This window comes from Oncorhynchus masou, chromosome 24, assembly GCF_036934945.1.
Source record: "Oncorhynchus masou masou isolate Uvic2021 chromosome 24, UVic_Omas_1.1, whole genome shotgun sequence".
Lineage (NCBI taxonomy): Eukaryota > Metazoa > Chordata > Actinopteri > Salmoniformes > Salmonidae > Oncorhynchus > Oncorhynchus masou.
The window spans coordinates 118,620,980-118,742,016 of record NC_088235.1 but is presented as its reverse complement, the minus strand read 5'-3'; the positions used below and the strand labels follow the sequence as shown (position 1 = coordinate 118,742,016).

Here is a 121,037-nt window from a genome sequence, read left to right as displayed (position 1 = left end):
ACACAACAATAACGAGGCTATATACAGGGAGTACCGGTACCGAGTCAATGTGCGGGGGTACATGTTAGTCGAGGTAATTTGTACATGTAGGTAGGGGTAAAGTGATATGGCGGGGTCAATGTAAATGGTCCGGGTGGCCATTTGATTAGTTGTTCAGCAGTCTTATGGCTTGGGGGTAGAAGCTGTTAAGGAGCCTTTTGGTCCTTTGCGCTCTGGCACCACTTGCCTTATGGTAGCAGAGAGAACAGTCTATGACTTGGGTGACTGGAGTCTGACAATTTTTTTGGCCTTCCTCTGACACCGCCTAGTATATAGGTCCTGGATGTCAGGAAGCTTGGCCTCTTCACAAATGTCTTTGTGTGTTCGGACCATGATAGTTTGTTGGTGATGTGGACACCAAGGAACTTGAACCTCTCAAACCGCTCCACGACAGCTCTGTCGATGTGAATGATGGTGTGTTCGGCTAGGCAAGGGAATAGGCAAGCACCCCTGAGAGGCCCCAGTGTTGAGGATCAGCGTAGCAGATGTGTTGTTGCCTACCCTTACCACCTGGGGGCAACCTGTCAGGAAGTCCAGGATCCAGTTGCAGAGGTAGGTGTTGTCCCAGGGTCCTTAGCTTAGTGATGAGCTTTGTGGGCACTATGGTGTTGAAAGCTGAGCTGTAGTCAATGAACAGCATTCTCACATAGGTGTTCCTTTTTTCCAGGTGGGAAAGGGCAGTGTGGTCTGCCTACGGCAGTCTCTCAAAAGCAAGGCTATGCTCACTGAGTCTGTACATATAGTAGTCAATGATTTCCTTCAATTTTTATTCTGACACTGTCTATTCTCTGTTTAGGGCCAAATAGCACTAGTTTGCTCATTTTTTTTGTGTAAATTCTTTCGAATGTGTTAAGTAATTATCTTTTTGTTTTCTCATGATTTGGTTGCATCTAATTGTGTGTCTATCCTGGGGCTCTGTGGGGTGATGGTGAACAGAGCCCAGGACCAGCTTGCTTAGGGGGCTCTTCTCCAGGTTAATTTCTCTGTAGGTTATGGTTTTGTTAAAGAAGGATTGGAAATCACTTCCTTTTAGGTGGTTGTAGAATTTAAAGTCTCTTTTCTGGATTTTGATAATTAGCAAGGATCAGCCAAATTCTGTTCTGCATGCATCATTTGGTGTTTTATGTTGTACACAGAGGATATTTTTGCAGAATTCTGATGCAGAGTCTCAATTTGGTGTTTGGCCCATTTTGTGAATTCCTGGATGGTGAGCGGACCCCAGACCTCACAACCGTAAATGGAAATGGGTTCTATAACTAATTCAAGTATTTTAGCCAGATGCTAATTGGTATGTCAAATTTTATGTTCCTTTTGATGGCATAGAAGGCCCTTCTTGCCTTGTCTCTCAGATTGTTTACAGCTGAGGCCGAGGTACAGTTGAAGTCGGCAGTTTACATACACTTAGGTTGGAGTCATTAAAACTCGTTTTTCAACCACTCCACAAATATCTTGTTAACAAAACTATAGTTTTGGCAAGTCGGTTAGGACATCTACTTTATGCATGACACAAGTCATTTATCCAACCATTTTTTAGAGACAGATTATTTCATTTATAATTCACTATTCCAGTGTGTCAGAAGTTTACATACACTAAGTTGACTGTGCCTTTAAACAGCTTTAAACAGAAAATTATGTCATGGCTTTAGAAGCTTCTGATAGGCTAATTGACATAATTTGAGTCAATTGGAGGTGTACTTGTGGATGTATTTCAAGGCCTACCTTCAAACTCAGTGCCTCTTTGCTTGACATGGGAAAATCAAAAGAAATCATCCAAGACCTCAGAAAAAAGATGTAGACCTCCACAAGTCTGGTTCATTCTTGGGAGCAATTTCCAAACGTCTGAAGGTACCACGTTCATCTGTACAAACAATAGTACGCAAGTATAAACACAATGGGCCCACGCAGCCGTCATACCTCTCAGGAAGGAGACGTGTTCTGTCACCTAGAGATGAACGTACTTTGGTGCGAAAAGTGCAAATCAATCCCAGAACAACAGCAAAGGACCTTGTGAAGATGCTGGAGGAAACAAGTACAAACGTATCTATATCCACAGTAAAACCAGTCCAATATCAACATAACCCGAAAGGCCGCTCAACAAGGAAGAAGCCACTGCTCCAAAACCGCCATAAAAAAGCCAGACTATGGTTTGCAACTGCACATGGGGACAAAGATCGTACTTTTTGGAGAAATGTCCTCTGGTCTGATGAAACAAAAATAGAACCGTTTGGCCATAATGACCATCATTATGTTTGGAGGAAAAAGGGCGAGGCTTGCAAGCCGAAGAACACCATCCCAACCGTGAAGCACGGGGGTGGCAGCATCATGTTGTGGGGGTGCTTTGCTGCAGGAGGGACTGGTGCACCTCACAAAATGGATAGCATCATGAGGCAGGAAAATTATGGGGATAAATTGAAGCAACATCTCAAGACATCAGTCAGGAATTTAAAGCTTGGTTCCAAATGGACAATGACCTCAAGCATACTTCCAAAGTTGTGTCAAAATTGCTTAAGGACAACAAAGTCAAGGTATTGGAGTGGCCATCACAAAGCCACGACCTCAATCCGATAGAAAATTTGTGGGCAAAACTGAACAAGTGTGCGAGCAGTGAGGCCTACAAACCTGACTCCGTTACACCAGCTCTGTCAGGAGGAATGGGCCAAAATTCACCCAACTTATTGTGGAAGGCTACCTGGAAGGTTTGACCAAAGTTAACAATTTAAAGGTAATGCTACCAAATACTAATTGAGTGTATGTAAACCTCTGACCCACTGGGAATGTGATTAAATAAATAAAAGCTGAAATAAATCACACTACTATTATTCTGACATTTCACATTCTTAAAATAAAGTGGTGATCCTAACTGACTTAAGACAGGGAAATTTTACTAGGATTAAATGTCAGGAATTGTGAAAAACTGAGTTTAAATGTATTTGGCTAAGATGTATGTAAACTTCCGACTTAAACTGTAAATATAAGCAGATAATTATTCAATCCACTAATACTTAACATGTGCCTTTACCATAAAAACATATCCTTGTTTGGTATTTTTATCGTCGACAAAGTTTATTTGAGCTATGGTCAGCGCCATTTTAAATTGCCATAGTAACGACTGGCGGTGTGGTATTAAGTTTTTACCCGGAGCGTCAATCGAAGAGAGTGAGGTTAGGTGCGGACAACGAAGATGGAAACAACAATAGTAATTCAAACATGAACTGTATAGTGCCGGGCTGCATGAATTGGCTCCAAAGAAATCCCTTGGTAAACGACCATAGGCTGCACTTTTGAAGAAGTTGCTCCATGTCCTGAAGAGGAAGGACATGCCAGCTCGAGCTAGCATGATCTACAGACAGCACTTCGCGGAGGCAGACTTCGCGATGAAGGGCACTCTCAATGCGGCAACCAGGAGTTTCTGAATGGAAAGGAGTCATAGGCCTATTTAATGCCCTCTGCTTGGGCCTCCATTTGACATTTAGAGGGTTATGGTGTAGGGGTTACCGACTGACCATCGCTGACTTCGGAGTCAAGCAAAAGTGACTGAACGGAGGAGGTGATGTGAGTCAATGCAATGGAGCCCGAGATAACGTTAACTTTATGAATGCTGTTGACGAGGCTAGCGTTAGACACTGGACAACTTTGTTGCAACTCTAGTTGAAGGTAACAAGCTAATTGCGTCTGAAGTATTTAGCAACTAACATTAGCAAGCAACTCAACTGCAACAAAAATTGCAACAGTTTCTGTGTTATTAGGTAGTAACTATAGCTAGCTTCCACCTCAGTCAAGTAATATTTTGTTAGCTCCACCTCATTTAGTTAGACTGAAGTTGACATAACTAATATTTGCTGAAAAATAAATGTCCCTGTATTTGCTGTGTATATGTGTGTGTGTGTGTGTGTGTGTTGACAAAGCAAGACAGGTCGCTTGCTAATGCCAACTGATATATTTGTCTTAACAAAATGTTTGTTTGCTTTCAGGATGACATCTTCATCCCTGAATGTTTTCATCCAGGAGGCAGAGGAGGTACAAGCAAATTCCATGTTATTCCTAAAGCTATTGTTTAGTTCAAGTATGTGCAGTGATTCTTGAATATAACTGTAGCCTAGTAGATGCCTTGGGCAGCCTTGTGGTTAGAGCATTTGACTAGTAACCGGAAGGTTGCAAGTTCAAACCCCCAAGCTGACAAGGTACAAATCTGTCATTCTGCCCCTGAACAGGCAGTGTTCCTAGGCCGTCATTGAAAATAAGAATTTGTTCTTAACTGACTTGCCTAGTTAAATAAAGGTAAAATTAAAAAAAATTCTACCAACAGGAAAGAACAGCATGCCAAACTTGGTGCCAGAGTGTTCATGTGCTGCGGTGGAGAAGAGGTCCACCACTAAAGAGCTCAGGGCCCGGCTAGACTGCGCTCACGACCATCAGTATACAATGGAGTCCTTCCCCTAATAGCAAAATTTCACCAATTATTTAACTGGCATATCGGCTGCTGACTGATTGAGTAACTTCTTCTGACAGGAAGTCCTTCATAAGGATTAGTGACACGTCCAATACATCACCATCCAGACAGACTGACAGGAACCTCTGACTGGATGTAATACGAGAACGAACTCTGATCTGGGGCAATGATCGGCTCAAACATGAATGGCTTCAGTAGGTTTATTGGCTCCCTAACTAACATTATTTCATTCTCTGTAATAAACTCATTCTCAGAGCTACTTGGTAAATTCAGCCATTTTTGGGAGTTTCAAAATGTTCTCTCCTGCCAGTGATGCAACAATGCCAATATGGGGATTTACAGTTAGCTGGAGTTCTAAATCATTGTTTCCATTCTCCTTTATGTTCTCACCTCAGTCCGTAGAGCAGCCACCCATCTGCACCTTCTGCCCTCCAGGTGTTGTTGTGCTGGTCTGTTTTGTGGGTTTGTTCTGTCTGGATTGTGTGGACTAGCTCTCTGAGCTTCACCATGTCTCTCTCCAGCTCTTTGAACATATCCCTCTCAGTGATGGAGGAGCAGTGCAGTTGTGGGACCAGGGTGTATTCAGTGCTGGAGGGGTGACTATCCTCATCTGCAGGACAGTTTGAAGAGGTGTGATCAGACAGGATGGGGGTGGGTCACAGAGAAAGCTTTTCCTGCTGTACGCACTCTTTGATCCCGTAAAAGTCCTGCTGGAACTGCTTGAGGATGCCCTGTAGCATCTCTCACCATTGAATACAAGCGGATGAAGTCAACAACCCTCATCGAATATTTAAAAAACAGATTACAATAATGAGACGTATCCACCAATCCATAGAAAGGATAGGTGGGAGCTAGGCAGACTGCTGTGCCGCTTTGTGGAGAACGACTCACATTGTTAGGGCGGCAAGACATGCATCTTGTTAATATATCCATAATCTTCGCCTGCGTACATCCTGAAGGGTTGCGTTGTCATCAGTATCTCTGCAGGAGTCAAAGGGTTGTCTCCATCGTTTCAGAGAAAACAGATGAAATAAATACGCATGATATCAATGAAGTTTGCAGTCCAAATTTATTGTAAAAAAAAAAAAAAAACGTTATTTCTATGTTATAGAATATATAGCTAGCTAGATAATATATAGTCCTACTCTCAGTTCATGCTAAGAAAACATTCTCTGCTGTAGGGATGCTGATAGCCTGTTGAGGGTCGAAGGGGAAGTTGGGTCTCAGTGTGTGTTCTGAGCCAGACTCATAAGAGGAGCAGGTTTTCAGTGTGTGTTCCATGCCTGAGTCGTAAAGGGAATTGGTTTTGACATGTGTGTGTGAGTGATGTTCTGAGAGATAGAGGGAGGTGGAATGCCGTGGGGTCTTGTTCCCGAGTTGGGACAGGAAGAAGCGGACTCCGTAAACTCTGATGTTCTCTACATCTATTTCCTCTGACAGCATCACCAAGTGCCTCTGGCCCAACCGCCAATCCTCCCTACTGGCCCGTTGATTGGCAACCAGCGGACTCATGCTCTCTTCATGATGATGCTTCAGCGGCTTGGAGATGAACAGGAAGTCCATCTGACCTGTGATTGGCTCCCTGAGAGAGCTTGTCTGAAGCCGCTTGCTGGTTCCAGAGGGGAGTGGTCTGAAGTAGTTTGGAGGGCCAATCAGAGGCTCTGACATTTTAGGGTTCATCCCATTGAGCACAGGACCCACAGCAGTGGAGCTGCCTCGCTTCTGCCTGGGGGGAGGAGAGGGGAGGAGATGGGCCCTGCTTGAGGGAGGGGGGGGCAGCTGGTTGCTATGCAGCGGGAGTTGTCCCAGTTCTGAGGCCTTACCAACCCTCCCATCAGCAGACAGAACCCAGAGGCTCACACTGTGGGGCCCTGCCACACCCTGTTTCTCCTCCCTTTCTCTCTCTTTTTCCCTCCCTCTCTCCTCCCTCTCCCCTTTCACCTCGCCCTTCTCCCATCTCACCCCTTCTTTCTCTCTCCTCTCCCTCACCATTATGTCTGCCTGCAGGGAGTCAGTGATGCGGACGATAGCAGAGTGGAGAGTGGTCCTGCTGAGGTTGGGACTATGGTTAAGGTTGGGATTAGGGTCTTCTAGGAAGTGGTGTCCAGAGGAGGTGAAGGGCTTGTGTTGGTACGGATCACTGTTGCACACCACAGGGTATGTCTCACTGACTATCTGTGAAAACAACAATACAAGTAGGAAATAAACACAGGCCTTACAGAGGCAAAGCCACAACAAGTTGAATACTGGCCCACCCAAATCAGGCTGTCTTAAAATATATGCAAATTAGTGGATTCGGCTATTTCAGCCACACCCATTGCTGACAGGTGAATAAAATTGAACACACAGCCATGCAATCTACATAGACTAATATCGGCAGTAGAATGGCCTTACTGAAGAGCTCAGTGACATAGTCATAGGATTCCAAAAAGTTAGTTCATCGCATTTCCTGCGAGAGCTGCCCCGGTCAACCGTAAGTGCTGTTATTGTTAAGTGAAAATGTCTAGGAGCAACAAGGGCTCAGCCACAAAGTTGTACGCCAAACAAACTCACAGAATGGGACCACAGAGTGCCGAAGCACGTAAAAATGGTCTGTCCTCAGTTGCAACACTCACTACCGAGTTCCAAACTTCCTCTGGAAGCAACGTCAGCACAAGAAGTGTTCATCGGGAGCTTCATGAAATGGGTTTCCATGGCCGAGCAGATGTATACAAGCCTAAGATAACCATGCGCAATGCCAAGCGTCGACTGGAGTGGTGTGAAGCTCGCAGCCAATGGACTCTGGACCATTGGAAACGCGTTCACTGGAGTCATCAATCAAGCTTCACCATCTGGCAGTCTGACAGACAAATCTGGGTTTGGCGGATGCCAGGAGAATGCTACCTGCCCGAATGCAGTGCCAACTGTAAAGTTTGCCCAAGACCACTAAGTTTAGTCAATAATGATCTGGGGCTGTTTTTCATGGTTCTATCCTTCAAAATTTGTGGCAACAGTTTGAGGAAGGCCCTTTCCCGTTTCAGCATGACAGTGCCCCCGTGCAAAAAAGCAAGGTCCATACAGAAATGGTTTGTCGAGATCAGTGTGGAAGAACTTGACCGGCCTGCACAGAGCCCTGACCTCAACCCCTGTCCACATACTTTGATCATCTAGTGAATATAAAAAATGTAATAAATGAATTTAATTTGTAGTTTGTATCGTCTCCTGACGAATCAGACATTTTGGGTAAATGCAGTAGGAGGTTACTGGCATCTTATTGGTTTTATCACAATCACATGGTACGGACAATTTGTCTGAAATACAGTTTATCAAGGGATGCTGTTTTCTGTAAAATGTGGAGACATTTCCCTCAGCTCTACTATGGAAAGCTCATTTGTTACAGACAGATTTAAGGATTGGAAGCACCTTTGTGAAGCATGAATCAAGAATCAGGCTAGTAAACCCCACTCTTAAGCACTGTATACATTTGAAGACTACAGTGCAAGCCGAAGCCATGGCAATCAAAGCCAGGGTAATGTTATAAATCAACTTAACTATGAGGCCATGGACTATTCATTTGTAGAGCATAATCGTGGTTGTGGACATTGTCCTGTTTAGCGTAAAACAAACACATAGACATGGGACATATTGTTTAAGCCATTTCACCCAGTGGGCGGTGCTATAGGTCACGGTGGGCGTAGATTTCAGCGCACAGTGTAGAGCATGAGCCGAGCACGAGCTCAAATTGTGGAATATATTCAACACATACATTATGGCTGACCCCATCTGGTTGATTGTTTGGTCGACCAAGATTTCTTTTAGTCGAGCAGTTGCAAATAGATGTTTTTTTTTAAATGGCAAACGAGACACCTGCCTGATTTGCACCCGTCTCAGTGAACTAATTAATTGACGCGGCTGTGGGGATGGTTGGGTACAAGAAGAAGGGAAGTGTGGGTAAGATGCAGAATGCATTCTTTCCCACCAGTTTATGTGCATTCATTGTTTCATAACTTCATTGTGTGAATTGTTTAACCTTTGATTGTTAGTGTCTATCAATACAGTATAGTTGATTTTATTACAAACACAAAGTGTGTCTTTTAATGGAAAAACACGTTTTAAAATTTAGAACAATCTGAAAGAAAAGACCACTCTTGGTCGACTAAGATTTTATTTTTTTGTCGGGGGCAGCCCTAACATACATATCATACTGACCTGAAGAATTGGTTACCATTTTTTTGTAGTTCACATCACAGTTACTGAAAAGGGAGGGGTGAAAGGCTCAGTTAATCTGATCTTGTTCGTCTAAACGCAAATAATTCAGCTCAGTGATTGACAGGATATGTTGACTAACCAATCGAAGTGAAATGAGTTTAAATCTAGTCATTATCAGTTTAATTTATTTCATTCAGGCAAGCTGTTGGGAATTTTATGAATAAATGACTAAACAATATCCCCATTTTAAATAGAACTGTAACTTAGTAAACTATACCCTGTTTTACAATATCTGATTAATAATGTTAGTTCATAAAGAAGGGATTATGTGGCATGAACAAGGAGTAATTAAACATAATGAACACCATTCCAACTAGTCTGGGGAGGAATGGGTTGTGGGTTAAGTAAGCAGATAGGGTCGTTAACCTATGGTTGAACCGACAAAACTTAGCTCTGGGGTGTTTTAGATAAGGCAGTGAGTTTATTCCTAGGTTTTCTGTTAACTAGAACTGTCAGCTAATTGGTGATCAATAATGGTGAGGGGTCAAGAGTTAATTCAGTTATGTTGTGTGTCCTGTGTGTGTGTGTTAGTGAGTTGGAATGAACTTCTGAACTTGCTTTATTCTCAGTCGGGAGGAGGAGATTCATTCTAGAAGCAATGAAATGACGTCATGTTTTGTATATAAACTGTTGTTTGTGGATCCTTGAGAGCGCGCCCCGAGAATAAATACTATTATCCATTTTTGATAAGACTGGTCTCCGTCTATTTTATGCAAATAAGAATCTTACAAATTCTCATAAAATAGACTAAATGAATTCAATTAATGAAAACATATTGGAAATAATGAAATTACAGTAACAATTGGTCCAACAAGCGGATTCCACAAACATGCCTCTGTCGTCCGAAGGTAGAGCCGAAAGCCATGCACGGACGGGTCTGGACTTGTTATTTAAAGACCTGCCGGTATTAGATCTAAGGGCGACAGAGAAGGTGACGGAATCGAACCGGCATTGCTTTTCTCAGTCTACAGGACGAAGGTAAATAGTCTTTATTCTCGAATTTGGGAGGAAATACACTAGGTTTCTACTTTGTGTTTTAACCAAAATCGATAGGAAGGAAGGAGGTCCGAAAAGACCTAAGGTAACGAATTCTACCACAAATAAATATAACGGAAGGAAGTGATATAGTAACTTTTGTTAGATAGGACGGTCGTTCTGTACAAATAGGATAGCCATTAATTCAAAAGACATACCTAAATAAAGTTTTAACCTAAGTAGTCTATCTGTTATGGAAAGTAGCGGATAGATATATTAAAACGGGTGAGGATAAATTAGGCTTGGTGAGAAGGCAGGGTAATCCTAGGCGAACGGAATAACTGAACCTATTCAATACTGAAAGAAAGTAATATCCAAGAAGGTGGAGAGGGAAACCTAGTCTAGAGAAGTGAGATATGAGATATTAACGTTGACAGTCCCAAGGAACAATAGTTTATAATGAGCTTATAATTGTATACGGGTGAAATTTAATGTCCGATCAAAAGTCAAATCTATAGACGAAGTTTCCAGAAAGGGGAAATACATAGAAACCCATACACATTGGTTGTCATTAAAGAGACACACACATAGTCAGTCAGGAAAGAGCAACTAAAGTAACTGGGTAACGGTAAACAGCACATACATAGATCGTAGTAATACACACACATAGAAGGTAAAAAATAGAAAGGCATTAGATAAGTGATTAAATACCATAGCTACTAGTAACGATAAAGATAAGAAACAAATATGGGTAGTAAATCCTCAAAGGAGGTCCCGGAACTAACGGGAGACGAGCGTTATATGGAACAGAGAGACAAAAGAAACATTGATTTCGGTTTAAAATGGAGAAAGAAATATGATTTTGATGGCCGTTTAAAAGAAGAAAAGCTGGAATCACTTATAAAACATATACATAAGGAATGTGGAAAAGAATAAACAGGGGTTACAGAATAAACAGGGGTTATACACAGCCGGAGTTTGGCTTTCAGAAGCAAAAAAGAGAGTTGAGGGTGAAAATAGGAGGAAACCCAAAAAGAGCCAAGATGCGCTGCCCTCCGCTCCCGCAGATGAAAAAGTTAGCCAATTGGGCGGGGGTGAGGGTAACAAACTATATCCTTCTCTAGTATACCAAACATACAGAGGTAATCATGTTGATGAAATAGTGGTTGTGAGAATACGGCTGCAGGAGCTACCCGCACAACCACCACCAGCATATGTGGAGCCTGCTGGAGCAACGGGAGCAGACAGAAAGGGAACGTCAGGCGAAGGGAGTAAGGGGGAGCTGAGATGTTTTAATTGTAATAAAACTGGACATTTCGCCCGGGAGTGTAACACTCCCTGCAAACATTGTGGCGGATTAGGATATAGTCACCGAGATTGTAATTTAACTGAGGGGAAGATCAGAGGTGACAATCGGGGAGGGGAGGGGGGGGGGGGGGTCAGATACAAAGAGAGCGAGATTAATGAGAATCCTCGCTGAGCAAAAGCTTGGGCTTTTAAAATTAGGGCTATTTTCTGTTGTCCCGATGCCGGAGTTACGAATGCAGACAATTGTAGGATGGGTTTATTTGCGGAGGATCTTAGTCATTTACATAGCGGTATAGTGGTGAGCATAGCTGCCTTCCAAGCTGGAGTCCCGGGTTCGGTTCCCAGCCAAGGCGTTAACCAAAATCTGAGTTTTTGATTGTAATTAAACTATTTTTATGTTTTGCCTGGAAAGTTATGGTCGCTTGTGTTTGTATAAGATATAAAAGTAACGTTTTAATAGATTGTTTAGGTTAAATTGATAGACTAATTCATTGAACTAAAAATAATAACGAAGCGAATTTTAAATTATCTTCTGGAATAATGTATTGAGAATTGAGTTGTATTTAAAATTGCTGTATCAATAGAGGAGACAGTTGCCTAAATAAAAAATAATCTAAATAATAGCGGAGAGATAATGGCGATAGAGAGGTGGCCACCGCAAAGTTTTTCATTCTTATAGATTGACTGACATGTTATAATTTTGGCGCTGTGTGTGTTATTTTTAAAGTCTTGGACATTTCATAAGTGTGAAGAGGAAAGAGAAGAGAAAGTTGTAAAGGTTGGTTTTAAAGCTTACGATAGAGGTAAGGAAAAACGTTGAAATGAGAGGGGTTATATATTTTTGCCCACTGGGAAAAAAGAAATAGGATATTAAAATGCTGAAAGTAATAAGAGTTAGTTGTTAGAGGCAGGTAGATTTGTTATGGAATAACGTAAAACTGCATCATTACGTTTGATAAACAATAACGTTACTCAAATTGGTTTGACCGATGTTAAGGTACACTCTTTCAGTACTTCTGGCAGGACAATTTTGGTTGATTGATGAAGTAAGTTCTATTCAAGATCCAACAGATGTGATAAATTAGGTTTGGATTTTCGAACCCTGCTGCAGACAGCCAACAATAATGTAATGACCTGACTAGATCATAAATGAACAATTGTCCAGACAGAGGCTTGAGTTAACGAATTGACGGTTTATTAAACCAACTTTACACAGGCTACTGTTTGGGCCGTAGCACACGCCAAAAAGATGACAGATAACCCACAAGCCAATCGTGACCTTCTCTTGGGAAGCCCAGACGTAAGAGAGAGAGAACAAAAAGCTGAACCTGTTCCAATGCTCCACCCCCCCTCCACGCCACTCCGCCAACCACCAGGATGCCCGGCATCAGAACATTCCAGGCATTCCCGTGATTGGCAGATAGCAGTTTGATTGACATGTCGGACCCCGCGAACACCGGGTACTGGTCAGTACAACACAACCACCTCCTAGCCTAACACACAACACACAGCTGTCTGTGCGGGTCGCTACACAGCCCCCCCACCACAAAGTCCCTCGTCCCCGAGGGAACAAACAAAGTCTCTGAAGCGACCCGGAGGTCTCCTTTGCCTGCGTGTCCGTGATGGTCGCAGAGTGCCCCTCTGGGAACCAGGGGATGAAGGCAGGGCTATGGGGGACAAGGAAGCGGGAACGGGTAATACAGTCCGTGGCTCTGGGGAACCACGCGGTGACACAGGGGGGGAGACAGGGGGAGTGGGCTGTCTGGAGCCTTGTCTGCGGCACCTGAGGGGTGGGTGCCTGGAGAATGTCATTGCCAGAGAGGGGAATTGTGGGGGTTCCTGGGGTTTGGGGAAAAGAGGCCCCTCTGTATGGGGCTAACCTGTCCCGGTGCAGTGCCACCTTTCTCCCCCTGGGAGGAAGCTGCACCCGTACACAACCTCCCTACCCTCTCCAGGACACTGCAGGGTCCCACCCAGTGACTGTCCAACTTGGGGCATCTGCCTTTTTTCCTTAAGGGGCTGTAGACCCAGACCAGCTCCCCAGCCACAAAGTGCCTTCCCCGGGTGTGCACGTCATAGTTCCTTTTCTGCCTCACACCTGCATTCACCAGCTGCTCCCTGGCGAAGGTGTGGGCTGTCTCCAGGCGGTCCTGGAGTCTCCGGGCATACTCCGGCCCCGGAGGAACATGAGGGCTATCCAGGGGCCGACCAAACGCCATCTCCGCAGGGGTGCGGATCTCTCTCCCCAGCATGAGGAGGGCAGGCGTGCAGGAGGTGGAGTCTTGGACAGCGGAGCGGCATGCCATGAGGACCATAGGCAGGTGCTTGTCCCAGTCCCGCTGGTGTTTGGAAGAGACGATGGCCAGCTGCTGTCCAAGCGTTTTGTTGAAGCGCTCCACAAGGCCATCACTTTGAGGATGGAGAGGAGTAGTGCGGGTCTTGTGCATACCCAGCCTCTCACACATGGTGGCGAACACACGGGACTCAAAGTTTCTGCCTTGGTCGCTGTGGATGGACTCTGCAGCTCCAAACCTGCTGAACATCCCCGCTGTCAGGGCGTCGACGATGGTCTCTGCCTCCTGGTCAGGCAGAGCATAGGCCTCGGGCCATTTTGTGAAATAGTCCATGGCCGTGAGCACCCAGCGGTTTCCACTGTCTGTGGTGGGGAACGGCCCAACTACATCCACTCCCACCCTCTCCATGGGAGCCCCCACTGGGAACTGTTGGAGCTGAGCATGAGAGCGGCCTGGGGGCCCTTTCTCGCTGTGCAGTTGTCACAGCGGCGACAAAAGTCCTCCACATCCCTCTTGTGCTGCCCCCAGTAGAAGCCCTGACGGAGACGGCGCAGTGTTTTTGTGACCCCAAAGTGTCCAGTCCCCACCCCCCCATGAGTACTCTGGAGCACAGCCTCCCGCAATGCTTTTGGGACCACCACCTGCCACCTCTCCTCTCCCGTAGCTGACTCCTTCCATGCCCGCTGTAGCACACCATCAGCCAGCCGCAGTCTCTCAAACTTCGACCACAACCCTTTGGTCGCGAGTGAGAGCGCTGTCACCTCTTCCCATGGTGGCCTCACCTGCGCCTCTTCCCACTGTAGCACTGGCTGTAGGTCTGTGTCCCGTCCCTGCTGCTGCCGCCATTCAGCCACGTCGACAGTCTGCAGCTCGCAGCAGACAGGCCCGCTCGCCCGACACACTGTGGCACAGACACCCTCCTCTGCCCGCAGCTCTCTCTCCCGTCCCTCTCTCCGTTCACAGTGGCGGCAGCCGTCTGCAGTACAGTGCCGACGGGACATGGCGTCGGCGTTGGAGTGGCGTGCCCCTGCCCTGTGCACCACCGTGAAGTCATACGGCTGAAGCTCCTCCAACCAGCGTGCCACCTGCCCCTCTGGCTCTCTGAAAGACATGAGCCACTGGAGAGCAGAGTGGTCAGTCCTTACAGTAAAGGGCAGACCACCCAGGTAGTACTTGAAGTGTTTGACGGAAGCCACAACAGCCAAGAGCTCCCGCCGGGTGACACAGTAGCGGCGCTCATGTTTGTCAAATGTTTTGCTGAAGTACGCCACCACTCTCTCCCCCTCTGGCCCCACCTGGGCCAGCACCCCACCCATGCCCACATTGCTCGCGTCTGTGTCAAGGATAAAGGGCAAGGTGAGGTCAGGGGGGGGCGAGCACGGGGGCCTCGATCAGTGCACGTTTGAGGGTGTTGAACGCCTCCTCACACTCCACTGTCCAAGTGAAAGCCTTGTCCTTCGGCAGCAGGCGGTTCAGTGGAGCAGCAACGCTTGAGAAGCCCCGTACAAACCTCCTGTAGTACGATGCCAGGCCCAGGAAGCTCTTCAGCTGACGCTGGTCGGTGGGGGTGGGCCAGTCTCTGACAGCCCCTACCTTGTCCTCCATGGTGCTGATCCCCTCCTTCCCCACTCGGTGGCCCAAGAAGGACACCTCTCTCCTCATGAAGTGGCACTTCTCGGGGTGGAGCTTCAGACCTGCGGCAGCCACCCTCTCCAGCACACGCCGTAGCGCCCGCAGGGCTGACTGGAAGGAGCTGCCATGGGCCAGGATGTCATCGAGGTATACCAGACACTGCTGTCGGGGGATGCCATCCAGCACCCTGTCCATCAAACGCTCAAAAGTAGCTGGAGCGTTGCACAGGCCAAAGCACAGGACCTTGAACTGCCAGTGTCCTCTGTTAGTGGAGAACGCAGTTTTGGCTCTGGCCTCTGGGGAGAGGGGCACCTGCCAGTAGCCACTGCGGAGGTCTAGTGAGGAGAACCAGGAGGACCCCTAACCAGGTCCAGCGACTCATCGATACGTGGTATGGGGTATGAGTCCTTCCTGATTACCTCATTCAGCCGCCTGTAGTCCGCACAGAACCTCAGCTTGCCCCCTTCTTCGGAACCATGACGACTGGCGCCGCCCAGGGGCTGTCTGAGGGCTCAATGAAGTCTGCCCGCTGCATCTCCAACACAGCCTTGTCTGCCGCCTCCTGGCGTGCCAGCGGGATACGGCGGGGACGCATCTTGATGGGTCGAGCATCACCTGTGTCGATCTCATGCTGCACCAGATGAGTCTGACCCACCTCTTCCTCACTCAACGCAAAGCTGTCTCTGAATTCAAACAGCAACTGCCACAACCGTTCCTGCTGCTCGGGTCGAGACCAACACAGTTCCTCCCCCATATCTCCCTCACTGCAGACAGTGTCCTCTCCTCTCCCATCTGGGGTAGCTGGGCTGGGGGTTGCGGCCCGGGCTCACAGAGGGCTGTGTCATGGAGGTAGCTGGGGGAATGTAACACACCGCCGTAGGTGACAGGGGGACTGGGGAAAAGTCACACACAGCTGTGGGGGAGGGGCGCAGCCATGAGTCTCTGCTGCTTTAACTGTTGGAGTAAAGGGTTTGTTGGGTTGAGTGAATGTGACATTAGGGGGGCCATGGTGACTTCCGTCCCTCCCTGGAAGCTCAGTGTGCCCCTATTTAGGTCTAACTGGCAGCCTGTGCTCCTAAGAAAGTCCAACCCCAGGATACAAGGGTCCTGCACAGCCGCCACCCACACAGGATGACGCACAGTCCTGCCCCCTACTGTCAGAGTCATTATTCCCTTCCCTTTCATGGGTGCCAGCTCACCTGTGACTGTGCGGAGCTGCACAGTTGTAGGCTCACACTGAGTCCAACCTGGCACAATATCTGGCCTCACCAGGGTTACTGTGGACCCAGTGTCCACCATGGCGGAGCAGGGCACCCCCTCCACAGTGACAGGGACATGACAAAAGTCCCCAACACAGGTCCGGCCCACCACAACAACAGGCTCCATCCGCTTGCCCTCGTCTGCTTCTGGGGGAAGTGGAGCCTTGCTTCCCCGTCTGTGCCGGTGGGCTCCTCCTGAAGATGATGGTGGTTGGGATAGAAAGCCAGGGGTCCGCACTACCCGGTCTATGCGGACCCCGAGCCGTTTCCCTGGGCTCTGGGGGACATGGGGCAATCTCGGCGCAGATGGCCTGGCTGGCCACAACCCCAGCAGACCCTGGGACCAGGGCTTGTGTTTCGTGCCGCCTGTAGCGACACAGCCCGAATGAGTTTTGTCATTTCGGCCACCCAAGCAGGCTTTTCCGGCTCCGGGCTGCTCTGCCCCCCAGCTCGCACAGAGGGTGTGTCTCCCTGCACCCCCACCAAAGCCCCAGCTGAAGCCCCAGCCCACACCAGCTCCCTCTCCAAAGCCATCTCCAAGGCTGTCTGCAATGATTCAGGATGAGCCAGCTGGGTCTGTATGCGCAGCTCCATAGGAGAGAGCGCCTGTATGAACCGGTCCCGTGCTAGCTCTCTCTGCACGGAGGGGGGCATGTGAGCATATGCCCGCCGAGAGAGGCTCTCAATGTCATTAGCTAGCACCCGTAGAGGCTCTCCAGGCTGTCTGCGTCTATTACTCAGTTCGGAGCGCAGTAGCCCGGGCTGTACACACTGTCCATAGCGCCTCCTCAGTGCTCCCACTAAAGCACCATAATCATGCCTGTCCTCGGGGCTAATCAATATCAAACAGGCCAGAGCTTCATCCGTGAGGCATAAAGCCAACTGCAGTGCCCTTTCTTCATCCGACCACCCCTAAAATGAGCTAACAGTTCAAACTGAGCATGAAAAGCTTCCCAATCCGCCTTACCGGAATACTTCGGGGTCTTAACAGATACGGACGCAGCCGGGAACTGGGCGCCGCCATGTTTGTTTACATCCTGAGCCCCAGATTCCTTGTCACGCCGCGTCGACGTCGCCACTTCGGTCCGCCCACCAGAATCCGCGCGAAATACAGACGACGAAGCACTCATGCCCGCTTCAGCCGCCATCGCTCTAACGTCCTCCCTCAAGCGGCCTCTGCGCTCTGACGCCCTGGCGATCTCCTCAGACAGAACCCCCGATGTCCATTCACACGCACCTCCTTGGCCATAATCGTCCCCTACCTCCACCTTCACTTTCGGATTCCCTCGACGCATTTTCAATCCCCGTTCTCACCTACGGTAGCTAGCCACATAAGTCAGCTAGCTAGCTGGCTAACTTGTATCAACGTTTTTACTTCTGACACCAATGTAATGACCTGACTAGATCATAAATGAACAATTGTCCAGACAGAGGCTTGAGTTAGCGAAATGACGGTTTATTAAACCAACTTTACACAGGCTACTGTTTGGGCCGTAGCACACGCCAAAAAGATGACAGATAACCCACAAGCCAATCGTGACCTTCTCTTGGGAAGCCCAGACGTAAGAGAGAGAGAACAAAAAGCTGAACCTGGTCTTAACTTCCAATGCTCCACCCCCCCTCCATGCCACTCCGCCAACCACCAGGATGCCCGGCATCAGAACATTCCAGGCATTCCCGTGATTGGCAGATAGCAGGTTGATTGACATGTCGGACCCCGCGAACACCGGGTACTGGTCAGTACAACACAACCACCTCCTAGCCTAACACATAACACACAGCTGTCTGTGCGTGTCGCTACAATAATTTGTCGCTGTGGAATGGGCATGAACTCATGCGCTTGTTGATGACATCACTCACAAGGCACTTTTATCGCTACGGCAATGATGTTGTGACTGGGGGTGACAGAGAAAATTGTTTGTGTCATTTAGAAGGAAAATGCATGCATTATTGTTTTGAGTCAATTTTCAGAAGTAGATAAAAATGTCCAAATACATTTTTAAAAGTAGCTGTAAGTCGTCAGGTTCGTCAGGAAAGATGCTAAAAACTAGCAACAGATTCGCTAGGTGGGCATCATTGATTTGTGGCATTTATTGGACTATATTTGGCTGTGAGAAAGGGAGATCTGAATCGTAAAACATTCTGATGGTTATTGATTCCTGGTTTGATTGTTTAAGTAACACCAGTTAATTTGAGCAGGAAAGTTCATGTAGTCTAACATTATAATCCGTTTCCATTATGCGGAACAATGTTAGGGTATTAATGTTGAAAAGCAACCTCCTATAGTAAAAAACAATTGCAAATGTTTTGGGAAATTAGCTGGGTTGAATTTGGTTGTTTGTGCTTTTTCCCTGATACATAGACATCTGTCTCAGGGGCATCAGTTGTATTTCTTTTTTTAAACATGCAGACTTTTATTTTATTGAGATGTAAACATGAGTCTGCGTAATTTTGTCATCTGACCCATTATAGTAGTGAGTTTTTGTATAGTTTGTTTTTTGCTGATTAAAGTGGTTTGTTTATTTGGTTACTGTTTATTGTTTATTTTAGGAGTTGATTTAACCTAATTAAACATTGTATTCTGGTGTGTTTAAGTAGGATTCCTTCTTCCAGTTATTTTTTTTTTTAAATAGCTAACAAGTAGGTATAGAAGTGAAAGATAGAACAAATGAGAAACTGTTTGTTAACCAAACCTGTATGTCCAAGATTCTAATAGTTTGCATTATTTCAGTTTGTGACAAAACAAGCAAGTATAATGTAGAGAATCACTGTACCATCTAAACCATTGTGAAATATATTTTTGGTTGTTTGTGCTTTTTCCCTGATACATAGACATCTGTCTCAGGGGCATCAGTTGTATTTCTTTTTTTAAACATGCAGACTTTTATTTTATTGAGATGTAAACATGAGTCTGCGTAATTTTGTCATCTGACCCATTATAGTAGTGAGTTTTTGTATAGTTTGTTTTTTGCTGATTAAAGTGGTTTGTTTATTTGGTTACTGTTTATTGTTTATTTTAGGAGTTGATTTAACCTAATTAAACATTGTATTCTGGTGTGTTTAAGTAGGATGTCCAAGATTCTAATAGTTTGCATTATTTCAGTTTGTGACAAAACAAGCAAGTATAATGTAGAGAATCACTGTACCATCTAAACCATTGTGAAATATATTTTCTTTCATCCAAAATATTGTATTTTCAGCTGTTCAAAGCTTGTGTACAAAACTGAAAGCATATGAAGCATAGAAATAGCACACACATAACAGATCTACCTCTTTTTAGACTTGCTTTCAATGAGAATGACAGATCTATAACACACATTTCTATGCGAATTTGGTTGGGTCACCCAAAGAACTATTGCAGCTTTAATAATTTTTTGAAATTAATATTGACGGTTTAAATCAACATTGTCAAGAGCAGCTGTCCAAAAACACAATACTGAAATAATCACTGCAGGCCCTATGTGATCACTATCATTTCTCTGTTTAGGATGAATCGCTGCAGGCCCTATGTGATCACTATATTATCTCTGTTGAGGATGAATCCCTGCAGGCCCTATGTGATCACTATATTATCTCTGTTGAGGATGAATCACTGCAGGCCCTATGTGATCACTATATTATCTCTGTTGAGGACGAATCACTGCAGGCCCTATGTGATCACTATATTATCTCTGTTGAGGACGAATCACTGCAGGCCCTATGTGATCACTATATCATCTCTGTTGAGGATGAATCCCTGCAGGCCCTATGTGATCACTATATTATCTCTGTTGAGGACGAATCACTGCAGGCCCTATGTGATCAATATATCATCTCTGTTGAGGATGAATCGCTGCAGGCCCTATGTGATCACTATCATATCTCTGTTGAGGATGAATTCCTGCAGGCCCTATGTGATCACTATATTATCTCTGTTGAGGATAAATCACTGCAGGCCCTATGTGACCACTATATCATCTCTGTTGAGGATGAATCACTGCAGGCCCTATGTGATCACTATATTATCTCTGTTGAGGATGATGAATTAACCGTGTTTATTCAGCAACTGTGTGGAGGGGTGATTCAGGAATGAATTCCATCATCAAAGTATTGGACAGCTACAGACGTGACATTTTCCCTAACATCCATAGCCGAGTAAGGGTAAAGGGGCAGGGTTCCTATGACTTCCTGCTGTACTGCTAAGAGGCTCTTCTCCACCACATGTACTGCTAAGAGGCTCTTCTCCACCACATGTACTGTTGAGAGGCTCCTCTCCACCACATGTACTGTTGAGAGGCTCTTCTCCACCACATGTTGTGTTTAGAGGCTAAATCTCAACAATCTAGTCCTGTTGTCCTTTGAAAGGGAAGTCAGTGACTCTTTGGACTATGATGAAATAATCGCCATCTGCAACATCAAGCCTAGTGCTGGAAAACGTCAAACACAATAAAAGGTAAGCCTGAAAACTGTTTTATGATTAAGCCAAATATTTTCATGCCTGCCATGGTTGGCCAGGCCTATGTGTTTGATTCAAAGTGAGCTGGGCTACTGTCTTCATACCCACCGTGATATTATGCATGATGTTTTCATGCCTGCCTATACAGTGGTGTTTGTTCATTCAAAGTGAGCTATTCACTTCAAAGTGGGTTCAATAAAACACATGCAGGGCTTTCTATTTCTATGCAATATACAGTCCGGAGCAGAACCTCGGAGCAGAACCTCGGAGCAGAACCTCGGAGCAGAACCTCGGAGCAGAACCTCGGAGCAGAACCGGTCGATGCCTGAACATGGCGCCCGAATTCACTATTTTGCCTGTAGACCTACTGTAGATCTTTGAGTGGTCGTTCTGATCTGATAATATGTTGATTATTTCATGATGTTTAATTACGGTCAGATGGACTGAACACTTCATTCTCCATATTTTGTGACATTATAATAACCCACTGCACTTCTCTGCTGTAGAATCTCTCTCTGAATATGTAGGTAATAGCCATGTTGTGTATTACATTATGCTTGCTGTAGGACTCGGGACAGTTGGCCTGTTTTGTCAGCTGTGCAGTTGTAAGCAGTTGTGTAGTTGCGCTGCATAATTAGCAATAATAACAGGCATGTTTGCAAAGGGAAATCTGTGTTGTTTCTTGGTCACATTTAACCAAATATGTCAGGGTACTTCTGCCAACGCCACTAAGGCCTTATATAATTGGCAACCATAAGGGCTTTTGAGGAACAGAATGTAAAATAGTAAAACAGAGTGAAAGATAGTTTCCTCTGAGGGTCAGAAGTTAGGGAACTTACCGGCAGAGGGAGGTAAACTGAAGGGGGTCGAGGGATCAGGACTCTCACATTCTTTCTCTTCAGCTCCTCTGATAGGCTGAGAGAAACACAGTCTGCTGTGACATCATCACTTACAGGAGACACTTCCTCTCTCTGGCTGTCAGTCACTGGAGTATGCCGCTGCCCGTCCCTCACACTCTTCCTTTTCAACCTTCCTCCACCTCTGCTTTCTCCTGGGCAGGAACACAGACACAGCACTATTTTGTATTTTATTTGATCTTTATTTAACTAAGGAAGTCATTTAGGAACAAATTATTATTTACAATGACCGCCTACCAAAAGGCCTCCTGCGAGAACAGGGGCTGGAATAAAAAATAAAAAATATAGGACAAAACACATAACACCACAACACTACATAGAGACCTAAGACAACAACATAGCAAGGCAGCAACACATGACAACACAGCATGGAAGCAACACAACATAACATGGTAGCAGCACAAAACATGGTACAAACATTATTGGGCACAGACAACAGCACAAGGGTAGAGACAACAATACATCACGCGAAGCAGCCACAACTGTGAGGAAGCGTGTCCATGATTGAGTCTTTGAACGAAGAGATTGAGATCCCTCTAACCCCAACCAAGGCTGACCTCTAACCTGCAACCTAAATGAAGTATATCAAATGTAGATGGTAGATGGATACTATAGATGTTGTTGGCCTTGGGGCAGTTACTGTAGTAGAGGGGAATATGGATACTATAGATGTTGTTGGCCTTGCGGCAGTTACTGTAGTAGAGGGGAATATGGATACTATAGATGTTGTTGGCCTTGGGGCAGTTACTGTAGTAGAGGGGTAGATGGATATTATAGATGTTGTTGGACTTGGGGCAGTTACTGTAGTAGAGGGGTAGATGGATACTATAGATGTTGTTGGCCTTGGGGCAGTTACTGTAGTAGAGGGGTAGATGGATACTATAGATGTTGTTGGCCTTGGGGCAGTTACTGTAGTAGAGGGGTAGATGGATACTATAGATGTTGTTGGCCTTGGGGCAGTTACTGTAGTAGAGGGGTAGATGGATACTATAGATGTTGTTGGCCTTGGGGCAGTTACTGAAGTAGAGGGGTAGATGGATACTATAGATGTTGTTGGCCTTGGGGCAGTTACTGTAGTAGAGGGGTAGATGGATACTATAGATGTTGTTGGCCTTGGGGCAGTTACTGTAGTAGAGGGGTAGATGGATACTATAGATGTTGTTGGCCTTGGGGCAGTTACTGTAGTAGAGGGATAGATGGATACTATAGATGTTGTTGGCCTTGGGGCAGTTACTGTAGTAGAGGGGTAGATGGATACTATAGATGTTGTTGGCCTTGGGGCAGTTACTGTAGTAGAGGGGTAGATGGATACTATAGATGTTGTTGGCCTTGGGGCAGTTACTGTAGTAGAGGGGTAGATGGATACTATAGATGTTGTTGGCCTTGGGGCAGTTACTGTAGTAGAGGGGTAGATGGAAACTATAGATGTTGTTGGCCTTGGGGCAGTTACTGTAGTAGAGGGGTAGATGGATACTATAGATGTTGTTGGCCTTGGGGCAGTTACTGTAGTAGAGGGGTAGATGGATACTATAGATGTTGGCCTTGGGGCAGTTACTGTAGTAGAGGGGTAGATGGATACTATAGATGTTGTTGGCCTTGGGGCAGTTACTGTATTAGAGGGGTAGATGGATACTATAGATGTTGTTGGCCTTGGGGCAGTTACTGTAGTAGAGGGGTAGATGGATACTATAGATGTTGTTGGCCTTGGGGCAGTTACTGTAGTAGAGGGGTAGATGGATACTATCGATGTTGTTGGCCTTGGGGCAGTTACTGTAGTAGAGGGGAATATGGACACTATAGATGTTGTTGGCCTTGGGGCAGTTACTGTAGTAGAGGGGAATATGGATACTATAGATGTTGGCCTTGGGGCAGTTACTGTAGTAGAGGGGTAGATGGATACTATAGATGTTGTTGGCCTTGGGGCAGTTACTGTAGTAGAGGGGTAGATGGATACTATAGATGTTGTTGGCCTTGGGGCAGTTACTGTAGTAGAGGGGTAGATGGATACTATAGATGTTGTTGGCCTTGGGGCAGTTACTGTAGTAGAGGGGTAGATGGATACTATAGATGTTGTTGGCCTTGGGGCAGTTACTGTAGTAGAGGGGAATATGGATACTATAGATGTTGTTGGCCTTGGGGCAGTTACTGTAGTAGAGGGGTAGATGGACACTATAGATGTTGTTGGCCTTGGGGCAGTTACTGTAGTAGAGGGGTAGATGGATACTATAGATGTTGTTGGCCTTGGGGCAGTTACTGTAGTAGAGGGGAATATGGATACTATAGATGTTGTTGGCCTTGGGGCAGTTACTGTAGTAGAGGGGTAGATGGATACTATAGATGTTGTTGGCCTTGGGGCAGTTACTGTAGTAGAGGGGTAGATGGATACTATAGATGTTGTTGGCCTTGGGGCAGTTACTGTAGTAGAGGGGTAGATGGATACTATAGATGTTGTTGGCCTTGGGGCAGTTACTGTAGTAGAGGGGTAGATGGATACTATCGATGTTGTTGGCCTTGGGGCAGTTACTGTAGTAGAGGGGAATATGGACACTATAGATGTTGTTGGCCTTGGGGCAGTTACTGTAGTAGAGGGGAATATGGATACTATAGATGTTGTTGGCCTTGGGGCAGTTACTGTAGTAGAGGGGTAGATGTTAGCCTTGGGGCAGTTACTGTAGTAGAGGGGTAGATGGATACTATAGATGTTGTTGGCCTTGGGGCAGTTACTGTAGTAGAGGGGTAGATGGATATTATAGATGTTGTTGGCCTTGGGGCAGTTACTGTAGTAGAGGGGTAGATGGATACTACAGATGTTGTTGGCCTTGGGGGAGTTACTGTAGTAGAGGGGTAGATGGATACTATAGATGTTGTTGGCCTTGGGGCAGTTACTGTAGTAGAGGGGAATATGGATACTATAGATGTTGTTGGCCTTGGGGCAGTTACTGTAGTAGAGGGGTAGATGGATACTATAGATGTTGTTGGCCTTGGGGCAGTTACTGTAGTAGAGGGGTAGATGGATACTATAGATGTTGTTGGCCTTGGGGCAGTTACTGTAGTAGAGGGGTAGATGGATACTATAGATGTTGTTGGCCTTGGGGCAGTTACTGTAGTAGAGGGGTAGATGGATACTATCGATGTTGTTGGCCTTGGGGCAGTTACTGTAGTAGAGGGGAATATGGACACTATAGATGTTGTTGGCCTTGGGGCAGTTACTGTAGTAGAGGGGTAGATGTTAGCCTTGGGGCAGTTACTGTAGTAGAGGGGTAGATGGATACTATAGATGTTGTTGGCCTTGGGGCAGTTACTGTAGTAGAGGGGTAGATGTATACTATCGATGTTGTTGGCCTTGGGGCAGTTACTGTAGTAGAGGGGAATATGGATACTATAGATTTTGTTGGCCTTGGGGCAGTTACTGTAGTAGAGGGGTAGATGTATACTATCGATGTTGTTGGCCTTGGGGCAGTTACTGTAGTAGAGGGGAATATGGATACTATCGATGTTGTTGGCCTTGGGGCAGTTACTGTAGTAGAGGGGAATATGGATACTATAGATGTTGTTGGCCTTGGGGCAGTTACTGTAGTAGAGGGGTAGATGGATACTATAGATGTTGTTGGCCTTGGGGCAGTTACTGTAGTAGAGGGGTAGATGGATACTATAGATGTTGTTGGCCTTGGGGAAGTTACTGTAGTAGAGGGGTAGATGGATACTATAGATGTTGTTGGCCTTGGGGCAGTTACTGTAGTAGAGGGGTAGATGGATACTATAGATGTTGTACCCTTGGGGCAGTTACTGTAGTAGAGGGGTAGATGGATACTATCGATATTGGCCTTGGGGCAGTTACTGTACCAAAGGGGTAGATGGATACTATCGATGTTGTTGGCCTTGGGTCAGTTACTGTAGTAGAGGGGTAGATGGATAATATAGATGTTGGCTATGGGGCAGTTCCTGTAGTAGAGGGGTAGTTGGATATTATAGATGTTGTTGGCCATGGGGCAGATACAGTAGCAGATGGGTAGATGTTAGCCTTGGGGCAGTTTCTGAAGTAGAGGGGTAGATGGATATTATAGATGTTGGCCTTGGGGCAGTGAGGATGAGTAGGGTTAGAGGTAAAGGACAGTATTACATGGTGAGGATGAGGAGGGTTAGAGGTAGAGGACAGTATTACATGGTGAGGATGAGGAGGGTTAGAGGTAAAGGACAGTATTACATGGTGAGGATGAGGAGGGTTAGAGGTAGAGGACAGTATTACATGGTGAGGATGAGGAGGGTTAGAGGAGGACAGTATTACATGGTGAGGATGAGAAGGGTTAGAGGAGGACAGTATTACATGGTGAGGATGAGGAGGGTTAGAGGTAAAGGACAGTATTACATGGTGAGGATGAGGAGGGTTTAGAGGTAGAGGACAGTATTACATGGTGAGGATGAGAAGGGTTAGAGGAGGACAGTATTACATGGTGAGGATGAGGAGGGTTAGAGGTAGAGGACAGTATTACATGGTGAGGATGAGGAGGGTTAGAGGAGGACAGTATTACATGGTGAGGATGAGAAGGGTTAGAGGACAGTATTACATGGTGAATATGAGGAGGGTTAGAGGAGGACAGTATTACATGGTGAGGATGAGGAGGGTTAGAGGTAGAGGACAGTATTACATGGTGAGGATGAGGAGGGTTAGAGGTAGAGGACAGTATTACATGGTGAATATGAGTAGGGTTAGAGGTAGAGGACACTATTACATGGTGAGGATGAGAAGGGTTAGAGGACAGTATTACATGGTGAGGATGAGGAGGGTTAGAGGAGGACAGTATTACATGGTGAATATGAGTAGGGTTAGAGGTAGAGGACAGTATTACATGGTGAGGATGAGGAGGGTTAGAGGAGGACAGTATTACATGGTGAGGATGAGGAGGGTTAGAGGACAGTATTACATGGTGAGGATGAGGAGGGTTAGAGGAGGCCAGTATTACATGGTGAGGATAAGGAGGGTTAGAGGTAGAGGACAGTATTACATGGTGAGGATGAGGAGGGTTAGAGGTAGAGGACAGTATTACATGGTGAGGATGAGAAGGGTTAGAGGAGGACAGTATTACATGGTGACGATGAGGAGGGTTAGAGGACAGTATTACATGGTGAGGATGAGAAGGGTTAGAGGAGGACAGTATTACTTGGTGAATATGAGTAGGGTTAGAGGTAGAGGACAGTATTACATGGTGAGGATGAGAAGGGTTAGAGGTAGAGGACATTATTACATGGTGAGGATGAGAAGGGTTAGAGGTAGAGGACAGTATTACATGGTGAGGATGAGTATGGTTAGAGGTAGAGGACAGTATTACATGGTGAGGATGAGAAGGGTTAGAGGTAGAGGACAGTATTACATGGTGAGGATGAGAAGGGTTAGAGGAGGACAGTATTACATGGTGAGGATGAGTATGGTTAGAGGTAGAGGACAGTATTACATGGTGAGGATGAGTATGGTTAGAGGTAGAGGACAGTATTACATGGTGAGGATGAGAAGGGTTAGAGGACAGTATTACATGGTGAGGATGAGGAGGGTTAGAGGAGGACAGTATTACATGGTGAATATGAGTAGGGTTAGAGGAGGACAGTATTACATGGTGAGGATGAGGAGGGTTAGAGGTAAAGGACAGTATTACATGGTGAGGATGAGGAGGGTTAGAGGTAGAGGACAGTATTACATGGTGAGGATGAGAAGGGTTAGAGGAGGACAGTATTACATGGTGAGGATGAGGAGGGTTAGAGGTAGAGGACAGTATTACATGGTGAGGATGAGGAGGGTTAGAGGTAAAGGACAGTATTACATGGTGAGGATGAGGAGGGTTAGAGGTAGAGGACAGTATTACATGGTGAGGATGAGAAGGGTTAGAGGAGGACAGTATTACATGGTGAGGATGAGGAGGGTTAGAGGTAGAGGACAGTATTACATGGTGAGGATGAGGAGGGTTAGAGGAGGACAGTATTACATGGTGAGGATGAGAAGGGTTAGAGGACAGTATTACATGGTGAATATGAGGAGGGTTAGAGGAGGACAGTATTACATGGTGAGGATGAGGAGGGTTAGAGGTAGAGGACAGTATTACATGGTGAGGATGAGGAGGGTTAGAGGTAGAGGACAGTATTACATGGTGAATATGAGTAGGGTTAGAGGTAGAGGACACTATTACATGGTGAGGATGAGAAGGGTTAGAGGACAGTATTACATGGTGAGGATGAGGAGGGTTAGAGGAGGACAGTATTACATGGTGAATATGAGTAGGGTTAGAGGTAGAGGACAGTATTACATGGTGAGGATGAGGAGGGTTAGAGGAGGACAGTATTACATGGTGAGGATGAGGAGGGTTAGAGGACAGTATTACATGGTGAGGATGAGGAGGGTTAGAGGAGGCCAGTATTACATGGTGAGGATAAGGAGGGTTAGAGGTAGAGGACAGTATTACATGGTGAGGATGAGGAGGGTTAGAGGTAGAGGACAGTATTACATGGTGAGGATGAGAAGGGTTAGAGGAGGACAGTATTACTTGGTGAATATGAGTAGGGTTAGAGGTAGAGGACAGTATTACATGGTGAGGATGAGAAGGGTTAGAGGTAGAGGACATTATTACATGGTGAGTATGAGAAGGGATAGAGGACAGTATTACATGGTGAGGATGAGAAGGGTTATTAGAGGTAGAGGACAGTATTACATGGTGAGGATGAGAAGGGTTAGAGGACAGTATTACATGGTGAATATGAGTAGGGTTAGAGGTAGAGGACAGTATTACATGGTGAGGATGAGAAGGGTTAGAGGTAGAGGACATTATTACATGGTGAGGATGAGAAGGGTTAGAGGTAGAGGACAGTATTACATGGTGAGGATGAGTATGGTTAGAGGTAGAGGACAGTATTACATGGTGAGGATGAGAAGGGTTAGAGGTAGAGGACAGTATTACATGGTGAGGATGAGTATGGTTAGAGGTAGAGGACAGTATTACATGGTGAGGATGAGAAGGGTTAGAGGACAGTATTACATGGTGAGGATGAGGAGGGTTAGAGGAGGACAGTATTACATGGTGAGGATGAGAAGGGTTAGAGGTAGAGGACATTATTACATGGTGAGGATGAGAAGGGTTAGAGGTAGAGGACAGTATTACATGGTGAGGATGAGAATGGTTAGAGGTAGAGGACAGTATTACATGGTGAGGATGAGAAGGGTTAGAGGAGGACAGTATTACATGGTGAGGATGAGGAGGGTTAGAGGTAGAGGACAGTATTACATGGTGAGGATGAGGAGGGTTAGAGGTAGAGGACAGTATTACATGGTGAATATGAGTAGGGTTAGAGGTAGAGGACACTATTACATGGTGAGGATGAGAAGGGTTAGAGGACAGTATTACATGGTGAGGATGAGGAGGGTTAGAGGAGGACAGTATTACATGGTGAATATGAGTAGGGTTAGAGGTAGAGGACAGTATTACATGGTGAGGATGAGGAGGGTTAGAGGAGGACAGTATTACATGGTGAGGATGAGGAGGGTTAGAGGACAGTATTACATGGTGAGGATGAGGAGGGTTAGAGGAGGCCAGTATTACATGGTGAGGATAAGGAGGGTTAGAGGTAGAGGACAGTATTACATGGTGAGGATGAGGAGGGTTAGAGGTAGAGGACAGTATTACATGGTGAGGATGAGAAGGGTTAGAGGAGGACAGTATTACATGGTGACGATGGGGAGGGTTAGAGGACAGTATTACATGGTGAGGATGAGAAGGGTTAGAGGAGGACAGTATTACTTGGTGAATATGAGTAGGGTTAGAGGTAGAGGACAGTATTACATGGTGAGGATGAGAAGGGTTAGAGGTAGAGGACATTATTACATGGTGAGGATGAGAAGGGTTAGAGGTAGAGGACAGTATTACATGGTGAGGATGAGTATGGTTAGAGGTAGAGGACAGTATTACATGGTGAGGATGAGAAGGGTTAGAGGTAGAGGACAGTATTACATGGTGAGGATGAGGAGGGTTAGAGGAGGACAGTATTACATGGTGAGGATGAGAAGGGTTAGAGGACAGTATTACATGGTGAATATGAGGAGGGTTAGAGGAGGACAGTATTACATGGTGAGGATGAGGAGGGTTAGAGGTAGAGGACAGTATTACATGGTGAGGATGAGGAGGGTTAGAGGTAGAGGACAGTATTACATGGTGAATATGAGTAGGGTTAGAGGTAGAGGACACTATTACATGGTGAGGATGAGAAGGGTTAGAGGACAGTATTACATGGTGAGGATGAGGAGGGTTAGAGGAGGACAGTATTACATGGTGAATATGAGTAGGGTTAGAGGTAGAGGACAGTATTACATGGTGAGGATGAGGAGGGTTAGAGGAGGACAGTATTACATGGTGAGGATGAGGAGGGTTAGAGGACAGTATTACATGGTGAGGATGAGGAGGGTTAGAGGAGGCCAGTATTACATGGTGAGGATAAGGAGGGTTAGAGGTAGAGGACAGTATTACATGGTGAGGATGAGGAGGGTTAGAGGTAGAGGACAGTATTACATGGTGAGGATGAGAAGGGTTAGAGGAGGACAGTATTACATGGTGACGATGAGGAGGGTTAGAGGACAGTATTACATGGTGAGGATGAGAAGGGTTAGAGGAGGACAGTATTACTTGGTGAATATGAGTAGGGTTAGAGGTAGAGGACAGTATTACATGGTGAGGATGAGAAGGGTTAGAGGTAGAGGACATTATTACATGGTGAGGATGAGAAGGGTTAGAGGTAGAGGACAGTATTACATGGTGAGGATGAGTATGGTTAGAGGTAGAGGACAGTATTACATGGTGAGGATGAGAAGGGTTAGAGGTAGAGGACAGTATTACATGGTGAGGATGAGAAGGGTTAGAGGAGGACAGTATTACATGGTGAGGATGAGTATGGTTAGAGGTAGAGGACAGTATTACATGGTGAGGATGAGTATGGTTAGAGGTAGAGGACAGTATTACATGGTGAGGATGAGAAGGGTTAGAGGACAGTATTACATGGTGAGGATGAGGAGGGTTAGAGGTAGAGGACAGTATTACATGGTGAGGATGAGAAGGGTTAGAGGAGGACAGTATTACATGGTGACGATGAGGAGGGTTAGAGGACAGTATTACATGGTGAGGATGAGAAGGGTTAGAGGAGGACAGTATTACTTGGTGAATATGAGTAGGGTTAGAGGTAGAGGAGACAGTATTACATGGTGAGGATGAGAAGGGTTAGAGGTAGAGGACATTATTACATGGTGAGGATGAGAAGGGTTAGAGGTAGAGGACAGTATTACATGGTGAGGATGAGTATGGTTAGAGGTAGAGGACAGTATTACATGGTGAGGATGAGAAGGGTTAGAGGTAGAGGACAGTATTACATGGTGAGGATGAGAAGGGTTAGAGGAGGACAGTATTACATGGTGAGGATGAGTATGGTTAGAGGTAGAGGACAGTATTACATGGTGAGGATGAGTATGGTTAGAGGTAGAGGACAGTATTACATGGTGAGGATGAGAAGGGTTAGAGGACAGTATTACATGGTGAGGATGAGGAGGGTTAGAGGAGGACAGTATTACATGGTGAATATGAGTAGGGTTAGAGGAGGACAGTATTACATGGTGAGGATGAGGAGGGTTAGAGGTAAAGGACAGTATTACATGGTGAGGATGAGGAGGGTTAGAGGTAGAGGACAGTATTACATGGTGAGGATGAGAAGGGTTAGAGGAGGACAGTATTACATGGTGAGGATGAGGAGGGTTAGAGGTAGAGGACAGTATTACATGGTGAGGATGAGGAGGGTTAGAGGAGGACAGTATTACATGGTGAGGATGAGAAGGGTTAGAGGACAGTATTACATGGTGAATATGAGGAGGGTTAGAGGAGGACAGTATTACATGGTGAGGATGAGGAGGGTTAGAGGTAGAGGACAGTATTACATGGTGAGGATGAGGAGGGTTAGAGGACAGTATTACATGGTGAGGATGAGGAGGGTTAGAGGAGGACAGTATTACATGGTGAATATGAGTAGGGTTAGAGGTAGAGGACAGTATTACATGGTGAGGATGAGGAGGGTTAGAGGAGGACAGTATTACATGGTGAGGATGAGGAGGGTTAGAGGACAGTATTACATGGTGAGGATGAGGAGGGTTAGAGGAGGCCAGTATTACATGGTGAGGATAAGGAGGGTTAGAGGTAGAGGACAGTATTACATGGTGAGGATGAGGAGGGTTAGAGGTAGAGGACAGTATTACATGGTGAGGATGAGAAGGGTTAGAGGAGGACAGTATTACATGGTGACGATGAGGAGGGTTAGAGGACAGTATTACATGGTGAGGATGAGAAGGGTTAGAGGAGGACAGTATTACTTGGTGAATATGAGTAGGGTTAGAGGTAGAGGACAGTATTACATGGTGAGGATGAGAAGGGTTAGAGGTAGAGGACATTATTACATGGTGAGGATGAGAAGGGTTAGAGGTAGAGGACAGTATTACATGGTGAGGATGAGTATGGTTAGAGGTAGAGGACAGTATTACATGGTGAGGATGAGAAGGGTTAGAGGTAGAGGACAGTATTACATGGTGAGGATGAGAAGGGTTAGAGGAGGACAGTATTACATGGTGAGGATGAGTATGGTTAGAGGTAGAGGACAGTATTACATGGTGAGGATGAGTATGGTTAGAGGTAGAGGACAGTATTACATGGTGAGGATGAGAAGGGTTAGAGGACAGTATTACATGGTGAGGATGAGGAGGGTTAGAGGTAGAGGACAGTATTACATGGTGAGGATGAGAAGGGTTAGAGGAGGACAGTATTACATGGTGACGATGAGGAGGGTTAGAGGACAGTATTACATGGTGAGGATGAGAAGGGTTAGAGGAGGACAGTATTACTTGGTGAATATGAGTAGGGTTAGAGGTAGAGGACAGTATTACATGGTGAGGATGAGAAGGGTTAGAGGTAGAGGACATTATTACATGGTGAGGATGAGAAGGGTTAGAGGTAGAGGACAGTATTACATGGTGAGGATGAGTATGGTTAGAGGTAGAGGACAGTATTACATGGTGAGGATGAGAAGGGTTAGAGGTAGAGGACAGTATTACATGGTGAGGATGAGAAGGGTTAGAGGAGGACAGTATTACATGGTGAGGATGAGTATGGTTAGAGGTAGAGGACAGTATTACATGGTGAGGATGAGTATGGTTAGAGGTAGAGGACAGTATTACATGGTGAGGATGAGAAGGGTTAGAGGACAGTATTACATGGTGAGGATGAGGAGGGTTAGAGGAGGACAGTATTACATGGTGAATATGAGTAGGGTTAGAGGAGGACAGTATTACATGGTGAGGATGAGGAGGGTTAGAGGTAAAGGACAGTATTACATGGTGAGGATGAGGAGGGTTAGAGGTAGAGGACAGTATTACATGGTGAGGATGAGAAGGGTTAGAGGAGGACAGTATTACATGGTGAGGATGAGGAGGGTTAGAGGTAGAGGACAGTATTACATGGTGAGGATGAGGAGGGTTAGAGGAGGACAGTATTACATGGTGAGGATGAGAAGGGTTAGAGGACAGTATTACATGGTGAATATGAGGAGGGTTAGAGGAGGACAGTATTACATGGTGAGGATGAGGAGGGTTAGAGGTAGAGGACAGTATTACATGGTGAGGATGAGGAGGGTTAGAGGTAGAGGACAGTATTACATGGTGAATATGAGTAGGGTTAGAGGTAGAGGACACTATTACATGGTGAGGATGAGAAGGGTTAGAGGACAGTATTACATGGTGAGGATGAGGAGGGTTAGAGGAGGACAGTATTACATGGTGAATATGAGTAGGGTTAGAGGTAGAGGACAGTATTACATGGTGAGGATGAGGAGGGTTAGAGGAGGACAGTATTACATGGTGAGGATGAGGAGGGTTAGAGGACAGTATTACATGGTGAGGATGAGGAGGGTTAGAGGAGGCCAGTATTACATGGTGAGGATAAGGAGGGTTAGAGGTAGAGGACAGTATTACATGGTGAGGATGAGGAGGGTTAGAGGTAGAGGACAGTATTACATGGTGAGGATGAGAAGGGTTAGAGGAGGACAGTATTACTTGGTGAATATGAGTAGGGTTAGAGGTAGAGGACAGTATTACATGGTGAGGATGAGAAGGGTTAGAGGTAGAGGACATTATTACATGGTGAGTATGAGAAGGGATAGAGGACAGTATTACATGGTGAGGATGAGAAGGGTTAGAGGACAGTATTACATGGTGAATATGAGTAGGGTTAGAGGTAGAGGACAGTATTACATGGTGAGGATGAGAAGGGTTAGAGGTAGAGGACATTATTACATGGTGAGGATGAGAAGGGTTAGAGGTAGAGGACAGTATTACATGGTGAGGATGAGTATGGTTAGAGGTAGAGGACAGTATTACATGGTGAGGATGAGAAGGGTTAGAGGTAGAGGACAGTATTACATGGTGAGGATGAGTATGGTTAGAGGTAGAGGACAGTATTACATGGTGAGGATGAGAAGGGTTAGAGGACAGTATTACATGGTGAGGATGAGGAGGGTTAGAGGAGGACAGTATTACATGGTGAGGATGAGAAGGGTTAGAGGTAGAGGACATTATTACATGGTGAGGATGAGAAGGGTTAGAGGTAGAGGACAGTATTACATGGTGAGGATGAGAATGGTTAGAGGTAGAGGACAGTATTACATGGTGAGGATGAGAAGGGTTAGAGGAGGACAGTATTACATGGTGAGGATGAGGAGGGTTAGAGGTAGAGGACAGTATTACATGGTGAGGATGAGGAGGGTTAGAGGTAGAGGACAGTATTACATGGTGAATATGAGTAGGGTTAGAGGTAGAGGACACTATTACATGGTGAGGATGAGAAGGGTTAGAGGACAGTATTACATGGTGAGGATGAGGAGGGTTAGAGGAGGACAGTATTACATGGTGAATATGAGTAGGGTTAGAGGTAGAGGACAGTATTACATGGTGAGGATGAGGAGGGTTAGAGGAGGACAGTATTACATGGTGAGGATGAGGAGGGTTAGAGGACAGTATTACATGGTGAGGATGAGGAGGGTTAGAGGAGGCCAGTATTACATGGTGAGGATAAGGAGGGTTAGAGGTAGAGGACAGTATTACATGGTGAGGATGAGGAGGGTTAGAGGTAGAGGACAGTATTACATGGTGAGGATGAGAAGGGTTAGAGGAGGACAGTATTACATGGTGACGATGAGGAGGGTTAGAGGACAGTATTACATGGTGAGGATGAGAAGGGTTAGAGGAGGACAGTATTACTTGGTGAATATGAGTAGGGTTAGAGGTAGAGGACAGTATTACATGGTGAGGATGAGAAGGGTTAGAGGTAGAGGACATTATTACATGGTGAGGATGAGAAGGGTTAGAGGTAGAGGACAGTATTACATGGTGAGGATGAGTATGGTTAGAGGTAGAGGACAGTATTACATGGTGAGGATGAGAAGGGTTAGAGGTAGAGGACAGTATTACATGGTGAGGATGAGGAGGGTTAGAGGAGGACAGTATTACATGGTGAGGATGAGAAGGGTTAGAGGACAGTATTACATGGTGAATATGAGGAGGGTTAGAGGAGGACAGTATTACATGGTGAGGATGAGGAGGGTTAGAGGTAGAGGACAGTATTACATGGTGAGGATGAGGAGGGTTAGAGGTAGAGGACAGTATTACATGGTGAATATGAGTAGGGTTAGAGGTAGAGGACACTATTACATGGTGAGGATGAGAAGGGTTAGAGGACAGTATTACATGGTGAGGATGAGGAGGGTTAGAGGAGGACAGTATTACATGGTGAATATGAGTAGGGTTAGAGGTAGAGGACAGTATTACATGGTGAGGATGAGGAGGGTTAGAGGAGGACAGTATTACATGGTGAGGATGAGGAGGGTTAGAGGACAGTATTACATGGTGAGGATGAGGAGGGTTAGAGGAGGCCAGTATTACATGGTGAGGATAAGGAGGGTTAGAGGTAGAGGACAGTATTACATGGTGAGGATGAGGAGGGTTAGAGGTAGAGGACAGTATTACATGGTGAGGATGAGAAGGGTTAGAGGAGGACAGTATTACATGGTGACGATGAGGAGGGTTAGAGGACAGTATTACATGGTGAGGATGAGAAGGGTTAGAGGAGGACAGTATTACTTGGTGAATATGAGTAGGGTTAGAGGTAGAGGACAGTATTACATGGTGAGGATGAGAAGGGTTAGAGGTAGAGGACATTATTACATGGTGAGGATGAGAAGGGTTAGAGGTAGAGGACAGTATTACATGGTGAGGATGAGTATGGTTAGAGGTAGAGGACAGTATTACATGGTGAGGATGAGAAGGGTTAGAGGTAGAGGACAGTATTACATGGTGAGGATGAGAAGGGTTAGAGGAGGACAGTATTACATGGTGAGGATGAGTATGGTTAGAGGTAGAGGACAGTATTACATGGTGAGGATGAGTATGGTTAGAGGTAGAGGACAGTATTACATGGTGAGGATGAGAAGGGTTAGAGGACAGTATTACATGGTGAGGATGAGGAGGGTTAGAGGAGGACAGTATTACATGGTGAATATGAGTAGGGTTAGAGGAGGACAGTATTACATGGTGAGGATGAGGAGGGTTAGAGGTAAAGGACAGTATTACATGGTGAGGATGAGGAGGGTTAGAGGTAGAGGACAGTATTACATGGTGAGGATGAGAAGGGTTAGAGGAGGACAGTATTACATGGTGAGGATGAGGAGGGTTAGAGGTAGAGGACAGTATTACATGGTGAGGATGAGGAGGGTTAGAGGTAAAGGACAGTATTACATGGTGAGGATGAGGAGGGTTAGAGGTAGAGGACAGTATTACATGGTGAGGATGAGAAGGGTTAGAGGAGGACAGTATTACATGGTGAGGATGAGGAGGGTTAGAGGTAGAGGACAGTATTACATGGTGAGGATGAGGAGGGTTAGAGGAGGACAGTATTACATGGTGAGGATGAGAAGGGTTAGAGGACAGTATTACATGGTGAATATGAGGAGGGTTAGAGGAGGACAGTATTACATGGTGAGGATGAGGAGGGTTAGAGGTAGAGGACAGTATTACATGGTGAGGATGAGGAGGGTTAGAGGTAGAGGACAGTATTACATGGTGAATATGAGTAGGGTTAGAGGTAGAGGACACTATTACATGGTGAGGATGAGAAGGGTTAGAGGACAGTATTACATGGTGAGGATGAGGAGGGTTAGAGGAGGACAGTATTACATGGTGAATATGAGTAGGGTTAGAGGTAGAGGACAGTATTACATGGTGAGGATGAGGAGGGTTAGAGGAGGACAGTATTACATGGTGAGGATGAGGAGGGTTAGAGGACAGTATTACATGGTGAGGATGAGGAGGGTTAGAGGAGGCCAGTATTACATGGTGAGGATAAGGAGGGTTAGAGGTAGAGGACAGTATTACATGGTGAGGATGAGGAGGGTTAGAGGTAGAGGACAGTATTACATGGTGAGGATGAGAAGGGTTAGAGGAGGACAGTATTACATGGTGACGATGAGGAGGGTTAGAGGACAGTATTACATGGTGAGGATGAGAAGGGTTAGAGGAGGACAGTATTACTTGGTGAATATGAGTAGGGTTAGAGGTAGAGGACAGTATTACATGGTGAGGATGAGAAGGGTTAGAGGTAGAGGACATTATTACATGGTGAGGATGAGAAGGGTTAGAGGTAGAGGACAGTATTACATGGTGAGGATGAGTATGGTTAGAGGTAGAGGACAGTATTACATGGTGAGGATGAGAAGGGTTAGAGGAGGACAGTATTACATGGTGAGGATGAGTATGGTTAGAGGTAGAGGACAGTATTACATGGTGAGGATGAGTATGGTTAGAGGTAGAGGACAGTATTACATGGTGAGGATGAGAAGGGTTAGAGGACAGTATTACATGGTGAGGATGAGGAGGGTTAGAGGAGGACAGTATTACATGGTGAGGATGAGGAGGGTTAGAGGACAGTATTACATGGTGAGGATGAGAAGGGTTAGAGGACAGAATTACATGGTGAGGATGAGAAGGGTTAGAGGAGGACAGTATTACATGGTGAGGATGAGGAGGGTTAGAGGACAGTATTACATGGTGAGGATGAGAAGGGTTAGAGGACAGTATTACATGGTGAGGATGAGGAGGGTTAGTTAGGGAGGACAGTATTACATGGTGAGGATGAGGAGGGTTAGAGGAGGACAGTATTACATGGTGAGGATGAGAAGGGTTATAGGTAGAGGACAGTATTACATGGTGAGGATGAGAAGGGTTAGGGGACAGTATTACATGGTGAATATGAGTAGGGTTAGAGGTAGAGGACAGTATTACATGGTGAGGATGAGGAGGGTTAGAGGTAGTGGACAGTATTACATGGTGAGGATGAGTAGGGTTAGAGGAAGAGGACACTATTACATGGTGAGGATGAGGAGGGTTAGAGGTAGAGGACACTATTACATGGTGATGATAAGGAGGGTGGAGGTAGAGGACAGTATTACATGGTGAGGATGAGGAGGGTTAGAGGAGGACAGTATTACATGGTGAGGATGAGGAGGGTTAGAGGAGGACAGTATTACATGGTGAGGATGAGAAGGGTTAGAGGACAGTATTACATGGTGAGGATGAGTTGGGTTAGAGGTAAAGGACAGTATTACATGGTGAGGATGAGGAGGGTTAGAGGTAGAGGACAGTATTACATGGTGAATATGAGTAGGGTTAGAGGTAGAGGACAGTATTACATGGTGAGGATGAGGAGGGTTAGAGGTAGAGGACAGTATTACATGGTGAGGATGAGAAGGGTTAGAGGTAGAGGACAGTATTACATGGTGAGGATGAGGAGGGTTAGAGGAGGACAGTATTACATGGTGAGGATGAGAAGGGTTAGAGGAAAGTATTATGGTGAATATGAGTAGGGTTAGAGGTAGAGGACAGTATTACATGGTGAGGATGAGGAGGGTTAGAGGTAGAGGACAGTATTACATGGTGAGGATGAGTATGGTTAGAGGTAGAGGACAGTATTACATGGTGAGGATGAGGAGGGTTAGAAGTAGAGGACAGTATTACATGGTGAGGATGAGGAGGGTTAGAGGAGGACAGTATTACATGGTGAGGATGAGAAGGTTTAGAGGACAGTATTACATGGTGAGGATGAGAAGGGTTAGAGGACAGTATTACATGGTGAATATGAGTAGGGTTAGAGGTAGAGGACAGTATTACATGGTGAGGATGAGGAGGGTTAGAGGTAGAGGACAGTATTACATGGTGAGGATGAGTATTGCTAGAGGTAGAGGACAGTATTACATGGTGAGGATGAGAAGGGTTATTAGAGGTAGAGGACAGTATTACATGGTGAGGATGAGAAGGGTTAGAGGACAGTATTACATGGTGAATATGAGTAGGGTTAGAGGTAGAGGACAGTATTACATGGTGAGGATGAGGAGGGTTAGAGGTAGAGGACAGTATTACATGGTGAATATGAGTAGGGTTAGAGGAGGACAGTATTACATGGTGAGGATGAGGAGGGTTAGAGGACAGTATTACATGGTGAGGATGAGGAGGGTTAGAGGAGGACAGTATTACATGGTGAGGATGAGAAGGGTTAGAGGACAGTATTACATGGTGAGGATGAGAAGGGTTAGAGGACAGTATTACATGGTGAATATGAGGAGGGTTAGAGGACAGTATTACATGGTGAATATGAGGAGGGTTAGAGGTAGAGGACAGTATTACATGGTGAGTATGAGGAGGGTTAGAGGTAGAGGACAGTATTACATGGTGAGGATGAGGAGGGTTAGAGGAGGACAGTATTACATGGTGAGGATGAGGAGGGTTAGAGGACAGTATTACATGGTGAGGATGAGAAGGGTTAGAGGACAGTATTACATGGTGAGGATGAGAAGGGTTAGAGGAGGACAGTATTACATGGTGAGGATGAGGAGGGTTAGAGTACAGTATTACATGGTGAGGATGAGAAGGGTTAGAGGACAGTATTACATGGTGAGGATGAGAAGGGTTAGAGGAGGACAGTATTACATGGTGAGGATGAGGAGGGTTAGAGGACAGTATTACATGGTGAGGATGAGGAGGGTTAGAGGAGGACAGTATTACATGGTGAGGATGAGAAGGGTTAGAGGACAGTATTACATGGTGAATATGAGGAGGGTTAGAGGAGGACAGTATTACATGGTGAGGATGAGGAGGGTTAGAGGTAGAGGACAGTATTACATGGTGAGGATGAGGAGGGTTAGAGGTAGAGGACAGTATTACATGGTGAATATGAGTAGGGTTAGAGGTAGAGGACACTATTACATGGTGAGGATGAGAAGGGTTAGAGGACAGTATTACATGGTGAGGATGAGGAGGGTTAGAGGAGGACAGTATTACATGGTGAATATGAGTAGGGTTAGAGGTAGAGGACAGTATTACATGGTGAGGATGAGGAGGGTTAGAGGAGGACAGTATTACATGGTGAGGATGAGGAGGGTTAGAGGACAGTATTACATGGTGAGGATGAGGAGGGTTAGAGGAGGCCAGTATTACATGGTGAGGATAAGGAGGGTTAGAGGTAGAGGACAGTATTACATGGTGAGGATGAGGAGGGTTAGAGGTAGAGGACAGTATTACATGGTGAGGATGAGGAGGGTTAGAGGACAGTATTACATGGTGAGGATGAGGAGGGTTAGAGGAGGCCAGTATTACATGGTGAGGATAAGGAGGGTTAGAGGTAGAGGACAGTATTACATGGTGAGGATGAGAAGGGTTAGAGGACAGTATTACATGGTGAGGATGAGGAGGGTTAGAGGAGGACAGTATTACATGGTGAATATGAGTAGGGTTAGAGGAGGACAGTATTACATGGTGAGGATGAGGAGGGTTAGAGGTAAAGGACAGTATTACATGGTGAGGATGAGGAGGGTTAGAGGTAGAGGACAGTATTACATGGTGAGGATGAGAAGGGTTAGAGGAGGACAGTATTACATGGTGAGGATGAGGAGGGTTAGAGGTAGAGGACAGTATTACATGGTGAGGATGAGGAGGGTTAGAGGAGGACAGTATTACATGGTGAGGATGAGAAGGGTTAGAGGACAGTATTACATGGTGAATATGAGGAGGGTTAGAGGAGGACAGTATTACATGGTGAGGATGAGGAGGGTTAGAGGTAGAGGACAGTATTACATGGTGAGGATGAGGAGGGTTAGAGGACAGTATTACATGGTGAGGATGAGGAGGGTTAGAGGAGGACAGTATTACATGGTGAATATGAGTAGGGTTAGAGGTAGAGGACAGTATTACATGGTGAGGATGAGGAGGGTTAGAGGAGGACAGTATTACATGGTGAGGATGAGGAGGGTTAGAGGACAGTATTACATGGTGAGGATGAGGAGGGTTAGAGGAGGCCAGTATTACATGGTGAGGATAAGGAGGGTTAGAGGTAGAGGACAGTATTACATGGTGAGGATGAGGAGGGTTAGAGGTAGAGGACAGTATTACATGGTGAGGATGAGAAGGGTTAGAGGAGGACAGTATTACATGGTGACGATGAGGAGGGTTAGAGGACAGTATTACATGGTGAGGATGAGAAGGGTTAGAGGAGGACAGTATTACTTGGTGAATATGAGTAGGGTTAGAGGTAGAGGACAGTATTACATGGTGAGGATGAGAAGGGTTAGAGGTAGAGGACATTATTACATGGTGAGGATGAGAAGGGTTAGAGGTAGAGGACAGTATTACATGGTGAGGATGAGTATGGTTAGAGGTAGAGGACAGTATTACATGGTGAGGATGAGAAGGGTTAGAGGTAGAGGACAGTATTACATGGTGAGGATGAGAAGGGTTAGAGGAGGACAGTATTACATGGTGAGGATGAGTATGGTTAGAGGTAGAGGACAGTATTACATGGTGAGGATGAGTATGGTTAGAGGTAGAGGACAGTATTACATGGTGAGGATGAGAAGGGTTAGAGGACAGTATTACATGGTGAGGATGAGGAGGGTTAGAGGTAGAGGACAGTATTACATGGTGAGGATGAGAAGGGTTAGAGGAGGACAGTATTACATGGTGACGATGAGGAGGGTTAGAGGACAGTATTACATGGTGAGGATGAGAAGGGTTAGAGGAGGACAGTATTACTTGGTGAATATGAGTAGGGTTAGAGGTAGAGGACAGTATTACATGGTGAGGATGAGAAGGGTTAGAGGTAGAGGACATTATTACATGGTGAGGATGAGAAGGGTTAGAGGTAGAGGACAGTATTACATGGTGAGGATGAGTATGGTTAGAGGTAGAGGACAGTATTACATGGTGAGGATGAGAAGGGTTAGAGGTAGAGGACAGTATTACATGGTGAGGATGAGAAGGGTTAGAGGAGGACAGTATTACATGGTGAGGATGAGTATGGTTAGAGGTAGAGGACAGTATTACATGGTGAGGATGAGTATGGTTAGAGGTAGAGGACAGTATTACATGGTGAGGATGAGAAGGGTTAGAGGACAGTATTACATGGTGAGGATGAGGAGGGTTAGAGGAGGACAGTATTACATGGTGAATATGAGTAGGGTTAGAGGAGGACAGTATTACATGGTGAGGATGAGGAGGGTTAGAGGTAAAGGACAGTATTACATGGTGAGGATGAGGAGGGTTAGAGGTAGAGGACAGTATTACATGGTGAGGATGAGAAGGGTTAGAGGAGGACAGTATTACATGGTGAGGATGAGGAGGGTTAGAGGTAGAGGACAGTATTACATGGTGAGGATGAGGAGGGTTAGAGGAGGACAGTATTACATGGTGAGGATGAGAAGGGTTAGAGGACAGTATTACATGGTGAATATGAGGAGGGTTAGAGGAGGACAGTATTACATGGTGAGGATGAGGAGGGTTAGAGGTAGAGGACAGTATTACATGGTGAGGATGAGGAGGGTTAGAGGTAGAGGACAGTATTACATGGTGAATATGAGTAGGGTTAGAGGTAGAGGACACTATTACATGGTGAGGATGAGAAGGGTTAGAGGACAGTATTACATGGTGAGGATGAGGAGGGTTAGAGGAGGACAGTATTACATGGTGAATATGAGTAGGGTTAGAGGTAGAGGACAGTATTACATGGTGAGGATGAGGAGGGTTAGAGGAGGACAGTATTACATGGTGAGGATGAGGAGGGTTAGAGGACAGTATTACATGGTGAGGATGAGGAGGGTTAGAGGAGGCCAGTATTACATGGTGAGGATAAGGAGGGTTAGAGGTAGAGGACAGTATTACATGGTGAGGATGAGGAGGGTTAGAGGTAGAGGACAGTATTACATGGTGAGGATGAGAAGGGTTAGAGGAGGACAGTATTACTTGGTGAATATGAGTAGGGTTAGAGGTAGAGGACAGTATTACATGGTGAGGATGAGAAGGGTTAGAGGTAGAGGACATTATTACATGGTGAGTATGAGAAGGGATAGAGGACAGTATTACATGGTGAGGATGAGAAGGGTTAGAGGACAGTATTACATGGTGAATATGAGTAGGGTTAGAGGTAGAGGACAGTATTACATGGTGAGGATGAGAAGGGTTAGAGGTAGAGGACATTATTACATGGTGAGGATGAGAAGGGTTAGAGGTAGAGGACAGTATTACATGGTGAGGATGAGTATGGTTAGAGGTAGAGGACAGTATTACATGGTGAGGATGAGAAGGGTTAGAGGTAGAGGACAGTATTACATGGTGAGGATGAGTATGGTTAGAGGTAGAGGACAGTATTACATGGTGAGGATGAGAAGGGTTAGAGGACAGTATTACATGGTGAGGATGAGGAGGGTTAGAGGAGGACAGTATTACATGGTGAGGATGAGAAGGGTTAGAGGTAGAGGACATTATTACATGGTGAGGATGAGAAGGGTTAGAGGTAGAGGACAGTATTACATGGTGAGGATGAGAATGGTTAGAGGTAGAGGACAGTATTACATGGTGAGGATGAGAAGGGTTAGAGGAGGACAGTATTACATGGTGAGGATGAGGAGGGTTAGAGGTAGAGGACAGTATTACATGGTGAGGATGAGGAGGGTTAGAGGTAGAGGACAGTATTACATGGTGAATATGAGTAGGGTTAGAGGTAGAGGACACTATTACATGGTGAGGATGAGAAGGGTTAGAGGACAGTATTACATGGTGAGGATGAGGAGGGTTAGAGGAGGACAGTATTACATGGTGAATATGAGTAGGGTTAGAGGTAGAGGACAGTATTACATGGTGAGGATGAGGAGGGTTAGAGGAGGACAGTATTACATGGTGAGGATGAGGAGGGTTAGAGGACAGTATTACATGGTGAGGATGAGGAGGGTTAGAGGAGGCCAGTATTACATGGTGAGGATAAGGAGGGTTAGAGGTAGAGGACAGTATTACATGGTGAGGATGAGGAGGGTTAGAGGTAGAGGACAGTATTACATGGTGAGGATGAGAAGGGTTAGAGGAGGACAGTATTACATGGTGACGATGAGGAGGGTTAGAGGACAGTATTACATGGTGAGGATGAGAAGGGTTAGAGGAGGACAGTATTACTTGGTGAATATGAGTAGGGTTAGAGGTAGAGGACAGTATTACATGGTGAGGATGAGAAGGGTTAGAGGTAGAGGACATTATTACATGGTGAGGATGAGAAGGGTTAGAGGTAGAGGACAGTATTACATGGTGAGGATGAGTATGGTTAGAGGTAGAGGACAGTATTACATGGTGAGGATGAGAAGGGTTAGAGGTAGAGGACAGTATTACATGGTGAGGATGAGGAGGGTTAGAGGAGGACAGTATTACATGGTGAGGATGAGAAGGGTTAGAGGACAGTATTACATGGTGAATATGAGGAGGGTTAGAGGAGGACAGTATTACATGGTGAGGATGAGGAGGGTTAGAGGTAGAGGACAGTATTACATGGTGAGGATGAGGAGGGTTAGAGGTAGAGGACAGTATTACATGGTGAATATGAGTAGGGTTAGAGGTAGAGGACACTATTACATGGTGAGGATGAGAAGGGTTAGAGGACAGTATTACATGGTGAGGATGAGGAGGGTTAGAGGAGGACAGTATTACATGGTGAATATGAGTAGGGTTAGAGGTAGAGGACAGTATTACATGGTGAGGATGAGGAGGGTTAGAGGAGGACAGTATTACATGGTGAGGATGAGGAGGGTTAGAGGACAGTATTACATGGTGAGGATGAGGAGGGTTAGAGGAGGCCAGTATTACATGGTGAGGATAAGGAGGGTTAGAGGTAGAGGACAGTATTACATGGTGAGGATGAGGAGGGTTAGAGGTAGAGGACAGTATTACATGGTGAGGATGAGAAGGGTTAGAGGAGGACAGTATTACATGGTGACGATGAGGAGGGTTAGAGGACAGTATTACATGGTGAGGATGAGAAGGGTTAGAGGAGGACAGTATTACTTGGTGAATATGAGTAGGGTTAGAGGTAGAGGACAGTATTACATGGTGAGGATGAGAAGGGTTAGAGGTAGAGGACATTATTACATGGTGAGGATGAGAAGGGTTAGAGGTAGAGGACAGTATTACATGGTGAGGATGAGTATGGTTAGAGGTAGAGGACAGTATTACATGGTGAGGATGAGAAGGGTTAGAGGTAGAGGACAGTATTACATGGTGAGGATGAGAAGGGTTAGAGGAGGACAGTATTACATGGTGAGGATGAGTATGGTTAGAGGTAGAGGACAGTATTACATGGTGAGGATGAGTATGGTTAGAGGTAGAGGACAGTATTACATGGTGAGGATGAGAAGGGTTAGAGGACAGTATTACATGGTGAGGATGAGGAGGGTTAGAGGAGGACAGTATTACATGGTGAATATGAGTAGGGTTAGAGGAGGACAGTATTACATGGTGAGGATGAGGAGGGTTAGAGGTAAAGGACAGTATTACATGGTGAGGATGAGGAGGGTTAGAGGTAGAGGACAGTATTACATGGTGAGGATGAGAAGGGTTAGAGGAGGACAGTATTACATGGTGAGGATGAGGAGGGTTAGAGGTAGAGGACAGTATTACATGGTGAGGATGAGGAGGGTTAGAGGTAAAGGACAGTATTACATGGTGAGGATGAGGAGGGTTAGAGGTAGAGGACAGTATTACATGGTGAGGATGAGAAGGGTTAGAGGAGGACAGTATTACATGGTGAGGATGAGGAGGGTTAGAGGTAGAGGACAGTATTACATGGTGAGGATGAGGAGGGTTAGAGGAGGACAGTATTACATGGTGAGGATGAGAAGGGTTAGAGGACAGTATTACATGGTGAATATGAGGAGGGTTAGAGGAGGACAGTATTACATGGTGAGGATGAGGAGGGTTAGAGGTAGAGGACAGTATTACATGGTGAGGATGAGGAGGGTTAGAGGTAGAGGACAGTATTACATGGTGAATATGAGTAGGGTTAGAGGTAGAGGACACTATTACATGGTGAGGATGAGAAGGGTTAGAGGACAGTATTACATGGTGAGGATGAGGAGGGTTAGAGGAGGACAGTATTACATGGTGAATATGAGTAGGGTTAGAGGTAGAGGACAGTATTACATGGTGAGGATGAGGAGGGTTAGAGGAGGACAGTATTACATGGTGAGGATGAGGAGGGTTAGAGGACAGTATTACATGGTGAGGATGAGGAGGGTTAGAGGAGGCCAGTATTACATGGTGAGGATAAGGAGGGTTAGAGGTAGAGGACAGTATTACATGGTGAGGATGAGGAGGGTTAGAGGTAGAGGACAGTATTACATGGTGAGGATGAGAAGGGTTAGAGGAGGACAGTATTACATGGTGACGATGAGGAGGGTTAGAGGACAGTATTACATGGTGAGGATGAGAAGGGTTAGAGGAGGACAGTATTACTTGGTGAATATGAGTAGGGTTAGAGGTAGAGGACAGTATTACATGGTGAGGATGAGAAGGGTTAGAGGTAGAGGACATTATTACATGGTGAGGATGAGAAGGGTTAGAGGTAGAGGACAGTATTACATGGTGAGGATGAGTATGGTTAGAGGTAGAGGACAGTATTACATGGTGAGGATGAGAAGGGTTAGAGGAGGACAGTATTACATGGTGAGGATGAGTATGGTTAGAGGTAGAGGACAGTATTACATGGTGAGGATGAGTATGGTTAGAGGTAGAGGACAGTATTACATGGTGAGGATGAGAAGGGTTAGAGGACAGTATTACATGGTGAGGATGAGGAGGGTTAGAGGAGGACAGTATTACATGGTGAGGATGAGGAGGGTTAGAGGACAGTATTACATGGTGAGGATGAGAAGGGTTAGAGGACAGAATTACATGGTGAGGATGAGAAGGGTTAGAGGAGGACAGTATTACATGGTGAGGATGAGGAGGGTTAGAGGACAGTATTACATGGTGAGGATGAGAAGGGTTAGAGGACAGTATTACATGGTGAGGATGAGGAGGGTTAGAGGAGGACAGTATTACATGGTGAGGATGAGGAGGGTTAGAGGAGGACAGTATTACATGGTGAGGATGAGAAGGGTTATAGGTAGAGGACAGTATTACATGGTGAGGATGAGAAGGGTTAGGGGACAGTATTACATGGTGAATATGAGTAGGGTTAGAGGTAGAGGACAGTATTACATGGTGAGGATGAGGAGGGTTAGAGGTAGTGGACAGTATTACATGGTGAGGATGAGTAGGGTTAGAGGAAGAGGACACTATTACATGGTGAGGATGAGGAGGGTTAGAGGTAGAGGACACTATTACATGGTGATGATAAGGAGGGTGGAGGTAGAGGACAGTATTACATGGTGAGGATGAGGAGGGTTAGAGGAGGACAGTATTACATGGTGAGGATGAGGAGGGTTAGAGGAGGACAGTATTACATGGTGAGGATGAGAAGGGTTAGAGGACAGTATTACATGGTGAGGATGAGTTGGGTTAGAGGTAAAGGACAGTATTACATGGTGAGGATGAGGAGGGTTAGAGGTAGAGGACAGTATTACATGGTGAATATGAGTAGGGTTAGAGGTAGAGGACAGTATTACATGGTGAGGATGAGGAGGGTTAGAGGTAGAGGACAGTATTACATGGTGAGGATGAGAAGGGTTAGAGGTAGAGGACAGTATTACATGGTGAGGATGAGGAGGGTTAGAGGAGGACAGTATTACATGGTGAGGATGAGAAGGGTTAGGAAAAGTATTATGGTGAATATGAGTAGGGTTAGAGGTAGAGGACAGTATTACATGGTGAGGATGAGGAGGGTTAGAGGTAGAGGACAGTATTACATGGTGAGGATGAGTATGGTTAGAGGTAGAGGACAGTATTACATGGTGAGGATGAGGAGGGTTAGAAGTAGAGGACAGTATTACATGGTGAGGATGAGGAGGGTTAGAGGAGGACAGTATTACATGGTGAGGATGAGAAGGTTTAGAGGACAGTATTACATGGTGAGGATGAGAAGGGTTAGAGGACAGTATTACATGGTGAATATGAGTAGGGTTAGAGGTAGAGGACAGTATTACATGGTGAGGATGAGGAGGGTTAGAGGTAGAGGACAGTATTACATGGTGAGGATGAGTATTGCTAGAGGTAGAGGACAGTATTACATGGTGAGGATGAGAAGGGTTATTAGAGGTAGAGGACAGTATTACATGGTGAGGATGAGAAGGGTTAGAGGACAGTATTACATGGTGAATATGAGTAGGGTTAGAGGTAGAGGACAGTATTACATGGTGAGGATGAGGAGGGTTAGAGGTAGAGGACAGTATTACATGGTGAATATGAGTAGGGTTAGAGGAGGACAGTATTACATGGTGAGGATGAGGAGGGTTAGAGGACAGTATTACATGGTGAGGATGAGGAGGGTTAGAGGAGGACAGTATTACATGGTGAGGATGAGAAGGGTTAGAGGACAGTATTACATGGTGAGGATGAGAAGGGTTAGAGGACAGTATTACATGGTGAATATGAGGAGGGTTAGAGGACAGTATTACATGGTGAATATGAGGAGGGTTAGAGGTAGAGGACAGTATTACATGGTGAGTATGAGGAGGGTTAGAGGTAGAGGACAGTATTACATGGTGAGGATGAGGAGGGTTAGAGGAGGACAGTATTACATGGTGAGGATGAGGAGGGTTAGAGGACAGTATTACATGGTGAGGATGAGAAGGGTTAGAGGACAGTATTACATGGTGAGGATGAGAAGGGTTAGAGGAGGACAGTATTACATGGTGAGGATGAGGAGGGTTAGAGTACAGTATTACATGGTGAGGATGAGAAGGGTTAGAGGACAGTATTACATGGTGAGGATGAGAAGGGTTAGAGGAGGACAGTATTACATGGTGAGGATGAGGAGGGTTAGAGGACAGTATTACATGGTGAGGATGAGGAGGGTTAGAGGAGGACAGTATTACATGGTGAGGATGAGAAGGGTTAGAGGACAGTATTACATGGTGAATATGAGGAGGGTTAGAGGAGGACAGTATTACATGGTGAGGATGAGGAGGGTTAGAGGTAGAGGACAGTATTACATGGTGAGGATGAGGAGGGTTAGAGGTAGAGGACAGTATTACATGGTGAATATGAGTAGGGTTAGAGGTAGAGGACACTATTACATGGTGAGGATGAGAAGGGTTAGAGGACAGTATTACATGGTGAGGATGAGGAGGGTTAGAGGAGGACAGTATTACATGGTGAATATGAGTAGGGTTAGAGGTAGAGGACAGTATTACATGGTGAGGATGAGGAGGGTTAGAGGAGGACAGTATTACATGGTGAGGATGAGGAGGGTTAGAGGACAGTATTACATGGTGAGGATGAGGAGGGTTAGAGGAGGCCAGTATTACATGGTGAGGATAAGGAGGGTTAGAGGTAGAGGACAGTATTACATGGTGAGGATGAGGAGGGTTAGAGGTAGAGGACAGTATTACATGGTGAGGATGAGAAGGGTTAGAGGAGGACAGTATTACATGGTGACGATGAGGAGGGTTAGAGGACAGTATTACATGGTGAGGATGAGAAGGGTTAGAGGAGGACAGTATTACTTGGTGAATATGAGTAGGGTTAGAGGTAGAGGACAGTATTACATGGTGAGGATGAGAAGGGTTAGAGGTAGAGGACATTATTACATGGTGAGTATGAGAAGGGATAGAGGACAGTATTACATGGTGAGGATGAGAAGGGTTAGAGGACAGTATTACATGGTGAATATGAGTAGGGTTAGAGGTAGAGGACAGTATTACATGGTGAGGATGAGAAGGGTTAGAGGTAGAGGACATTATTACATGGTGAGGATGAGAAGGGTTAGAGGTAGAGGACAGTATTACATGGTGAGGATGAGTATGGTTAGAGGTAGAGGACAGTATTACATGGTGAGGATGAGAAGGGTTAGAGGAGGACAGTATTACATGGTGAGGATGAGTATGGTTAGAGGTAGAGGACAGTATTACATGGTGAGGATGAGTATGGTTAGAGGTAGAGGACAGTATTACATGGTGAGGATGAGAAGGGTTAGAGGACAGTATTACATGGTGAGGATGAGGAGGGTTAGAGGAGGACAGTATTACATGGTGAGGATGAGAAGGGTTAGAGGTAGAGGACATTATTACATGGTGAGGATGAGAAGGGTTAGAGGTAGAGGACAGTATTACATGGTGAGGATGAGAATGGTTAGAGGTAGAGGACAGTATTACATGGTGAGGATGAGAAGGGTTAGAGGAGGACAGTATTACATGGTGAGGATGAGGAGGGTTAGAGGTAGAGGACAGTATTACATGGTGAGGATGAGGAGGGTTAGAGGTAGAGGACAGTATTACATGGTGAATATGAGTAGGGTTAGAGGTAGAGGACACTATTACATGGTGAGGATGAGAAGGGTTAGAGGACAGTATTACATGGTGAGGATGAGGAGGGTTAGAGGAGGACAGTATTACATGGTGAATATGAGTAGGGTTAGAGGTAGAGGACAGTATTACATGGTGAGGATGAGGAGGGTTAGAGGAGGACAGTATTACATGGTGAGGATGAGGAGGGTTAGAGGACAGTATTACATGGTGAGGATGAGGAGGGTTAGAGGAGGCCAGTATTACATGGTGAGGATAAGGAGGGTTAGAGGTAGAGGACAGTATTACATGGTGAGGATGAGGAGGGTTAGAGGTAGAGGACAGTATTACATGGTGAGGATGAGAAGAGGTTAGAGGAGGACAGTATTACATGGTGACGATGAGGAGGGTTAGAGGACAGTATTACATGGTGAGGATGAGAAGGGTTAGAGGAGGACAGTATTACTTGGTGAATATGAGTAGGGTTAGAGGTAGAGGACAGTATTACATGGTGAGGATGAGAAGGGTTAGAGGTAGAGGACATTATTACATGGTGAGGATGAGAAGGGTTAGAGGTAGAGGACAGTATTACATGGTGAGGATGAGTATGGTTAGAGGTAGAGGACAGTATTACATGGTGAGGATGAGAAGGGTTAGAGGTAGAGGACAGTATTACATGGTGAGGATGAGAAGGGTTAGAGGAGGACAGTATTACATGGTGAGGATGAGTATGGTTAGAGGTAGAGGACAGTATTACATGGTGAGGATGAGTATGGTTAGAGGTAGAGGACAGTATTACATGGTGAGGATGAGAAGGGTTAGAGGACAGTATTACATGGTGAGGATGAGGAGGGTTAGAGGAGGACAGTATTACATGGTGAATATGAGTAGGGTTAGAGGAGGACAGTATTACATGGTGAGGATTAGAAGGGTTAGAGGAGGACAGTATTACATGGTGAGGATGAGGAGGGTTAGAGGTAAAGGACAGTATTACATGGTGAGGATGAGGAGGGTTAGAGGTAGAGGACAGTATTACATGGTGAGGATGAGAAGGGTTAGAGGAGGACAGTATTACATGGTGAGGATGAGGAGGGTTAGAGGTAGAGGACAGTATTACATGGTGAGGATGAGGAGGGTTAGAGGTAAAGGACAGTATTACATGGTGAGGATGAGGAGGGTTAGAGGTAGAGGACAGTATTACATGGTGAGGATGAGAAGGGTTAGAGGAGGACAGTATTACATGGTGAGGATGAGGAGGGTTAGAGGTAGAGGACAGTATTACATGGTGAGGATGAGGAGGGTTAGAGGAGGACAGTATTACATGGTGAGGATGAGAAGGGTTAGAGGACAGTATTACATGGTGAATATGAGGAGGGTTAGAGGAGGACAGTATTACATGGTGAGGATGAGGAGGGTTAGAGGTAGAGGACAGTATTACATGGTGAGGATGAGGAGGGTTAGAGGTAGAGGACAGTATTACATGGTGAATATGAGTAGGGTTAGAGGTAGAGGACACTATTACATGGTGAGGATGAGAAGGGTTAGAGGACAGTATTACATGGTGAGGATGAGGAGGGTTAGAGGAGGACAGTATTACATGGTGAATATGAGTAGGGTTAGAGGTAGAGGACAGTATTACATGGTGAGGATGAGGAGGGTTAGAGGAGGACAGTATTACATGGTGAGGATGAGGAGGGTTAGAGGACAGTATTACATGGTGAGGATGAGGAGGGTTAGAGGAGGCCAGTATTACATGGTGAGGATAAGGAGGGTTAGAGGTAGAGGACAGTATTACATGGTGAGGATGAGGAGGGTTAGAGGTAGAGGACAGTATTACATGGTGAGGATGAGAAGGGTTAGAGGAGGACAGTATTACATGGTGACGATGAGGAGGGTTAGAGGACAGTATTACATGGTGAGGATGAGAAGGGTTAGAGGAGGACAGTATTACTTGGTGAATATGAGTAGGGTTAGAGGTAGAGGACAGTATTACATGGTGAGGATGAGAAGGGTTAGAGGTAGAGGACATTATTACATGGTGAGGATGAGAAGGGTTAGAGGTAGAGGACAGTATTACATGGTGAGGATGAGTATGGTTAGAGGTAGAGGACAGTATTACATGGTGAGGATGAGAAGGGTTAGAGGAGGACAGTATTACATGGTGAGGATGAGTATGGTTAGAGGTAGAGGACAGTATTACATGGTGAGGATGAGTATGGTTAGAGGTAGAGGACAGTATTACATGGTGAGGATGAGAAGGGTTAGAGGACAGTATTACATGGTGAGGATGAGGAGGGTTAGAGGAGGACAGTATTACATGGTGAGGATGAGGAGGGTTAGAGGACAGTATTACATGGTGAGGATGAGAAGGGTTAGAGGACAGAATTACATGGTGAGGATGAGAAGGGTTAGAGGAGGACAGTATTACATGGTGAGGATGAGGAGGGTTAGAGGACAGTATTACATGGTGAGGATGAGAAGGGTTAGAGGACAGTATTACATGGTGAGGATGAGGAGGGTTAGAGGAGGACAGTATTACATGGTGAGGATGAGGAGGGTTAGAGGAGGACAGTATTACATGGTGAGGATGAGAAGGGTTATAGGTAGAGGACAGTATTACATGGTGAGGATGAGAAGGGTTAGAGGACAGTATTACATGGTGAATATGAGTAGGGTTAGAGGTAGAGGACAGTATTACATGGTGAGGATGAGGAGGGTTAGAGGTAGTGGACAGTATTACATGGTGAGGATGAGTAGGGTTAGAGGAAGAGGACACTATTACATGGTGAGGATGAGGAGGGTTAGAGGTAGAGGACACTATTACATGGTGATGATAAGGAGGGTGGAGGTAGAGGACAGTATTACATGGTGAGGATGAGGAGGGTTAGAGGAGGACAGTATTACATGGTGAGGATGAGAAGGGTTAGAGGTATAGGAGAGTATTTCATGGTGAGGATGAGAAGGGTTAGAGGACAGTATTACATGGTGAATATGAGTAGGGTTAGAGGTAGAGGACAGATTACATGGTGAGGATGAGGAGGGTTAGAGGAGGACAGTATTACATGGTGAGGATGAGGAGGGTTAGAGGAGGACAGTATTACATGGTGAGGATGAGAAGGGTTAGAGGACAGTATTACATGGTGAGGATGAGTTGGGTTAGAGGTAAAGGACAGTATTACATGGTGAGGATGAGGAGGGTTAGAGGTAGAGGACAGTATTACATGGTGAATATGAGTAGGGTTAGAGGTAGAGGACAGTATTACATGGTGAGGATGAGGAGGGTTAGAGGTAGAGGACAGTATTACATGGTGAGGATGAGAAGGGTTAGAGGTAGAGGACAGTATTACATGGTGAGGATGAGGAGGGTTAGAGGAGGACAGTATTACATGGTGAGGATGAGAAGGGTTAGAGGAAAGTATTATGGTGAATATGAGTAGGGTTAGAGGTAGAGGACAGTATTACATGGTGAGGATGAGGAGGGTTAGAGGTAGAGGACAGTATTACATGGTGAGGATGAGTATGGTTAGAGGTAGAGGACAGTATTACATGGTGAGGATGAGGAGGGTTAGAAGTAGAGGACAGTATTACATGGTGAGGATGAGGAGGGTTAGAGGAGGACAGTATTACATGGTGAGGATGAGAAGGTTTAGAGGACAGTATTACATGGTGAATATGAGTAGGGTTAGAGGTAGAGGACAGATTACATGGTGAGGATGAGGAGGGTTAGAGGAGGACAGTATTACATGGTGAGGATGAGGAGGGTTAGAGGAGGACAGTATTACATGGTGAGGATGAGAAGGGTTAGAGGACAGTATTACATGGTGAGGATGAGTTGGGTTAGAGGTAAAGGACAGTATTACATGGTGAGGATGAGGAGGGTTAGAGGTAGAGGACAGTATTACATGGTGAATATGAGTAGGGTTAGAGGTAGAGGACAGTATTACATGGTGAGGATGAGGAGGGTTAGAGGTAGAGGACAGTATTACATGGTGAGGATGAGAAGGGTTAGAGGTAGAGGACAGTATTACATGGTGAGGATGAGAAGGGTTAGAGGTAGAGGACAGTATTACATGGTGAGGATGAGGAGGGTTAGAGGAGGACAGTATTACATGGTGAGGATGAGAAGGGTTAGAGGAAAGTATTATGGTGAATATGAGTAGGGTTAGAGGTAGAGGACAGTATTACATGGTGAGGATGAGGAGGGTTAGAAGTAGAGGACAGTATTACATGGTGAGGATGAGGAGGGTTAGAGGAGGACAGTATTACATGGTGAGGATGAGAAGGTTTAGAGGACAGTATTACATGGTGAGGATGAGAAGGGTTAGAGGACAGTATTACATGGTGAATATGAGTAGGGTTAGAGGTAGAGGACAGTATTACATGGTGAGGATGAGGAGGGTTAGAGGTAGAGGACAGTATTACATGGTGAGGATGAGTATTGCTAGAGGTAGAGGACAGTATTACATGGTGAGGATGAGAAGGGTTATTAGAGGTAGAGGACAGTATTACATGGTGAGGATGAGAAGGGTTAGAGGACAGTATTACATGGTGAATATGAGTAGGGTTAGAGGTAGAGGACAGTATTACATGGTGAGGATGAGGAGGGTTGGAGGTAGAGGACAGTATTACATGGTGAATATGAGTAGGGTTAGAGGAGGACAGTATTACATGGTGAGGATGAGGAGGGTTAGAGGACAGTATTACATGGTGAGGATGAGGAGGGTTAGAGGAGGACAGTATTACATGGTGAGGATGAGAAGGGTTAGAGGACAGTATTACATGGTGAGGATGAGAAGGGTTAGAGGACAGTATTACATGGTGAATATGAGGAGGGTTAGAGGACAGTATTACATGGTGAATATGAGGAGAGGTTAGAGGTAGAGGACAGTATTACATGGTGAGTATGAGGAGGGTTAGAGGTAGAGGACAGTATTACATGGTGAGGATGAGGAGGGTTAGAGGAGGACAGTATTACATGGTGAGGATGAGGAGGGTTAGAGGACAGTATTACATGGTGAGGATGAGAAGGGTTAGAGGACAGTATTACATGGTGAGGATGAGAAGGGTTAGAGGAGGACAGTATTACATGGTGAGGATGAGGAGGGTTAGAGTACAGTATTACATGGTGAGGATGAGAAGGGTTAGAGGACAGTATTACATGGTGAGGATTAGAAGGGTTAGAGGAGGACAGTATTACATGGTGAGGATGAGGAGGGTTAGAGGACAGTATTACATGGTGAGGATGAGAAGGGTTAGAGGAAAGTATTACATGGTGAATATGAGTAGGGTTAGAGGTAGAGGACAGTATTACATGGTGAGGATGAGTATGGTTAGAGGTAGAGGACAGTATTACATGGTGAGGATGAGGAGGGTTAGAGGACAGTCTTACATGGTGAGGATGAGAAGGGATAGAGGACAGTATTATATGGTGAGGATGAGAAGGGATAGAGGACAGTATTATATGGTGAGGATGAGAAGGGTTAGAGGACAGTATTACATGGTGAATATGAGTAGGGTTAGAGGTAGAGGACAGTATTACATGGTGAGGATGAGTATGGTTAGAGGTAGAGGACAGTATTACATGGTGAGGATGAGGAGGGTTAGAAGTAGAGGACAGTATTACATGGTGAGGATGAGGAGGGTTAGAGGAGGACAGTATTACATGGTGAGGATGAGAAGGTTTAGAGGACAGTATTACATGGTGAATATGAGTAGGGTTAGAGGTAGAGGACAGATTACATGGTGAGGATGAGGAGGGTTAGAGGAGGACAGTATTACATGGTGAGGATGAGGAGGGTTAGAGGAGGACAGTATTACATGGTGAGGATGAGAAGGGTTAGAGGACAGTATTACATGGTGAGGATGAGTTGGGTTAGAGGTAAAGGACAGTATTACATGGTGAGGATGAGGAGGGTTAGAGGTAGAGGACAGTATTACATGGTGAATATGAGTAGGGTTAGAGGTAGAGGACAGTATTACATGGTGAGGATGAGGAGGGTTAGAGGTAGAGGACAGTATTACATGGTGAGGATGAGAAGGGTTAGAGGTAGAGGACAGTATTACATGGTGAGGATGAGGAGGGTTAGAGGAGGACAGTATTACATGGTGAGGATGAGAAGGGTTAGAGGAAAGTATTATGGTGAATATGAGTAGGGTTAGAGGTAGAGGACAGTATTACATGGTGAGGATGAGGAGGGTTAGAGGTAGAGGACAGTATTACATGGTGAGGATGAGTATGGTTAGAGGTAGAGGACAGTATTACATGGTGAGGATGAGGAGGGTTAGAAGTAGAGGACAGTATTACATGGTGAGGATGAGGAGGGTTAGAGGAGGACAGTATTACATGGTGAGGATGAGAAGGTTTAGAGGACAGTATTACATGGTGAGGATGAGAAGGGTTAGAGGACAGTATTACATGGTGAATATGAGTAGGGTTAGAGGTAGAGGACAGTATTACATGGTGAGGATGAGGAGGGTTAGAGGTAGAGGACAGTATTACATGGTGAGGATGAGTATTGCTAGAGGTAGAGGACAGTATTACATGGTGAGGATGAGAAGGGTTATTAGAGGTAGAGGACAGTATTACATGGTGAGGATGAGAAGGGTTAGAGGACAGTATTACATGGTGAATATGAGTAGGGTTAGAGGTAGAGGACAGTATTACATGGTGAGGATGAGGAGGGTTGGAGGTAGAGGACAGTATTACATGGTGAATATGAGTAGGGTTAGAGGAGGACAGTATTACATGGTGAGGATGAGGAGGGTTAGAGGACAGTATTACATGGTGAGGATGAGGAGGGTTAGAGGAGGACAGTATTACATGGTGAGGATGAGAAGGGTTAGAGGACAGTATTACATGGTGAGGATGAGAAGGGTTAGAGGACAGTATTACATGGTGAATATGAGGAGGGTTAGAGGACAGTATTACATGGTGAATATGAGGAGGGTTAGAGGTAGAGGACAGTATTACATGGTGAGTATGAGGAGGGTTAGAGGTAGAGGACAGTATTACATGGTGAGGATGAGGAGGGTTAGAGGAGGACAGTATTACATGGTGAGGATGAGGAGGGTTAGAGGACAGTATTACATGGTGAGGATGAGAAGGGTTAGAGGACAGTATTACATGGTGAGGATGAGAAGGGTTAGAGGAGGACAGTATTACATGGTGAGGATGAGGAGGGTTAGAGTACAGTATTACATGGTGAGGATGAGAAGGGTTAGAGGACAGTATTACATGGTGAGGATTAGAAGGGTTAGAGGAGGACAGTATTACATGGTGAGGATGAGGAGGGTTAGAGGACAGTATTACATGGTGAGGATGAGAAGGGTTAGAGGAAAGTATTACATGGTGAATATGAGTAGGGTTAGAGGTAGAGGACAGTATTACATGGTGAGGATGAGGAGGGTTAGAGGACAGTCTTACATGGTGAGGATGAGAAGGGATAGAGGACAGTATTATATGGTGAGGATGAGAAGGGTTAGAGGACAGTATTACATGGTGAATATGAGTAGGGTTAGAGGTAGAGGACAGTATTACATGGTGAGGATGAGGAGGGTTAGAGGTAGAGGACAGTATTACATGGTGAGGATGAGTATGGTTAGAGGTAGAGGACAGTATTACATGGTGAGGATGAGAAGGGTTAGAAGTAGAGGACAGTATTACATGGTGAGGATGAGGAGGGTTAGAGGAGGACAGTATTACATGGTGAGGATGAGAAGGTTTAGAGGACAGTATTACATGGTGAGGATGAGAAGGGTTAGAGGACAGTATTACATGGTGAATATGAGTAGGGTTAGAGGTAGAGGACAGTATTACATGGTGAGGATGAGGAGGGTTAGAGGTAGAGGACAGTATTACATGGTGAGGATGAGTATTGCTAGAGGTAGAGGACAGTATTACATGGTGAGGATGAGAAGGGTTATTAGAGGTAGAGGACAGTATTACATGGTGAGGATGAGAAGGGTTAGAGGACAGTATTACATGGTGAATATGAGTAGGGTTAGAGGTAGAGGACAGTATTACATGGTGAGGATGAGGAGGGTTAGAGGTAGAGGACAGTATTACATGGTGAATATGAGTAGGGTTAGAGGTAGAGGACAGTATTACATGGTGAATATGAGTAGGGTTAGAGGAGGACAGTATTACATGATGAGGATGAGGAGGGTTAGAGGAGGACAGTATTACATGGTGAGGATGAGAAGGGTTAGAGGACAGTATTACATGGTGAGGATGAGAAGGGTTAGAGGACAGTATTACATGGTGAATATGAGGAGGGTTAGAGGACAGTATTACATGGTGAATATGAGGAGGGTTAGAGGACAGTATTACATGGTGAATATGAGGAGGGTTAGAGGTAGAGGACAGTATTACATGGTGAGTATGAGGAGGGTTAGAGGTAGAGGACAGTATTACATGGTGAGGATGAGGAGGGTTAGAGGAGGACAGTATTACATGGTGAGGATGAGGAGGGTTAGAGGACAGTATTACATGGTGAGGATGAGAAGGGTTAGAGGACAGTATTACATGGTGAGGATGAGAAGGGTTAGAGGAGGACAGTATTACATGGTGAGGATGAGGAGGGTTAGAGTACAGTATTACATGGTGAGGATGAGAAGGGTTAGAGGACAGTATTACATGGTGAGGATTAGAAGGGTTAGAGGAGGACAGTATTACATGGTGAGGATGAGGAGGGTTAGAGGACAGTATTACATGGTGAGGATGAGAAGGGTTAGAGGTAGAGGACAGTATTACATGGTGAGGATGAGGAGGGTTAGAGGAGGACAGTATTACATGGTGAGGATGAGGAGGGTTAGAGGTAGAGGACAGTATTACATGGTGAGGATGAGAAGGGTTAGAGGAGGACAGTATTACATGGTGAGGATGAGGAGGGTTAGAGGTAGAGGACAGTATTACATGGTGAGGATGAGAAGGGTTAGAGGAGGACAGTATTACATGGTGAGGATGAGGAGGGTTAGAGGTAGAGGACAGTATTACATGGTGAGGATGAGGAGGGTTAGAGGAGGACAGTATTACATGGTGAGGATGAGGAGGGTTAGAGGAGGACAGTATTACATGGTGAGGATGAGAAGGGTTAGAGGTAGAGGACAGTATTACATGGTGAGGATGAGAAGGGTTAGAGGTAGAGGACAGTATTACACGGTGAGGATGAGAAGGGTTAGAGGACAGTATTACATGGTGAGGATTAGAAGGGTTAGAGGAGGACAGTATTACATGGTGAGGATGAGGAGGGTTAAAGGACAGTATTACATGGTGAGGATGAGAAGGGTTAGAGGTAGAGGACAGTATTACATGGTGAGGATGAGGAGGGTTAGAGGAGGACAGTATTACATGGTGAGGATGAGGAGGGTTAGAGGTAGAGGACAGTATTACATGGTGAGGATGAGAAGGGTTAGAGGAGGACAGTATTACATGGTGAGGATGAGGAGGGTTAGAGGTAGAGGACAGTATTACATGGTGAGGATGAGAAGGGTTAGAGGAGGACAGTATTACATGGTGAGGATGAGGAGGGTTAGAGGTAGAGGACAGTATTACATGGTGAGGATGAGGAGGGTTAGAGGAGGACAGTATTACATGGTGAGGATGAGGAGGGTTAGAGGAGGACAGTATTACATGGTGAGGATGAGGAGGGTTAGAGGACAGTATTACATGGTGAGGATGAGAAGGTTTAGAGGTAGAGGACAGTATTACATGGTGAGGATGAGAAGGGTTAGAGGTAGAGGACAGTATTACATGGTGAGGATGAGAAGGTTTAGAGGACAGTATTACATGGTGAGGATGAGGAGGGTTAGAGGAGGACAGTATTACATGGTGAGGATGAGGAGGGTTAGAGGAGGACAGTATTACATGGTGAGGATGAGAAGGGTTAGAGGACAGTATTACATGGTGAATATGAGTAGGGTTAGAGGTAGAGGACAGTATTACATGGTGAGGATGAGGAGGGTTAGAGGTAGTGGACAGTATTACATGGTGAGGATGAGTAGGGTTAGAGGTAGAGGACACTATTACATGGTGAGGATGAGGAGGGTTAGAGGTAGAGGACACTATTACATGGTGATGATAAGGAGGGTTGAGGTAGAGGACAGTATTACATGGTGAGGATGAGGAGGGTTAGAGGAGGACAGTATTACATGGTGAGGATGAGGAGGGTTAGAGGAGGACAGTATTACATGGTGAGGATGAGAAGGGTTAGAGGTATAGGACAGTATTACATGGTGAGGATGAGAAGGGTTAGAGGACAGTATTACATGGTGAATATGAGTAGGGTTAGAGGTAGTGGACAGTATTACATGGTGAGGATGAGTATTGCTAGAGGTAGAGGACAGTATTACATGGTGAGGATGAGGAGGGTTAGAGGTAGTGGACAGTATTACATGGTGAGGATGAGTATTGCTAGAGGTAGAGGACAGTATTACATGGTGAGGATGAGAAGGGTTATTAGAGGTAGAGGACAGTATTACATGGTGAGGATGAGAAGGGTTAGAGGACAGTATTACATGGTGAATATGAGTAGGGTTAGAGGTAGAGGACAGTATTACATGGTGAGGATGAGGAGGGTTAGAGGTAGAGGACAGTATTACATGGTGAATATGAGTAGGGTTAGAGGAGGACAGTATTACATGGTGAGGATGAGGAGGGTTAGAGGACAGCATTACATGGTGAGGATGAGGAGGGTTAGAGGAGGACAGTATTACATGGTGAGGATGAGAAGGGTTAGAGGACAGTATTACATGGTGAGGATGAGAAGGGTTAGAGGACAGTATTACATGGTGAATATGAGGAGGGTTAGAGGACAGTATTACATGGTGAATATGAGGAGGGTTAGAGGTAGAGGACAGTATTACATGGTGAGGATGAGGAGGGTTAGAGGAGGACAGTATTACATGGTGAGGATGAGGAGGGTTAGAGGACAGTATTACATGGTGAGGATGAGAAGGGTTAGAGGACAGTATTACATGGTGAGGATGAGAAGGGTTAGAGGAGGACAGTATTACATGGTGAGGATGAGGAGGGTTAGAGTACAGTATTACATGGTGAGGATGAGAAGGGTTAGAGGACAGTATTACATGGTGAGGATTAGAAGGGTTAGAGGAGGACAGTATTACATGGTGAGGATGAGGAGGGTTAGAGGACAGTATTACATGGTGAGGATGAGAAGGGTTAGAGGAAAGTATTACATGGTGAATATGAGTAGGGTTAGAGGTAGAGGACAGTATTACATGGTGAGGATGAGGAGGGTTAGAGGACAGTCTTACATGGTGAGGATGAGAAGGGATAGAGGACAGTATTACATGGTGAGGATGAGAAGGGTTAGAGGACAGTATTACATGGTGAATATGAGTAGGGTTAGAGGTAGAGGACAGTATTACATGGTGAGGATGAGGAGGGTTAGAGGTAGAGGACAGTATTACATGGTGAGGATGAGTATGGTTAGAGGTAGAGGACAGTATTACATGGTGAGGATGAGAAGGGTTAGAAGTAGAGGACAGTATTACATGGTGAGGATGAGGAGGGTTAGAGGAGGACAGTATTACATGGTGAGGATGAGAAGGTTTAGAGGACAGTATTACATGGTGAGGATGAGAAGGGTTAGAGGACAGTATTACATGGTGAATATGAGTAGGGTTAGAGGTAGAGGACAGTATTACATGGTGAGGATGAGGAGGGTTAGAGGTAGAGGACAGTATTACATGGTGAGGATGAGGAGGGTTAGAGGTAGTGGACAGTATTACATGGTGAGGATGAGTATTGCTAGAGGTAGAGGACAGTATTACATGGTGAGGATGAGAAGGGTTATTAGAGGTAGAGGACAGTATTACATGGTGAGGATGAGAAGGGTTAGAGGACAGTATTACATGGTGAATATGAGTAGGGTTAGAGGTAGAGGACAGTATTACATGGTGAGGATGAGGAGGGTTAGAGGTAGAGGACAGTATTACATGGTGAATATGAGTAGGGTTAGAGGAGGACAGTATTACATGGTGAGGATGAGGAGGGTTAGAGGACAGTATTACATGGTGAGGATGAGGAGGGTTAGAGGAGGACAGTATTACATGGTGAGGATGAGAAGGGTTAGAGGACAGTATTACATGGTGAGGATGAGAAGGGTTAGAGGACAGTATTACATGGTGAATATGAGGAGGGTTAGAGGTAGTGGACAGTATTACATGGTGAGGATGAGTATTGCTAGAGGTAGAGGACAGTATTACATGGTGAGGATGAGAACGGTTATTAGAGGTAGAGGACAGTATTACATGGTGAGGATGAGAAGGGTTAGAGGACAGTATTACATGGTGAATATGAGTAGGGTTAGAGGTAGAGGACAGTATTACATGGTGAGGATGAGGAGGGTTAGAGGTAGAGGACAGTATTACATGGTGAGGATGAGTATGGTTAGAGGTAGAGGACAGTATTACATGGTGAGGATGAGAAGGGTTAGAAGTAGAGGACAGTATTACATGGTGAGGATGAGGAGGGTTAGAGGAGGACAGTATTACATGGTGAGGATGAGAAGGTTTAGAGGACAGTATTACATGGTGAGGATGAGAAGGGTTAGAGGACAGTATTACATGGTGAATATGAGTAGGGTTAGAGGTAGAGGACAGTATTACATGGTGAGGATGAGGAGGGTTAGAGGTAGAGGACAGTATTACATGGTGAGGATGAGGAGGGTTAGAGGTAGTGGACAGTATTACATGGTGAGGATGAGTATTGCTAGAGGTAGAGGACAGTATTACATGGTGAGGATGAGAAGGGTTATTAGAGGTAGAGGACAGTATTACATGGTGAGGATGAGAAGGGTTAGAGGACAGTATTACATGGTGAATATGAGTAGGGTTAGAGGTAGAGGACAGTATTACATGGTGAGGATGAGGAGGGTTAGAGGTAGAGGACAGTATTACATGGTGAATATGAGTAGGGTTAGAGGAGGACAGTATTACATGGTGAGGATGAGGAGGGTTAGAGGACAGTATTACATGGTGAGGATGAGGAGGGTTAGAGGAGGACAGTATTACATGGTGAGGATGAGAAGGGTTAGAGGACAGTATTACATGGTGAGGATGAGAAGGGTTAGAGGACAGTATTACATGGTGAATATGAGGAGGGTTAGAGGTAGAGGACAGTATTACATGGTGAGTATGAGGAGGGTTAGAGGTAGAGGACAGTATTACATGGTGAGGATGAGGAGGGTTAGAGGAGGACAGTATTACATGGTGAGGATGAGGAGGGTTAGAGGACAGTATTACATGGTGAGGATGAGAAGGGTTAGAGGTAGAGGACAGTATTACATGGTGAGTATGAGGAGGGTTAGAGGTAGAGGACAGTATTACATGGTGAGGATGAGGAGGGTTAGAGGAGGACAGTATTACATGGTGAGGATGAGGAGGGTTAGAGGACAGTATTACATGGTGAGGATGAGAAGGGTTAGAGGACAGTATTACATGGTGAGGATGAGAAGGGTTAGAGGAGGACAGTATTACATGGTGAGGATGAGGAGGGTTAGAGTACAGTATTACATGGTGAGGATGAGAAGGGTTAGAGGACAGTATTACATGGTGAGGATTAGAAGGGTTAGAGGAGGACAGTATTACATGGTGAGGATGAGGAGGGTTAGAGGACAGTATTACATGGTGAGGATGAGAAGGGTTAGAGGAAAGTATTACATGGTGAATATAAGTAGGGTTAGAGGTAGAGGACAGTATTACATGGTGAGGATGAGGAGGGTTAGAGGACAGTCTTACATGGTGAGGATGAGAAGGGATAGAGGACAGTATTACATGGTGAGGATGAGAAGGGTTAGAGGACAGTATTACATGGTGAATATGAGTAGGGTTAGAGGTAGAGGACAGTATTACATGGTGAGGATGAGGAGGGTTAGAGGTAGAGGACAGTATTACATGGTGAGGATGAGTATGGTTAGAGGTAGAGGACAGTATTACATGGTGAGGATGAGAAGGGTTAGAAGTAGAGGACAGTATTACATGGTGAGGATGAGGAGGGTTAGAGGAGGACAGTATTACATGGTGAGGATGAGAAGGTTTAGAGGACAGTATTACATGGTGAGGATGAGAAGGGTTAGAGGACAGTATTACATGGTGAATATGAGTAGGGTTAGAGGTAGAGGACAGTATTACATGGTGAGGATGAGGAGGGTTAGAGGTAGAGGACAGTATTACATGGTGAGGATGAGTATTGCTAGAGGTAGAGGACAGTATTACATGGTGAGGATGAGAAGGGTTATTAGAGGTAGAGGACAGTATTACATGGTGAGGATGAGAAGGGTTAGAGGACAGTATTACATGGTGAATATGAGTAGGGTTAGAGGTAGAGGACAGTATTACATGGTGAGGATGAGGAGGGTTAGAGGTAGAGGACAGTATTACATGGTGAATATGAGTAGGGTTAGAGGTAGAGGACAGTATTACATGGTGAATATGAGTAGGGTTAGAGGAGGACAGTATTACATGGTGAGGATGAGGAGGGTTAGAGGAGGACAGTATTACATGGTGAGGATGAGAAGGGTTAGAGGACAGTATTACATGGTGAGGATGAGAAGGGTTAGAGGACAGTATTACATGGTGAATATGAGGAGGGTTAGAGGACAGTATTACATGGTGAATATGAGGAGGGTTAGAGGACAGTATTACATGGTGAATATGAGGAGGGTTAGAGGTAGAGGACAGTATTACATGGTGAGTATGAGGAGGGTTAGAGGTAGAGGACAGTATTACATGGTGAGGATGAGGAGGGTTAGAGGAGGACAGTATTACATGGTGAGGATGAGGAGGGTTAGAGGACAGTATTACATGGTGAGGATGAGAAGGGTTAGAGGACAGTATTACATGGTGAGGATGAGAAGGGTTAGAGGAGGACAGTATTACATGGTGAGGATGAGGAGGGTTAGAGTACAGTATTACATGGTGAGGATGAGAAGGGTTAGAGGACAGTATTACATGGTGAGGATTAGAAGGGTTAGAGGTAGAGGACAGTATTACATGGTGAGGATGAGAAGGGTTAGAGGTAGAGGACAGTATTACACGGTGAGGATGAGAAGGGTTAGAGGACAGTATTACATGGTGAGGATTAGAAGGGTTAGAGGAGGACAGTATTACATGGTGAGGATGAGGAGGGTTAAAGGACAGTATTACATGGTGAGGATGAGAAGGGTTAGAGGTAGAGGACAGTATTACATGGTGAGGATGAGGAGGGTTAGAGGAGGACAGTATTACATGGTGAGGATGAGGAGGGTTAGAGGTAGAGGACAGTATTACATGGTGAGGATGAGAAGGGTTAGAGGAGGACAGTATTACATGGTGAGGATGAGGAGGGTTAGAGGTAGAAGACAGTATTACATGGTGAGGATGAGAAGGGTTAGAGGAGGACAGTATTACATGGTGAGGATGAGGAGGGTTAGAGGTAGAGGACAGTATTACATGGTGAGGATGAGGAGGGTTAGAGGAGGACAGTATTACATGGTGAGGATGAGGAGGGTTAGAGGAGGACAGTATTACATGGTGAGGATGAGTATGGTTAGAGGTAGAGGACAGTATTACATGGTGAGGATGAGAAGGGTTAGAGGTAGAGGACAGTATTACATGGTGAGGATGAGAAGGTTTAGAGGACAGTATTACATGGTGAGGATGAGGAGGGTTAGAGGAGGACAGTATTACATGGTGAGGATGAGGAGGGTTAGAGGAGGACAGTATTACATGGTGAGGATGAGAAGGGTTAGAGGACAGTATTACATGGTGAATATGAGTAGGGTTAGAGGTAGAGGACAGTATTACATGGTGAGGATGAGGAGGGTTAGAGGTAGTGGACAGTATTACATGGTGAGGATGAGTAGGGTTAGAGGTAGAGGACACTATTACATGGTGAGGATGAGGAGGGTTAGAGGTAGAGGACACTATTACATGGTGATGATAAGGAGGGTTGAGGTAGAGGACAGTATTACATGGTGAGGATGAGGAGGGTTAGAGGAGGACAGTATTACATGGTGAGGATGAGGAGGGTTAGAGGAGGACAGTATTACATGGTGAGGATGAGAAGGGTTAGAGGTATAGGACAGTATTACATGGTGAGGATGAGAAGGGTTAGAGGACAGTATTACATGGTGAATATGAGTAGGGTTAGAGGTAGAGGACAGTATTACATGGTGAGGATGAGGAGGGTTAGAGGTAGTGGACAGTATTACATGGTGAGGATGAGTAGGGTTAGAGGTAGAGGACACTATTACATGGTGAGGATGAGGAGGGTTAGAGGTAGAGGACACTATTACATGGTGATGATAAGGAGCGTTGAGGTAGAGGACAGTATTACATGGTGAGGATGAGGAGGGTTAGAGGAGGACAGTATTACATGGTGAGGATGAGAAGGGTTAGAGGACAGAATTACATGGTGAACTGTTCTACCTTATTATTATTCGACCATGCTGGTCATTTATGAACATTTGAACATCTTGGCCATGTTCTGTTATAATCTCTACCCGGCACAGCCAGAAGAGGACTGGCCACCCCACATAGCCTGGTTCCTCTCTAGGTTTCTTCCTAGGTTTTGGCCTTTCTAGGGAGTTTTTCCTAACCACCGTGCTTCTACACCTGCATTGCTTGCTGTTTGGGGTTTTAGGCTGGGTTTCTGTACAGCACTTTGAGATATCAGCTGATGTACGAAGGGCTATACATTTAAATACATTTGATTTGATTTGATTTGAATATGAGGAGGGTTAGAGGTAGAGGACAGTATTACATGGTGAATATGAGTAGGGTTAGAGGTAGAGGACAGTATTACATGGTGAGGATGAGGAGGGTTAGAGGTTGAGGACAGTATTACATGGTGAGGTAGAGGACAGTATTACATGGTGAGTATGGTTAGAGGTAGAGGATAGTACCCCCTTTAGCCCACCTGTCCTGTGTCCAATCCTCCAGGGAAGGTATTCAGGGCTGGAGAAGGTGCAGACGCTCACTCTGCGGCCGACGGCCTCCTTCAGTTTGCAGCTAAAGTCTTCTGTGGTGGACGAGGCTGCTGTTGCTGGCTTTGATACCCTGGACGTAAAACATTTGTACAGGAACCGGGTTAGGTTCTACAAATTAAGCATCTGCCAAGGGTTAGGGCCCTAGACATGAGACACTATACTAGTACTAAGACACTTCCTACACTTCCTACACTTCCTATATACTCCAGAATGTTATGAAGAGTGATCAGATGAATTGCAATTAATTGCAAAGTCACCTCCTAGTTTATTATTTAGACAAAGACACCTCCTTACCCAATAATTTATTAGGACCAAGACAACTCCTAACCCAATAGTTTTAGGACCAAGACACCTCCTAACCTAATAGTTTATTAGGGCCAAGACACCTCCAAACCCAATAGTTTATTAGGACCAAGACACCTCCAAACCCAATAGTTTATTAGGACCAAGACACCTCCTAACCCAATAGTTTATTAGGACCAAGACACCTCCTAACCCAATAGTTTATTCGGACCAAGACACCTTCTAACCGAATAGTTTATTGGGACTAAGACACCTCCTAACCCAATAGTTTATTAGGACCAAGACACTTCCTAACCCAATAGTTTATTAGGACCAAGACACCTCCTAACCCAATAGTTTATTCGGACCAAGACACCTCCTAACCCATTAGTTTATTAGGACCAAGACACCTCCTAACCCAATAGTTTAGGACTAAGACACCACTAACCCAATAGTTTAGGACCAAGACACCTCCTAACCCAATAGTTTATTAGGACCAAGACACCTTCTAACCGAATAGTTTATTGGGACTAAGACACCTCCTAACCCAATAGTTTATTAGGACCAAGACACTTCCTAACCCAATAGTTTATTAGGACCAAGACACCTCCTAACCCAATAGTTTATTCGGACCAAGACACCTCCTAACCCATTAGTTTATTAGGACCAAGACACCTCCTAACCCAATAGTTTAGGACTAAGACACCACTAACCCAATAGTTTAGGACCAAGACACCTCCTAGTTTATCATTTAGACAAAACACCTCCTTACCCAATAATTTATTAGGACCAAGACACCTCCGTACCCAATAGTTTATTAGGACCAAGACACCTCCTAACCCAATAGTTTATTCGGACCAAGACATCTCCTAACCCAATAGTTTATTAGGACCAAGACACCTCCTAACCCAATAGTTTATTCGGACCAAGACACCTCCTAACCCATTAGTTTATTAGGACCAAGACACCTCCTAACCCAATAGTTTATTCGGACCAAGACATCTCCTAACCCATTAGATTATTAGGACCAAGACACCTTCTAACTGAATAGTTTATTGGGACTAAGACAACTCCTAACCCAATAGTTTATTAGGACAGAGACACCTTCTAACCCAATAGTTTATTAGGACCAAGACACTTCCTAACCCAATAGTTTATTAGGACTAAGACACCTCCTAACCCAATAGTTTATTAGGACCAAGACACCTCCTAACCCAATAGTTTAGGACTAAGACACCACTAACCCAATAGTTTAGGACCAAGACACCTCCTAGTTTATCATTTAGACAAAACACCTCCTTACCCAATAGTTTTTAGGACCAAGACACCTCCTAACCCAATAGTTTATTTGGACCAAGACACCTCATAACCCAATAGTTTATTAGGACAGAGACACCTTCTAACCCAATAGTTTATTAGGACCAAGACACTTCCTAACCCAATAGTTTATTAGGACTAAGACACCTCCTAACACAATAGTTTATTAGGACCAAGACACCTCCTAACCCAATAGTTTAGGACTAAGACACCCCTAACCAAATAGTTTATTAGGACCAAGACACCTCCTAACCCAATAGTTTAGGACTAAGACACCTCCTAACCCAATAGTTTAGGACTAAGACACCTCCTAGTTTATTATTTAGACAAAACACCTCCTAACCCAATAGTTTTAGGACCAAGACACCTCCTAACCCAATAGTTTATTAGGACCAAGACACCACCTAGTTTATCATAGACAAAACACCTCCTTACCCAATAATTTATTAGGACCAAGACACCACCTAGTTTATCATTTAGACAAAACACCTCCTTACCCAATAGTTTTAGGACTAAGACACCTCCTAACCCAATAGTTTATTAGGACCAAGACACCTCCTAGTTTATTATTTAGACAAAGACACCTCCTTACCCAATAATTTATTAGGACCAAGACAACTCCTAACCCATTAGTTTATTAGGACCAAGACACCTTCTAACCGAATAGTTTATTGGGACTAAGACACCTCCTAACCCAATAGTTTATTAGGACAGAGACACCTTCTAACCCAATAGTTTATTAGGACCAAGACACCTCCAAACCCAATAGTTTATTAGGACCAAGACACCTCCTAACCCAATAGTTTATTAGGTCCAAGACACCTCCTAACCCAATAGTTTATTCGGACCAAGACACCTTCTAACCCAATAGTTTATTAGGACTAAGACACCTCCTAACCCAATAGTTTATTAGGACCAAGACACCACCTAACTCAATAGTTTAGGACTAAGACACCCCTAACCCAATAGTTTAGGACCAAGACACCTCCTAGTTTATCATTTAGACAAAACACCTCCTTACCCAATAGTTTTTAGGACCAAGACACCTCCTAACCAAATAGTTTATTTGGACCAAGACACCTCCTTACCCAATAGTTTATTAGGACAGAGACACCTTCTAACCCAATAGTTTATTAGGACCAATACACTTCCTAACCCAATAGTTTTTAGGACCAAGACACCTCCTAACCAAATAGTTTATTTGGACCAAGACACCTCCTAACCCAATAGTTTAGGACTAAGACACCCCTAACCCAATAGTTTAGGACCAATACACCTCCTAGTTTATCATTTAGACAAAACACCTCCTTACCCAATAGTTTTAGGACCAAGACACCACCTAACCCAATAGTTTATTTGGACCAAGACACCTCCTTACCCAATAATTTATTGGGACTAAGACACCTCCTAACCCAATAGTTTATTAGGACAGAGACACCTCCTAACCTAATAGTTTATTAGGGCCAAGACACCTCCAAACCCAATAGTTTATTAGGACCAAGACACCTCCTAACCCAATAGTTTATTAGGACCAAGACACCTCCGTACCCAATAGTTTATTAGGACCAAGACACCTCCTAACCCAATAGTTTATTAGGACCAAGACACCTCCTAACCCAATAGTTTATTAGGACCAAGACACCTCCTAACCCAATAGTTTATTAGGACCAAGACACCTTCTAACCCAATAGTTTATTAGGACTAAGACACCTCCTAACCCAATAGTTTATTATGACGAAGACACCTCCTAACCCAATAGTTTAGGACTAAGACACCTCCTAGTTTATTATTTAGACAAAACACCTCCTTACCCAATAATTTATTAGGACCAAGACACCACCTAGTTTATCATTTAGACAAAACACCTCCTTACCCAATAGTTTTAGGACCAAGACACCACCTAACCCAATAGTTTATTTGGACCAAGACACCTCCTTACCCAATAATTTATTGGGACTAAGACACCTCCTAACCCAATAGTTTATTAGGACCAAGACACCTCCTAGTTTATTATTTAGACAAAGACACCCCCTTTCCCAATAATTTATTAGGACCAAGACAACTCCTAACCCAATAGTTTTAGGACCAAGACACCTCCTAACCTAATAGTTTATTAGGGCCAAGACACCTTCTAACCCAATAGTTTAGGACTAAGACACCTCCTAACCTAATAGTTTATTAGGACAGAGACACCTTCTAACCCAATAGTTTATTAGGACTAAGACACCTCCTTACCCAATAATTTATTAGGACCAAGACACCTCCTTACCCAATAATTTATTGGAACAAAGACCCCTCCTTACCCAATAGTTTATTAGGGCCAAGACACCTCCTAACCCAATAGTTTATTAGGACCAAGACACCTCCTAACCCAATAGTTTATTAGGACCAAGACACCTCCTAACCCAATAGTTTAGGACTAAGACACCTCCTAACCCAATAGTTTAGGACTAAGACACCTCCTAGTTTATTATTTAGACAAAACACCTCCTAACCCAATAGTTTTAGGACCAAGACACCTCCTTGCCCAATAATTTATTGGGACTAAGACACCTCCTTACCCAATAATTTATTGGAACAAAGACCCCTCCTTACCCAATAATTTATTAGGGCCAAGACACCTCCTAACCCAATAGTTTATTAGGACCAAGACACCTCCTAACCCAATAGTTTAGGACTAAGACACCTCCTAACCCAATAGTTTAGGACTAAGACACCTCCTAACCCAATAGTTTATTAGGACCAAGACACCACCTAACTCAATAGTTTAGGACTAAGACACCCCTAACCCAATAGTTTAGGACCAAGACACCTCCTAGTTTATCATTTAGACAAAACACCTCCTTACCCAATAGTTTTTAGGACCAAGACACCTCCTAACCAAATAGTTTATTTGGACCAAGACACCTCCTTACCCAATAGTTTATTAGGACAGAGACACCTTCTAACCCAATAGTTTATTAGGACCAATACACTTCCTAACCCAATAGTTTTTAGGACCAAGACACCTCCTAACCAAATAGTTTATTTGGACCAAGACACCTCCTAACCCAATAGTTTAGGACTAAGACACCCCTAACCCAATAGTTTAGGACCAATACACCTCCTAGTTTATCATTTAGACAAAACACCTCCTTACCCAATAGTTTTAGGACCAAGACACCACCTAACCCAATAGTTTATTTGGACCAAGACACCTCCTTACCCAATAATTTATTGGGACTAAGACACCTCCTAACCCAATAGTTTATTAGGACCAAGACACCTCCAAACCCAATAGTTTATTAGGACCAAGACACCTCCTAACCCAATAGTTTATTAGGACCAAGACACCTCCGTACCCAATAGTTTATTAGGACCAAGACACCTCCTAACCCAATAGTTTATTAGGACCAAGACACCTCCTAACCCAATAGTTTATTAGGACCAAGACACCTCCTAACCCAATAGTTTATTAGGACTAAGACACCTCCTAACCCAATAGTTTATTAGGACCAAGACACCTCCTAACCCAATAGTTTATTAGGACCAAGACACCTCCTAACCCAATAGTTTATTAGGACCAAGACACCTCCTAACCCAATAGTTTATTAGGACCAAGACACCTTCTAACCCAATAGTTTATTAGGACTAAGACACCTCCTAACCCAATAGTTTATTATGACGAAGACACCTCCTAACCCAATAGTTTAGGACTAAGACACCTCCTAGTTTATTATTTAGACAAAACACCTCCTTACCCAATAATTTATTAGGACCAAGACACCACCTAGTTTATCATTTAGACAAAACACCTCCTTACCCAATAATTTATTAGGACCAAGACACCACCTAGTTTATCATTTAGACAAAACACCTCCTTACCCAATAGTTTTAGGACCAAGACACCACCTAACCCAATAGTTTATTTGGACCAAGACACCTCCTTACCCAATAATTTATTGGGACTAAGACACCTCCTAACCCAATAGTTTATTAGGACCAAGACACCTCCTAGTTTATTATTTAGACAAAGACACCCCCTTTCCCAATAATTTATTAGGACCAAGACAACTCCTAACCCAATAGTTTTAGGACCAAGACACCTCCTAACCTAATAGTTTATTAGGGCCAAGACACCTTCTAACCCAATAGTTTAGGACTAAGACACCTCCTAACCTAATAGTTTATTAGGACAGAGACACCTCCTAACCCATTAGTTTATTAGGACTAAGACACCTCCTTACCCAATAATTTATTAGGACCAAGACACCTCCTTACCCAATAATTTATTGGGACTAAGACACCTTCTAACCCAATAGTTTATTAGGACTAAGACACCTCCTTACCCAATAATTTATTAGGACCAAGACACCTCCTTACCCAATAATTTATTGGAACAAAGACCCCTCCTTACCCAATAGTTTATTAGGGCCAAGACACCTCCTAACCCAATAGTTTATTAGGACCAAGACACCTCCTAACCCAATAGTTTATTAGGACCAAGACACCTCCTAACCCAATAGTTTAGGACTAAGACACCTCCTAACCCAATAGTTTAGGACTAAGACACCTCCTAGTTTATTATTTAGACAAAACACCTCCTAACCCAATAGTTTTAGGACCAAGACACCTCCTTGCCCAATAATTTATTGGGACTAAGACACCTCCTTACCCAATAATTTATTAGGACCAAGACACCTCCTTACCCAATAATTTATTGGAACAAAGACCCCTCCTTACCCAATAATTTATTAGGGCCAAGACACCTCCTAACCCAATAGTTTATTAGGACCAAGACACCTCCTAACCCAATAGTTTAGGACTAAGACACCTCCTAACCCAATAGTTTAGGACTAAGACACCTCCTAACCCAATAGTTTAGGACTAAGACACCTCCTAACCCAATAGTTTAGGACTAAGACACCTCCTAGTTTATTATTTAGACAAAACACCTCCTAACCCAATAGTTTTAGGACCAAGACACCTAGTTTATCATTTAGACAAAACACCTAACCCAATAGTTTTAGGACCAAGACACCACCTAACCCAATAGTTTATTTGGACCAAGACACCTCCTTACCCAATAGTTTATTGGGACTAAGACACCTCCTTACCCAATAATTTATTGGGACTAAGACACCTCCTAACCCAATAGTTTATTGGGACTAAGACACCTCCTACTACTCTAAACCTATAGACACCTCCTACTCTAACCCAATAATTTTGTTCTAATTATGCCGTAGTTTGTTCCTCTTACCCAAAGTCAATGGTTTACTCGGACTAATTCTACCGTAATTTGTTGTGCAGAAACTCTTGCTCCACGTTGATGTCAGTGGTGGTCTTGTGTTTGGAGATGGGGGTCCTGCGAGCGTTGGGGAACTCAAAGTCCCAGTCACAGTTGACAGTCAGAGGCAGGACCAGGTCTGGCTTCCTGCAGGAGGCACAGCAGCATCGGGGGGCATGGCTCAGCAGACGACTCTTCTGGAGAATTTAACAGGTTCACAACAAATTTACTTCCAGATGCATGAAGGGGGGAAATGTAAAGTTTAGCTATGTACTATTTGGGGTTGATATACATTAAACATGTTGTGGAGCATGTACTGTGTTCCTTATGAGAATATATTACTAACCATAGTCAATAATATAAATATATTTATTATAAGATTCAGATCAATTTAACTAGTGTGTTAAGATGAGTTGAAATAGCTAAAACCTTCATTGATGGAACAACAAACCAACCTCCTGTAATGCCAGTGAATAAATCCAACATAATAAGTAAATAGTAACAAGAACGTTGGCTTGATAGCTGACTAAATAAAGGTTAGGGCTAAGCTAGTCAACTACTTGCCCTTGCATGCCCATCCAGGACTTTCTTGGAGTGGTTGTCCAAGACATTAAATGAGGCAAGAAGTCTGGTTGTCATCTTTAGACACTGAAATTACATCAGAAATACATTAGCAACATAGCTATATAACGTTATACTGTTCGTTGAGCTACTTCACTGCCAACAGTGGCAGCTAGTTGGACACATCTTTGAACTTAAAATACCTAGCTAACTACCGTTTATGACACTGGTAATAGCCTGCTAACAGGCTACACAGCCTTGACATTATAGTTCGTCTCCGTCAGCAAGCCAACTACCATCTTTCCAGCTCGCCAGACAAACTACTATTGACCGTTACCATAGCAACACACAAACAGGAGCCAATTGGGGAGACAGAAACTAGATGTGTAGTGGTAGAACAGCGCCCTCCTACGGTTCAGTATAAGTTTACAACGTTTCAATGCTATGGAACCCCGTTTGGGTCTTACGTGTAAAAAAATATATATATATATACTACTATGCTTTACAAAAAAATATAAACGCAGCATGTAGTGGTGGTCCCATTTTTCATGAGCTGAAATAAAATATCAAAGATATGTTCCATATGCATAAAAAGCTTATTTCTCTCTACATCCCTGGTCATGAGCATTTCATCTTTGCCAAGATTTAATTTTTTTTTATTTCACCTTTATTTAACCAGGTAGGCTAGTTGAGAACAAGTTCTCATTTGCAACTTCGACCTGGCCAAGATAAAGCATAGCAGTGTGAACAGACAACACAGAGTTACACATGGAGTAAACAATTACCAAGTCAATAACACAGTAGAAAAAAAGAGTCTATATACATTGTGTGCAAAAGGCATGAGGAGGTAGGCAAATAATTACAATTTTGCAGATTAACACTGGAGTGATAAATGATCAATGGTCATGTACAGGTAGAGATATTGGTGTGCAAAAAAGCAGAAACGTAAATAAATATAAACAGTATGGGGATGAGGTAGGTAAAATTGGGTGGGCTATTTACCGATAGACTATGTCCACCTGCAGCGATCGGTTAGCTGCTCAGATAGCAGATGTTTGAAGTTGGTGAGGGAGATAAAAGTCTCCAACTTCAGCGATTTTTGCAATTCGTTCCAGTCACAGGCAGCAGAGAACTGGAACGAAAGGCGTCCAAATGAGGTGTTGGCTTTAGGGATGATCAGTGAGATACACCTGCTGGAGCGCGTGCTACGGGTGGGTGTTGCCACCGTGACCAGTGAACTGAGATAAGGCGGAGCTTTACCTAGCATGGACTTGTAGATGACCTGGAGCCAGTGGGTCTGGCGACGAATATGTAGCGAGGGCCAGCCGACTTGAGCATATAGGTCGCAGTGGTGGGTGGTATAAGGTGCTTTAGTAACAAAAAGGATGGCACTGTGAAACTGCATCCAGTTTGCTGAGTAGTGTTGGAAGCTATTTTGTAGATGACATCGCCGAAGTCGAGCATCGGTAGGATAGTCAGTTTTACTATGGTAAGTTTGGCGGCGTGAGTGAGGGAGGCTTTGTTGCGGAATAGAAAGCCAACTCTAGATTTGATTTTAGATTGGAGATGTTTGACATGGTGTCTGGCTAGACTGTAAACTTTCCTTCCAGACTCAAGGTACTTATAGATGTCCACATATTCTAGGTCGGAACCATCCAGGGTGGTGATGCTAGTCGGGCGTGCGGGTGCAGGCAGCGAACGGTTGAAAAGCATGCATTTGGTTTTACTAGCGTTTAAGAGCAGTTGGAGGCCACGGAAGGAGTGCTGTATGGCATTGAAGCTCGTTTGGAGGTTAGATAGCACAGTGTCCAAGGACGGGCCGGAAGTATACAGGATGGTGTCGTCTGCGTAGAGGTGGGTCAGGGAATCGCCCGCAGCAAGAGCAACATCATTGATATATATACAGAGAAAAGAGTCGGCCTGAGAATTGAACCCTGTGGCACCCCCATAGAGACTGCCAGAGGACTGGACAACATGCCCTCCGATTTGACACACTGAACTCTGTCTGCAAAGTAGTTGGTGAACCAGGCAAGGCAGTCATCAGAAAAACCGAGGCTACTGAGTCTGCCGATAAGAATATGGTGATTGACAGAGTCGAATTCTTGGCAGGTCGATGAAGACGGCTGCACAGTACTTGTCTTTTATCGATGGCGGTTATGATATCGATTAGGACCTTGAGTGTGGCTGAGGTGCACCCGTGACCGGCTTGGAAACCAGATTGCACAGCGGAGAAGGTACAGTGGGATTCGAGATGGTCAGTGACCTGTTTGTTGACTTGGCTTTCGAAGATCTTCAATAGGCAGGGCAGGATGGATATACGTCTGTAACAGTTTGGGTCCAAGGTATCTCCCCCTTTGAAGAGGGGGATGACTGCGGCAGCTTTCCAATCCTTGGGGATCTCAGACAATATGAAAGAGAGGTTGCACAGGCTGGTAATAGGGGTTGCGACAATGGCGGCGGATAGTTTCAGAAATAGAGGGTCCAGATTGTCAAGCCCAGCTGATTTGTATGGGTCCAGGTTTTGCAGTTCTTTCAGAACATCTGCTATCTGGATTTGGGTAAAGGATAACCTGGAGATGCTTGGGCGAGTAGCTGCGGGGGGGCTGTTGGAGTAGCCAGGAGGAAGGCATGGCCAGCCGTTGAGAAATGCTTGTTGAAGTTTTCGATAATCATGGATTTATCGTGGTGACCGTGTTACCTAGCCTCAGTGCAGTGGGCAGCTGGGAGGAGGTGCTCTTGTTCTCCATGGACTTCACAGTGTCCCAGAACTTTTTGGAGTTAGAGCTACAGGATGCAAATCTCTGCCTGAAGAAGCTGGCTTTTGCTTTCCTGAATGACTGTGTGTATTGGTTCCTGACTTCCCTGAACAGTTGCATATCGTGGGGACTATTCGATGCTATTGCAGTCCGCCACAGGATGTTTTTGTCCTGGTCGAGGGCAGTCAGGTCTGGAGTGAACCAAGGGCGACATCTGTTCTTAGTTCTGCATTTTTTTTGAACGGAGCATGCTTTTCTAAAATGGTGAGGAAGTTACTTTTAAAGAATGACCAGGCATCCTCAACTGACGGGATGAGATAATTCATCCACCTGACAGGTATGGCATATGAATAATTTGAAAACAGCATGATCATTACACAGGTGCACCTTTTGCTGGGGATAATAAAAAGGTCTACAATGTGCAGTTGTCTCACACAACACAATGCCACAGATATGTAAAGAGTTGAGGGAGCATGCAATTGGCATGCTGACTGCAGGAATGTCCATCAGAGCTGTTGGCAGAGAATTGAATGTCAACTTCTCTACCATAAGCCTCCTCCAACATCATTTTAGAAATTTGGCCAGTACATCCAACCAGTCTCACAACCGCAGACCACGTAAACCACGCCATCTGATGACCTCCATATCCGGCTTCTTCAACTGCGGGATCGTCTGAGACCAGCCACCCAGACAGCTGATGAAACTGGAGTATTTCTGTCTGTAATATAAAGCCCCTCTGTGGGGGGGGGGGGGGGGGGGGGGAATCGTTCTGATTGGCTGGGCCTGGCTCCCAAGTGGGTGGACCTATGCCATCCCATGGCTGTGCCCATTCCCGGTCATGTGAAATTCATAGATTTGGGTCTAAAGAATTTATTTCAATTGACTGATTTCCTTATGAATTGTAATTCAGTAAAACCGTTCAAATTGTTGCATTTACAACTCACACCTACACACACTGGTGGAAAAAGTACCCGATTTTCATACTTGAGTTAATTTAAAAGTAAATGACTCAAGTAAAAGTCACCCAGTAAAATACTACTTGAGTAAAAGTCCAAATGTATTTAGCTTTAAATGTACTTCAGTATCAAAAGTAAAAAGTATAAATCATTTAACTTTTCTTATATTAAGCAAACCAGATGACACAATTCTATTGTTTATTTATGGATAGCCAGGGGCACAATTCAACAATCAGACATAATTTACAAATGAAGCATTTGTGTTTAGTGAGTCTGCCAGATCAGAGGCAGTAGGGATGACCAGGGATGTTCTCATGATAAGTGCTTGAATTAGACAATGTTCCTGTCCTGCTAAGCATTTAAAATGTAACGAGTACTTTTGGGTGTCTGGGGAAAATATAAAGAGTAAAAAAATACCTTATTTTCTTTAGGAAGTAAGTTGTCTAAGAAATAAATAGTAAAGTACAGATAACCCAAAAAAGACTTAAGTACTTTAAACCACTTGTGTATCAATCTGATTGTTATACACCTGAGCACAACTGTGGCTCCTTCCACCTTCAAAGAATAGGCAAGAGGACCAACCATGGAGAATAGTAAGACACTCCATTGTTTCTATGTACACTGCATATACAAAAGTATGTGGACACTCCTTCAAATTAGTGGATTTGGCTATTCCAGACACACCCGTTGCTAACAGATGTATGAAATCCAGGGCACAGCCATGCAATCTAAATAGAAAAACATTGGAAGTAGAATGGCCTAACTGAAAAGCTTAGTGACTTTCGACTTTCAACCGTCATAGGATGCCACCTTTCGAACAAGTCAGTTTAAAAAATCATCTGTCCTCAGTTACAACACTCACTACCAAGTTTCAAACTGCCTCTGGAAGCAACATCAGCACAATAAATGTTCGTTGGGAGCTTCCTGCAATGGGTTTCCATGGCCAAGCAGCCGCACACAAGACTAAGATCACCATACGCAATGCCAAAGGTCGGCTGGAGTGGTGTAAAGCTCACCAGCATTGGACTCTGGAGCAGCGGAAACACGTTCTCTGAAGTGGAGTCATGCTTATAATAATAATAATAATAATAATATCCCATTTAGCAGACGCTTTTGTCCAAAGCGACTTACAAGTCGGCTGGGGCCACTACTTTTGCATATGGGTGGCCCCAGTGGGAAACGAACCCACGACGCTTTGCATTGCAAGCGCCATGCTCTACCGACTGAGCCACACAGGACCATCCGGCAGTCCGACGGACGAATCTGGGTTTGGTGGATGCCAGGAGAACACTACCTGCCCCAATGCATAGTGCCAACTAATGTTTAGTGGAGGGGGAATAATGGTCTGGAGCTGTTTTCCGTGGTTCAGACTAGGCCCCTTAGTTCCAGTGAAGGGAAATCTTAAATCTTCAGCATACAATGACATTCTAGACTATTCTGTGCTCCCAACGTTGTGGAAACAGTTTGGGGAAGGCCCTTCCCTGTTTCAGCATGACAATGTTCCTGTGCACAAGGCAAGGTCCATACAGTAATGGTTTGTCGATATCGGTGTTGAAGAAATTGACTGGCCTGCACAGAGCCCTGACCTCAACCCCATCAAACACCTTTGGGAGGAATTGGAATGCCAACTGTGAGCCAGGTCTAATCGCCTTTCCTCACGAATGCTCTTGTGGCTGAATGGAAGCAAGTCCCTGCAGCAATGTTCCAACATCTAGTGGAAAGCCTTCCCAGAAGAGTGGATGCTGTTATTTCAGCAAAGGGGTGACCAACTCCATATTAATACCCATGATTTTGGAATAAAATGTTTGAGAAGGTGACCACATACTTTTGGTCATGTAGTGTATGTAACTACGTTATATTGTGTCTGTGCATGTTTTTCAGCATAAAGTACTCTGCAGCCACTCAGTGTGGACACCAGGTGAGGCAACACACAGATTCCTGTTGAACACTCTTCAACGACCTAGATTGACTTCATCACTACTAGCTGCTGCTTTGGCAGGAACTAATGGGGATCCATAATAAACCCCAGGAAGAGTAGCTGTTGCCTTGGCAGGAACTAATGGGGATCTATAATAAATACAAATACCTGAATCACACCTTTATTTGCCAAGGTAGAGTACATGATCAGTGAATATATTCAATGTACAGGCTACAACAGGCCTGGGCAATTATTTTCCATGGAGGGCCACAAGATCCAAGGTGGAGTACCAGTGAAGACGTGTTTTGTTTATGTCTCATGTACTTTTGTATTTTTTTTAAATTGTTTATAAAATATATATATATAAAACCAAATGCATGCTTTTCAACCGATCGCTGCCTGCACCCGCATGCCCGACGAGCATCACCACCCTGGATGGTTCCGACCTTGAATATGTGGACACCTATAAGTACCTAGGTGTCTGGCTAGACTAAACTCTCCTTCCAGACTCATATCAAACATCTCCAATTGAAAATCAAATCAAGAGTCGGCTTTCTATTCCGCAACAAAGCCTCCTTCACTCACGCCGCCAAACTTGCCCTAGTAAAACTGACTATCCTACCGATCCTCGACTTCGGCGATGTCATCTACAAAATTGCCTCCAACACTCTACTCAGCAAACTGGATGCAGTTTATCACAGTGCCATCCGTTTTGTCACTAAAGCACCTTATACCACCCACCACTGCGACTTGTATGCTCTAGTCGGCTGGCCCTCGCTACATATTCGTCGCCAGACCCACTGGCTCCAGGTCATCTACAAGTCCATGCTAGGTAAAGCTCCGCCTTATCTCAGTTCACTGGTCACGATGGCAACACCCATCCGTAGCACGCGCTCCAGCAGGTGTATCTCACTGATCATCCCTAAAGCCAACACCTCATTTGGCCGCCTTTCGTTCCAATACTCTGCTGCCTGTGACTGGAACGAATTGCAAAAATCCCTGAAGTTGGAGACTTTTATCTCCCTCACCAACTTCAAACATGTGCTATCTGAGCAGCTAACCGATCGCTGCAGCTGTACATAGTCTATTGGTAAATAGCCCACACATTTTCACCTACCTCATCCCCACTATTTTTATTTATTTACTTTTCTGCTCTTTTGCACACCAGTATCTCTACCTGTACATGACCATCTGATCATTTATCACTCCAGTGCTAATCTGCAAAATTGTAATTATTCGCCTACCTCCTCATGCCTTTTGCACACAATGTGTATAGACTCTTTTTTTCCCTTCTGTGTTATTGACTTGTTAATTGTTTACTCCATGTGTAACTCTGTGTTGTCTGTTCACACTGCTAAGCTTTATCTTGGCCAGGTCGCAGTTGCAAATGAGAACTTGTTCTCAACTAGCCTACCTGGTTAAATAAAGGTGAAATAAATATAAATATAAATATATATATATATAATACATTTCAATTTCATTTTCACTCTCTTTTCGATTTTTAATTTGATTATACCTTCCGGTAACCTGCCTCACCCAATGTGATTCGGAATCGCTATTATTTTTTATTTTAGAACACATTCAAGAACCTCCAGAAGCTAACCAGCTAATTAGCTATTCAGTCATTGTTAGCCACTGCTAGCAGCTTTTACCTTCTGCACAGATACCAGCCCTGTTCTTAGCCTGGATAATACTTGCCAGTCTACCAGTATCGGACTGTCTCTCCACAACAACGCCGGATTCCTGCCGTAATCCCTGGACCACTACTTCTGATCTTCACAGCTAGCTTGCAGCTAGCGAGCTCACCGTGGCACCCTGTACCGAAGCTATCCCTGAGGCCCACCTCCCGGCCTACTCAGCTGTTCAGCCGAACCCCACTCATACACGACTAGAGCCCAATACTCCACCGGATCCTTGCTGTAAACTCTGGACCTTAGCACCGGATCACCGCTGCTACCGATTGGCTATAGTGGCCAGGCGCATCTCCCGGCCAGCAAACTAAATTCTACAATACCTCTTTCGCCATCTGGCTTGGATTCTGTCGACACGGCGCCTCGCCGCACCACCACAACTGTTCTGCCGACGAATACTCCATCCGCTGTGCCTTCAACCGGCCTCCGTCGGAGGGCTACTAACTTTAAACGCCTTGTCGCCTGCTAACGTAGTGGTGGGTTCCCTGTTCCATCTACTGCTGCCCCTTGGACACTATGATCACTTGGCTACATAGCTGATGCCTGCTAGACTGTCCATTAATCACGGTACTCCATTATGTTTATTTATTTTTTTATCTGTCGGCCCCAGCCGCGAACTCAGGCTCTGTGTGTAGTTAATCCGACCCTCTCTGCCTAGTCATCACCATTTTACCTGTTGTTGTTGTGTTAGCTGATTAGCTGTTGTTGTCTCACCTGTTGTTTTAGCTAGCTCTCCCAATCAACACCTGCGATTACTTTATGCCTCGCTGTATGTCTCTCTCAAATGTCAATATGCCTTGTAAACTAAAACAATGATAACTAACCTGAACAACAGTATACAATGGAGCCCCTAGTTCTACTCTTCATACCTCCAATACCTCCTTTGTCCCACCTCCCACACACCTCACCCATTACAACCAGCATGTCCAGAATTACAACCTCTCTTATCATCACCCAGTGCCTGGGCTTACCTCCGCTGTACCCGCACCCCACCATACCCGTCTGCGCATTATGCCCTGAATATATTCTACCATGCCCAGAAATCTGCTCCTTTTATTCTTTGTCCCCAACGCTCTAGGCGACCAGTTTTGATAGCCTTTAGCCGCAAACTCATACTACTCCTCCTCTGTTCCGTGGGTGATGTGGAGGTAAACCCAGGCCCTGCATGTCCCCAGGCACCCTCATTTGTTGACTTCTGTGATCGAAAAAGCCTTGGTTTCATGCATGTCAACATCAGGAGCCTCCTCCCGAAGTTTGTTTTACTCACTGCTTTAGCACACTCTGCCAACTCTGATGTCCTTGCCGTGTCTGAATCCTGGCTTAGGAAGGCCACCAAAAATTCTGAGATTTCCATACCCAACTATAACATTTTCTGTCAAGATAGAACTGCCAGAGGGGGAGGAGTTGCAGTCCACTGCAGAGATAGCCTGCAAAGTAATGTCATACTTTCCAGGTCCATACCCAAACAGTTCGAACTACTAATTTTAGAAATTACTCTCTCCAGAAATAAGTCTCTCACTGTTGCCGCCTGCTACCGACCCCCCTCAGCTCCCAGCTGTGCCCTGGACACAATTTGTGAATTGATCACCCCCCATCTAGCTTCAGAGTTTGTTCTGTTAGGTGACCTAAACTGGGATATGCTTAACACCCCAGCAGTCCTACAATCTAAGCTAGATGCCCTCAATCTCACACAAATCATCAAGGAACCCACCAGGTACAACCCTAAATCTGTAAACAAGGGCACCCTCAGATGTTATCCTGACCAACTGGCCCTCCAAATACACCTCCGCTGTCTTCAACCAGGATCTCAGCGATCACTGCCTCGTTGCCTGTATCCGCTATGCGTCCGCAGGCAAATGACCACCCCTCACCTCTGTCAAACGCTCCCTAAAAAACTTCTGCGAGCAGGCCTTTCTAATCGACCTGGCCCGGGTATCCTGGAAGGATATTGACCTCATCCCGTCAGTTGAGGATGCCTGGTCATTCTTTAAAAGTAATTTCCTCACCATCTTAGATAAGCATGCTCCGTTCAAAAAATGCAGAACTAAGAACAGATATAGCCCTTGGTTCACTCCAGACCTGACTGCCCTCGACCAGCACAAAAACATCCTGTGGCGGACTGCAATAGCATCGAATAGTCCCCACGATATGCAACTGTTCAGGGAAGTCAGGAACCAATACATGCAGTCAGTCAGGAAAGCAAAGGCCAGGTTTTTCAAGCAGAAATTTGCATCCTGTAGCTCTAACTCCAAAACGTTCTGGGACACTAAAGTCCATGGAGAACAAGAGCACCTCCTCCCAGCTGCCCACTGCATTGAGGCTAGGTAACACGGTCACCACCGATAAATCCATGATAATCGAAAACTTCAACTAGCATTTCTCAACGGCTGGCCATGCCTTCCTCCTGGCTACTCCAACCTCGGCCAACAGCTCCCCCCCCCCCCGCCCGCAGCTACTCGCCCAAGCCTCACCAGCTTCTCCTTTACCCAAATCCAGATAGCAGATGTTCTGAAAGAGCAGCAAAACCTGGACCCGTACAAATCAGCTGGTCTTGAAAATCTGGACCCTCTATTTCTGAAACTATCCGCCGCCATTGTCGCAACCCCTATTACCAGCCTGTTCAACCTATCTTTCATATCGTCAGGGATCCCCGAGGATTGGACGGCTGCCGCAGTCATCCCCCTCTTCAAAGGGGGAGACACCCTGGACCCAAACTGTTACAGACCTATATCTATCCTGCCCTGCCTATCTAAGGTCTTCGAAAGCCAAGTCAACAAACAGATCACTGACCATCTCGAATCCCACCGTACCTTCTCCGCTGTGCAATCTGGTTTCCGAGCAGGTCACGGGTGCACCTCAGCCACGGTCAAGGTACCAAACGATATCATAACCGCCATCGATAAAAGACAATACTGTGCAGCCGTCTTCATCGACCTGGCCAAAGCTTTCGACTCTGTCAATCACCATATTCTTATCGGCAGACTAAGTAGCCTCGGTTTTTCTAATGACTGCCTTGCCTGGTTCACCAACTACTTTGCAGACAGAGTTCAGTGTGTCAAATCGGAGGGCATGTTGTCCAGTCCTCTGGCAGTCTCTATGGGGGTGCCACAGGGTTCAATTCTCAGACCGACTCTTTTCTCTGTATATATCAATGATGTTGCTCTTGCTGCGGGCGATTCCCTGATCCACCTCTACACAGACGACAACATTCTGTATACTTCTGGCCCTTCCTTGGGTACTGTGCTATCTAACCTCCAAACGAGCATCAATGACATACAACATTCCTTCCGTGGCCTCCAACTGCTCTTAAAACACTAGAAAAACCAAATGCATGCTTTTCAACCGTTCGCTGCCTGCACCCGCACGCCCGACTAGAATCACCACCCTGGATGTTTCCGACCTAGAATATGTGGACATCTATAAGTACCTAGGGGTCTGGCAAGACTGTAAACTCTCCTTCCAGACTCATATCAAACATCTCCAATCTAAAATCAAATCTAGAGTCGGCTTTCTATTCCGCAACAAAGCCTCCTTCACTCATGCCGCCAAACTTACCCTAGTAAAACTGACTATCCTACCGATCCTCGACGTCATCTACAAAATAGCTTCCAACACTCTACTCAGCAAACTGGATGCAGTTTATCACAGTGCCATCCGTTTTGTCACTAAAGCACCTTATACCACCCACCACTGAGACTTGTATGCTCTCGTCGGCTGGCCCTCGCTACATATTCATCGCCAGACCCACTGGTTCCAGGTCATCTACAAGTCCATGCTAGGTAAAGCTCCGCCTTATCTCAGTTCACTGGTCACGATAGCAACACCCACCCGTAGCACGCACTCCAGCAGGTGTATCTCACAGATCATCCCTAAAGCCAACACCTCATTTGGCCGCCTTTTGTTCCAGTTCTCTGCTGCCTGTGACTGGAATGAATTGCAAAAATCGCTGAAGTTGGAGACTTATCTCCCTCACCAACTTCAAACATCTGCTATCTGAGCAGCTAACCGATCGCTGCAGCTGTACATAGTCTTATCGGTAAATAGCCCACCCAATTTTACCTACCTCATCCCCATACTGTTTTTATTTACTTTTCTGCTCTTTTGCACACCAATATCTCTACCTGTACATGACCATCTGATCATTTATCACTCCAGTGTTAATCTGCAAAATTGTAATTATTTGCCTACCTCCTCATGCCTTTTGCACACAATGTATATAGACTCTTTTTTTCCCTTCTGTGTTATTGACTTGTTTATTGTTTACTCCATGTGTAACTCTGTGTTGTCTGTTCACACTGCTATGCTTTATCTTGGCCAGGTCGCAGTTGCAAATGAGAACTTGTTCTCAACTAGCCTACCTGGTTAAATAAAGGTGAAAAAAAAATATATATATATATATATATATATATATATATATATATATATATAAAAAAGCAGTGTGAGGGAAGTCTCTGATGGGCGTTAACTAGAGCAGTGAAGTCAGGTATAGTTTCTGACGTCGCTAAGCTCAGGATTGCTGAGAGGTGAGTCAGTAAGAAATGATCTGTGCCTTAACTTGTTATATTTCAACACTAAACATGTCTGTTCACATACATAGGTTGACCCAAACAGTACAAACATCTTCTGAGCATGACTCCTAATCTTTGGAAAGCTTTGTTCATCGAGAGATGCATAGAACCTCGTCAGTGACATTGTTTTGAATAGTTCTCAAAACAGTGCATCAGACTGAAGATCGGTAAGCTCAAATTGTAGGTCAGGATGAGCGTTATCCACATTGAAGGTGAAAGGAGAGGATACAAACAGCATGTCATTTTCCAACACTTTGAAATCCTCAAAACAACGAGAAAACTCACCATTCAAAGCACGCAGCAGTGATGTACAGTTGACATCGGAGTCATTAAAACTCATTTTTCAACCACTGCACAAATTTCTTGTAAACAAACTAGAGTTTTGGCAAGTCAGTTAGGACATCTACTTTGTGCATGTCACAAGTAATTTTTCCAACAATTATTTACAGACAGATTATTCCACTTACAATATCACAATTCCAGTGGGTCAGAGGTTTACATACACTGAGTTGACTGTGCCTTTAAATTCCAGATGATTATGTCATGGCTTTAGAAACTTTTGAAAGGCTTCAGCCAACAAGTGCTCCACATATGTGGGAACTCCTTCAAGACTTCTGGAAAAGCATTCCAGGTGAAGCCAGGAGTGTGCAAAGCTTTCATCAAGGCAAAGTGTGGCTACTTTGAAGAAACTCAAATCTAAAATATATTTTGATCTGTTTAACATGGTAACTAGTCTGGCTCTAATTCAGGTTAATTGTTTTATTTTTAATGTAAGCCATTGCGGGATAGGCCAGTGGCGGCTTCCCACACACGCAATTATTTTGCAGTCTGGACACGGAGGGGTGAACATCTCCTGCTGACTGAAGCTGGGAGGGACTGCTGTGGTATTGTGTAGAATGCAAACCCATACATCTCAACACAGCCAGCATGCTTCCTCCAATCAGTCTACATTAGAGGGAGCATCAAGGAGTTTGCTGGCTACAGCACCACTATACCAAGCCCTGTCCCTTCTGCCACAAGTGTTCATCTGCCCAAACATATTTGTGCAGGCATGGATGTGCCTAAGGGCCAAAAGTATGTGTGTGTATATATATATATATATTACACACACACACACACACACACACACACTATGGTCGTTCTCATTCACACAAACAGACCCTCACAATGACTAGCTAACGTGTACTTTACCCATTTCATTACATCTTTATATATTGCAAATAAAATGTAAAAACAATCACAACTAATATTTTATATTAATTTCAAACAACGGCATTAGCAACAGAGCAACTTACCAGTCCAAAACAATGTCCTCTCCATTCAAAAAATATGCCTCAGTTTCAGTCTTCAAAAAAGCAGATCTCACTTTCACGATGAATTTCCTCTAAAATTGTTTCTACATTCATATATCTAGTCTTAGAATTAGCGTTCCTTGACGTATTCGCCATGATGTTGGATAAATAAACAGCTGAAAATGCAAGTCACCGAAATACTGTGTGCGTAATAAGCTTTGCTCCTTCGCGGTAGAATTGGCAATGGCGAAAGAACGGTCCTTACGCCAGCATTCAATGGAAAGGTTTGTCTTACAACAAAGAATCATGGGATTTTGTCATTTACCTATGCTCATTGGCTATCTACCCAGCTAGATTTCAAGACGATCAGTGGTCGGTCATTGGGTTAAAAGACAGTCAACGAGACAGTGGTCATATAATTGGTGCACAATGGGCTCATCACTTGTCTTCCATATTGGTTTTTCCGGGTCAATACGTCCCGCAAAATGACCCATCACGTTTGGTTGTGTTACAAACAAACAGTTGATTGCAAGGAAACCAAACATGACTGGATAAAGTCAGGGAAAGTCTATTTTACGTTGGATGTTACGTCGAAAATTGAATGACTCGAAATTCAACAAGATAAGCGTTCAAAAAATGTTTTGTGTTAGGCTATAAAAAATGGATTTAACCGAACAAAATACCATTCATTGTGTAACAATGAGCCTTGGGATTGCAACCAGAGCAAGATCTTCAAAGGTAAACGATTTATTTCAATGCAATCTGTGATTTCGTTACGCAAGTGCTGGCTGAATAAGTAGTTTGATATGGGGGTCTGTGCTCAGATAATCGCAGCGTATTCTTTCGCAATAAATACTTTTTTAAAATCTGACAACGCAGTTGGATTAGCAAGATTCTAGGCTTTCGAACCATGTGAGACACTTGTAGTTTCATGAATGTCCCTTCTGCTCCCATTTATGTAGCGATCACCTATGTTGTCAAATGTAAGCCCGCTAACAGGTTCGGTGTGCAGAGAGGTTAAATCAAATCAAATTTATTTATAAAGCCCTTCATACCTCAGCTGATATCTCAAACTGCTGTACAGAAACCCAGCCTAAAACCCCAAACAGCAAGCAATGCAGGTGTAGAAGCACGGTGGCTAGGAAAAACTCCCTAGAAAGGCCTAAACCTAGGAAGAAACCTAGAGAGGAACCAGGCTATGTGGGGTGGCCAGTCCTCTTCTGGCTGTGCCGGGTGGAGATTATAACAGAACATGGCCAAGATGTTCAAATGTCCATAAATGACCAGCATGGTCAAAAAAGAATAATCACAGTAGTTGTCGAGGGTGCAGCAAGTCAGCACCTCAGGAGTAAATGTCAATTGGCTTTTCATAGCCGATCATTAAGAGTATCTCTACCACTCCTGCTGTCTCTGGAGAGTTGAAAACAGCAGGTCTGGGACAGGTAGTACATCCAGTGAACAGGTCAGGATTCCATAGCCGCAGGCAGAACAGTTGAAACTGGAGCAGCAGCACAGCCAGGTGGACTGGGGACAGCAAGGAGTCATCATGCCAGGTAGTCCTGAGGCATGGTCCTTGGGCTCAGGTCCTCCCGAGAGAGAATTAGAGAGAGCATACTTACATTCACACAGGACACCGGATAAGACAGGAGAAGTACTCCAGATATAGCAAACTGACCCTAGCCCCCCGACACAAACTACTGCAGCATAAATACTGGAGGCTGAGACGGGAGGGGTCAGGAGACACTGTGGCCCCATCCAATGATACCCCCGGACAGGGCCAACCAGGAAGGATATAACCCCACCCACTTTGCCAAAGCACAGCCCCCACACCACTAGAGGGATATTTTCAACCACCAACTTACCATCCTGAGAAAAGACCGAGTATAGCCCACAAAGATCTCCGCCACGGCGCAACCCAAGTGGGCCAGGCAGAGACAGCAAGGGCGGTTCGTTGCTCCAGAGCCTTTCCGTTCACCTTCACAGTCCTGGGCCAGACTAGACTCACTCATAGGACCCACTGAAGAGATGAGGCTTCAGTAAAGACTTAAAGGTTGAGACCGAGTCTGCGTCTCTCACATGGGTAGGCAGACCATTCCATAAAAATTGAGCTCTATAGGAGAAAGCCCTGCCTCCAGCTGTTTGCTTAGAAATTCTAGGGGCAATTAGGAGGCCTGCGTCTTGTGACCGTAGCGTACGTGTGGGTATGTACGGCAGGACCGAATCAAAAAGATAGGTAGGAGCAAGCCCATGTAATACTTTGTAGGTTAGCAGTAAAACCTTGAAATCAGCCCTTGCCTTAACAGAAAGCCAGTGTAGGGAGGGAGGCTAGCACCGGAGTAATATGATTCTAGCAGCCGTATTTAGCGCTAACTGAAGTTTATTTAATGCTTTATCCAGGTAGCCGGAAAGTAGAGCATTGCAGTAGTCTAACCCAGAACAAAAGCATGGATTAATTTTTCTGCATAATTTTTGGACAGAAAGTTTGATTTTTTCAATGTTACGTAGATGGAAAAAGGCTGTCCTTGAAACAGTCTTGATATGTTTGTCAAAAGGGAGATCAGGGTCCAGAGTAACGCCGAGGTCCTTCACAGTTTTATTTGAGATGACTGTACAACCATCAATATTAATTGTCAGATTCAACAGAAGATCTCTTTGTTTCTTGGGACCTAGAACAAGCGTCTCTGTTTTGTCCGAGTTTGAAAGTATAACATTTGCAGCCATCCACTTCCTTATGTCTGAAACACAGGCTTCTAGTGAGGGCAATTTTGGGGCTTCACCATGTTTCATTGAAATGTACAGCTGTGTGTCATCCGCATAGCAGTGAAAGTTAACATTATGTTTTCGCTTGACATCCCCAATATATAATGAAATCAATAGTGGTCCTAAAACGGAACCTTGAGGAACACCAAAATTTACAGCTGATTTGTCAGAGGACAAACCATTCACAGAGACAAACTGATATCAGGCCAGAACTTGTCCGTGTAGACTAATTTGGGTTTCCAATCTCTCCAAAATAATGTGGTGATCGATGGTATCAAAAGCAGCACTAAGGTATCGGAGCACGAGGACAGATGCAGAGCCTCGGTCTGATGCCATTAAAAGGTCATTTACCACCGTCACAAGTGCAGTCTCAGTGCTATGATTGGGTCTAAAACCAGACTGAAGCATTTCGTATATATTGTTTGTCTTCAGGAAGGCAGTGAGTTGCTGCGCATCAGCTTTTTCTAAAAAATTTGAGAGGAATGGAAGATTCGATGTAGGCCGATAGTTTTTTATATTTTCTGGGACAAGGTTTGTCTTTTTCAAGAGAGGCTTTATTACTGCCACTTGTAGTGAGTTTGGTACACATCCGGTGGATAGAGAGCCGTTTATTATGTTCAACATAGGAGGGCCAAGCACAGCAAGCAGCTCTTTCAGTAGTTTAGTTGGAATAGGGTCCAGTATGCAGCTTGAAGGTTTAAAGGCCATGATTATTTTCATCATTATGTCAAGTGATATAGTACTAAAACATTTGAGTGTCTCTCTTGATCCTAGGTCCTGGCAGAGTTGTGCAGACTCAGGACAACTGAGCTTTGAAGGAATACGCAGATGTAAAGAGTCCGTAATTTGCTTTCTAATGATCATGATCTTTTCCTCAAAGAAGTTCATTAATTTATTACTGCTGAAGTGAAAGCCATCCTCATTTGGGGAATGCTGCTTTTTAGTTAGCTTTGCGACAGTATCAATACATTTCAGGTTGTTCTTTATTTTCCTCAATTAAGTTGGAAAAATAGGATGATCGCGCAGCAGTGAGGGCTCTTTGATACTGCACAGTACTGTCTTTCCAAGCTAGTCGGAAGACTTCCAGTGTGGTGTGGCGCCAATTCCGTTCCAATTTTCTGGAAGCTTGCTTCAGAGCTCGGGTATTTTCTGTATACCATGGAGCTAGTTTCTTATGACAAATGTTTTTAGTTTTTAGGGGTGCAACTGCATCTAGGATATTGCTCAAGGTTAAACTGAGTTCCTCAGTTAGGTGGCGAACTGATTTTTGTCCTCTGACGTCCTTGGGTAGGCAGAGGGAGTCTGGAAGGGCATCAAGGAATCTGTGTGTTGTCTGGGAATTTATAGCATGATGTTAGATGCTCCTTGGTTGGGGTCTGAGCAGATTATTTGTTGCAATTGCAAACGTAATAAAATGGTGGTCCGATAGTTTTTCCTCATAATCCTGGACTAAGAATCACAACATTTATTCCTTGGCACAAAACTAGGTCCAGAGTATGACTGTGACAGTGAGTAGGTCCAGAGACATGTTGGACAAAACCCACCGAGTCGATGATGGCTCTGATAGCCTTTTGGAGTGGGTCTGTGGACTTTTCCATGTGAATATTAAAGTCACCAAAAATTAGAATATTATCTGCTATGACTACAAGGTCCGCTAGGAATTCAGTGAACTCAATGAGGAACGCTGTATATACCCCATAAGGCCTGTAAACAGTAGCTATAAAAAGTGATTGAGTAGGCTGCATAGATTTCATGACTAGAAGCTCAAAAGACGAAAACATCTTTTTTTGTTTTTTTGTAAATTGAAATTGAAACACCTCCGCCTTTGCAAGATGCACGGGGGATATGGTCACTAGTGTAACCAGTGAAAACCAAACCAAATTAAGAAAACTAAACAAAAAAATGTAATCTAAAATAAAAAACTAAGTAGCTCCGCCAGTGTCTCTTTTGGGTCACTTTTGCCGGTCTCAAGCCCGGATAAAGGAGGATTGGAATTGTGACAAAAAAAACAACAAGAATTGACAGAAGAAAGTTAATTTGTAGTTCTAAACATATTTAGGATGTTTTCTTCTTCACTTTTTGTCTCTCCCACGACGTTATTCCGCTCTCCTAAAGTGTCCATCACAATTACATGCACATGACCAATTATGCAAATTTGGTGATGACGCCATTTAGCGACTTCTAGCGACTTTTAGGACAGCAAATAGCTACTTTCCTTACTGAGGAGTTGTAAACACTGCGAATGTTGCGCCTCTTGTTGAGATCAGAGGTGTCTTCATAGTACTTCGCCTGGTTGGAAAGATAAAAGAAAATCTCAGGGGGATGCCATTGAAGTGCAAGCTACATACAAACAGAAAGCTACAATAACAGTTAGCTAGCTAGCTAGCTAGCTATCAGGCTGAGTACATTAGCTAGCTAAATAAGTACAGTAGCTAGCAACGTCAAATCTAAAAACAGCTGAAATGATTTATTCCTATTGAACAATATTTTCTTATATAAAGACAAATATATGGTAAAGAAAGTGTTCCCTTTCCAGTCCTCTGAAGCAGCAGGTAGTCAGCAGGTTGTCAGTCAAAAACACCATCTTGAAGAGCAATTCTGAGGTAATCATTCAGTGCATACTGAGCGAGCGCTACTGATGTGAAATAGAACTAGAACTGCCCGCGTCCTGTGTCCTACGTGACCGCTACGAGGTATAATTGAGCTAAGCAACCAGTATAACAAGGGACGCTTTGGTTCATTACGTAGGCCAGTCAGAATTTTACAAATTCTAGTAAAATGGAGGAAAACTCACCTCCCTGCGGACCTGGCATCCTTTCACTCCCTCCTCTCTAACATTTTCCTCCTCTGTCTCTGCTGCTAAAGCCACTTTCTACCACTCTAAATTCCAAGCATCTGCCTCTAACCCTAGGAAGCTCTTTGCCACCTTCTCCTCCCTCCTGAATCCTCCTCCCCCTCCCCCCCCTCCTCCCTCTCTGCAGATGACTTCGTCAACCATTTTGAAAAGAAGGTCGACGACATCCGATCCTTGTTTGCTAAGTCAAACGACACCGCTGGTTCTGCTCACACTGCCCTACCCTGTGCTCTGACCTCTTTCTCCCCTCTCTCCAGATGAAATCTCGCTTCTTGTGACGGCCGGCCGCCCAACAACCTGCCCGCTTGACCCTATCCCCTCCTCTCTTCTCCAGACCATTTCCGGAGACCTTCTCCCTTACCTCACCTCGCTCATCAACTCATCCCTGACCGCTGGCTACGTCCCTTCCGTCTTCAAGAGAGCGAGAGTTGCACCCCTTCTGAAAAAACCTACACTCGATCCCTCCGATGTCAACAACTACAGACCAGTATCCCTTCTTTCTTTTCTCTCCAAAACTCTTGAACGTGCCGTCCTTGGCCAGCTCTCCCGCTATCTCTCTCAGAATGACCTTCTTGATCCAAATCAGTCAGGTTTCAAGACTAGTCATTCAACTGAGACTGCTCTTCTCTGTATCACGGAGGCGCTCCGCACTGCTAAAGCTAACTCTCTCTCCTCTGCTCTCATCCTTCTAGACCTATCGGCTGCCTTCGATACTGTGAACCATCAGATCCTCCTCTCCACCCTCTCCGAGTTGGGCATCTCCGGCGCGGCCCACGCTTGGATTGCGTCCTACCTGACAGGTCGCTCCTACCAGGTGGCGTGGCGAGAATCTGTCTCCTCACCACGCGCTCTCACCACTGGTGTCCCCCAGGGCTCTGTTCTAGGCCCTCTCCTATTCTCGCTATACACCAAGTCACTTGGCTCTGTCATAACCTCACATGGTCTCTCCTATCATTGCTATGCAGACGACACACAATTAATCTTCTCCTTTCCCCCTTCTGATGACCAGGTGGCGAATCGCATCTCTGCATGTCTGGCAGACATATCAGTGTGGATGACGGATCACCACCTCAAGCTGAACCTCGGCAAGACGGAGCTGCTCTTCCTCCCGGGGAAGGACTGCCCGTTCCATGATCTCGCCATCACGGTTGACAACTCCATTGTGTCCTCCTCCCAGAGCGCTAAGAACCTTGGCGTGATCCTGGACAACACCCTGTCGTTCTCAACTAACATCAAGGCGGTGGCCCGTTCCTGTAGGTTCATGCTCTACAACATCCGCAGATTACGACCCTGCCTCACACAGGAAGCGGCGCAGGTCCTAATCCAGGCACTTGTCATCTCCCGTCTGGATTACTGCAACTCGCTGTTGCCTGGGCTCCCTGCCTGTGCCATTAAACCCCTACAACTCATCCAGAACGCCGCAGCCTGTCTGGTGTTCAACCTTCCCAAGTTCTCTCACGTCACCCCGCTCCTCCGCTCTCTCCACTGGCTTCCAGTTGAAGCTCGCATCCGCTACAAGACCATGGTGCTTGCCTACGGAGCTGTGAGGGGAACGGCACCGCAGTACCTCCAGGCTCTGATCAGGCCCTACACCCAAACAAGGGCACTGCGTTCATCCACCTCTGGCCTGCTCACCTCCCTACCACTGAGGAAGTACAGTTCCCGCTCAGCCCAGTCAAAACTGTTCGCTGCTCTGGCCCCCAATGGTGGAACAAACTCCCTCACGACGCCAGGACAGCGGAGTCAATCACCACCTTCCGGAGACACCTGAAACCCCACCTCTTTAAGGAATACCTAGGATAGGATAAAGTAATCCTTCTCACCCCCCCTTAAATGATTTAGATGCACTATTGTAAAGTGGCTGTTCCACTGGATGTCATAAGGTGAATTCACCAATTTGTAAGTCGCTCTGGATAAGAGCGTCTGCCAAATGACTTAAATGTAAATGTAAAATAGCCCTAGCAACCGAAGCGAGAACTCATCGAATCCAATTGTGATGCAGGTGGACACTTTTTGGCAGGTGGATACTATTTGTCATTACAAGTCCCACAAAACTATATTTTCCAGAATTTATTTTTCCTGGTTGTTGTTTCTGTTTCACAGTTTATTTCAATATTAGTTATTCGTAGAGGAACAACAAACATTGATGTTTTGAGAACATGTCAATGCTTAAAATCACATCAGAAGACACATTTTGATGTCTGGAAAAAACAAACAAATCAAATGTTTTTGTGTAATTCCCCTTTAATTGCGACATTTACAGAGAAATGTGTTTGTCTAGACATGTTTGTCAGGCCTTCTGCTGCTTCATATGTTATGGCAGAGTTTGCAAAACAATGACCCCCCAATTGATCCAAATAATCATGATATCTTTGTCAGATAAGCCTACTTCACAGTTAACATTTAATTAAGAACGTTTTTGGGCAAAGTCTACCCACAAGGCCATTACTATTACTAGCATCTCTAATAGGCTACATATTGAGTGATCCACAAATGCGCTCACCAAACAGACAGAGGCAATTTTGCTGGACATGATTTGGCAGATTGCTATTGTGCTAGGTTTGGCTTTTCAAGCTGATAGTGGCTTACCAGGGCTGGGATAATATCAATGTGGCTTTGATTGGTTAGTAGCTGGGAGATTTTTGCTTATGACAGTTTGTGAAGGATTATATTTAAAAAGTGCATGTTCTTTCAGAATTGCATGGCGAGGTCATAGGTGGGCTGGTAGCTACTTGTACCTGTTGGAGACCATGGCTCCGGACCATACACAATAACAAGAGGACACAAGCTGCTTTCCATTTGGGATATCTATAAAACAGAAAATACACTTTTATTTTAGGTGTGACTTTATAAACAAGCATGACTTACAGCATCTTTTTCAAGTAATTTGAGCTGCTTTAAAATAATTTAACAAGAACACTATGTTCTTGTGTTGCTTTATGGCACAATGAGTCCTTAACTTCAACTCACCAGCAACTGAAGAATGGTTTACAATACCCAGAACAGAATGCTACAAAAGTTTATTAACTAAGACGCCCTGAGAGATCTCAAAGTAAAGGCAGGTTCTGCTGTATTATGTTGAGGGCGTTTCAACTAAAAGATATATAAAGCATTAAAAAGGCAGTATGAAATATATTGTCCCTCACTCACCCATAATCTTTACATTTCTACTTATATATAAATTTCATTAAAATATTTATTTTCTACAAAAATGTACATTCTTGTGTCTGATATTTATGGTTAAACCCATAAATATGTTTTAACAAATGGTCCAACTGACAACATGACTTCCTGCAGGGACCAATAGCAGGTGAGGATATCTCCGACTCGGACTAATATTAAAAGACGCTACACAGGATTTTTTTGTAGAATTTTTGCATTGTAAATTCAGACTGTTGTTTAGTGGATTTTTGGGGGGGGAAATTCCCTGGTTGTGACACTGTTTGCTCAATTTCAGTTTATGTGAGAAAACAAGCACTGAATAGTGTAGGGAATCATTGTACAATTTAAATTGCAGAGCGATTCCCACTTGATAACACAGTTAAAGTCAAAACTATTACATTTTGAGGTGAATATCAGTCAATCACAACACTGGCAAGCAATACTGTGAAACACACTATCATTCCACTATTTCTGTAGATATATTATGGACATTTTCTGAAATTACAACACAAAATTTAAATTAAAAAAAATCCTGTGTATAGCACCTTTAATATCAAACTGAAACCTAGATAGAAAGCCCTTTAATATGTCCCCTTTACTCTTGAAACTAGAATGAGCAGTCATCTGAAATAACTACTAGAATCACTGAGCAGTCATCTGAAATAACTTCTAGAATCACTAAGCAGTCATCTGAAATAACTTCTAGAATCACTAAGCAGTCATCTGAAATAACTACTAGAATCACTGAGCAGTCATCTGAAATAACTTCTGGAAATAAATTAAAATAATCTTTCTCGACAGTTCTGTATTGATGAAAACTGGACAAAGCCTCCGTGCTTGACACCACCAGTAGGGGCGATCTCTTTAACAGCATGACCTTCATTAATCCCCACATCAAACACCACACTCACAGGGATTTTGAGTTTCAAAAGCAATGTCCGTCTGACAGGCATTAGATAAAACGTTTAGCTGTTTAAGACAATGGCCATCTTACATTGGGGAAAGTCACCTGCTAACACACATTTCACCCTTTACCATGAGAGGCTAGTGACCGTCATGGCAACAGGCCAAAGGTCTACCTTAAACTGCAGATCATCCAGCATCATGGACACATTATTGAACTAACAGGAATTGAAATAGACAACAGACATTCTGCAGCTGTAAACAGGGTTGCATCTAATATCGTCACTGTTAAATTTAAATACACATCCTCCTTATTAACAGGATATTTATGATAATAAAAACAGAACGTCAGAAGAAAACATTGTACATCTTTGGGATCCAGAAACAGGATGAAACATTACTCAGTAAAAAGTCTTAGCATGTCCTAGTGTAGGTTAGTCAGTCTGTGCTATTCAATGTAAACACTATGGAGAGAGTCTGTTGCTTTGGGATCCAACCAATCACAGCCTTCTGTGTTTGGCTTGCCCAGCTCTGATTGGCTGGGGAAGGGATGAGGTAATGTGGTGCCAGCGATGCACGACGCATGTTTTCACTGATCCACACCATGTGTTTCCACACTGTCTGTATGTTAGAGGCATGTTACCACAGATAACATAACCGGAGTGAGAGAGCTCAGAGACAAAGAGGGCTTAGTGCAGGCTGGGGGCTAGAGGGGGCTGTGTGCCCCTGAAGAGACTGTTAGAGGTTGAGTATTGGGTCACCTGTAAGAGACGCTGTGGGACATTCTGTGGTAGGATGAGCCGTTTCTCACCTGGGGTCTGTGAGGCCGGGCTAATCTGGGACCTGCTACAATTTGCCCCGTTTCAGCTCTACAGCTTGCCCCGTTTCAGCTCTACAGCTTGCCCCGTTTCAGCTCTACAGCTTGCCCCGTTTCAGCTCTACAGCTTGCCCTGTTCTTTTCTGTGTTTCAGTCCATTTGCCCTGTTTCAGTCTGTTACAATTCTACAGTTTCAGCCCTACAGTTAGCCCTGTTTGTCTGTGTTTCAGCTCTCCAGTTTCACCTCTACAGTTTGCCGTTTCAGTATATGTGTTTCACCTCTACAGTTTGCCCTGTTCCATTCTGCTTTTCATCTCTACAGTTTGCCCTGTTCCATTCTGCGTTTCAGCTCTACAATTTGCCCTGTTCCATTCTGCGTTTCAGCTCTACAATTTGCCCTGTTTTAGCCGCTCTATGTGATGACACAGCTTCAAGGCAGGCCCCAGCTTCAGACCCATGTACTTCATCACCATGTCACTCCTCAGCAGCATCAGGGCCTTGCCGTCAATCTCCTGAGGATGGACAGACACGCAGGCAGAGAGACAGGCAGGCAGAGAGACAGGCAGGCAGAGAGACAGGCAGGCAGAGAGACAGGCAGAGAGAGAGACAGGCAGAGAGAGAGACAGGCAGAGAGAGAGACAGGCAGAGAGAAATAAGCCAGGATTAGCATCATTCAAAAGAAACCATGCTCACTGGCATATAACCATCAAAACAGTAGTTTTCCCTCTACTCTAGTGGTTATAACTATGGTCAGTAATAATTGTTTACAAGTGGTTATAACTATAGCCAGTAATAACAGTAGTTTGCCCTCTACTCTACTGGTTACAACTCTATGGTCAGTTGTAACAGTAATTTGCCCTCTACTCTACTGGTTATAACTCTATGGTCAGTTGTAACAGTAATTTGCCATCTACTCTACTGGTTATAACTCTATGGTCAGTTGTAACAGTAATTTTCTAGTGGTTATAACTCTATGGCCAGTAATAACAGTAAGAATGGTAGTTTTCCCTCTAACTCTATGGTCAGTAGTCACTCACGTGTTTCCTGAACAGCTCAGCGTGCGGGGCCAGGGCTGAGGGGTCGGCGTCGCTCACAAACTGCATGACCTCATCGATGGACCAGTTAGAGGGGTTCCTGCCCAACCCCGCCCCCCTGGGGGTCTGTCTGTCGGGGCCCGTGGTGGAGCTGGCGGCTGGAGAACAGAGCAGTAAGACACAGTGAACTAGTCTACAGCTCATAGTAGCTGCAGAGATAAACAGCAGGGGGGGAAAATGGGTCTTCCTTGTGGTAATCCGCAGATATTAGTTTTGGGTTTAGACAGTGACCCGTTCACATCCACCATTTGATTATGGCCCGTAATATAGTTTCTGAGCCATTTAATGTCGGAGTTGTTTAAATCCAGGGCTCGGAATTTGAACATTATGATGGTAAGATCTACTGTTGCCACTATGCTACTTCAAAGAGACTGCAATGATCAAATATTCCAGGGATGTGTGTCTTCAAACAAAAGTTATCCCCATAGCAGCAACCAGACTGACATAGAGAGCATAGCAGGTTATTGGATACAGCAACACACCATGAGGACAGAGGCTCTGACAGGGCCTACCTTCCACTCCTCTGTTGGTGTGTGTACAGGGGAGGTCCGCAGGGTTGGAGGCAAGGCGGTGCAGTGGCGTGCTGTGGGCGCGTTCGGGGCCATGGCATGGGTAATAGGGGCTGCTGGCCTGGGAGTGGGTGTGGTAGTCAGAGGTGCTGTGCAGCATCATGGAGTTAGAGTCCATGAAGCACTGCTCCTTCAGAAGGCTGTTCTCCTCATGGGGCAGAGTATCTGCTAGAGACATCATCCTCTGACTTATTAGGCCCTTACTCTAACCTCTATCTGTCCAATCCCAAGATACTTTGCATCCCCTTGACTTTTTAGAATAAGGCTTTTGCATGGCAAAATGTGTAAAATAATATTTTTATTCCCTCAGCAATCTACACACAATACCCCATCATGACAAAGTAAAAACAGGCAGATTTTTTTTGCAAACATAATAAAATAAAGATATTATTTTGAAAAATAACTATAATAACTATATAATATATTATTATTATACTATTATTATAATATCAAGTCTTGTTGGGTATGCTGCCACAAGATTGGCACACCTGTATTTGAGGAGTTTCTCCCATTCTTCTCTGCAGATCCTCTCAAGCTCTGTCAGGTTGGATGGGTAGTGTCGCTACACAGCTATTTTCAGGTCTATCAAGAGATGTTTGATCTGGTTCAAGTCCAGACTCTGGCTGGGCCACTCAAGGACATTCAGAGACTTGTCCTGAAGCCACTCCTGCGTTGTCTTGGCTGTGTGCTTAGAGTCATTGTCCTGTTGGAAGGTGAACCTTCGCTCCAGTCTGAGGTCCTGGGCGCTCTGGAGCAGGTTTTCAAGGATCTCACTGTACTTTGAGCCATTCATCTTTGCCTCGAACCAGACTAGTCCTCCAGTCCCTGCCGCTGAAAAACATCCCCATGCTTCACCGTAGGGATGGTGCCAAGTTTCCTCCAGACGTGAGACTTGGTATTCAGGCCAAAGAGTGTAATCTTGGTCACATCAGACCAGAGAAACGGTTTCTCATGGTCTGAGTCCTTTAGGTGCCTTTTGGCAAACTCAAAGCGGGCTGACGTGTGCCTTTTACTGAGGACCCTCTGGCTACTCTACCATAAAGGCCTGATTGATGAAGTGCTGCAGGGATGGCTGTCCTTCTGGAAGGTTCTCCCATCTCCAGGTTCTTGGTCACCTCCCTGACCGAGGCCCTTCTCCCCAGATTGCCAAGTTTGGCAAGACGGTCAGCTCTAGGAAGAGTCTTGGTGGTTCCAAACTTCTTCCATTTAAGAATGATGGAGGCCCCTGTGGTCTTTCGGATCTTCAATGCTGCAGAAATGTTTTGGTACCCTTCCCCAGATCTGTGCCTCTACACATCCTGTCTCTGAGCTCTACGGACAATTCCTTCGACCTCATGGCTTGGTTTCTGCTCTGACATGCACTGTCTACTGTGGGATCTTATATAGACAGGGTCTGAATACTTATGTAAATAAGGTATTTCTGTTTTGTATTTTTAATTTCAAAAAAATAGTTTTCGCTTTGTCATTATGTGGTATTGGGTGGAGATTGATGAGGAAAAAAACTATTTAAAACATTTTAGAATTGGTCACTGATCATAAAAAGGTCTTAGAGATTGGAGAAACAAGCTACATATGATTTGTGTTGATGTACTGGATGTGTGTAATGTGAGCCAGTAGACAGTGGTGCTAGGTGCTGATTGTCTGATGTTACCTTCTGAGAGGTGTGCCTCTGTGCACAGTAGTTTAGGGGAAAGGGGGACTGCGTAGGGGGATGCGTCTCTAGATAGACGTTTCATCCCCTGGCTCAGTGATGGGGCCTCCAACGCCTCCTCCTTCACTGGAACACAGACAAACGCATAGGGAAGAGATGGTGCTACAGCTACAGGCACGCTGCCGGTACAGACACGCTGCCGGTACAGACAGGCTGCCGGTACAGACACGCTGCCGGTACAGACAGGCTGCCGGTACAGACACGCTGCCGGTACAGACACGCTGCCGGTACAGACACGCTGCCGGTACAGACACGCTGCCGGTACAGACACGCTGCCGGTACAGACAGGCTGCCGGTACAGACAGGCTGCCGGTACAGACAGGCTGCCGGTACAGACACGCTGCCGGTACAGACACGCTGCCGGTACAGACACGCTGCCGGTACAGACACGCTGCCGGTACAGACACGCTGCCGGTACAGACACGCTGCCGGTACAGACACGCTGCCGGTACAGACAGGCTGCCGGTACAGACAGGCTGCCGGTACAGACAGGCTGCCGGTACAGACAGGCTGCCGGTACAGACAGGCTGCCGGTACAGACACGCTGGGAAGAGATGGTGTTACAGCTACAGACACAATGCCAGTGCAGAACCACTGCCAGTGCAGAGACAATGCCAGTGCACAGACACTGCCAGTGCAGAGACACTGCCAGTGCAGAGACACTGCCAGTGCAGAGACACTGCTAGTGCAGAGACACTGCTAGTGCAGAGACACTGCTAGTGCAGAGACACTGCTAGTGCAGAGACACTGCTAGTAAATTCAATCAAATTTTATTTGTCACATACACCTGGTTAGCAGATGTTAATGCGAGTGTAGCGAAATGCTTGTGCTTCTAGTTCCGACAATGCAGAAATATACAACAAGTAATCTAACCTAACAATTCCACAACTACTACCTTATACACACAAGTGTAAAGGGATAACTGCCTTGGTGGTGCTGTGGGGGCAGTTACCTGCCTTGGCGGTGCTGTGGGGGCAGTTACCTGCCTTGGCGGTGCTGTAGGTATCGTTACCATATTTACTGTAGGTGTATATGTTGCTGAAGGGCTGGGAGCTGAAGAGGAAATGACTCTGCAGCGTGCGGCACAGCGTCTCCAGGAAGCGGAGCACAAAGGAGGCGCTTGAGGCTGAGGGCAGCTTCACCAGACGAACTCCACCATCCATCCTCACTAGGGGCAGGGGGCAGAGGTCAACATGTGGTCAAACACAGAGGTCAACACAGAGTCATTATCAGTTGACTGGCGATATGACAGGTCCGTGGCGTGTCAGTGTAGGTCCGTGGCGTGTCAGTGTAGGTCCGTGGCGTGTCAGTGCAGGTCCGTGGCGTGTCAGTGCAGGTCCGTGGCGTGTCAGTGCAGGTCCGTGGCGTGTCAGTGTAGGTCCGTGGCGTGTCAGTGTAGGTCCGTGGCGTGTCAGTGTAGGTCCGTGGCGTGTCAGTGCAGGTCCGTGGCGTGTCAGTGCAGGTCCGTGGCGTGTCAGTGCAGGTCCGTGGCGTGTCAGTGCAGGTCCGTGGCGTGTCAGTGCAGGTCCGTGGCGTGTCAGTGCAGGTCCGTGGCGTGTCAATGTAGGTCCGTGGCGTGTCAGTGCAGGTCCGTGGCGTGTCAGTGCAGGTCCGTGGCGTGTCAGTGCAGGTCCGTGGCGTGTCAGTGTAGGACCGTGGCGTGTCAGTGCAGGACCGTGGCAGTAGCCATCTCCTCACCACTGACAACCTCTCCTCCCCCAGCGTGTGCCTGTAGAGTTCTGAGCAGCACCTTTGGTTGGTAACAACAGTCTAGACAAGTCTGAACTGCCTGTTGCAGCACCGCGTTAACAGGACCTGGCCCAAAGTGGTCCGGAAGACGCTGCATCTGCTTCCTGTCCAGGTGAGGCCCACAGGTCCCATGCTTGTTCACATACACACACACTGATAACACACACACACACACAAAGAGAATCAATTAAAATGGAGGCACACACTGATATAACACACAAAGAGAAACATCAGGGCTTGACATTTTACTTGATCAAATTACAACACTGCCCCATTTAGGCTCTCCTGGAAGATGGCTGGCCACTAGTGCTGAGCGATTAATCAAAATTCTGGAGGTTTTCCCCACCAGTTATTAAACAAATGACCAAAGTCGGTTCAATTACTTGAATTACATTTAATTGAGTCCAACGCGCCTTTCTCAAGAGACAAATCAAATAATTCACAAGAGAAAACAAGTGGGACGCTGGGCTGAAAGCAGATTTCATTAAACAAAAATTCAACCTCGTTTCTTTGGACACTGTGCTAACTAACCTCCAGACGAGCTTCAATGCTATACAACTCTCCTTCCGTGGCCTCCCAACTGCTCTTAAATGCAAGTAAAACTAAATGCATGCTCTTCAACCAATCACTGCCCGCACCTGTCCGCCCATCCAGCATCACTACTCTGGACGGTTCTGACTTAGAATATATTTGGACAACTACAAATACCTAGGTGTCTGGTTAGACTGTAAATTCTCCTTCCAGACTCACATCAAGCATCTCCAATCCAAAATTAAATCTAGAATCGGCTTCCTATTTCGCAACAAAGCGTCCCGTCACTCATGCTGCCAAACATACCCTTGTAAAACTGACTATCCTACCGATCCTCGACTTCGGCAATGTAATTTACAAAATGGCCTCCAACACTCAACTCAACAAATTGGATGCAGTCTATCACAGTGCCATCCATTTTATCACCAAAGCCCCATATACTACCCACCACTGTGACCTGTACGCCTTCGTTGGCTGGCCCTCGCTTCATACTCGTCGCCAAACCTACTGGCTCCAGGTCATCTACAAGTCTCTGCGAGGTAAAGCCCCACCTTATCTTAGCTCACTGGTCACCATAGCAGCACCCACTCGTAAAACGCGCTCCAGCGGGTATATTTCACTGGTCATCCCCAAAGCAAATTCCTCCTTTGGCCGCCTTTCCTTTCAGTTTTCTGCTGCCAATGACTGGAACGAACTGCAAAAATCACTGAAGCTGGAGACTCATATCTCCCTCACTGGCTTTAAGCACCAGCTGTCAGAGCAGCTCACAGATCACTGCACCTGTAAATAGCCCATCCAACTACCTCATCCACATACTGCATTTATTTATTTATCTTGCTCCTTTGCACCCCAGTATCTCTACTTGCACATTCATCTTCTGCACATCTACCATTTCAGTGTTTATTTGCTATATTGTAATTACTTCGCCACCATGGCCTATTTATTGCCTTAACTCCCCTATCTTACCCCACGTGCACTCACTGTATATAGACTATGTTTTGTTTATTCCATGTGTAACTCTGTGTTGTTGTATGTGTCAAACTGCTATGCTCCATCTTGGCCAGGTCACCGTTGCAAATGAGAACTTGTTCTCAACTAGTCTACCTGGTTAAATAAAGGTGAAATAGAAATTAAATAAAAAGTTCAGCACAGAAACGTTGTAATTAACTACAATGACCATAATCCATTATCCAGTTTTTTTCTGGCTCAGAGAGGAAGAAGCAGAGCAAGAGGTTTCACACTCATCAAAAGTCGTCTGTCCAAAAGAAGCACAATGCGTTTCAATGGGTTTTTTTCGGACCTAAGCTTGTTTCCTGACTTCCCGCCTATGACACACACACAGACCGCATGAGAGAGGAAGGTAACACAAATATGACAAGAACAGAGACATTTTATTTCTTCATATTATAAGCTCAACAATGAGCACATGACTATAGGCTACCTGTAAGTGTTCCAAAATGCAATTAGCGGGAAAAAACACTTTTCAAAAATGCACCACACGCAAAAGTGGTTTGTCCAGGACAAGATGATATGGGTAAATGTCAAGCCCCGAACATACAAAGATAAATCATTTAAATGGTGGAACACTAATAAACGCACACACAAAGATAAATAATTTAAATCAGGGTTCAAACATATTTTGAAAGATGACTATTCCATTACTTTTAACCGAATTTCCACGATTTCTCTATGTACATATACAAAAGAAAGTGGTGTAATGTGGTATCAACACAGCGGCTGCTCCCTGATTCCCTGTACCATCTCCTGTTATTGAGCAACGCACTTAACCCCCCCCTAAAGTAGAATACCTGTTAGACAACCCTCAGCCTGGAGAAATACCGGGCGGTCAACCCTCAGCCTGGAGAAATACCGGGCGGTCAACCCTCAGCCTGGAGAAATACCGGGCGGTCAACCCTCAGCCTGGAGAAATACCGGGCGGTCAACCCTCAGCCTGGAGAAATACCGGGCGGTCAACCCTCAGCCTGGAGAAATACCGGGCGGTCAACCCTCAGCCTGGAGAAATACCGGGCGGTCAACCCTCAGCCTGGAGAAATACCGGGCGGTCAACCCTCAGCCTGGAGAAATACCGGGCGGTCAACCCTCAGCCTGGAGAAATACCGGGCGGTCAACCCTCAGCCTGGAGAAATACCGGGCGGTCAACCCTCAGCCTGGAGAAATACCGGGCGGTCAACCCTCAGCCTGGAGAAATACCGGGCGGTCAACCCTCAGCCTGGAGAAATACCGGGCGGTCAACCCTCAGCCTGGAGAAATACCGGGCGGTCAACCCTCAGCCTGGAGAAATACCGGGCGGTCAACCCTCAGCCTGGAGAAATACCGGGCGGTCAACCCTCAGCCTGGAGAAATACCGGGCGGTCAACCCTCAGCCTGGAGAAATACCGGGCGGTCAACCCTCAGCCTGGAGAAATACCGGGCGGTCAACCCTCAGCCTGGAGAAATACCGGGCGGTCAACCCTCAGCCTGGAGAAATACCGGGCGGTCAACCCTCAGCCTGGAGAAATACCGGGCGGTCAACCCTCAGCCTGGAGAAATACCGGGCGGTCAACCCTCAGCCTGGAGAAATACCGGGCGGTCAACCCTCAGCCTGGAGAAATACCGGGCGGTCAACCCTCAGCCTGGAGAAATACCGGGCGGTCAACCCTCAGCCTGGAGAAATACCGGGCGGTCAACCCTCAGCCTGGAGAAATACCGGGCGGTCAACCCTCAGCCTGGAGAAATACCGGGCGGTCAACCCTCAGCCTGGAGAAATACCGGGCGGTCAACCCTCAGCCTGGGTGTGCAGGCTTTTGATCTAGCCCTCCTCAAACACATTAAAGCCAGTCAGGTTGAGCTGCCTGGTATGGCAGACAGAGGTTACAGAGGTTAATGCGTACAACCCAGTACAACACTGGGGGCAAGCTTCCTGACATCCAGGACCTATACACTAAGCGGTGTCAGAGGATGGCACAAAATAAATGACAACGACTCCAGCCACCCTAGTCATAGATGGTACTGGAGTGCTAAGTTGAGGTCCAAAAGGCTCCTTAACAGCTTCTACCTCCCCCCCCTCTGTTTTTACACTGCTGTTACTATCTGTTTATTATCTATACATAGTCACCTTACAAATTACGTCGACTAACTACCCCTGACATTATTATTATTATTATTTTTGAAACCTTTATTTAACTTTGCAAGTACGTTAAGAACAAATTATTATTTACAATGACGGCCTACCCTAGGCCAAACCCGGACGACGCTGGGCCAATTGTGCGCCGCCCTATGGGACATTGACTCGGTACCCCCCCGTCTACAGCCTCCACATTGACTCGGTACCCCCCCGTCTACAGCCTCCACATTGACTCGGTACCCCCCCGTCTACAGCCTCCACATTGACTCGGTACCCCCCGTCTACAGCCTCCACATTGACTCGGTACCCCCGTCTACAGCCTCCACATTGACTCGGTACCCCCGTCTACAGCCTCCACATTGACTCGGTACCCCCGTCTACAGCCTCCACATTGACTCGGTACCCCCGTCTACAGCCTCCACATTGACTCGGTACCCCCCGTCTACAGCCTCCACATTGACTCGGTACCCCCGTCTACAGCCTCCACATTGACTCGGTACCCCCCGTCTACAGCCTCCACATTGACTCGGTACCCCCCGTCTACAGCCTCCACATTGACTCGGTACCCCCCCGTCTACAGCCTCCACATTGACTCGGTACCCCCCGTCTACAGCCTCCACATTGACTCGGTACCCCCCCGTCTACAGCCTCCACATTGACTCGGTACCCCCGTCTACAGCCTCCACATTGACTCGGTACCCCCGTCTACAGCCTCCACATTGACTCGGTACCCCCCGTCTACAGCCTCCACATTGACTCGGTACCCCCAGTCTACAGCCTCCACATTGACTCGGTACCCCCCGTCTACAGCCTCCACATTGACTCGGTACCCCCGTCTACAGCCTCCACATTGACTCGGTCCCCCCCGTCTACAGTCTCCACATTGACTCGGTACCCCCCCGTCTACAGCCTCCACATTGACTCGGTCCCCCTGTATACAGCCTTCTTATTGTTATGCACATTTATTGTGTTAATTTTTTATTAATTTGTTTTACTTTAGTTTATTTAGTAAATATTTTCATAACTTTATTTCTTGAACTGCATTGTTGGTTAAGGGCTTGTAAGTTAGCATTTCACGGTAAGGTTTTCACCTGTTATATTCGGCCCTACCCCTAACCCTCAGCCTACCCCTAACTCCTTAGAGAGGCGGGCTGCAGCTGGTTAGAGGGGCGGGCTGCAGCAGGTTAGAGAGGCGGGCTGCAGCAGGTTAGAGAGGCGGGCTGCAGCAGGTTAGAGAGGCGGGCTGCAGCAGGTTAGAGAGGCGGGCTGCAGCAGGTTAGAGAGGCGGGCTGCAGCAGGTTAGAGAGGCGGGCTGCAGCAGGTTAGAGAGGCGGGCTGCAGCAGGTTAGAGAGGCGGGCTGCAGCAGGTTAGAGAGGCGGGCTGCAGCAGGTTAGAGGGGCGGGCTGCAGCAGGTTAGAGGGGCGGGCTGCAGCAGGTTAGAGAGGCGGGCTGCAGCAGGTTAGAGAGGCGGGCTGCAGCAGGTTAGAGAGGCGGGCTGCAGCAGGTTAGAGAGGCGGGCTGCAGCAGGTTAGAGAGGCGGGCTGCAGCAGGGTTAGAGAGGCGGGCTGCAGCAGGTTAGAGAGGCGGGCTGCAGCTGGTTAGAGGGGCGGGCTGCAGCTGGTTAGAGAGGCGGGCTGCAGCAGGTTAGAGAGGCGGGCTGCAGCAGGTTAGAGAGGCGGGCTGCAGCAGGTTAGAGGGGCGGGCTGCAGCAGGTTAGAGGGGCGGGCTGCAGCTGGTTAGAGGGGCGGGCTGCAGCAGGTTAGAGGGGCGGGCTGCAGCAGGTTAGAGGGGCGGGCTGCAGCAGGTTAGAGGGGCGGGCTGCAGCTGGTTAGAGGGGCGGGCTGCAGCTGGTTAGAGGGGCGGGCTGCAGCTGGTTAGAGGGGCGGGCTGCAGCTGGTTAGAGGGGCGGGCTGCAGCTGGTTAGAGGGGCGGGCTGCAGCTGGTTAGAGGGGCGGGCTGCAGCTGGTTAGAGGGGCGGGCTGCAGCTGGTTAGAGGGCGGGCTGCAGCTGGTTAGAGGGGCGGGCTGCAGCTGGTTAGAGGGCGGGCTGCAGCTGGTTAGAGGGGCGGGCTGCAGCAGGTTAGAGAGGCGGGCTGCAGCTGGTTAGAGGGGCGGGCTGCAGCAGGTTAGAGAGGCGGGCTGCAGCAGGTTAGAGGGGCGGGCTGCAGCTGGTTAGAGGGGCGGGCTGCAGCAGGTTACAGAGGCGGGCTGCAGCAGGTTAGAGAGGCGGGCTGCAGCAGGTTAGAGAGGCGGGCTGCAGCAGGTTAGAGAGGCGGGCTGCAGCAGGTTAGAGAGGCGGGCTGCAGCTGGTTAGAGAGGCGGGCTGCAGCAGGTTAGAGAGGCGGGCTGCAGCAGGTTAGAGGGGTGGGCTGCAGCTGGTTAGAGGGGCGGGCTGCAGCAGGTTACAGAGGCGGGCTGCAGCAGGTTAGAGAGGCGGGCTGCAGCAGGTTAGAGAGGCGGGCTGCAGCAGGTTAGAGAGGCGGGCTGCAGCAGGTTAGAGAGGCGGGCTGCAGCTGGTTAGAGAGGCGGGCTGCAGCTGGTTAGAGAGGCGGGCTGCAGCAGGTTAGAGAGGCGGGCTGCAGCTGGTTAGAGGGACGGGCTGCAGCAGGTTAGAGAGGCGGGCTGCAGCAGGTTAGAGGGGCGGGCTGCAGCAGGTTAGAGAGGCGGGCTGCAGCTGGTTAGAGGGGCGGGCTGCAGCAGGTTAGAGAGGCGGGCTGCAGCAGGTTAGAGAGGCGGGCTGCAGCAGGTTAGAGAGGCGGGCTGCAGCAGGTTAGAGAGGCGGGCTGCAGCAGGTTAGAGAGGCGGGCTGCAGCAGGTTAGAGAGGCGGGCTGCAGCAGGTTAGAGAGGCGGGCTGCAGCAGGTTAGAGAGGCGGGCTGCAGCAGGTTAGAGAGGCGGGCTGCAGCAGGTTAGAGAGGCGGGCTGCAGCAGGTTAGAGAGGCGGGCTGCAGCAGGTTAGAGGGGCGGGCTGCAGCAGGTTAGAGAGGCGGGCTGCAGCAGGTTAGAGAGGCGGGCTGCAGCAGGTTAGAGAGGCGGGCTGCAGCAGGTTAGAGAGGCGGGCTGCAGCAGGTTAGAGAGGCGGGCTGCAGCAGGTTAGAGAGGCGGGCTGCAGCAGGTTAGAGGGGCGGGCTGCAGCTGGTTAGAGGGGCGGGCTGCAGCTGGTTAGAGAGGCGGGCTGCAGCAGGTTACAGAGGCGGGCTGCAGCAGGTTAGAGAGGCGGGCTGCAGCAGGTTAGAGAGGCGGGCTGCAGCAGGTTAGAGAGGCGGGCTGCAGCAGGTTAGAGAGGCGGGCTGCAGCTGGTTAGAGAGGCGGGCTGCAGCAGGTTAGAGAGGCGGGCTGCAGCTGGTTAGAGGGACGGGCTGCAGCAGGTTAGAGAGGCGGGCTGCAGCAGGTTAGAGGGGCGGGCTGCAGCAGGTTAGAGAGGCGGGCTGCAGCTGGTTAGAGGGGCGGGCTGCAGCAGGTTAGAGAGGCGTGCTGCAGCAGGTTAGAGAGGCGGGCTGCAGCAGGTTAGAGAGGCGGGCTGCAGCAGGTTAGAGAGGCGGGCTGCAGCAGGTTAGAGAGGCGGGCTGCAGCAGGTTAGAGAGGCGGGCTGCAGCAGGTTAGAGAGGCGGGCTGCAGCAGGTTAGAGAGGCGGGCTGCAGCAGGTTAGAGAGGCGGGCTGCAGCAGGTTAGAGAGGCGGGCTGCAGCAGGTTAGAGGGGCGGGCTGCAGCAGGTTAGAGGGCGGGCTGCAGCAGGTTAGAGAGGCGGGCTGCAGCAGGTTAGAGAGCGGGCTGCAGCAGGTTAGAGAGGCGGGCTGCAGCAGGTTAGAGAGGCGGGCTGCAGCAGGTTAGAGAGGCGGGCTGCAGCAGGTTAGAGAGGCGGGCTGCAGCAGGTTAGAGAGGCGGGCTGCAGCTGGTTAGAGGGGCGGGCTGCAGCTGGTTAGAGGGCGGGCTGCAGCAGGTTAGAGAGGCGGGCTGCAGCAGGTTAGAGAGGCGGGCTGCAGCAGGTTAGAGAGGCGGGCTGCAGCAGGTTAGAGAGGCGGGCTGCAGCAGGTTAGAGAGGCGGGCTGCAGCAGGTTAGAGAGGCGGGCTGCAGCAGGTTAGAGAGGCGGGCTGCAGCAGGTTAGAGGCGGGCTGCAGCAGGGGCGGGCTGCAGCAGGTTAGAGAGGCGGGCTGCAGCAGGTTAGAGAGGCGGGCTGCAGCAGGTTAGAGAGGCGGGCTGCAGCAGGTTAGAGAGGCGGGCTGCAGCAGGTTAGAGAGGCGGGCTGCAGCAGGTTAGAGAGGCGGGCTGCAGCTGGTTAGAGGGGCGGGCTGCAGCTGGTTAGAGAGGCGGGCTGCAGCAGGTTACAGAGGCGGGCTGCAGCAGGTTAGAGAGGCGGGCTGCAGCAGGTTAGAGAGGCGGGCTGCAGCAGGTTAGAGAGGCGGGCTGCAGCAGGTTAGAGAGGCGGGCTGCAGCTGGTTAGAGAGGCGGGCTGCAGCAGGTTAGAGAGGCGGGCTGCAGCTGGTTAGAGGGACGGGCTGCAGCAGGTTAGAGAGGCGGGCTGCAGCAGGTTAGAGGGGCGGGCTGCAGCAGGTTAGAGAGGCGGGCTGCAGCTGGTTAGAGGGGCGGGCTGCAGCAGGTTAGAGAGGCGGGCTGCAGCAGGTTAGAGAGGCGGGCTGCAGCAGGTTAGAGAGGCGGGCTGCAGCAGGTTAGAGAGGCGGGCTGCAGCAGGTTAGAGAGGCGGGCTGCAGCAGGTTAGAGAGGCGGGCTGCAGCAGGTTAGAGAGGCGGGCTGCAGCAGGTTAGAGAGGCGGGCTGCAGCAGGTTAGAGAGGCGGGCTGCAGCAGGTTAGAGAGGCGGGCTGCAGCAGGTTAGAGGGGCGGGCTGCAGCAGGTTAGAGAGGCGGGCTGCAGCAGGTTAGAGAGGCGGGCTGCAGCAGGTTAGAGAGGCGGGCTGCAGCAGGTTAGAGAGGCGGGCTGCAGCAGGTTAGAGAGGCGGGCTGCAGCAGGTTAGAGAGGCGGGCTGCAGCTGGTTAGAGGGGCGGGCTGCAGCTGGTTAGAGAGGCGGGCTGCAGCAGGTTAGAGAGGCGGGCTGCAGCAGGTTAGAGAGGCGGGCTGCAGCAGGTTAGAGAGGCGGGCTGCAGCAGGTTAGAGAGGGCGGGCTGCAGCAGGTTAGAGGGGCGGGCTGCAGCAGGTTAGAGGGCGGGCTGCAGCAGGTTAGAGGGGCGGGCTGCAGCAGGTTAGAGGGGCGGGCTGCAGCTGGTTAGAGGGGCGGGCTGCAGCTGGTTAGAGGGGCGGGCTGCAGCTGGTTAGAGGGGCGGGCTGCAGCTGGTTAGAGGGGCGGGCTGCAGCTGGTTAGAGGGCGGGCTGCAGCTGGTTAGAGGGGCGGGCTGCAGCTGGTTAGAGGGGCGGGCTGCAGCTGGTTAGAGGGGCGGGCTGCAGCTGGTTAGAGGGGCGGGCTGCAGCTGGTTAGAGGGGCGGGCTGCAGCTGGTTAGAGGGGCGGGCTGCAGCTGGTTAGAGGGGCGGGCTGCAGCAGGTTAGAGAGGCGGGCTGCAGCTGGTTAGAGGGGCGGGCTGCAGCAGGTTAGAGGGGCGGGCTGCAGCAGGTTAGAGGGGTGGGCTGCAGCTGGTTAGAGGGGCGGGCTGCAGCAGGTTAGAGGGGTGGGCTGCAGCTGGTTAGAGGGGCGGGCTGCAGCTGGTTAGAGGGGCGGGCTGCAGCTGGTTAGAAGGGCGGGCTGCAGCTGGTTAGAGAGGCGGGCTGCAGCTGGTTAGAGAGGTGGGCTGTCGTCAAGTTTACCTGTAGAGACCACAGAGCTGAAGAGGTCCTGTTGACCCCCTGACAGCTTGGCATCCGCAGCGCCTGAAGACATTACGTTCTGGAGCACCTTGGGCTTCCTCTTGCTGCCAGGTTTAGGGCCTCTCTTCTTGTGAGGCCTGGGAGCCAGCAGTGAGTTAGAGGTTGGAGCCGTGCCGTTCTGAGCAGCAGCTGCCTCTGCTACAGCCTTCAGCAGGGCGATGGTCTCACTCTTGGGGCGCCGCCCCCGCACCCCCTTCCTGACAGGCAGCGGGGGCAGGGGGCTGGGAAGCCGGAAGGGCACAGGCATGGATCTACGGCTAGGCTTGGAGGGGATGTGGGCTGCTGTTAGGACATGCAGGTTCTTTGGCAGGTTGACTGGAAAAACAACAGAGGGATTATAAGTTTTCAGTGCAACAGACATGGAGGGTTACGCTGGGATACAGCCTCTACACTGGCTGAGGAGTTACGCTGGGATACAGCCTCTACACTGGCTGAGAAAGGAGAGTTACGCTGGGATACAGCCTCTACACTGGCTGAGAAAGGAGAGTTACGCTGGGATACAGCCTCTACAATGGCTGAGAGAGGAGAGTTACGCTGGGATACAGCCTCTACACTGGCTGAGAGAGGAGAGTTACGCTGGACTACAGCCTCTACACTGGCTGAGAAAGGAGAGTTACGCTGGGATACAGCCTCTACACTGGCTGAGAAAGGAGAGTTACGCTGGGATACAGCCTCTACACTGGCTGAGAAAGGAGAGTTACGCTGGGATACAGCCTCTACAATGGCTGAGAGAGGAGAGTTACGCTGGGATACAGCCTCTACACTGGCTGAGGAGTTACGCTGGGATACAGCCTCTACACTGGCTGAGAAAGGAGAGTTACGCTGGGATACAGCCTCTACACTGGCTGAGAGAGGAGGGTTACGCTGGGATACAGCCTCTACACTGGCTGAGAAAGGAGAGTTACGCTGGGATACAGCCTCTACACTGGCTGAGAAAGGAGAGTTACGCTGGGATACAGCCTCTACACTGGCTGAGGAGTTACGCTGGGATACAGCCTCTACACTGGCTGAGGAGTTACGCTGGGATACAGCCTCTACACTGGCTGAGAAAGGAGAGTTACGCTGGGATACAGCCTCTACACTGGCTGAGAAAGGAGAGTTACGCTGGGATACAGCCTCTACAATGGCTGAGAGAGGAGAGTTACGCTGGGATACAGCCTCTACACTGGCTGAGGAGTTACGCTGGGATACAGCCTCTACACTGGCTGAGAAAGGAGAGTTACGCTGGGATACAGCCTCTACACTGGCTGAGAGAGGAGGGTTACGCTGGGATACAGCCTCTACACTGGCTGAGGAGTTACGCTGGGATACAGCCTCTACACTGGCTGAGGAGTTACGCTGGGATACAGCCTCTACACTGGCTGAGAAAGGAGAGTTACGCTGGGATACAGCCTCTACACTGGCTGAGAAAGGAGAGTTACGCTGGGATACAGCCTCTACACTGGCTGAGAAAGGAGAGTTACACTGGCTGGGATACAGCCTCTACAATGGCTGAGAGAGGAGAGTTACGCTGGGATACAGCCTCTACACTGGCTGAGGAGTTACAGCTGGGATTACAGCCTCTACACTGGCTGAGAAAGGAGAGTTACGCTGGGATACAGCCTCTACACTGGCTGAGGAGTTACGCTGGGATACAGCCTCTACACTGGCTGAGGAGTTACGCTGGGATACAGCCTCTACACTGGCTGAGAAAGGAGAGTTACGCTGGACTACAGCCTCTACACTGGCTGAGAGAGGAGAGTTACGCTGGACTACAGCCTCTACACTGGCTGAGAAAGGAGAGTTACGCTGGGATACAGCCTCTACACTGGCTGAGAAAGGAGAGTTACGCTGGGATACAGCCTCTACACTGGCTGAGAGAGGAGAGTTACACTGGCTGGGATACAGCCTCTACACTGGCTGAGAGAGGAGAGTTACGCTGGGATACAGCCTCTACACTGGCTGAGAGAGGGAGAGTTACGCTGGGATACAGCCTCTACACTGGCTGAGAGAGGAGAGTTACGCTGGACTACAGCCTCTACACTGGCTGAGAAAGGAGAGTTACGCTGGGATACAGCCTCTACACTGGCTGAGAAAGGAGAGTTACGCTGGGATACAGCCTCTACACTGGCTGAGAGAGGAGAGTTACGCTGGACTACAGCCTCTACACTGGCTGAGAGAGGAGAGTTACGCTGGGATACAGCCTCTACACTGGCTGAGAGAGGAGAGTTACGCTGGGATACAGCCTCTACACTGGCTGAGGAGTTACGCTGGGATACAGCCTCTACACTGGCTGAGAAAGGAGAGTTACGCTGGGATACAGCCTCTACACTGGCTGAGAAAGGAGAGTTACGCTGGGATACAGCCTCTACAATGGCTGAGAGAGGAGAGTTACGCTGGGATACAGCCTCTACACTGGCTGAGAGAGGAGAGTTACGCTGGGATACAGCCTCTACACTGGCTGAGAGAGGAGAGTTACGCTGGGATACAGCCTCTACACTGGCTGAGAAAGGAGAGTTACATTGGGATACAGCCTCTACACTGGCTGAGGAGTTACGCTGGGATACAGCCTCTACACTGGCTGAGAGAGGAGAGTTACGCTGGGATACAGCCTCTACACTGGCTGAGAGAGGAGAGTTACGCTGGACTACAGCCTCTACACTGGCTGAGAAAGGAGAGTTACGCTGGGATACAGCCTCTACACTGGCTGAGAGAGGAGAGTTACGCTGGGATACAGCCTCTACACTGGCTGAGAAAGGAGAGTTACGCTGGGATACAGCCTCTACACTGGCTGAGAGAGGAGAGTTACGCTGGGATACAGCCTCTACACTGGCTGAGAGAGGAGAGTTACGCTGGGATACAGCCTCTACACTGGCTGAGAGAGGAGAGTTACGCTGGGATACAGCCTCTACACTGGCTGAGGAGTTACGCTGGGATACAGCCTCTACACTGGCTGAGAGAGGAGAGTTGCGCTGGACTACAGCCTCTACACTGGCTGAGAGAGGAGAGTTACGCTGGGATACAGCCTCTACACTGGCTGAGAGAGGAGAGTTACGCTGGGATACAGCCTCTACACTGGCTGAGGAGTTACGCTGGACTACAGCCTCTACACTGGCTGAGAAAGGAGAGTTACGCTGGGATACAGCCTCTACACTGGCTGAGAGAGGAGAGTTACGCTGGGATACAGCCTCTACACTGGCTGAGAGAGGAGAGTTACGCTGGACTACAGCCTCTACACTGGCTGAGAAAGGAGAGTTACGCTGGGATACAGCCTCTACACTGGCTGAGAGAGGAGAGTTACGCTGGGATACAGCCTCTACACTGGCTGAGAGAGGAGAGTTACGCTGGGATACAGCCTCTACACTGGCTGAGAGAGGAGAGTTACGCTGGGATACAGCCTCTACACTGGCTGAGAAAGGAGTGTTACGCTGGGATACAGCCTCTACACTGGCTGAGAGAGGAGAGTTACGCTGGGATACAGCCTCTACACTGGCTGAGAGAGGAGAGTTACGCTGGGATACAGCCTCTACACTGGCTGAGAGAGGAGTGTTACGCTGGACTACAGCCTCTACACTGGCTGAGAGAGGAGAGTTACGCTGGGATACAGCCTCTACACTGGCTGAGAGAGGAGAGTTACGCTGGACTACAGCCTCTACACTGGCTGAGAAAGGAGAGTTACGCTGGGATACAGCCTCTACACTGGCTGAGAAAGGAGAGTTACGCTGGGATACAGCCTCTACACTGGCTGAGGGAGGAGAGTTACGCTGGGATACAGCCTCTACACTGGCTGAGAAAGGAGAGTTACGCTGGGATACAGCCTCTACACTGGCTGAGAGAGGAGAGTTACGCTGGGATACAGCCTCTACACTGGCTGAGAAAGGAGAGTTACGCTGGGATACAGCCTCTACACTGGCTGAGAGAGGAGAGTTACGCTGGGATACAGCCTCTACACTGGCTGAGGAGTTACGCTGGGATACAGCCTCTACACTGGCTGAGAAAGGAGAGTTACGCTGGGATACAGCCTCTACACTGGCTGAGAGAGGAGAGTTACGCTGGGATACAGCCTCTACACTGGCTGAGAGAGGAGAGTTACGCTGGGATACAGCCTCTACACTGGCTGAGAGAGGAGAGTTACGCTGGGATACAGCCTCTACACTGGCTGAGAGAGGAGAGTTACGCTGGGATACAGCCTCTACACTGGCTGAGAGAGGAGAGTTACGCTGGGATACAGCCTCTACACTGGCTGAGAGAGGAGGGTTACGCTGGGATACAGCCTCTACACTGGCTGAGAGAGGAGAGTTACGCTGGGATACAGCCTCTACACTGGCTGAGGAGTTACGCTGGGATACAGCCTCTACACTGGCTGAGAGGAGAGTTACGCTGGACTACAGCCTCTACACTGGCTGAGAAAGGAGAGTTACGCTGGGATACAGCCTCTACACTGGCTGAGAGAGGAGAGTTACGCTGGGATACAGCCTCTACACTGGCTGAGAAAGGAGAGTTACGCTGGGATACAGCCTCTACACTGGCTGAGGAGTTACGCTGGGATACAGCCTCTACACTGGCTGAGGAGTTACGCTGGGATACAGCCTCTACACTGGCTGAGAGAGGAGAGTTACGCTGGGATACAGCCTCTACACTGGCTGAGAGAGGAGAGTTACGCTGGGATACAGCCTCTACACTGGCTGAGGAGTTACGCTGGGATACAGCCTCTACACTGGCTGAGAAAGGAGAGTTACGCTGGGATACAGCCTCTACACTGGCTGAGGAGTTACGCTGGGATACAGCCTCTACACTGGCTGAGGAGTTACGCTGGGATACAGCCTCTACACTGGCTGAGAAAGGAGAGTTACGCTGGGATACAGCCTCTACACTGGCTGAGGAGTTACGCTGGGATACAGCCTCTACACTGGCTAAGAGAGGAGGGTTACGCTGGGATACAGCCTCTACACTGGCTGAGAGAGGAGAGTTACGCTGGGATACAGCCTCTACACTGGCTGAGAGAGGAGAGTTACGCTGGGATACAGCCTCTACACTGGCTGAGAGGAGAGTTACGCTGGGATACAGCCTCTACACTGGCTGAGAAAGGAGAGTTACGCTGGGATACAGCCTCTACACTGGCTGAGAGAGGAGAGTTACGCTGGGATACAGCCTCTACACTGGCTGAGAGAGGAGAGTTACGCTGGGATACAGCCTCTACACTGGCTGAGAGAGGAGAGTTACGCTGGGATACAGCCTCTACACTGGCTGAGAGAGGAGAGTTACGCTGGGATACAGCCTCTACACTGGCTGAGAGAGGAGAGTTACGCTGGGATACAGCCTCTACACTGGCTGAGAGAGGAGAGTTACGCTGGGATACAGCCTCTACACTGGCTGAGAGAGGAGAGTTACGCTGGGATACAGCCTCTACACTGGCTGAGAGAGGAGAGTTACGCTGGGATACAGCCTCTACACTGGCTGAGAGAGGAGAGTTACGCTGGGATACAGCCTCTACACTGGCTGAGAAAGGAGAGTTACGCTGGGATACAGCCTCTACACTGGCTGAGAAAGGAGAGTTACGCTGGGATACAGCCTCTACACTGGCTGAGAGAGGAGAGTTACGCTGGGATACAGCCTCTACACTGGCTGAGAGAGGAGAGTTACGCTGGGATACAGCCTCTACACTGGCTGAGAGAGGAGAGTTACGCTGGGATACAGCCTCTACACTGGCTGAGAGAGGAGAGTTACGCTGGGATACAGCCTCTACACTGGCTGAGGAGTTACGCTGGGATACAGCCTCTACACTGGCTGAGGAGTTACGCTGGGATACAGCCTCTACACTGGCTGAGGAGTTACGCTGGGATACAGCCTCTACACTGGCTACGGATACAGCCTTACACTGGCTGGGATTACGCAGCCTCTACACTGGCTGAGAGAGGAGAGTTACACTGGCTGGGATACAGCCTCTACACTGGCTGAGAGAGGAGAGTTACGCTGGGATACAGCCTCTACACTGGCTGAGGAGTTACGCTGGGATACAGCCTCTACACTGGCTGAGAAAGGAGAGTTACGCTGGGATACAGCCTCTACACTGGCTGAGGATTACGCTGGGATACAGCCTCTACACTGGCTGAGAAGGAGAGTTACGCTGGGATACAGCCTCTACACTGGCTGAGAGAGGAGGGTTACGCTGGGATACAGCCTCTACACTGGCTGAGAAAGGAGTGGGGATACAGCCTCTACACTGGCTGAGAAAGGAGAGTTACGCTGGGATACAGCCTCTACACTGGCTGAGGAGTTACGCTGGGATACAGCCTCTACACTGGCTGAGGAGTTACGCTGGGATACAGCCTCTACACTGGCTGAGAGAGGAGAGTTACGCTGGGATACAGCCTCTACACTGGCTGAGAAAGGAGAGTTACGCTGGGATACAGCCTCTACACTGGCTGAGAAAGGAGAGTTACGCTGGGATACAGCCTCTACACTGGCTGAGAAAGAGTTACGCTGGGATACAGCCTCTACACTGGCTGAGGAGTTACGCTGGGATACAGCCTCTACACTGGCTGAGAAAGGAGAGTTACGCTGGGATACAGCCTCTACACTGGCTGAGGAGTTACGCTGGGATACAGCCTCTACACTGGCTGAGAGAGGAGAGTTACGCTGGGATACAGCCTCTACACTGGCTGAGAGAGGAGAGTTACGCTGGGATACAGCCTCTACACTGGCTGAGAGAGGAGAGTTACGCTGGGATACAGCCTCTACACTGGCTGAGAGAGGAGAGTTACGCTGGGATACAGCCTCTACACTGGCTGAGGAGTTACGCTGGGATACAGCCTCTACACTGGCTGAGAAAGGAGAGTTACGCTGGGATACAGCCTCTACACTGGCTGAGGAGTTACGCTGGGATACAGCCTCTACACTGGCTGAGAGAGGAGAGTTACGCTGGGATACAGCCTCTACACTGGCTGAGTGAGGAGAGTTACGCTGGGATACAGCCTCTACACTGGCTGAGAGAGGAGTGTTACGCTGGACTACAGCCTCTACACTGGCTGAGAGAGGAGAGTTACGCTGGGATACAGCCTCTACACTGGCTGAGAGAGGAGAGTTACGCTGGGATACAGCCTCTACACTGGCTGAGAGAGGAGAGTTACGCTGGGATACAGCCTCTACACTGGCTGAGGAGTTACGCTGGGATACAGCCTCTACACTGGCTGAGAAAGGAGAGTTACGCTGGGATACAGCCTCTACACTGGCTGAGAAAGGAGAGTTACGCTGGGATACAGCCTCTACACTGGCTGAGAGAGGAGAGTTACGCTGGGATACAGCCTCTACACTGGCTGAGAGAGGAGAGTTACGCTGGGATACAGCCTCTACACTGGCTGAGAAAGGAGTGTTACGCTGGGATACAGCCTCTACACTGGCTGAGAGAGGAGAGTTACGCTGGGATACAGCCTCTACACTGGCTGAGGAGTTACGCTGGGATACAGCCTCTACACTGGCTGAGAAAGGAGAGTTACGCTGGGATACAGCCTCTACACTGGCTGAGAGAGGAGAGTTACGCTGGGATACAGCCTCTACACTGGCTGAGAGAGGAGAGTTACGCTGGGATACAGCCTCTACACTGGCTGAGAGAGGAGTGTTACGCTGGACTACAGCCTCTACACTGGCTGAGAGAGGAGAGTTACGCTGGGATACAGCCTCTACACTGGCTGAGAGAGGAGAGTTACGCTGGACTACAGCCTCTACACTGGCTGAGAAAGGAGAGTTACGCTGGGATACAGCCTCTACACTGGCTGAGGGAGGAGAGTTACGCTGGGATACAGCCTCTACACTGGCTGAGAAAGGAGAGTTACGCTGGGATACAGCCTCTACACTGGCTGAGAGAGGAGAGTTACGCTGGGATACAGCCTCTACACTGGCTGAGAGAGGAGAGTTACGCTGGGATACAGCCTCTACACTGGCTGAGAAAGGAGAGTTACGCTGGGA

The 121,037-nt window shown here is 46.6% G+C and overlaps 2 protein-coding genes and 1 long non-coding RNA gene across 11 annotated transcripts in view; 1 reads left to right on the top strand and 2 right to left on the bottom strand.

Moving 5' to 3' along the window:
- Window positions 1–3,147: 3,147 nt before the first annotated feature.
- LOC135513339 (uncharacterized) lies at window positions 3,148–4,744 on the top strand. The gene is made up of 3 exons (XR_010451521.1): window positions 3,148–3,693; window positions 4,011–4,056; window positions 4,346–4,744. It is a non-coding gene; the product is annotated as an uncharacterized LOC135513339 (long non-coding RNA).
- Window positions 4,745–5,539: 795 nt separating this feature from the next.
- LOC135511530 (uncharacterized) lies at window positions 5,540–74,903 on the bottom strand. Its single transcript, XM_064933021.1, has 5 exons — window positions 74,829–74,903; window positions 74,271–74,461; window positions 67,330–67,469; window positions 21,480–21,691; window positions 5,540–6,664 (listed from the first exon to the last, which is right to left on the bottom strand). Exons 1-5 carry the CDS (start codon window positions 74,901–74,903, stop codon window positions 5,642–5,644), a joined length of 1,641 nt encoding a protein of 546 aa, XP_064789093.1. The 3' UTR covers window positions 5,540–5,641.
- A 21,509-nt stretch (window positions 74,904–96,412) lies between these two features.
- LOC135513336 (sex comb on midleg-like protein 2) overlaps window positions 96,413–121,037 on the bottom strand; it is a 62,949-nt gene continuing 38,324 nt past the window's right edge. For 6 of the 9 annotated variants that reach the window (XM_064936261.1, XM_064936270.1, XM_064936269.1 and 3 more), the window contains 7 exons: window positions 113,034–113,408; window positions 103,575–103,778; window positions 102,829–103,044; window positions 101,817–101,942; window positions 100,109–100,333; window positions 99,540–99,694; window positions 96,413–99,014 (listed from right to left, as the gene is read on the bottom strand). In XM_064936261.1, the coding sequence (XP_064792333.1) occupies window positions 98,889–99,014; window positions 99,540–99,694; window positions 100,109–100,333; window positions 101,817–101,942; window positions 102,829–103,044; window positions 103,575–103,778; window positions 113,034–113,408 (1,427 nt within the window). In that variant the 3' untranslated portion in view covers window positions 96,413–98,888. The remainder of the gene's footprint in view (window positions 99,015–99,539; window positions 99,695–100,108; window positions 100,334–101,816; window positions 101,943–102,828; window positions 103,045–103,574; window positions 103,779–113,033; window positions 113,409–121,037) is intronic. The other 3 variants (XM_064936262.1, XM_064936264.1, XM_064936267.1) reach the window with 3 other exon arrangements.

What these genes read in the sequence shown, in the direction of transcription:
- LOC135511530 (XM_064933021.1), bottom strand. Translation starts at nt 74,903, where the DNA reads ATGACAACCAGACTTCTTGCCTCATTTAATGTCTTGGACAACCACTCC. An exon ending in TTTCTGCACAACAAATTACG is followed by an intron (nt 67,470 to 74,270) that starts GTAGAATTAGTC and finishes TTTTACGTCCAG; the next exon opens with GGTATCAAAGCCAGCAACAG. An exon ending in GAGGATTGGACACAGGACAG is followed by an intron (nt 21,692 to 67,329) that starts GTGGGCTAAAGG and finishes GTTCCTGCCCAG; the next exon opens with GAGAAAGCAGAGGTGGAGGA.